Source organism: Blennius ocellaris (genome assembly GCF_963422515.1).
Source record: "Blennius ocellaris genome assembly, chromosome: 3".
In the NCBI taxonomy this organism is placed as follows: Eukaryota; Metazoa; Chordata; class Actinopteri; order Blenniiformes; family Blenniidae; genus Blennius; species Blennius ocellaris.
In genome coordinates this window covers 24,499,622-24,622,475 of record NC_137652.1, presented here as the reverse complement: position 1 = coordinate 24,622,475, position 122,854 = coordinate 24,499,622, and the positions used below count along the sequence as shown (strand labels likewise).

General features: G+C 40.2%; 3 protein-coding genes and 1 long non-coding RNA gene across 4 annotated transcripts; 1 reads left to right on the top strand and 3 right to left on the bottom strand.

Annotated features, from left to right (window-relative positions):
- Nucleotides 1-3,932: 3,932 nt before the first annotated feature.
- On the bottom strand, nt 3,933-61,561 carry dnah6 (dynein, axonemal, heavy chain 6; the record flags this gene model as incomplete). Its single annotated transcript, XM_080516164.1, has 78 exons — nt 3,933-4,036; nt 4,186-4,408; nt 5,421-5,572; nt 5,951-6,023; nt 7,363-7,548; nt 7,730-7,857; nt 7,977-8,106; nt 8,327-8,448; nt 8,850-8,969; nt 10,299-10,437; nt 10,533-10,679; nt 11,501-11,589; nt 12,431-12,591; nt 13,252-13,442; nt 13,784-13,914; nt 14,155-14,290; nt 16,121-16,354; nt 16,473-16,652; nt 16,847-17,027; nt 17,217-17,284; nt 18,083-18,247; nt 18,366-18,491; nt 19,345-19,548; nt 20,095-20,291; nt 20,504-20,627; nt 20,862-20,978; nt 21,113-21,257; nt 21,766-22,001; nt 22,089-22,256; nt 22,352-22,594; nt 23,343-23,483; nt 25,180-25,332; nt 25,417-25,648; nt 27,333-27,487; nt 27,600-27,673; nt 27,872-28,018; nt 29,220-29,391; nt 29,721-29,852; nt 30,354-30,511; nt 31,391-31,538; nt 33,173-33,394; nt 34,443-34,586; nt 34,773-34,955; nt 36,439-36,561; nt 36,705-36,926; nt 37,018-37,230; nt 37,457-37,583; nt 37,755-37,862; nt 38,774-38,922; nt 39,003-39,170; nt 39,608-39,745; nt 41,452-41,613; nt 42,166-42,321; nt 42,404-42,529; nt 42,653-42,763; nt 42,975-43,139; nt 43,704-43,929; nt 44,034-44,130; nt 44,517-44,697; nt 45,125-45,244; nt 45,355-45,447; nt 47,837-47,887; nt 48,940-49,095; nt 49,200-49,343; nt 49,459-49,572; nt 49,847-49,975; nt 50,115-50,366; nt 50,532-50,684; nt 51,547-51,698; nt 54,175-54,295; nt 54,377-54,457; nt 54,604-54,711; nt 54,786-54,887; nt 56,759-56,893; nt 57,235-57,591; nt 58,590-58,772; nt 58,849-58,916; nt 61,345-61,561. The coding sequence occupies 78 exons, from the start codon at nt 61,559-61,561 to the stop codon at nt 3,933-3,935; spliced, it is 11,889 nt and encodes a 3,962-aa protein (XP_080372290.1).
- LOC308147251 lies at nt 55,027-56,624 on the bottom strand. The gene is made up of 3 exons (XR_013937150.1): nt 56,563-56,624; nt 55,453-55,519; nt 55,027-55,144 (listed from the first exon to the last, which is right to left on the bottom strand). It is a non-coding gene; the product is annotated as an uncharacterized lncRNA (long non-coding RNA).
- A 1,899-nt stretch (nt 61,562-63,460) lies between the features above and the next one.
- Nucleotides 63,461-84,617, bottom strand: sclt1 (sodium channel and clathrin linker 1). The gene is made up of 22 exons (XM_080520519.1): nt 84,546-84,617; nt 84,125-84,192; nt 82,977-83,044; nt 82,432-82,484; nt 82,276-82,348; nt 81,289-81,344; nt 80,987-81,122; nt 76,969-77,091; nt 76,695-76,760; nt 74,544-74,614; nt 72,621-72,711; nt 72,354-72,445; nt 71,440-71,617; nt 71,204-71,302; nt 68,448-68,519; nt 68,295-68,369; nt 68,025-68,167; nt 67,756-67,948; nt 66,728-66,924; nt 65,898-65,976; nt 64,430-64,525; nt 63,461-64,013 (listed from the first exon to the last, which is right to left on the bottom strand). The coding sequence occupies exons 2-22, from the start codon at nt 84,156-84,158 to the stop codon at nt 63,954-63,956; spliced, it is 2,055 nt and encodes a 684-aa protein (XP_080376645.1). The 5' UTR covers nt 84,159-84,192; nt 84,546-84,617; the 3' UTR covers nt 63,461-63,953.
- A 74-nt stretch (nt 84,618-84,691) lies between these two features.
- On the top strand, nt 84,692-89,167 carry cUnh4orf33 (chromosome Un C4orf33 homolog). Its single transcript, XM_080520314.1, has 6 exons — nt 84,692-84,717; nt 85,300-85,493; nt 87,196-87,256; nt 87,358-87,409; nt 87,482-87,681; nt 88,729-89,167. Exons 2-6 carry the CDS (start codon nt 85,313-85,315, stop codon nt 88,823-88,825), a joined length of 591 nt encoding a protein of 196 aa, XP_080376440.1. The 5' UTR covers nt 84,692-84,717; nt 85,300-85,312; the 3' UTR covers nt 88,826-89,167.
- The last annotated feature ends 33,687 nt before the right edge of the window (nt 89,168-122,854 follow it).

Genomic DNA, 122,854 nt, shown 5'->3' with positions numbered 1-122,854 from the left:
TCTTGTCTCTGTTACCACTGACTTTTTGACCAACTCGTGAAACCCAGATGCTCTGCTGATCACCCTTCAAATGCATGTTTCTTACAAATGTGGCCCAGTGAAATGCGAATGAAGCCGCTGTCCATGCCCTCCCATGGTTGTAACAAAACATTCACCCAAGACGACTTTCCCAGTGGATTTGTTGCTGCTTATGAGGACGTTTCAGAATCACTGAGTTGTGCTCTCGACGCTCCCGGAGCTGACAGGTTAACTGGAGTCCAGCCTGCAGACGGAACGGCTCGGCAGACGTCCTCATTTTGAGGAGGAGGGGAAATGCTGAGGCAGACCTAGTCAGGAGGAATCCAATCACCTCACTGCCTGACACACACACACGCACACGCACGCGCGCACGCACGCACGCACGCACGCACGCACACACGCACACACACACACACACACACACACACACACACACACCTCAGCAGTGTGATAACATGGTCAAATTGGTCAAATCTAATCTCAGGCTTCACTACACGCAGACAGATGGACAGCTGTTGATGACTAACATTGCACCAAACTGTGTTAAACCATGTAAACGCACGCACGCACACACACACACACACACACACACACACACACACACACACACACACACACACACACACACACACACACACACACACACACACACACACACACACACACACACACACACACACACACACACACACACACACACACACCTCTCTATCCACATGCTGCCTCCCTGGCCTTGCTCCTGACAAAGAACAATCCACTTGAGTCGTTGGGTGTTCTTACGCAACCACTCTGAATAATGTCTGCTGTTTGGTGGTGGACTTGTTGGCAGGTCAGATGAACAAGATCTCCATGGACTTGGGTCAGTTGCTGCAATGTAAAGACAACACACCTGCATCACATGTCATCTATTATGGTTTGGTTTGTGGAGTAAACGTTTTTTTCGATATTTGTACCCAAACATGAACTTATCGGAAACACCTGCGCTCGGTCACAGATGGTACACAGGTCATATAAGAATTCAAAGTGAAATATCATTTTAATTCAGGTCTGACGCAAATAATGAAACCACTCAGAGAGAAATGCTTACAGTTCAGTCCTTTCTTATTTTTTCTGAGTTTTGTCACTTTGGCACTCAGGCAAACTCAAACACTATATTTAGTGGGATGAGTTCACAGTCCGTTAATGTGGGATCACAGGTTTTTAGGCACTGTGGCTCATCATGCAAACCCTGCGGTGAGCGGTTCAATCCCCTGGCTCAGCCGGTCTCTGATTCAACGTGTTCCTCTGTGATGTGTAAACACCTTGTATGGCAGCCATCGCCGTCAGTGTGTGAATGATTGTGTAAACATGCGAACATGACTGATTGTACAAAGAGAATGCTAAAGAGCTATAATAAGCTTTATAAGTAAAGTCCATCAACCATTTGTATGAAAGATCTGCAATTATTCCAAAATTTTGGTCACTTTAGCTTATCGTGTCATCAATTCTCAAAAGAAAAATGTATGTTTCAATGTAACAGCTTTGCAACCAGCAGCTAGCAATCTTTACCATGAACAGAAAATATCCTTTAATGTTAGGCTCAACATAATACGTATAATAGTATAGTATAACAACAGCCAAAATCCTGAAAGCAATCAGGATAGTGGAACTTATAATGAAATGCATTCCAGTCCAACAACTTGTGTGACCTCAGCATTCTAATCTGACAAAGGCAAACACTTCCTCTTCAGATGAAATGGCTGTTGTCAGCATTATTAAAGCAAATGACACATTGCAGTAGCAAGAGCACACGGCTGTGTGTGTGTGTGTGTGTGTGTGTGTGTGTGTGTGTGTGTGTGTGTGTGTGTGTGTGTGTGTGTGTGTGTGTGTGTGTGTGTGTGTGTGTGTGTGTGTGTGTGTCTTTAATCATCTCAAACATGTCAATTGATAGTCAAATATCTGTTAACAGCTGTGGTCCAGCAGCTGTTATATCAAACTCTGCCTCTATATCCAATCCTCCTTTTTTCTTCATGTGTTTAAATAATAAAAAATAAAAAAATCTATTTTTCTTTGAGACCCATCTGTTTCAAACATCAACCACATCCTCTTCCCCCTGATTTAATCTACAGGGATGAAAGAAAAAAAAACAAAAAAAAAAAACATTGTTAATCTGGCTTCAGAGTGATTGGGGCATATAATCTTATTTATTCCTTTAATCCGTTTTCCATCCTGTTCTCTCATATTATCAATACAGTTCATCCGTCCACAGCTACTCATGGAGCATATTGTGGGTTCACTAAGGGATTGATTGGTAAACAAAGGAGGTTAATAAAGGAGGTTACCAGGTCAGTGGATATCACTGCTGATGATAGAGAAGCAGAAGAATTTTATCCATGAGTGAAGACGTGTGTGCAGTCACAGAATTAACACTTAAATGAATGAACACTGAAAAACAGAAGTGCTGTTTTTAGGGCCAGAATTGACTTTGGGGGGGGGTTACAGTCTGTGATGAAATCTGTGTGAAGACGAGATTATTAAATGGAAAGGTTTCACCTCTGACCGGACGTGTCCTGCTTTCTAAAAGCCCCCATGAAGCAAAGCGGCTCATCACCATTTAGAGATTTAGGAGAATCGGTACATAACATGCACTCCATCTGACAATGTCCAAAGAGGACCAAAAAAAAAGCCAATAAGATGCTGGAAATGTCCAGGAAATGAGAAATCAGATTGAAACCTGAATAAAAAGGAGTACATTGTTGCAACACATTTTCGTTTCTCTCCCAGTCCAATGTCGGCAATAAAAAAAATGACCTGATGTTCCATCTAATCCATGACTGAACATTGTAACCCCCCCCCTCCCCCGCTCACAATTGGAACTACTGGACTTTAATAACTGAAAAACTTCATGTGGGTGCACTACCATTAGACTTTGAACTGACTCGTCTGAGTTCAATGAGGTAAAGAATCAGTCATTAGATCAGGGGCATCAAATTCAATATGACTTCACATTTAGACCAATTTCAGTCATTTAGTCATTTACTCTGCATCTTTTCAAACACACTTGCCCTTTTTGACATGTAAATTAGAAACATCTCATTGTCATTCGAATAAGGTTGTAAAGATGCATTACAGCACATTGTTTTGAGGAGCGCCTCCTCCCCAGGTTGGGTTTGTTTCTCTATGCCCTGCTTGCAGTTTGTAGTGCTGTAAGGAGAGGCAGTGTGCATGACAGAGACTGAGTGAGTCTGCATTCTGCCCCAGTGCTGCAGTGGGTGTACTTAATGTGTTTGAAGAGCCATATTTTATGTTTTTGCACTGCATGCCCTAAGTGACACAAATAGGCTGTTGATGTGTGTAGGGGATGTGGTGGAAACATTTCATCATTTGATGATCATCACTCCTTCTCCTGACTCAACACATCCCTCTCAGCTATCTGTTTTTTTTTTTTTTTTTTTTCATTTGTGAACCATTAGCATATATGGGCCCGTTTCCCCATCACTGTTCATCCATTCAATATGTCTTCTGCCGTCCATCCCTTTGTCTTTGCTCTCCCCGAGGCTACGTGTGTTCTGTAAAATTCACTGAGCACATTCATCCAGTGACTTACCGCTCAGCCTGAAAGGAGCTTCCAGTATGGGAGTGCAGTATGTGCTGTTTACATCCAACAGAAAAGCCTTATCTTCGGAGAGCTGGATGTACTACTCCACAGTCATTACGTGTCAGAAAGATAAGACTCTGCCACTGCACAGATCTGATATTAATCAATGTGAATACACATGGAGGAGGCGATAGATCAAACTTGCTGAGGATTGTTTAATACATTTTACCTGAACACAGTGCACTTTAAGCATTAATCGAATCAGTCAAAGTCATAAACTTGAAAAGAGTTGTGTATTTTGGATGTTTAAATTTCAGTTTTATTCTTGAATAGAAACTTAATCATCCAGCTGGCAAAGGAGTGCAGTAGCTTTTGATATCCAGTAGTCATTGGGCCGCTTGGAGGGAAGCATTACTGTCACCACGAAATTAGTGGAGTGACCTGAAGAGAGACAGAGAAGCAAGGGAAGTAAACATGATATCTACATTGTTTATGGATGTGTGTGTGTGTGTGTGTGTGTGTGTGTGTGTGTGTGTGTGTGTGTGTGTGTGTGTGTGTGTGTGTGTGTGTGTGTGTGTGTGTGTGTGTACCCGTGGTGGACAGAGTCCCAGCCCTGGCCGAGGTCTTGTATAGCGGGGCGTGGTAGAGGCCCGGCTCGGGCTCGTAGTTCTGACAGGGCTCAAAGTGCACCAAGGGCAGCATTGCGTTCATCTCTCGGGGCAACGCGTCTTCAATCACCATGTTGACGTCGTCCCATCGGCCAGCGTCCATGAACATGCCGTGCACGAGCACGCCGTCCTCCGGCTCTGGCAACTTGGTGGATGAGACATGAGATCATTTCATTCATGTCGTTTTTAACAGTATGCCTTTCGCAGGATTACTGATTGAATACATTCTAATTTGTTGGGTTTCTCTCTGTTAAAAGCACCTACAAATGACTGTGTTGTATGTGGTGCTCTATAAGGAAAGTTGAATTGAATTAATCACTTAATTGCAGTTCATTATTGAAGCTCTAATTTCACAGAAACAACACAAAGGTCTCAGGGTTTTATGAAAGAAACCATGGTGCAACTATTTCATCCACCATGTTTCTTCAGAATACTTTATGGAAGACAGGATGACAGCAAAACAATAATCGGGTCATCATCTGACTGCTAAGCGATCTACTTAGCACTCTACATTCTTTCAAAACAGTTACTGGAAACGTATAACCTATAACACAAGACTGGAGGAAAGCTAAAAATCAAATACACTAATATTAATAAAGCTAATCCACCATTTAATTGTTTTTACCATTTCCCACGAAGTTACAGTTCCCAAAAAAGGTTTTTAGGCATTTTTACATAATTTCTCAACCTGCTCTCTCCTTGTATAAAAGAAGAGGAAAAATACTCTTCTTGCACTTAAAGATATTCACTTATTTTCCGAGAAACATTCATACATTTTTTTCCAGGTCACGCCTTATTATCTTTAAATAACCAATATGAGAAAATGATGCAATGATAAAAATAATTCCAGCAGTATGCAGATTCTCAACTTATTGATTTCCTGAAGGCATTAATGGAACACATAAAGTACAGGCTAAAACTGTTATTCTTACTTTATTAGCAAAAGGCCTTGTGGTTTTTATTGCCGATTCACTGGAGAGTGAGAACGTGCAGTGAAGCCTACTGTTGTACCCATTTAGTACCCTTAACACCCTTAACACTTATAAGTCTGCTCAAATCAGCCAGTTTATAAAAGCCTTAGGTAAACACTGAAAACTGATTGATATCATGCTGTTCAGATTTGAGTTAATATATTTGATACCATTTTATTCTTATACCTCATCATCGAGGTCCAGTTTTGCAGTGTTGGGCAGAGAGCGGAGGGCCTCACACATGACGGCCTCGTCTCGGTACGCCGACAACATGTTAAAGCGAAAGTTGAGCTCGTCAATAGGCAGGTTGTAGCGCCGGGCGTGATTCTGCAGAACTCCTGCAAGTCAGAGGAGAGAGAGCGTCAAAGTTGAACTTCTTTTTTCGTTGCTTCAGACTGATGTTTATCCCACAACGGGCTGAACAGTTTATTGTGGACTTTATACTTTAGATCAGTGATTCACAACATTTAACTTGAAGGACTCAAGTTTAAAAAATATAACTACACCCCTTAGAATATATCATTAATCATCTGGTGCACCGAGCACAGTTTATAGGAATGACATATCAAAGCATATATTTTTATACAATCAGTTCACACATATTTTGGATTTAGTCAACATAATCAAAGAATATTTAAAAAAAAAACGAATTAAGCTTTAAAATGTCACTGTTGTGGCTCATCGAAAGACAAAATGTTGGCGTTGCAGTGTTTTACCAGTGAGAAAGCCTTGAGGGAAGAAGAATCCTGAGATCCAGAAAGATTTGGGCTGACCTCGCGTGATCCAAGTCTGGCAAGAGAGGACAAGAGCAAAAAAAACCAAAAAAACAAGCCAGGGGAAAGATGCAATTAAAAATGGCTTTAAATAACTTTTTTTAATGTGTAGTTTCATTAAGCTACGGTGCATTACAGGCGTCCTGTTACTTCTGGCACTTGAAAGTGACGCAGTGACTCAGCTTTGTGCACCGTGAGGTGGATTCTCTCTTCGGACGGAGTGAACATTTGCAGTCTGACTCAGCGGCTACACATCACTTTGAGAACTCATGCAACTTTTCCCTGTTTGCCTCTTTTTAGTGCATTTGTGTGTGAGGTAGTGAATTTTAGGGATTGTACAATACGTATCTGCAGACTAGCCTTACGGAAGAGCAGCTTCAGTCAGGGGAGATGAACCAAATGCATAAAGGGAGCGTGTCAGCAGACAAAATGAGGGGGAGACCAACGTGGTCGGTGCCCTGGGGGTGAGGTAGTGGTGGTGGTGGAGGGGGGTGTGTTATTACTGTTCTTCATCTTAATGAGCCAACACATGAATCAAGCATGCAGAAAGACATGTAAAGTACACTCACAGTGATGCGTGACTGTGAGTCATTGATACACAGAATGTCCTTCAAAAGACTGAAATACATGTTTTTCAACATGCAAACTCTTTCCAGGCACTAAAACCAGGGAAGAACCTACGAGCCCAAATGCTTTTTATTTGATATTTTAAGCCTTAGTCTGTCATTTTCAATAAAACTCTCTCGATCTCTTGAAATGTACAAGCTTTTTTCCAATATATTAGCTAAACTATTAATAATAGCTGCAGTTTCAGTTAATTCTCTGTATATATATAACATAGGAATATCCTGTAAAATAATGCAATATATATAGGTGTGTAGATAGATTGATGAGAGATAGATTCATATTAGAGTAAATAGATTTTTTTCTTTTGTGTATGCATCTATATTTTGTGTATATTTTGACATGTCTGGAATTAAATTGCAACAACAACAAAATAAATAGAAATAATAATAAAAATGACAATAATGATGATAATAATTATTGGTTAAAAAAAAAACCTCCAAATTAGAAGGAGTTCTATTTTGTTCTATCTGCCACACACCCCAGCTGGAGCTAATGTCTGAAGACAACTGTTACAGGAAGCTCATGCAAAGCAGCACATGTATTATATATTCGTATTGAATGTGGATTAAGAAAATGCCCTTCTTCATGCAGGGTTGAGTGATCAGATATTTGTCACTGTTAGCAATGTTCAAAAGCTAAATAGACTTTCATGAATTAACTCAAGATGAAACTTCATGGACTCATGAGAATGTGTGTTTCCATACAAATATTAGTATTCTTTTCCAAACCTGGATGAAGGTAGTCCGGAGGGCCAGGTCTTTGACCCAGGAAGACAGCGGCTTGAGGGAAGGGTAGGCAGAGTTTGCCCAGTGAATGGGAACCTGGTTGTTTAGGAAACTCGTGTAGATTCGGTCCATCTCTTCTGACATCACAACTAAACCTGCTATTGCCTTCTGCAGAGTCACAAGAGAAACCTGAGAAGCACAGAGAGAATCACAAATCACAATGTGGTGATAGAAAGGACATGGTGTTACGTGCAGGATGTTACTGCGTTTTAATGATAAAACTGTCACAATACTTATAACAGAAATTCTGAAGTATCCCGAAATCGTCTGCAACACACAAAGGTGCTTGTTGATGTGTGATGTATGTTACCCTGAGAACTCTCAACAGGTGGTTGAATCTGTCTGCCTCCTGGCCCAAAACAGTCGTGAGGGAGTTGAGCCGGTCATGTTCGTCTCGGGCAAACAACGTTTCGACTGCCTCGTCCATGTCGAGATGCTCTGTGGGGACGAAGAACAACTCGTGCTCGGACAAGCAGATTCATGCTGTATGGTGATGAACGTCATCTTTGGTGATGAGTAAGATGTGTGCAGGACTGAGACTGGAGGTGTGTACACACCAGGTAGTTTGGATAGGATGAATTCAGCAAGCTCACAGACAATGTCATCGTTAGTTTTAGCCCCGTGACACGCTGAAGAACGAGGATTCACGTCCAGGATGGTGTTAATAAGAGTCATGGTTTCTTGGCGCTGTGGAGACACACACACACACGCACACACATATTTTACATCCCTCATGCTATTCATAAACTAAATGAGCTGCACAGTTAATCACAGATAGGCTCACAAGACTGGAACCTAAAGGTGAAAATCATAGAGTTTATGATTTTATGGGGTAATCAACAAAACGACAGAAAGCCACTGTGAGGCAGTGAGTGTTTATAGATAATTAGCTGGTGTTTTTCCTCACCTGGAAAGCCAGGTTGGCATTTTCATGCATGCCAAAGACTTCTGGATCATCGATGATCGGAAGACTCTCAATGTACTTCTTATATTGCTCGAGTTTGTCTTCCTCTGGGGCATAGTAGATACCTTAGAATCAGGAGAGAAAAACATTAATCCAAAGAAAAGATAAAGAATCTGAGTCACACACTGTGACTAAAACAGCTACACACACACACACACACACACACACACACACACACACACACACACACACACACACACACACACACACACACACACACACACACACACACACACACACACACACACACACACACACACGTAAAGCTGAAGCTTCTCACATGATAATCTCAACTGTAACTAATTGATTTGCCGTAATTTAATCTTGCCCTATTTATAACTTTACACGTACGAACACAGGCATACACTGAATTCTGTTTTTCTGTGAAGTTCCTCGATCACTTCCTCTGTGCTCCATAGATTTATAGTTACTGTAAGTGGTGAGTGGGAGGAAAGAGAAACGATACCTGATGAGGAGTACGTGTAGCCTGGCTGCAGAGTCTCAGGAGAGAAGAAGCCTTTGAGGACAGTCCTTAGGCAACGCTGATCCCACACGTCTGTTACTCTGCCTCCGTACGTGATTTCACCTGCAGATTGTAGAGGAAATGTGATGTTTGTTACAGTCCTGGGTTCAGTTTGAAGAAATCGTGCAATAGGACAGCAAATCTATATGCAAAGACAAAAACTACAGATATCACACAAAACAATCACAATATTCTCTTGAGTTAAGCAACACAGAGGTATGAACAATAAGACAAATCTCAGTTGAAAGCTTTTAATGAGCTGCAGGCACGGTAAAGCTGGCCAAGTCATTTTGCGTGAGAGGAGACAAAGTGCCGCACTTGAAAGAGAAACTGCAATAACATGCTTGGTTTGAGCCCGGATTCTTCCACTGAAAGGAATCTGAAGCCTTGACCCACTGTTTGAATTAAAGATTAAACTAATAACACAAGAGTGTGATAACAGCAACCAGGGACATCAATTTGATGGCGTGCGTTCCTTTGAGCATGAACAGGGCATGTTATGATTCAGTGGTGTAATTGAAAACCAGATGAGGAAAACAAATTAACTTTCACGTTTTGATGAGGATTGTTAATTGAGGGTAAGCCTCACTCCTCTACTTAATAACTTTGAAATTGTCCTGGAAAAATAGCAAGAAACATAATTACCTGAGGTTTAAGTCATTTGGTTGATATTAAACCAGAATCAAATGTTTGCAAAATGTGCAAGTCACAAAGAGGTTTGATGATAATAACAATAATGTAGAAACATAATATCAGTTAAGCCAGATCACAATTCCAATAAACTGTTGGATCAAAAGCAGCATTTCCAACAATATAGTGGCAAAAAAAATTAGATAATGAGAATGAGAATACAAGGCTTTATGTGAAGGGAGCATCTGTTTATCTCACTTTAGTTCCATAAACAAAGTCGTGAGCAAGAGAGCAGCTAAAGTTCAGTGAATGAGCAAACAAGAGATCACAGCTGCAGGACAAAACACAATCCTGTTACAGAACTGGATTGCTTTGTGAAATGAGAAAATATTTTGCCTGAGCTGTTTTACATGAAGCAGAAAATGTTAGTGACAGAAGAGTTTCTGTTAATATTCTGGCAGCACAAACAAACAAACAAACAGAAATGGTGACAAAAAGACTGTTTCCGCCCTAGTTTGCATTCAAAGAATGTGAGTGCTTTCATTGCGCATTCACATTAGTATTACAATTTGTCATTTTGAGCACAAAAAAAAAAATGATGAGAAGTAATCAAATTCTTACATGTGTACATACATCACAGATGCCTGCATAACAAAACACTTCAGTGAAAGTACAAGTGAAATTTAGGGTGAAAAACAAGAACATAGCAGCATAATTTACAAATAAATCCACTCAGTCAGCTGCGTGAATATGCTTCCCTACCAGTGATGTAGATAAGAGCATCCCAGGGGATTGAGCCGTCTTTGCAGTACAGGTTGAGATTGAGCAAAGCACACTCTCTGTCACTGTCGTTGAACTCGTAGCGGATGTTCCAGCCCAGCGGACCAAACTTTTTACGCTCCTAAAACAAATTAAGATACATAAAAAGACATCAGATGGGCAGAAGTGAAAACACCTTGAAATTAGTAATGACCGGAGATGCATGAGGCACGTCACCTGAACGATTGCATGGAAAAAGCAAACCCCAAAAACGATCTTCCTCCACGGACGACCCAGAGCGTGCTCTTCAAAGAAACTGTTGGTGACCTCAGTGAAGGCTCGTCGCATGTTCGCTCGCAGGCCTTTTGGAGGCTCGTTCGTCACCTGGTGGGTGAAACATAAAAGCCTGTGACGTTAACAGCTTCGAATGAAAAAGATGTAAAAGAAAATTCAGTGATGATGAGATAACCACAAAACTGGGGGTTTTCCTGATGTATGACAGATAATGATACAAATAAAAGACAAAAAAGATGTAAGCTACACAAATCCATCATGAAACAAATATGTCAAGATAACTTTTATAGGTAATTTGGGGGGGATAAAAGACATGAGGAACCAGGGCTCTGATAATAATGTATAGTGAACTACATTTACAAACACAGATAAATAACAGGAAGGAGTTTTGGCCAATCTTAAAATAAACCAGAAAACAAAACGTATTTTCTTTTAAAGTTAAAATGATCTCCACAGCACCTGCAGCAGTGACTACACTGATGCCGTGACACATTAATTGTTTGGAATAAGAACATATCAGTTTTGTCTTTTGTTGTGCAAATTACAATGCATGCAAAATGTCACATAAAACCTCACTAAAAACTCTGCAAATTACATTCATTTAGCCTTTTTATTAACATTTCATAATCTGTTCTCTTCATCCCGACAGACCCAATTAAAACTCCTTTATCTCACGCCTCAGCATATTACCATTATTACCATCAGTTGCCCTGCTTGTAATAGGCTTTGTTGAGTGTGAGCACAGATTTTTACTAAAGTCTCTGAAACTATACGGATGTCGAATGTGTAGAGGATTCAGATTTGTTTAAAGCTGCAAATCGGAAGAGACAAAATAATCAAACTGGGAACATTGCTCTTCCAAACACCCTTTGAAATAAAATGAGGTTATAGTTGGAACAATTTGAGATTACCTTGACAGAGTTCTGAAGCACAGTAACAGGAAACACTTTAGTCGGCATGGAGCTGAGAAATAAACGGAAGTTCTCGTGGATTGATGTATCTGCACAGAAACAGAGAAGAACATTAATAACTGCTCCAGAAGATCCTAACGGATGTGAAAAAGAAATGCATTAAGTGTTTTTTGTCCAATACAAAGCAACAAAAAAAGAATAAAATCACAAAGCAGCATCTTTTAGTCATTTGTGTTGCTGAGAGAAAAGCTATTTCCTGTTTGCTGATGGATGCCATCAGAGTTTTTGCTGCAGTTAGTGGAGCCATTAAAGGATCCATATGTCCTGAGTTCGCAATTATCCCACAGCGACTTTGCCAGAAAAAAAAAATAAATTCAATGCATCCTTTCACACGAGCAGATTTACAGACAAAACCGATGGAGAATGCACTGGAGTGGCTGTTTAGATTTATTGGCTCACTTGTTAAGCAATCACTTAAACTGTATTGTTTTTTGTTTTTTTTACTGGTAGTAGTCAGAGATAATAGTCCTGTAAAGACAGATATGCATAGTGTGTGAAGGCACTGCAAGGTGAAGCAGTACCAAAATGTATATTCATAAATTTCTCACATTGTGTCAGTTTTATCAGAAATATGTACATGATTTAAACAATTGTGCATTTCTTCAAATCCTGACTATGATAATAGTGCAGGGATTTAGCAAGTGCATAATAATTATGACACAAATAGATTGATGAAGGACTGATAACAGGATTGGCTCTGTCACGTGACCCCCACGGGGATGAATCACGTATAGAAGGTTATACTTATACATTTAAGTGCAAAGCTTTGGGTTTTACATTCCTAAATGAAGAGTGAGCAGGCCGATGGACTAAGCAGGAGGATTTCTGGAGGGTGTGTGTGACATTATCTGTTGTTGTTAGTGGCAGCACCAGGTTCAGTGAAGGTTTTGATGAGCTCCTCCATGGCTAACATCCAGGAAACGGCCAGATGGCAGTTTTGCAAGAAGACCCAGTTGCCACTTTTCAGTGCTGCAAGAATCATCTTCTCTGCTATTGGCCCCTGGCCCTGACCCAGAGAGATGGACTCAACCCTGAGAGACAAGAACAAATCCATACAGCAGACATTACAGATTATAAGGAAACTATGATGAGATAGTCTGTTTCCACTGAGATTTGTTTATCCAAATTTATGTGTACAATTTGTTCACGTGTAATATACTGTGCGTGTACATCTTTTAAAAGTGGGCTTTATTAAAGATTTGTAGATGCTCAGAAGGACCTATGAGGGTCTCTGTCATCAAGTCCCCTTTGAGTTTCAGTCAAGTGGGTTTTGTTACTCGTCTACCGACAGCGACAGGGACATTCACCTCAAGTTCTCCTTGCAATGCATAGCCTTCCCGTATCACCATATGGAGTATAACTTAGGCTTCATGGCATTTAATGAACAGCACTAGTATCAGCAAGTACCTAAAGGTTGGTAGCTTACTCGTACTTCATTGGTGCATCTCTAATAAAATCCAGTGGGGTGTGAGACTGAGGTGGAGGTGAAAACATTTACCTTACCACAGATGCACAAAGATCAATATACACCTACACAAAACAGACACTAACATTGAATTAACTAAACTGCAGTACAAATCTTCTCTGATGTTTCGTTGGAAGAATTTGTGAAGCGGAAATTCAAGTAGTTATAGTTAGTTGGTGCAAACAAGAAAAAATGAAATAAGCCTTCAATTTAAACTTATTTTTACCTGTCGAGGCAGCCTCTCTCGTTTGCAAAGCGCTGGAAAGCCCCCATGGGGTCGGATCCTGTGCTGAGGATGAATACCAGTGGTGTGGATGGCGACATGTCGCTGTAGAGATTTTCCAGGTCGACTGGAGGGTTCTCCACAAATTGTTTCCCCAAGTTGACAATCACGAACTCGGTCACAGCAAAAACCACCTGGACGTCAAAGTGTGGAATTAATTCATAAGCAACCAGAATAGAAAAGACCAGCACTGGATGCAGATAAGCTTACAACAAAGGAAAACTTTGAATAAAAGAATTAGCGATGAAACTCCTCCTAATAAATATGTTTGTCAGATGAGCAAACATGGAACAGAAATAATGTGCTGAAAGCTGCTAGAAGAGCTGGAGGCTGTCATAATTTAAAATTAGTGCATAGCTAAATGTACTCTGAGGAAGCGGAACAATTACATTTGTTAGAAATGTACTCAGTTATGCCCAAACATGAAAAACTGTCCTTTTCTTTTCTCTGACAATTTCTTTTCCTCCTGGCTCACCTTCTCTTCCATGAAGCTCTTGATAAGGACGAGTTTCTGGAAGGTTCCAAGCTTCTCATTCCAGTGGCTTTTTACTTCAGAGGAGGCATAGCCTTCCCAGGTTTCTGGATTGACAGGTGCTTGGAAACGCCCTGAAGGAGAGGCAACTCAGTTAACGCCACACAAGTCACACACAGCTTTAATGAAACCTTTGTCCACGACTCAACAGGGAATTGTACGCGGAGTGGCAAAATCAATGTAGGATAAACATTAGAGTAAATCAGGCAGGAAGGCGTGATCATTTGTATGTTGGTCAGACATATTAGCTCCGAAATTCACTGAATATGGTGATTGTTGTTGGACCTGTCAGGATAACAGTGGACTTGGATTACCTAGCTTCATATGGATATGCATTCTGGTGATTTCCTTGGAGATATCTTTGAAGCAGGGCAGCGTGTCCTCCAGCTCACAGCACGTCTGCCAGTAGAAATCACTTAGCCATGGCACATCTGGTCTCTCTTCAAAGTCCTGGGAGATGGATGAATTGAAAACCAAGCAGTCACAACAGGTGGAATAAAGCAAATGAGCTAAAGATAGGAGCCAGACCTCGGGCTGAGACACGGAGAATCAAGAATTAAAGGCAGTAAGAAAATGTAAAGGCAACAACTAGGGCAAGTACACACAAGAGAAAAATGTGAAAGGCGTACAAAATTAGCGAGACATGTATGGATGATGGATGTGTTGGGCCTGCTAGGTAATAGACGAGACAGAAACATGACAGTGAAGGAGAAGAAGGAAGGACAGAATTAGTATGAGGATCACGGCAGTCAACAGGAATCTCCTCCAGACTGACTATTTTCACATGAAAGAGAAGAAAATGGTGGGTGAAGACAATAAATATGCTCATGGGGTGGCATGCTGTAATCAGTGATGTGGTCTCAGAAGGATCACGGTGTGTAAATAAAACCTGCACCAAATCCCAGATGTTCTTCTCTGCTCTGTCACCTTTTGCCATATTCACTGTTTGAATTCTAAAACATTGGTGCATTTATTGCACATCTCTTGTCCCACTCGGATGAGAGGGGAAACAAAAGATAAAAAAAAAAAAAAAAGCACAGTCCAGAAAGGACTAATTTCTGACCTCACATTCGGATACTTTTTCATCTCTTACCATTCATTAGATTTCTGCATGCAGGTGGAATGGACAGCTGAAAAATACAGATATTTCTTATCTCTCTTTCACAGAAATATTTGTTTTGTCGTCCTATCCACAGAGAGAATTTCCCAGAACTGTGTGGTCTCTTTGTCTCAGTGCTGATGTCTTTGTTTCCATCAGACTCAGTCGGTGTGCAGCAATGGGTTCAAACAAAAATGAAAGAAAAGGACCTTTACTCATCAATTCGCTTCTGACATAAGGAGGGCAGGGAGTGAAAATATCACCTACAGGGGGAAAGCAAAACAGTCTATTGTAGGCTCTGGTCAACAACTGTAAATATATTCTACTTTTTTCTATTTCTAAATCTCCTCATCCTATCACCTAAAAGGTCTTCATGGTTGGATCTTAGAACATACCAAATTAAATTGGCTATTATCTCAATATTTCTACCAGAAATCAAACATCGAGTTTCAGTGGTCGAATGTCCTGACGGGCATCAGGTCACATCTGTTCAAAGTCAGAAGATCTGAGCTGATGTACTTCAGCTGTACAGAGCTACTTGATCACAATAGCTCCACCAGAGGTTGTTTATATGGTAACTGGACTTCCATTAAATAGCACATTGTTTTTAGCAGTTCAGGACAGAACACTTCAGCACTTCACGTGATATGATGTGGCTCGAACCCGCAACATGGTCAATGTGACCTGCTCTACAAAGCGAGCCGCAGCCACTCATCCAACCTCAACCAGCAGTCATTTCAGAGGAAAGCTTACTCAATCAAACCCTGCTTACATCTGCCCTCTGTGGATTTCTGATTATTATGGTCCACTCTGTGTGGCACCCACATTACAGACATTCAGGAAACATTCCTCTCTTAGAGGCAGAGTCTTATTTTTCAGTTGTATTGTGTTTATTATAGAATATAGCTTTTTCTTTCTAGTTTCTAGACGTTCTGACTGAGATGGTGACATTTTTCTTTACGTAAAATAATGGTGTTCATTCAAATGGTAGAATCATCTTGAACACAGTTTTGTGTAAGTCTTCAATAAATGACTAATTATTAGGCGTGCACTTCCCTGAAAGAGAAAAATGCCAAATAGCCAAGAATTGATCATAACGGCTGTGAGAAACAATGCAACAATACGTTCAGCAGTGGACTTTATGCTTCTGTACTGTTTAAATCTTGTCAGACGTTGCTCACCTTGTCCAAAGAAGAGGCTCCTCGTAGGAAGTGCTGAAACTCCTCATCGGAGATCTCCCCGCGCTGCCTCATGATTTCCACACACAGCATGAAGCTGTAGATGAGCTTATGCTGCTCAAAGAGGCCTCGTGACACGTTGATGTAGGAGTTAAGCAAGATCTGGTCCAGCAGGATTTGGAGACGCTCTTCTAACACGCTGCTCTGCTTGGCTGTCTCAATGGTGGCATTAAAAAGCTGAGAGATGAGAAGGAAATTTAAAAAAAATTTAAAAATGAAGCATTTTCAGGGAAGCTGTCAAGAAAATTTTTTTAATGGTTTGGGAAAAAAAAGTTGTTTGTTTTTTTTTTTTCACCTGCTTGAAGTATTTCAGAGAGAATTGATACATGGGGTCAATTTCAGAGAGACTGGCGATGACAAAGTACAAGACAGAGCCTCGGGTGGCCACGGGTCGGTAGCGCTCTCTGGCAGAGTTGATCATCAGCTCGGTGGCCTCTGCCTCCTCCAGACGATGCTTTATGGTCTCTGATGTCACCTGGAGAAAAGGAGAGTGAACGCAAAGGAAAACAGGCAGAAGAGATCAAACGTGAAAAGGCAGTAAAACATGAACGGAGGAAATTTAAAAAGTGAAGAAATCCGAATGAAACAAAACTTGTTGAAAGTCGCTATGGATGATGAAATATAATGCAAAAGCTTTTGATATCACAACACAACACAGAACATTCCCACCTTTGACTCTTGGAGCGTCTTCACTAGTTCCTCATTGTCAAGTATATTCCCCTCTGAGGTGAAGAGAAGCTTGAGGATGCGATCTTCAATATCTTTCAGCTGGCTGCGGTCTGCGTTGATGCTTACGATCAGCTCATTCCTCTGTTCCTCAAGATGTGGACTCTCCAGGCGCACCACATCACTGATAAGACAGAACAGGTCACACAAAGTTTAAAAGCGGCTCGAAATGGCTTGGAGTTGTAAATGTGTGAAATTGTCTATCTCTCCAGGGTGTATATCTCCTTTACTTACAGTCAGTGGGGAGCGGCTCCCTGCTAAGTACGATGAAGGGATGTAGAAGGAGAATAGGTGAACATGTGTGTTTAAGTACCTGAGCAGTTGGTCCTCCAAGCCGGACTTGGTTACAGTGAAATTGATGATTGTAACTTTGATACATATCTGGAAAGCAGAAATACAAAAAAAATTGAGTGGAACTTTTACACCAAATTTAAAATCATGTCTCAGGTAGAAATATACTTTCAGGTGCTGCATTTGCTCATTGCTTACACCGGCTTTACACATTTTGCACTCTAGATTTTGACTGTAATAGTTTCACACTGAATCACCGCTGCAGTTAGCAGTTTATACTCCACAAAAAGGCTTTTTCAGATGGCAGCATGTCATATTATGTCTATTACTGCCCATTTGCAGTGCTGGTTTGAATTAACACCACAATAAAGACTCAGTTTTACTCTGGTGCTGCTGTTTTTGCGGCACTTGTCGTAAAACAAACACCATTAGGCTGGCTGACAGGGGATATCATCTTCTGAAAAGCCTTCAAAAACCTTTCCTGATGCAAGCACTTTTTAGATCATCGGGCGTGTTGCTACCGTATCGAAAAAAGGTTTTCTTGTATGCTGCTATTGTGGGCCCATAACACACACTTGTTTGACATTTCTTATAAAATAAAACTACTTGGGCTGAGATTTGTTGCTGAAATCTACCCTCTGCATGTGTGGACAACTTTAAAAACTAAATATTCACCACATAACAGTTTAAAATTTGCGCTTAAGTCATTCTATTACATAGATATATTGGATGGTAAATAGTGTGTTAATAGTATGACTCTAGATTTAGTTGATGAAATTAGCATGCATATATTTAAAAATCAAGAATGTTTTGCAGTTACATAGTAGATAGATATATCATCTGTTGTAAATGTGGTCAATTTAACTTCATTCTTTTTGCTGTCCTTACCTCCGGCAGGTAATGTGGGTTGGCCATCTTAGTGGTCATATAGAACCTGAAGTTTTTGTCGTAGTCGATATCCGAGTCTCCGAGTCGGATCAGGGTTCGCCCACCGGACACAAACGTCTGTTTGAGCAGGACGGGCTCCAGCGCTGGATCGAGGCTCTCCTTCAACTGAACACACACGAGCGCACAGCACGAACACAGTAAGAAGAATATTTTATTGAAAGCCCCATAGAAGTACTGGAATCCACATTCAAGTGTCAGTCACACAATTTGAATGTGTTCGTACCTCTTCCAGAAGCACGGGCATGCCCATGCGTATGGCGTTCTCTAGCGTCCGGAGAAAGTTTGGGTCTGTCAGCTTGATCACCTTCAGCTCATGTTTGGCCTCTTTGGAGCGAATCCACCGGTTTGCCTGAGCATGACAGAATTAATCTTACTGATGGAATGATTTGCAACCAATGAGGCCTGACCCCCACAGGAGCGATGGCAAAGATTTATGGGGGGTCGAGAAGCCCTTTTGATTTTAAGGGGTATAACTTTTTTTTTTTATGTTTTCAAAATAGGTGAGTCAGTAAGTCACTTATCTCTGAGAAATACTGAGTTTAATCATTAACATTAAAAGTGTATCATTCCTTTTTAAATATTCATTTTTTATTTTTTTTATTTTAAAGCGTCTACAGTATACATAAATGCATAGTTGCACATCAGGCTTAAGAGGCGGATGAGTCTGTCAAAAGAATAAAAATAGTGTACCAAGAAAGCCCAAAGCTGATCAAATATTTAGGTTCTGTAAATATATTCTCAGTCCAAGTGAGGTGCTCTGTATTCTCTGTATGTGGAGAAGCTGGAAACAATGCGAGTATCCCAGAGCGAGGAACAGTCTGTTGACTTTAGAGTCTGATTTTGTCAGGCAGGATGTTCTATTTTGAGACGCGCTCTTCTGTTAATGATGCCAATATTGTATGCGACTTGTGTTTTTAATCAAATTAAATACAAATTATTGCGAGACAGGAGTGTGTGGAATTAAACGTCAATCAAAAAAACGGAGTTTAGTTTTGTCTTCCCCTGAAAAGACGTGCGGTCAATCAGAGCGAGAATAATCCCAGTTCAAGTCTGGGCTGGCGTTTGGGGGCCTTCCAGATTGGAATTTGCATCTTTTCAGTGTGCATGCAGGCGTTTTCTTTTAACTTTCTATTAATTGTCAAATGTGTGGCAGTTGAACAATGAGTCAATGAAAGCTGCTTTCAGCCTCTTTTCTACGTCACCTGATCCTGTGGGTCGATCATCAGAGGCCAGCGGCGTCCCTCAGTCACCAGGATCGCATTCTCTGTAGAGACTGTGTCCCGAGGCAGCCCCTCTGTGTTCCACTGACGAACGACGTAGGGATCACCCAGAATATTAATCAAACTGAAGCTGGAACTGATGGGGATGTTCAGTTTCTGGCATTGTTTTATCCACCCGTCAATTAACTGGAAAAAGGAAAGACACAAAATCTCACTCTGCATGCTTTCACTTTCTTTTTAATTTGATCTCAGTTTTGAGTTTTGATTCTCTGCTTTGATGCTGCATACAGCAGTTTTTACAAATTAAGTTATGTGTTGTTACAGCACTGGGGATTGCATCTAAAGGAAGAAGTGCCAGGATGAAAATGAAAAGGCGCAGCCAAAGTGCACAATTATATTGAAGTGAGGGAGCAAAATGAAACCGTTTCAAAGACGGTCACTAAAATGCCTTCAAGAGGTGAACATTCACCATTGAACGTTGTTCAATAACATTTTATGTTTGTTTTTTTCTCACTTAAATCAATGTTGTCGCATTGTATTAAATTCTAAAATCCAAAATACAATTCAGCTTGATGGTTTGGCGGCCAGACTGGAGCCTCCTCTGGTCAGTTTTGGCCCACAGCCTTATGTTTGACACCTTTGTTGTAGATGTTTTGAGCACTGTGAAGGTTACCAAATTAAATTAAAAATGATATTCTATAAGTGTTCTTATGCATACACTACTGTACTTACCAGCTGTCTATAGTGGGAAGTAAATGCTCCATAGTAAGCCACACATGCCGCTGCAATGAAGACATTCCCTACAACGTTGGTGATCTCTTGCTCAAACAGAGCGACACTTTCCTCCCAGCGTATCTGCTCGTTACCCAGAGCCGAAGTTAGCTTTCCTGCCCGGGTCAGTCGAGCTTCTGTCAGCGCCATGGTGCTAACTAAAGGCAAGCAAGCAGAGGTGAGAAGAAGTTGAGACAAATCCTGAAAGGCATTTTCTTTTTTTGTTTCACGCTTTGAAAAGTACTCAAAGCAGAAATCCCCTTTTTTCCCCTGAAGCCTCTTTACAAAGTATTTTACAGATTAACTACAACAGGCAGTTGTGCTCAAGGTTGAATTCAACATAGCAGAGCATGCGGTGCAAAGTTCTCACCCAAATCTTCTTTCTCATTGACACTGCTGTTAAACTGCTCCTGCAGGACCATGATCTTCTCCTCCACCTCCTGGAGCTGCTTCTGCTTCTCCCTCAGGGTTTCCATGGTCGCATCCAGATCCTCCTGCATTATAAAAAAAAGTCATTAAAAGCAATTAGAGCAATATTTGTGGTATTTCTAATTTTTTAAATGAAAAATGCATACAGTCTAATGCACACAGGACATCCCTTAGTAGATGCTATAGCACATAAGAGTGACAATTAGGCATCATAATGGGGTTTTAACACAGTATTAATACTATTTTAATATATATAGAATATATACAAGTACATTTGTACTGCATTTGATTTAACTGACCTGTGCTTTGGCCAGTTTTTCTCTCTTGGGACCGACGTCTTTGAGGACTCTGGAATACAGATCCATGGCTCTGACCCACATGCACATGGACTTGCAGGCCCTGGAAACCTTCGCCACCTAAACACAGGAACACAGTAAGATCTCAAAAACTGCATGCCATACATACATAAATGTGTGTGTGTGTGATTTTCAACATTTCAGCAATCACCATGTTGTTGGCAACCAAACATGAGTGTATAAACAAATCAGACCTTTTCTGGTATGAAATCAGGGTTGTTGATGTATTTCTGCAGTTTCAGCAGGATCTGAGGCTTGATATTGTCCTTGTCATAGGTTGTCAGGCGTCTGAGGAAATTGGCGTCTCCCAGTAATTGCTTGGCACTTTGCCAATCTGGTCTGTAACCAGAGAGCTAAATGTCAGCCACAAACTGTCAGAAATAGAGCATATCTAAAAAAAAAAGCCTAATGGTGATGATTAGTTACTGGCAGGTGTGGCAGAATTCTCGTTAAAAGACGAATCTGTTGGACGTATTACCTGTACAGATTGTTCATGTGAGTCGTCTTGAAGGATTTATTGAAGCCAGGTTAGAACTTTTAAGTAGCAGTAACAAACAATCTTAGGGCTTGTGTGGAAATGCAAAATGTATATGAAACCTCCACATATAAGAGTTTTGCTTTGATATGGACACAGTATGATAGTTATATAATATATATTTGTACACAGAGGAACTTAGTTAAATGTTATGGTGAGTGCTCTTGTGTAACAGCAATATAAATATCCCATTGTGAAGAAGGCAAATGGATGCAACGTAGAAAGTATTGATGTAGTGCTTTAGAGAAGTACTATTTTATGACACTATAAATACAAATAACGTTGTTTGAAAACAAAATGAAGTATACTGACTTGCAAGTGAGTAGTATACAGATGGCCTCCATGACAGTCATGACGAGGTCTGGCGGTTTGGTGAACACCTTGATCTCAGAGATGTCGGCCTTGTCAAGAGAACTGAGGGCCTGATTGGCCCCTTCCAGTGCCGGCAGGGCTTCGTCCAGATCTCTCTGAGCATCTTCTGCTATGGCCTGGGTGTCGTCAGCCTTCACCTGGGCCAAAGCCTCATCTTCCTTCACAATGTTACGCACCTGCGGTAATTGCAACGTTTTAAGTACCGCGTCCACAGAACATTGTGTCTTTAAGTGTCACGAGGGAGAGATCAGATACAAACTGACCTCGTCGGCATTCTCCTGATCCACTGCCAGCTTCTGCATGAGAGCATCGACATCCATAGATTTTTGTTTGAGAACAGGTTCAAGAGCTGAGAGGTCCACTTTCATTGTGTCCACGAGCTCATTGGTCTCCAGCAGCTTCGTCAGACCGTTCTTCACGCGATCTCGAGCCTACACCGGAACACCCAACACAGACGTGTGTCATGTGTCGAGTCTTAATCATCATCATGACAGGAAACTAATCATCTATGACGGGTCAAGCATACCAAAACTAACTCTTGTCTCTTGGTATCAAGCATGCTGAGGTAAAGGTTGATGAGCTCCAGGTAAGAGGTTGGTGTGGTGTAGTAACGACGTCTCAGCTCGGAGTAGAAGCGCTCGGCCATGTCGGTGACACTGACATGAATTTCCACGCACATGGCCGAGAAGCTTTGCTTCAGCTCCTCGCTGCCAAAGTCCACGCTCTGGAAAAAAGCCTGAGAGACAGAGAGCAGTGCCTCCCGAGGCCACTGGACACAGCAGAGAAAATAGAGATTAGACACTGAAACCAATCAATATGTAAATAAAAATACCGATACTAGAATATGTGGACAAGAAAATATAGACATAGACATAGACATAAAACATTATCTGTATAAATACAACATAAAAAAGTGATTGATTATATCTATAAATATGTCCAAATCTTGCACTGCTGGAGGTTTACATACATTTTTAATATCTGAGTATTTTTTTATGCCTTTTATTGTTGTCTTTTAAATGTTCTACCTCCTTGTATATATTTATACTTTAGCACATAGACAGTTCTTTTATGCACTCTTTTGAATTTTCAACTTTTTGCACATGCACAGACTGGATTTAATATGTTGTATTTAACAATGACAAAGACAATTCTGATTTTCTGATTCTGTCCTGCAGATAGTAATAATAAGACGATTCCTCACTGTGGGATTTTCTTTTAATGTCGGGTACAATGAGAGGCTCCTAAAGGCGTGGGGGCTCCAGAAGACTCATATGATAAATGTCTGATAAATAGGGACGACCACGACAATGGAGAGATTTACAAACTCATAAAAAAAATCAATTCTATAGCCAGCCAGAGACTTTGACCTCATGAACTTACTAAACTGAGCTGAGTGAAATAGTTTCCAGGTCCGACAGTGCACTTAGAATGAAAACAAAGTGTGGGTATCGATTGACTCATCACTGAATGTGTTCTGAATATTTACTGGTAAAATCCGGCTTCTCTGCTCGTACCTGCACAAACCAGTCTATGGTGCAGCAGTTCACCAGGGAAGGAAACATACGACAGCGAGACCTGAAAGCGTCGCCCACGGGACTCATGCACAGAACGATGTGGAGCTTCTCCCGGACCCGAGAGATGAAATACTGGAACACCTGAGAGAGGCAGCAGGCACACAAACAAATGTACACATGCTTGCAGTTCAGTTCTTTGCAATGACTTTAACTTGATGCATGTTTATTAAATGGAATCTTAATTAATCCTTTGGGGATTTTTAACTGGGCATAAATCATTGTTGAGAAATGTGAAATGAGCAAGCGCTCCTGTTTCTTCTTCCAATATAACTTCAACTTTCAGTATTTAACAGTATATTTCGTCTGTGATTGGATGGAGTCACTCTGATGGCGAGCATATTGGCACAAAGGACTACTTCTTAATTTCTGATAGTATTTGAATTTTCTATTAAACTGCAGATTGGGTCTTCATGTTTTGATAAACCAATTTGAAGTTAAAATCTGAACAAGCTGAGATTTCTTGAGCAATGTGAAATCCCATCTAACCACTGTTTCTCTCCCGATGAGTGTTGGTAAAAAACCTCTCTGGCTGCATAATATCTGCATCTGCAGTCTTCATCATGAATGTTATCACAAACTCACACTCACTGTGTGGCTTACACAAACTAATGCTAGTTCGTTAATAATACTGCAGTAAACTGCTGTTCAGTTCTGGGTCTCAGTGTTGTGTCATTGTCCTCCCAGCAGACACATTATGAATACAAATCATCCATCCCTCCGTGTTTTAATCGAGGCAACTGGTCCCATCCATCACAGGACAGCACAAAGACAGAGAAGAACATACACATTCACACAAACTTGGAATTAATATTACATGGATGGGATTTTTGTGTGACGTGACGATTATCTTCCTTTCAACTGACATTTTTCTTATGGTGTCATGGTTTTATGTTTTGCATGCACTTTGGATTTGGATGACCCTTGATCATTAAAATAAAGTTTGGGTTTTATTTTTAATTTCGAACAGTTTGATCTCTGCAAGCATGGTTATGCCATCAACCAGGAGTGATACCGGTAACACTTTTGAAAAGAGTGTGCTGACCATGTCTGTTTTGTAATTCTTACACAATGGAGGCTCACTGTATTCACGAAGCACAAGTCGCACATATGGACAGGTGGCTCACAACTCCTGCTCAATCTGTTCATTCCACACAGGAGTTATACTGAGCTCCAGCTGTCACCGCATCCACTGATGAACAAAACTGCCTTTCATATTACTAATTCAGTACAGTCACGTTTGATTTAATTAGTTCTTTACAACGCAAGTCCCAGTGTAGTCTTCTCACATCTGTGGACAGATTAAAGTCACAACCCCATAATAGAAAACAAACAAAAACAAATCCCCCATGAATGACTCCAATAATAAGTACAATCACTTTGAGCAATGCGGTGGACGTCATGCACAGCTAATCATCCAATGAAAAAGCAAAAATAAACAACGAGTGAGTCATCTGGTATTATTCAGCTTATATTCTAAATTGCCTCTATATATATATACTATATACTATCACATTGCCTTCAAGTCTTCCAGGACTATGGTACACCTGCAAATGGGTACATACTTTTGTATTTCTATCATAATTAGTTTTGATAAAGGAACATAATCAAAGTTAATTAGTTTCTGCAAAAGAATGAGAGCATTTCCATCAAACTTCCCCAAAGGTGCTCAGAAGTCATCCAATTGCTGGTACGTGCTGCAGATATTCACAATACAAAGTCTTTCTCTGCCAGAATATTGTTTTTTGTTGTTGTTTGTCCTATGTCAGTGTGAGCGTACCTCATCTCTATTCTCTTCACTGATTCCAGCCTCTTTGGCTTTGGGGCGCGTCTCTGCGAGAACCTGTTCCAGCTCATCTTTCTCAAAGAGGTTGGGCACCTCGCCAGAGTTCAGCATGTTGTTGATGTCCTCCAAAAACTCTTCCACCACAATCTGTCACAGAAACAGAGGATGCGGCGGTACACGTGCAGAAATTTAAAGGCGTGAATGTCTTGCAGCGGCCGAGCTCTTTCCCACCTGAGTGTCAGTGAAGAGGAACACCATGTCCTTCCCCTCCACGCCAGCCATCCTGTAAAGCTTCCTCAGGTCTTCGTGGAAGCTGTCGTAGCTGTAGCCGCGGGTGAGCTCGATCTCAAAGCAGCGGTACCCGCACATGTGAGCCGCCAGCCGGGTGAGGGACTGCTTCCCCGTGCCTCCCACCCCTACGAGCAAGGCATTGCCCCTCTCCTGACGAATCATTCGAGCAATCCTGAGTAGAAAAGAAATGAGGCCAAAACACTGTTTAGTGCAACAAAATGACAAACACCAAAAAAGCTGGAAAAAGCAGATTTTTTCTCTCTAAGTTTTTTCATCTCTTTAATTTTCAGACATGTGAGGAAAATAAGAAAATTATTTTACAATCGACATTCACAGTCAATGTCGAGGATGTGACAACAGGATTTTAAAGAAGAGTACATTTATTACATTTAGAATAATTCTGAGAATAAAAATGGTAAAAAGACAGATTTTGGTCAGTATTTCTAACAAAACTATGAAAATGTTATATGTTGGTGTTCTATTCTTCATGTTTTCTTACATCTTCATCATTTCTCTCTCTCGGCTATTAAAGTTTCAGTCTCTTCGAGCCAAAATCCAAAGAGCCCCGTAATGCCTTCAGAACTGTGCCAGTGGTTGCTCATGAATCTGATGAGCGACATCACGGAACCTCAAATTATTCAAAATAAATCATTCCACCGGGTCAAAAATAATTAATCGGTGGACTGATGTCAAATTTCAAACTGCTGATTTGTAAAGAATGAGAGGACTATGATGTAAAATTAAGTCATCAATGGCTGCAGACATTTCTGACAGGGTCTGCAGAAAACTTGCAGTCGCATCAAAGTGTACCACAACAGGGAAAGCTCTTTTAAAACTAGGACTGAACTACAAGTTTTGCTTAATGTAAATGCATTTTTTCATAAAAACATTTGTTCCATGGTTTCAAAAAAGATTCTTTTAAATTTGTCAATGCGTTTTGTTTTGTTTGCCAATTCTTCAATTTGAGTGTTGTTCACTGAGTAAATTGTCCAAGTCTCTATAAAACATCCACACAAGTATACAGGCTAACATTTGTTTATTTCCAACTTCATCAACTGCAATTTATTTCCCTGTTTCTTCTTTTAAATTGGGCACCAGTGCGAGAAGTGTGTTTAATACATGTGGGTGTGATCATTACGAGTTCTGACACCAATAAGAAGAAATCCAGGGTTATGCAATGGCTCAATTAAAGCCCACATTTGAATCCTATCTTGAATCAACCCAGAGGGAACAGAGTTGGAGATTTAAGCAAGCTGCTGCCAGAGACTGAAGGATTTTTATGCAAATTGTCAACAAGGATTCTTTTATCCTGAAGAAGGGTAATCATAGTTTCTGAGGATATACTTACCTTTTCACATATTATTCATGTCTTTGTCAAGGAAGTGATTATTTGGTGTTAATTCAGGGGTACGCATGTTAACTGATTCCAGTTTAGTTTAACACATGACTGTGATTACTTTTGTTGTATCAGTGTTTTTAACAAGCACATAGTTATGGCCGAGTCAATTGCTTTTGTTGTAGACGCTTGCACATGTCTTCTGTCTGTTCAGCAGCCAAAAGCCATGTAGTGTCTCTTTTTTACTTTGCCTGTCAAACTGATTAATGGCGCACTAAACTAGAACAGTTTTTGAAGTTGAAATATATAGTTTGATCTGTACTCTTGTGCCTGAGTCGTAAGTCTGGGTCCTCACTGTGAGTAATGTCACACTGATCGTTTTTCTCGTAGCACTCCCTCACTGATGTACCTTTGTCTTCAATGTTTGGACCTATTGTTGCAATCCGTCAACAGCCAACTAAGAAATCACTTTCCAGAAAAAGAAATCCAGCAAATCAGTGGTGCCAATAGACCAACGCACCTGGAGACATGCTCAACAGCATCCTGGAAGAAAACCAGCTTGGTCTCCTTGGAGAAGGTCGTGTTGTAATCATCCAGATATTCCTGGAGGACACCTTGGATCTTGTTTATGTCTGTCAGATCTTCGTACAGACGGTCTTCTTTGTCAGCAGCCACCTAGGTATTTTTATTATGATTGGATGGAGGCAGAGTAGAAAAAAAACAAAACAGTTGTGAGATATGCGAGTGTGGATGTATGGATGGAATATTCTATTGAGGTTAAACCAACCTTAATGAAGTCTCCGAATATGATGGGCTGGGTTAGAAAGTAAGAAGGCTCCAAGGTGATATCAAAATATTTGCCTGCGGGGAACAAGGTGATGTGATTAGCACTGGTGCATTTCTAAACTCATGAGATTCTAAGCTTCACAATAATTAAGAAATGAGTCACTTCTGTTGTTTGGTGACGTTTTTCACTTTTTGTGCTGCTTACACATGAGCACTGTAAACACAAATGCCACTGAAAGTTTTCATTGAGTAGAGCATTTGCTTCGTTCTTACCGGCCATGTCAGAGACGATGGTGTTGAAATAAATCTTATCCTGGCTGTTGATGAGTCGATCGTGGAAAACGCGTTGACATTCGTGGCAGAAGAGACGGAAGATCTGGGTCTTGTTCCTGACTTGACTTGGCTCACACTGCAGCATGCCTGGGCACGGACAAATGGAGAGATGGGATATATTCATGGCAATGATTTTATTGATGATGGAATCAACATGAACAGGCATCAGAAAACATAATCGCGGTTATGTTTTATGAATATCCAAGAAGGAAGGAGTGGGTGTGAGTTATTGTCCCTCAATAGATGGATAGTGCATGTACAGCTATAGGCACTGAATGTTTGACAAACACATTCAAGTTACACTGAATGAATATTGTGCAGGAGAAAAGGGGGTAGAAGGAGATGCTGTGCTTCTTTTATGTTGTGATGATGCCCGCTGGGTAGAGAGCGAAAGGAGGCAGAGAAGAGGGCCTACATGTTGGTAATGTAGCTTGAAGAAATAAATTATGGCTGGGCCCCATGTTGTGTGGACAGAAAGACTGAAATCATGTGGTTTTTTTTACATGTTTATATCTCATGTGCTTAGGGAAAACAGTATAAAGAGAAGAACAGTATGTTGGGACATCTCAGTCTAAAAACTATTTAGTAAAGAAAGAAAGAAGAGTTTGTGCATCGTTAAAAAAATACTACCTCAAAAACGTCCCCCCCAAAAATGGTGTCCTTATTCTAAAGACATTTAGAAAAGCTTTTTACATTCCCCAAAAACATTTGTTGAATTAATGTAATTTAATCATGCCACACATTTTCATCTATTCAGATTAAGCAAATTGAATCCATTTGAATCATGTTATCTCGTCAACATGTATTAGAATGAGCCTTTTAACAAAGAGAAACTCAATATGCTGATATTAATCTGTTATTATCTAGTATTTCTGGTATGCAATTTGAACAACTTCCTGAGTTGATTTAGTTTGAGCGTACCAGTGAACAAAGCACCGTCCAAACATGCAGAAAAATGCTTCAATATTTTTCAGTTAAGGCTAAAGACACAATCTAATTTGGGGTTTACCAGGAATAATTCAAACTTATTTGTTTTAATATATACTTCACACACACATTCCCAGCTATTTTGACATTCAGATGATATTTGAATAAGTTTGTTTTATTAGCTTGTGATTACCTGTAAGCATCACTTTATTGGTGCTACATTCTCATAACTTTAATATTATGTCTAATTAAGTAAAAGAAAAGTGCTCAACCACAACACAGTATGAAGGTCGTGGTAACAGCAGCTTTAGAGATACAAAAGAGGTTACCTGAACACCAAAAGTGTGGTTACAAGTCTCACCTTGGATACATTTGGAGAGATCCCGTAAATTGAAGACGTAGTGGGATTTAGCTGGAGTGGGCAGCAGATCCACACTCAAACGGTTGTAAATCTCCACAGCTGCATCCACAATCTGTGTAGTACAGTTCTGTACCTCCTGGGAAAACTCAGCGAGGAAACCATTCAGAATGGCCTGGATGGGTTTAGGGGAGGAACAGAGAGAGTTACAATGAGGGAGGGAAAGAAAGTTGTTGAAACAGCCAGAAAGCTCAGAATGAGAAGTATGTGTACTTTAAGCTCCAATCTGACAACGCAATGATTCAAAATCTGAACCTGATCAAACCAACTAATATAAATTAACTTTGAAATGAGGACAAATTTAAACAATACAAAAATGAGTAAAAAGCAGAAAAGAGCCAGCATAAAGACTTGACACAAGATGACCGGGTCAGAGCATCTCTAAAGATGCTGCGCTTATGGGTCATATTGTTATGGCTAAACCGTAAATGTGCAGTTACTGACGCTGAAGATCTGCTTGAGGCTGTGTTCTGAGGGTGTTGGTAGGCAAAGAATGCTGAAGTGGCGAATGAATCGGGGCGTTACGGGGTTGCGTCCTCCTCCTGGAGGAGCACACGCAGCTGCAATGGTCATTTCCTGAAGGACGAGGAGGAGAAAAGAGGAGACTATTAATAATAAAACAAACATACATCGTAATGAGAATATGTTCCATCAGGAACCTTATCAAACAATGTTTACAACATGAGATTACATCTCCTGGAAAAACGTAATCCCAAATCAGTGCCCCCATTAACAGTACACATGGAGAACGACAATCGCCCCTTACATCACATAAGATTAATAACACGCACGCACACACGCACACACACACACACACACACACACACACACACACACACACACTTCTTAAATTTATGAGCATAAGCCACAACGTTGACAAAGACCACATGATATGAAAAGCTGATTTGAAAATAATGACAAGAAATTCAGTTCTTGCTGACTGAGTCAATAGAAGATTTAAAGATGCAGCTTCAGTTCTTTAACAATCTCAAACAAGTAAAAGACTTGTTCAGTTAAATAAAAAACACAGTCATAATGAGAAGTGTCGAATGCAGCAGGATGATTTAGTACATATACCTGGATCTCCTTCCAGAAGAATTTGCTTCTGTCATAGAATCCATTGAAGTCCTGAAACTGACGCAGGAGTTCAATCGGAGGCTGAGAGCCATAAGCGTCCAGCTTTGGCATATTCAAGTCGTCAACAAACACCACCAACTTCTTGTTGCCAGGCGGACCTAAACAGAAGGAAGAGAGAAAAAAGGATGGAACGTGAAAACTGAAATTTATCAGCAGATGTCAGAGTGGTAAAACGTTTGGCTGGGGGTGGCAAAAATTAGGCGCGGGTAACCATTTCAAAGAAAACTTCTTTTTTTTTTTAAGACATTTCTTAATAGCAGAATTCACGACACAACAGTGAAAACCAAGCATATCGATGTAGATATCGGTGATGCCGCCATGAAAGACGGCAAACGTTATTGCAAAGATGCAAACTAGCATGAGCCTCAAAGCCGTGCTGTCATGGTGAGATTGTAAAAACATTCATAATGCCACAGCTATTAGAGAGGTTTCTGGGACATTTCACTGTATTTTACACCAGAAGGTTTAATGAAAATTGGCTTCATACAGTATTGACATTGTAGAATTTTCAGCAGTAATTGCTTGAGTTTATGAAAATATAGACTTTTTTTTATCACACATACTCTGTGTCAAAACAACAAAAAACTTATTTGTGCCGGACGTGATGGACTGCAGATGTTTCGAGGGTTTACAGTAACTCACGATTCTGATCTTGATCAAATGGCCATAGATAAATGGATAAAGAGAACATCCAGAAAAACTTTATGATCTGTGCAACTTGTAACTGAAAGTTTGGGGGTTTGATCTCACTGCTCCTAAATTTCTCTTGAAGGTAAAATGTGGATCACATGATGCGACACCAGAAGGGAGCAACCAAACGACGACCATCATTATCATCTTCATCTTTAAGGAAATAAATCAAACAGGAAAACAAGCAAGAGTCTTTTCAACGAGCCAAAAAAAAAAAAGAAACTGCTGTTTACAGAGTTATCATGATCAGTAAACACATGACTGAATTTGTATTTGTTATATCCTACCCAGAACGTTCTTTCTCCTTTTCTCCAGTTTGGACTCGATGATGTCCTGCGTGCGGGCGGACGAGGTCTGTGCAGAGAAGTTAATGTAGATCGGAAGGTAACCAGCGTTTTCCTGAATTCTGTTCAGAAGGCACCGAGCAATCACCGACTGAAAGAGACAGACAGAGAGAGAAATTCTTTGATTGGTGGGACACCAGTTTTTCAAGGTATACACTATCTGTCCAGTCAGACCTAAAAGTTTGTTTTTCAGTCTGATATAGGAATTAACACAATACATAACTGTCATGCTGATTGGAGAAAGTGAAAGTCACAGCTTGTCCCACATCTTACTATGTGCCCTCGAGCCCACAAACCCGACTGCTCCTTCTGTACCACAGCAGCCTGTTGCTTCTAATATGTGTAGTTTTGGTGAACCATGACTAGGTTGGGTCAGATCCCAAGGAATAATTCCACCAAATGATGTAATTATCTTGTGGAAAGTTTTTCTCAATAGTCACTTGTGGTATTGCAATAAAATATGTGTTTAACCTGTGGAGTTGTCTTTGAAACAAATGTAAAACAGTTGAACTGATACGCCAACCAGCTTTGTTTTTACACTTACTGGGACAGATTTTTCACATGAAAAGGTTTATGCGTTTGTGGGTGAATAAAAAAGAGAATTTCTGGTATTGATTTATTTTCTGATATTGATTTCTTTTCTGATATTGATTTCTTTTCTCATAGCATCCGTATTTAGAGTAACCTGTTCCCTACCAGCAACTCAACTTTAATAGTAACATTTGTGACACAGTCAGTGAATTAGATTAGCTCCACATTTTATAATTAAAACTGACTTTTAATATGAGCTAAGATTTAATACATGGTAGACACAGAGTGAGGGATCAGCTGGTGGAGCAGGTTGCATACCACATCTCTGCCTGCCTCTACATTAATGTGTCTGTGACATTGAACTCTGGGTTGTACTTTGAAGGGCGAGCATCTTGGTGAGTCAATGTGTCATTGTGAGAGTGAATCAGTAAAATGTGACTTACCATGTAAAACTACACCAAGACTGTTCAGGTGATGACAATTATTTCTACCAAAAGACCATATCAAAATCTACAGTAACATATATCATCAATCCCTCCACTGTATTACTAGTTTTTCAATGTATAAACAAATCCCTTTATATTGCAACTTCAATCTACATGGTGCCACCAGCCTATAATTTCACACAACAAAACAAAAAAAAGGTCAACTTGCAATGCTTGCTGGATAAGTCTGTGGCACTAACATCATTTCAATTCTACCCACACATGACACGAGTCTGTAGGTATCGCTACATTATTTCAAGTTTGTTATTCAGTGTATCCACAAGTTTATTTGAAGCTTCTTAAAATCACAACAATGGCCACTGGCACAGGTGGTTCAGTAGTTACCATTTTCTCCTCATAGTGAGAAAATCCCTAGTTTGACTCTGGGCCCGGTGTTTTATTTGTTTTTTTTCTGTGTAGAGTTTACAGGTTCTCCTTTTGCATTTCTCTGGGGATTCCTGTTTCTTCTTGCAGGTGATTTGATGTCAATGAATTACAAAAACATGTTTCAGTACCCATGTGTGTAGATGTCTGTCTCTCTCTGTTGAGGGTGTATTTAGCTTTTTGTCCAGTGTCAGCTGGTGTCAGATGTGGTTAAAGAAGATGGACTACTAGGTCTACATTTTGCAATAAAACTTTTAAATTGTGAGATAAAGTACTCCTGTTAGTAGCTGTTGATTTACAAAATAGTTTTGTAAAGAACCTTTACCTTCCCGACTCCAGTGTCACCAGTGAACAGCACCGAACGACGCACAGACAGGAGCTTCTCCATCAGGTAGCCGTACCGCACCGTGTCCGTGGTGGGGACCAGCATCTCAAAAAAGGGCTGTTCCCTGTTGTACTTAAATGAAGGAATGATCGTTTCCCATGGCTGCAGGCACATTTCACTGAAGTTCATGTAGAAACTCCAAAGGGGGCCTGACTTCGGGAGCTATGAAGGACATACAAAATAAACATCAATTGATAAAGATCAGGAGATAAACACACAAAGTCTTACTTGATTTGATTGAAAAAAAAAGTGGCTGCATAACTTTGTGTCAATAACGATACAAGGACGTTGTTATATTCCTTATGGCAGCATCTCACAGTAACAACAAATTGTACACACAAGCATTTCTGTGATGCTCATGATTCCACATCTGTTTATCTGTCCTCGACAGATGTAATTCAGTCCAACATCTGATTTCCATCCCTCATGTGTGCACTCAACCTCCAGTTACATGAATAACGGTTGCGCCCTGCAGTGTTCTGCTGCTGCCAATAAAGTATTTCATCAATCATTATCCATTGTTGCCAGACAAGTTCAACCTTTCAACCAGTTTGCTTTGCATCTCCTACAGGCTAAGGGACTCACTGTATAATATCACTGGCCATCCTACTTTGCCTTTGTACTTTATTCTTTTCCATTTCAGAAACCCGCAGGTTAATGATTTGCTAATTTTAGTAAGGTTGGAAAATGAGATGCTTTCAACGTTTACAACCTTGACACACAGCTCGTCTTTTTACTCTATTTACCTTTCCAGAATATTCCTTGTATCGCACCGATGGTATCACTAAAATGTGCAGTGAGGATGCCCTTGTCTTTGTTTCATTTCAGTGACTGAGATCACAGAGTGGAACCTTCTTTCAGATTAGCTGTGCTCAGAACAAATGAATTTAGTGACATGAGAGGCATATGATCTTAAGCTATTTGTATATATTTCATGCAGGAAGGGAATCCAGCAGAAAAAAAGACTAGCTTAAGTCTTTGGCCAAGTTGGAACAACTTTGCTAAAAGTAGCAGCCAAATAGACACCAACAAGGCCAAAGGAAATGGATTTGACTTTCAGCCGTATGAATGAGCTCAAATAAGTGTCTTGAGATACAGTATATGTGGCAAAAATCAAACATATTTATATTTTTGACTTTTGGTCACATTTCAGTGTGTGATAATGGTATGCAGCTCCATGCAACTCACATCTCATTACAGAGAAACGAACCTTAGCATCGTTGTTGTGCTCAAACTGCTCTTGAAGGAAAGTGTCAAAAGCATCCCAGTGAGCACAGGTGAGGTTTCCGCCCACTGCCCACAGATAACAGAAGATAAAGGTCTGACACAGGACGCTGTTCAGGTGCTTGGAATCCTAAAACACAAATAACAACAAAGAGCTCATCAATCATGTCTTGACCTTGCCAGAATAAAAAAAAAAGCATTTATTTGCACATTTGTGCTTATCAAACACTACATATAGACAGTCTTCATGTCAAACTCATTCTGTGTGGCTCACAGGAACGACATCACTGACAGTATAATCTCCTGCTTAATGTACCATATTGAGGTCCGGCCCTCCTTCGCCCAGCAGTAACTCCTCCAGCAGGGCGCACAGAGTGGCGACTTTACTTATGTCCACCTGGCGGATTGCCTGAGTGCAGTTCTTCAACACAAACTGAAGACCGTTCTCCACATACTGCTCAAACAGCTCCAGCAGGTAAGAGCGCACTGGGTCTGGAAGCTAGAACAGCAGAGAGTCAAAACAGTGTGGTAAATGTAGGAGGGAGGGTTTTTCACAGCAGACGCTGATCAATGAGGCGTGTTTTTCAAAATGGAAAAACATTTTCTTTCAAATAAGAAGGGCCACACCATTGGATGTTAGGCTAATATGGAGACATGAAGTACCAGAAAGATAAGCTCACGGTTAAATTGTTGCTTTATATTATATAGACAAGACAGTACCATCGATCTTCTCAGTTTCACCAACAGTATAACTATAAATAAGCTTTAACATGTGCACTTGCTACTACCCTGGAGGAGAGAATAGATATATTGTGATTATTAAGAAAAAACAACAACTCCCTACGGTTGTAAATCGATACAAAATTGAGTTAGAAAACTCTATTATACTCTATATATTGAAAAATGGAAGACTTAAACTAATTAAACAAGGTAAAGAAATGAAGTAGCTTAAAATGCATTATAAAGCCATTGGAGACTTACAAAAGCAAATAAATACTTCAAATAACGTAATAAGACAGGAGAAAGAAATCCAAACCTTGTCAAGAAGGGGCTATTCACCCTTTAGACAGAATACATCAAAATACTTGAAATAAAAAAAAATAAAAAAATCTGTGAAGACTTTTAACGACGAATACGAAGTATTTTCACAATTAATAGTTGCATCAACGTAGCATAAAGATTCCTTTCAGTTAAGGGTTATGAGCATTTCTCAAAGTTGTTGTTTTCTTCTCTCTTCATAGGGTTGGGGATGGTTGATCTGGGTATGGAGCTGCTGGATCACACTGGGGTCACTGAGGCCACGTTTACACAACGTTTCAAATGAAAACGTTTTTTTTTGCAGTTTCATTTCAGAAAAGTTTCACTTTTACACTGCAACCCTTTGAAAACAATGTATGTTTCCATGGAAACAGCAGGCACTCTGAAAACTATGTAATTGTCCTGTATGGCCACTCGTCGACACCATTGTTTGATTTTGTATTGAAACCACACACACACACATGCCTGCGGAGAACAATATGCTATAAACACTACCAATGGGACGACACAGACATTCATATAGAAAAATGACCAAGTTGGATTGTCATTACAGTGCATGTCAGTCAACTATAAATTGACCAAGTCCCAGGAGAATATGGACTGGGAGTCATGACACTCTACTGAGCATTTGCAGCAGATCTATTTACTATGGCTGTGGTGTACAGTAGCAGCATCTCTGCTGCCGGCACAAAAGAGGAAACCAAGCCCTCGGACTGTTTTGAAAAAGTTTTGAACATTGCTGCAGCCTAAACAGACACCTAAAGGTTTTGCAAATTAATTTCAAAACAGCTCACTTGAAAAAAATGTCCCCCATAAAGTACTTTTGATTTTGATTCAATCAAAAGAGCTGTATGTTTTTTCTGTTACATTATTTATGTGTTGAGCTGTATGGTTACTTGTCATTGAACAAGCATGAATGAATACAGAGATGCATAATGTACTACCTTGGCACTGAGACCATTGAGCCATGTCTGTACATAGGGCAACCACTTGAGCTCATCAGGATCAACGTATACCATCCCACAGCGGCTGACTGTAGCTGGAGATGCCACAGCCAAATCCTGAACCTGAAACACATCGTTCATCAAGAGGATTGAAAATATTACAGTGAACCAACAATGTATGGCCATTTGTCTAAAACCATATGGGTATATTCTGATTTTATCAGACAAAACCTTCCCTCAAGAACAGTAAAAACATGACATCAAACCTCAAACACCATATGTATGGATGGGGTAAGTTTGATTCTCTCGCTGTTCGCCAAGCAGAGCATTTTGTTGTCATCCAGCACAGTGTTCATGTTCTCAATCCACAAGGCGTCGACTGGCCCGTCACAGATCACCCACTTGTGGTCATCACTGGTGTCACTGACTGCTTCACGAACACTGAGGGCCATCAATCCATCACGCCACTCCAATGTTAATGTGTTCACCTGAGGGGGTTGGGATCAGAGTTACATGACTGCAGAGAGAGAAAAAAAAACCCATCATATGTGTTTTTAAGTTTCTTTTTGCCTGTTGTACCTCTCCATAGAGCTCTCCCATTGAAACTGATTTTGGATTGAGCACATAGGTCTTGACAGGCTGATAGAACGGGTTGTTAGCCTGGTGTCCGGTGCGATGGAGAGTCTCAAGGGTGTCTGCCAGGATGGTGTACACGGTGGTCTTACCTCCACCGGTGGGCCCCACCAACATAACACCATGACGAACTACCATGGTCTCATAGAGCTGGATCACCTTGTAGCAAGGAAAGAGAAGTGGGACACAAGACCTAAAGACTTCTGACAAAATCTCAAAGAAAATTCTGTTTATTCTTTAAATAAATATCTCGACAAATGTGGAAACCGAAACTTGTCGATTTGTCCCTTACACTAACATGTTGAAGCATGTGGTTGATCAGTTGCATCACTTTGGAAATGGAAAAAAGAATCAGAAAATATAGAATTTTCCAGTTGCAGTGTACCTTTTTGATCATACTGGGAAGAGGCTGAAGTTTTCGCTTGATCAGAGACTCCAGGATGGTTGAGTGCAGCACGCCGTAGTCGTGCTCCGGGATACACACACCAGGGAACAAGTCTGATAGGATACCACTGAAGTGGAATGTAGAGATTAGCAAAATAAGCACAGTCTGAAATATAACATATGTGGGAAAATTCATCTGGAAAGATGCTTATCATATTGGGAATTGTGTAATTATCAAGTTCTGTCTTTGCTCGGATCAAAGCACTTGAGGTAATTATCAGAGAGTCTGCTGAGCTTACCTAAACAGCACAGCATCATCAGTGAGGAACTTTGGCAGATTGGAATCTCTCAGAGCTCTGATAAGACCCACTTCTTCACTCACATGGGGATTCTCTCTCTTTAGTGACCTGAGAAGAAACACATCACTGCTCGAATATATGTATTAACCATGCAATAAATTGTGTTTTTCTCCAAAAACCATGCATGTTATTCAAACAATATAAAACAAGTAAAAATAAAAAAGATCTATGCATTAAAAAACAAAGCATATACATATATAAAGTATAATTGAAAAATAACTTAGACTGATACAAACACAGATGTAATAGAGATAATAATCAGCCAGTGTTCTGATAATTCAATATTGTACAACCCGACTTCACTGCAGGCAGGCTCTACTGGATTAATAAACAGAGTAAAAAACAGTAGTGACATTAGAGTGGGAGATAATGAATGTGAGCGTGGTGTGGAACGAGCACACTCAGAGGAGTATTATTAAGGGTGAGACAGACAATGAATCTCTAGCTAATAACAACAGTTCCCTGGCTTTTCAGCTTCAAGGTATCACAGAAAACACTTATGTGTATTAACTGTTAACTGTATATGGTGAAAAACATCAATTCACTTATATTTATACTGTAAATCCAGTGACCAGCGACAACTGTATGTTGTCTTGCTGTTTATGCCCCCTCCCCACCACAACCAATAAGTAGATGTATTGCTTATACTTATATATCCATCCTCACAAGAAAGAATGGGGTCATTTCAGCTATCAGAGACTCTTACCCTTTAATCTGGACGGTCCCTGGCAGTATTTAACTGTCCCTGCTCTGCACTAAACAACCGTGTGCAGCTCAAAGCTCAAAGGCGATTTACCATTCAAAATCTTTCACAGAACACTCTGTACATTGAGGCGAAATATACTGAATGTATTCATGCTTGTGCGTTTGTTTGAGCCAGTGAGGGACCTCTGGGACAAGCCAAATGTTTGTCTGTCTGCATAAGTGAATGCACATGTGTGTTAATGCGATGTTCTCACCCTGCCATGACCAGGACAGATTTGACGGCTCTCATGCCGAAGTCATAGTGGTCCTGCTGGGACAGCTGCTCCGAGCACAGCTTGTACATCTGTGTCATCTTCCTGGCGAGGGTCTTACTGGACTCAAATCCCTCGGAATATAAAATTACCTGGAGAGTGCCATTGAGTCACAGTTAGAAACACTGAAAATAGGATCAACTTAAGATAAGAAATATAAACATCATGTTACCTCGGCAATGAGTGCGTAATTTGGCACCATCATTGCTATTGGTCTAAACAGAGCTTTCAAATTATCAGGGAGTTCTGTTCTTCCAGCATAGCCCGGGTTCATGGTGATGAAGGCAGCACATGTGTTGACCAGCTTGATCTCCTGGCCTTCAAATCGAAACCTTGATAGCTGCACAAAATCAATCAGTTAGACTCTTCCGTTCTGATACTTTGACATCGATGTGAAATTGACACTGAAAGTTGTGACCTACACACAATCCTGTTCCAATATCACTATATTTTATATGACTCCATATAAAGAAAGTTGAAAGTGATTTTTATTTGATTGTATGAAATTGCACTTAATTTGACAATCTAAAGTGTTTAATATACAAAAACCTTAAAGGCTGTACTAACACACGCACGCACACACACACACACACACACACACACACACACACACACACACACACACACACACACACACACACACACACACACACACACACACACACACACACACACACACACACACACACACACACACACACACGCACACACACACACACACACAATAAAGTAGAAGCAAAGTAGTCTCGAAGATCATCATAATCTCCTAATGTGTACCTTAGCAGCTTTAGCGTTTCGGATGGTTATGAGCTGCTGAGCGATGACTGATAGCACTTCGATGTCAATCCGGTTAAATTCATCAAAGCAGCACCAAGCACCCGACTGAGCGAGTCCGCTGAAGAAGCGACCCATCATCTGGAAAAAGAGTAATGCTGTTAAGTGAGTATACAAATTACCGGTGGAAAATAAAGACAGAGGACTTTTGGAACTATACAGTAAAACTGGAGCTTTGGGCCCACCAGAGAGTTCAAACCTGAATCCAAGAGTAGTAGAAATTCCAAAATTAACTGAAATCTTTCACTAAAAGAAACTTTATTTTTAAATTGGCCATTCTGGTTCGCACTGTTTGAATAAGACCAGAAGATATAACAGAGCACTGAGACCTCAAACCAAGCAGCTGCGTTGCAACCACATTCCTCTTTTATCAGAAGAAATTTCACGCTGTGCCGAATTATTGTTGTAAAAACATATAAAATATGAATGTTTTGAGGAAGTGAATGCTTTTCTCTGCTCTGGAGAGAGGATATGTTTCAGCTGCCCCCCTCTGGGGTCGCCGGATTTTGTGCACGTTTGATTTAGCTTTACGCCGGATGCCTTTACTGAAGCCACTTTGGGGTTCAGGGATTTGCTCAGGGACTCACAGTTGTGACCCGTCTGCAGAGGGATTCAAACTTGCTGAATTCTGCTTGCACGGATGCCTCCCCAAGCCGCAGGCCAAATAACAAAAAAAACATTTTGAGTTTAAAGGATATCATTTTATCTTTCTGCCTCGACTGAGATCCGATATGGTCTTCACTAAAATGAGCTGTTCAACAAAACAGCTCATGTAATTCAGGTACTGGAAATCAATCGATAGTAAAAAGGCATGATGGCTCATGTTGGTTTCCCCCTTCAATATATTGTGACAATATTTGTGTTTACAGAGAAAGGTGGGCTCAGCAAATTGCAGACATAGAAAACCATTTTTAAACCAGTATTTGATATTATGGATCAATTCACAAAGACACAAAAGATTACATACGGAAACCCCCCCCCCCCCCAAAAAAAAAAAAAAAATCCTACTGCACCAATCCAGAAGGCTGCATGGCTAAATCAGAAGTCTGTCCTGATCTGATGCACTTCGGGTGCAGTGATAATCAAAACCGACAGAGCACAAATGGCTTTTCAGCTATCTTATTGGTTGGTGTTTTCAATGCTGCAGTGTGAGACAGAGCTGTGTTTTACTTTAAAATGAAATGCAAAGTGTGTTTCAAGGTTAAAAATCCACTTTGGATGTTTTGGAGCTGATGAAAGTCAGTTGACGATTACAATGCTACTCATGGATGAAATATTAGGATCATTTATCGGCTGACAACAGCTGACAAAGGGTGAAGAAAATACTTTATGAACAAATCAAGACAAAGAATGATGCATATTAAAAGAGCTCTCTATCAGTCCAGATGAGAACAGTTTGGATATTTATTGTGAAACTTAATGAGGCAAAACTTTGCTTTGATTTCAGTCTAGGTTGTTTCATAGGTGGATGAGACAACAAATATATGCATAAGCACTGCAATATGATTAAAAATGAAACAACTTTCTGATCAGTCTCTGATTAAAATAAGAACATAGCTGCAGCTCTTTCAGTGGAGTGGAGCAGGAGAAATAACTGCTTCTACAATACTGACATCTAATGGCAGCAGCTCACTGGTACAGCCAGAGTTAGACCAGAATGGTAAATCTGCTGACATGCAGTGTTTGTTGACACTTATCAAGAAGATTAAACACCCAAACCAGCATCACACAATGAAAACAATAGACAGTATGTATGTATGTAGTGTGAACAATCCGCCACGGCCGACCTTGTAGTCCAGCCCATCAGAACAGTTGAAGACCACACACTGGATGGCCAGGGCTTTTGCCAGGTCCTTTGTGGTCTCAGTTTTGCCCGTTCCTGCTGGCCCGGCTGGCGCACCGCCCAAGTCCAGCTGGAGAGCTCCCATCAGGCACAGGTAGCATCGGTCCTGCTCATCAAAGCACAATGAGGAAGAAAGAAAAGAAGGAGGAACTTAATTTTTGAGGAAAAAAATGTAAAAATACAATAAATGAATGTTGTGTCATTATCATTGCAGCATCTATGAGGAGCTTTGAGAGCAGTCAAAGCTACATAACAGTGTTACAGGGTACGAGCTTCTGACTTTGACATTTTGATTTCCAGGGGCGACAAATCAGCACATTTAATGTTTAAATGTAATAATGAGTATTAGATGAAATGCCAAAAGGTCCAGCCATCGGTTTTGCTCTGGTTTCTGCTCAAAGGCAGCTAAACTCAGTAAGCTACACTAAAGCTCTGGCACAGTGAAGTGTGGAGATGTGTTCATACACCACAAAGAATAGCAAATCATGGGCTATTATCATGATATAGATTTATTTTATTCATATATGTGATTACGCTCTGACTCTAAACCTGCTGACAATACATGCTCTAATGGTTTTGCTGAAGCACAGAGCCAAATTGTCGTCCTGGACTGTATGTTTGACTGGATGTATGGTTTAAACATCATGTTGTCTGTTACCGTTAGCGGTGTGATCACCAGCCTGGGACAGGCTCCCAGATACTCGTATCCATAAATGTAAGTGGACAGAGCCATCATGGCTACGCAGTTGTCCAAGTCAACGTCCCAGTAGTAGCGTAACTGTCTCTGCCATTCAAAGCTGGACCTGCTGTCCACCTGGAAAGACAAAGTCATTTTAAGTGGTTCTTTTTTCCGTTTATCCACATACTTCACAGCCACTGACATTGTTCTATTGTACCTTCTGCCGAACCAGATCAGTGACAATGTCCCTGGCATGGACATCAGTGGTAATAAGGGCTGTGATGATATTACGGTGTAAAGCAGGCAGCTGTCCTCGAACCACTGCTGCCAAGGCATTCAGTCTCTGGAATAGACACAGTCACTTAAGTTTGGGTGGATAGAGAGCTGACATTAAAACACTGACAACCAGTCCAAATGCAATTCCTAAGGCAATGAGGGAAATAACAGCAGTAAAATAATTAGTTACATCAAAGTTGATTTGTTCGAATTCCTGCAAGGCAGCAAAGTGGTCGTGATTCCCGTCCAGGCAGGCTTCCATGTCTCTGCACCACATCATCTGTGAGATGGTCAGCACCACCTAGTGGACACACACACAAACTGATGTCACATTCCTGACAAATTCCTTCATTAAAACCACTGAGGTGAGGAAAACATCAGAAAACAGCAAGTAACCCATAACAGTATTTAATACAATTGAAACATAATTCCAGAGGAGAGTAAAACAACAAATAGCATAATTCTAACGTTATTCTAAATCTTAAAATCTGTGTGTGTCTGTGCGCGCGTACCTGTGATGGATGTCCAGCCACCACCCACTCCTCCCTGGTCTTGTCCTGGTAGTCCACGATGGCGGCCTTGCTGAGTTGCCGCAGGGAGGAGAACATGGTCTCCTCCAGCCTGCAAAGCCAGTCTTCCACATTGCCTTGTGCTTTAAGTGTTTTAGTAAAACCGACCTGCATTCACAGATGCACAAATCAAGCAAAAGTTTTAGAATTTGGTTCTGTTTCATATCATTTTTTCCGTTGGTGCCAATTCCTACAGCCTGTTGCAATAAAAACTGGGCTCCAGCACAGTGAAAAAAAAAAAAAAAACACAGCTGAAAGCAACTACTGACCCTCACATAGCTGTTTAGGAGCCAACTTTCTTGTGTTTGTGTGTTACTACTAAATGTGGAATTTGGACAGCCAGGAGGAGTCGATCAGCAGATAATGGGAGAAAACAATTCCATGTCTTCCTCAATTATGTTTTAATCTCCCACCGGAAACATCTCAATGTGCTCCATACGCTAAAATGACAAGTTCTTATTTGCATTGATTAAATAATGAGTGGAGGTTAGTTCTGCTTTTCAACTTGCATGGGGTTATTTTAGAAAAGTTGTCAGCCCAACTGTCTAATCCCAATAAAGCAAAGAGTACACACTGTATGTTTTTATCACTCAATTCTGTGAGTGCCTTTTGTTGGCTACAAACAGTCAACAGGGAATCCTGACCAAACGTGTTAGAATATCTGAGATTTACCTTCTCTCCATCTGGTGAAATCATGCTCAGGATGTTGTTGGTGTATACGGTGTCCTGCTGCGCCACATCAACCGTCCCATTGCCACGGGGGGAAAGGTCAGGAAGCACACCGAACTCCAATCGTATGATAGCATCGAAACACTTCCGCAAATGAGGCTGCACCGCCTGAGGGTTTCGTGTCTGGGCCAGAATCTTAAGCAGCTCATCGTTGGATAAGAAGTAAAATCTGTAAATTGTGATAAAGACATGATAAAAATGTAAGTATTTTTCATAAGACAGTAGCTTAAGAATGCTAAAGTAGTGACGGTGCTCGTATCAAACAAACAAAACCTTGGAAAGATGACTCTTTTGGACTCTAAGTAAGCTTCCAGACACTTCTGTATCTCATCCAAAAGGGTGTTGTTGTTCTGGAAAGTTTCCAGCAGATCTGTGTCGGATGAATTAACAAGGTTATATATAGTGAGAAATATACATATGATGTATTAATTCCATGTGCTTCTTTCACTTCCATGTCTCTTTCTCTATATAAAAAGCTACAAGTGTGCCAGTTGTTGTTTACTCTGACCAAACCCTGTTGTGTTCATTGACCTGATGTGAAACACCAATGAGACTCTTTTCATGCAAATCTTTTCACAATCTTTCAATGTGGGGACATTATTTGTTGGGGTTTTTTTTGTTGCCTTTATGTGTATTGTTTCTTCGTTTTGATCCTCTTGGCCAGCTTTTCAAGCCTCTTTTATTTTCCCTTGCTACATGTTTGAGATTTTTTTGGTTCAACACAGTCTCACTACTTGTTCTGCACAGTCAACGTACCAGGCTGTGTGGCAGCTTTGAGTGCATTGGGTTGCCTTTTGACCTTCGCCATGATCTTCTTCCAAGATTTGTCTACCTTAAGAAACAACTTGGACTCTGCGGGCAGCTGCCTCTTGATGTCAGGGGCCAAGAAGATACTCTCAAGGTACAGCCAGTTTCTTTGGCATGTGAGCCACTCATCCTGGAAAGCAAGGGGGGGGGGGGGGGGGGGGACATTTTATTTGATGATAGATTATGTTGAACAGTTTCTGTGAATTAAACAGAAATAAATGGATTCAAAAGAAAGACACTGCGAGGGTAATGCAGAAGACACAATGTAAGCAGATTTAAAAGTTGAGAAAAATAATAATACAAAGCAACTTTTTAATCCCCTGCTCCACAAAATGAATCGTGAACTCTGTTAACTTTAAGAAGACTCCAGTTCATGTAATGTTTGGTTTCTCAGTTGCAGCCACTAGGGAGAGCTACTACCTAACATTTAAAGATAAATCTAAAGCAAATCCAATCAGATCTGTATTTAGTGAGGCAGAAAAGTCTTTACAATCTGGGCGGAAACCACTCTGAGCCAAATTAAACATTGCTCTATGTACATCTTTACAGTGTTTTACCAGTGTCTGGTTAAAGAGGGTCAGTCGTCTCAGCAGATCGTCCACCTTGACCTTAATGGGAGCTACGTAGCGTGAAGACGCCACAGTGCCCACACTTATGATGCTGTCATCCAAGAGAACCTTCACAGTAAACAGAGCAAGAAAAAAAAAACAAAAAACACTTAGACAGACTGGGACAATAATGCTGCTTCACATGAGATACTGTGTGTGTGTGTGCTGTGTGATGCCACCTGGATATCATCTGTGCCTCCCAGGATGTAGACTTTTCTCGCTTCTCCATGAGACAGCACAGTGAACTCCGTGGTCTTCCACACGTCTTCCACCTGCAAACGACATTGACTCATCGTGACGCTTTCAGTAAGTACATCTTAAAGATATCACAGAAATATATTTTCCTGATAAAAAAAAAAAACAACAACATATTATTATGACCTCGAATTCAATTCCATATCATTTCAGTAGCGTCATGCATCGGATGCCTTTCCGGACTCGCTGTAACATCAAAAATGTGTTAATTGAGGCTATCTGCTTCCAAAGTTATCACTCACAACGTTTGTGAAGTTTGTATATTCATTTGCAGTATTTTCAGCTATTGTTATTGAGGTTTGAACATCATCAAAAGCAGAGCAACACCTGAAAAGCTGCTAGGAACTGGCAGGGAATTGGCTAATTTTTCATGGATGCAACCTACACACTCATCAGTACTGTATGAGAAGGATTGTTACAGCAAAGGAACAATTTATCCAAGACACTGGTTCTTGGTTTTTGTGATGTCTTTAGATGTGAAGTCATGTGTGACAAATGTGCTTTAAGATTCAAGATCGCAGAGTTCTACTGAGCCCCTGAGTGGCCATAGAGAAAATAATAATAATGCGTGGGGATGAGATACTAAGTCATTACCTAGATAGAGATGGCCACGACTTACTATCTTGTGGCCACAAGGTAGTAACTCGTTCCCTTACGTTATTAACTTGAGGCAATGACTTATTATCTTGTTCCCTCACATTATATTTTTTTCACCAATGTCGCCTCCATCCCTGTCATATTTGCTATCATGGACAACTTTGTGATCAAATGATGCGGACCGCATTAGATAGTGGTGTTTTCTAACTAAACCATGTGAATTACAGACATGTAAAATTTATCTTGGTCCCAAAAGCGAGGATGTAAATCTCAACAGTTCCAAAATCTGCCCTGCCGAAAGATGTGTCCCCCATTTTATTTCTGGATGTGCCTGAATCAAATGCTTCAACATCAGGGAGGAATGTAGGTGCAGAATGTTAGAATGCAGCTCTGCAGCTGTTTCCAAAGGCAACCTACGTAAACACACGCTGAGCAACAACAACAAAACCTCTCATTCGCATGAAGTGCCATTAAAAGTCATATTTTATGGCAAAAAAACCAAAACAAATTCCAAGCTTTCATTTACAGTATTATGTCCTTTGAGTGTTTTGAAGTTACAGATGAACCAAAAGCATTGCTTCATCATTAATGGGCACTGTGGGGTAGAAAATAGTGAGGCATGGAAAAATGACAACGGAAAACTAACTTTAAATTCTATATCTGACACAGATGACTTTGTGCGACACAGTTCAATGTGAGCCACCAGCTCCTCGATCACTACAATATAATGCGGGGAAATTAATATGTGGCCACGAATTAAATTATCTGGTTCCCTCACATTTTTAACTTGAGGGAACGACTTATTATCTTGTTCCCTAGTGTTATTATTTTTTCTCTCTCTATGGCCGCGCAGGGCTCCGGAGAGTTCAGCATAAGCAAGAAGAAATAACTGAAAAGATGGTCACATTAATCAATCAATCAGAACCTCAATCATTTAGCAATATATAAACATCCAGCCATGACATTATGACCTGGGACAGGATTTATTATGGCAGCTCGTAAGTGAACATTTGGTCCTCACAGTTCAGGTGTCAGAAGCATTACAATGAGGACAAACTTAAGGATTTTGACAAGGGGATAAAAAGTAATCTAGACGAGACAACTGGGTCAGGTGATCTCCAATACGCTGGTGTCCCAAAGAGGCTTCACCCAACACCTTCCAGGACATTAAGAATCTGCTGTGAACATACCACAACACATATTCCATGCCAATACCATAAAGGTTCGGGCCTAATTGGGCAGCTTAAGGCAGATCTTCACAATATTAGGCAGGTAGTCAAAATATTAAGGATGATTGTACGTGTTGTTTTGCTCCAATCAAAATAAGCAAAGATCGACGAACTGATAAATATGAGCTCTTCTGCTCTGAAACAACAATCAAGGAGATTCAGACGTGAGCCTAATCATTTGATTGCAAACCCAACAGCTTGATGTTGTATCTTCTTGTATCATCACAAGATGATTTCTATTTAAAATTAATGTCATGCTTTACCATGTTGCCATCAAGGTGAGTCACATAACATGCAAAGACGCCCGCTGCAGCTTGTCTTGACACAGAAATAGTTTCAGCTCAATAAGACTGATGGCACCGATGATTTTTCGCTTGTGTTTGCGGAAATCGCTGCATATGGTTATGTAAATGTTTAGTCCCGAGTCATCAAATCAAGACGTTTGGGCAAAAAATAAAGTGATTTAAAGCAATTTACAATCAACGGAACGCAATGAAAACTTTACTTCCAGTGCAGCTCAATCAGCAGATAGAGACAGAGATAACGTATATGAGCAAATGTTCACATGGAGTCCACACACCTTTGTGATGATTGCTTCGACTGAAGCTTCTCCTGAAGCTTGTCCAGAAATCTAAAAGACACAATTTGTGACAAATTACATTTTGCAGTTGTTTGCTTTTGCAACACTAAATTATAGATCTTTCAATGAATAGTCTTTGTGCATGCGTGTGTGTGTGTGTGTGTGTGTGTGTGTGTGTGTTTTGGCTGTGTTGCCAGTATGGTGATTAAACATTTTAATGAGATTTGTGTTTTGCTGCAATTGGCATGAAATGCTTTTCTTCAGTCACACTCAAACTTTTTTCTTAATGTTCTTCATTTTTCATTTGATCAACTTAATTAGATTTGCTTGTGAGTGCAACCAAGCATCTACACATACAGTGTATATGCCAAGTGCCATGTGGCACACTACACTGTAATTATTCAGGTGATTTGTAAGCACCCTGTGTATTTTTATTCATACGTGTTTGTGTATTTATCTAGTAATGGTCAAACATAAAAATAGGATCACGTCAGTAAATTCCTTTGTAATAACCATTTAGGCCTTCAGCATTGTGATAGTCAGGGGCATTTTGGACTGTTGTGTCATTATGATGGTGCCCCAAAAACTCCTTTGAGAGAGAGTATTGACAGGAATGAAGAGGATAAATTATATTTGTACCAAATCAGCTGCTATGATATGATTTCGATCATATGATTTCTCTTAATATACAAAGCTCCTGACAGCCACTCTCAAGCTTCACATTTTTTTACACTAGCAAATCTTTTTGTTCTCAGAATGTCACAAAGTGGAAATTCCTTATTTATCAATGTCCCATTTTCTGGATCCAGTTGTTGGGTTCAGTACAAGAGTCTATTTGTAAGATTGGACTTAAAACGTTCTTATACAATACAGTTTGAAGATAGAGATGCACATGTGCAGCAGTGGCGTTTCCGCTGTTCACAAGTAGACGGGGACTGACTGCTTTCATTAAGTTCAAAAACCTGTGTTTTACAGTGGCTCTGCGCACCATTTTCTTGTAACCGGACACCAAAACACTCCAAAAGTCTTTTGCTTTCACTTGAAAATATTGTCATGTAAATGAGGCCTATGTAGATAATTTGTGGTCTGTGCATTGATGTTACCTCCTGTATCTTTGAGGCAAATGAGAAGACATTGTATTCTTCCAATGCAGCAACAGTCAGTGCTTTCGCATTCAGCGGGGTCCTGACGACTGCCGCCACCATCTTCCAGTGTTTTAAATTCATGCATGGGTTACGCAGATCAGTGATCACAGGGAGCTGATGGAGAGAGGAACATGTATATTGGTAATACAGACATACTTTAACATGGTTGTGCCATTCCGGAAAGTGATTGATGTAAAAACACACTGTGCTCCACTCACCCTTTGCCTCATCGCTTCAACCTTGTCCCTCAGACTTGGAACAACATTGTTCTGAGGCAGGCCTTTATCCAGCTGGTTGGCATACTTGCTGTATTTGTTGACCTGCATGTTACACTGTTCCAGGTCCAGTTGCTCAAGTGTGCTCTGGAGACAAAGGGAACATTAAAGGGTTTGGTTAAAAGAGGAGAGGTTCACATATGCCTGTGCATTAAACTGTCAGCATTTCCGTACTGCCACAGAGTGCACCTGAGCCCCTCACCTGCTGCCATCCACTGTGCAAAGAGTCCCATTCGTCCAGAGAGTCCCACAGCAGCTGCTTGAGCCGGAACTCTGCAGTCAAAGCCTCCAAAGAGTCAAACTTGGTCACCTCCATCTTTAATCATCAAAGGATAGAAGGTTGGACACATGGTTAAGTTTGAATATAGTATAATATAATATTGAATAAGCGATTTCTGCACTGGAGTAATGGTCTGTATTTTTCTACTAATTACTGACATGTTTTCACTGGTTATGCCTCCTAGAAGGAAGAGATGGCTGCAGAAACAGTCAACTACGAAGAGAATGTTTATCTGTACAAACACCACGCTGAATTATACTACAAATGGGCTATTCCTGGTGGATGCCTGTTTAAACCATCTAATCCTCACCTTTAACTTCTTCTGGTAGGAAGTATAGGTGGTCGCCTGGGCCTGCAGCTCATCTATAGAAATCTGGATCTCAGCCAGCAGCCTTCGCACTTCAGAAGAATCAGCATTGATGTTGAAGATCTGTGGATCCTGTACAGAAAATTTCAAAAAAAATTCCCACCTGACCAATTTAGTTCTAGATTTCAAAAGAGCTGAGTGTAGGATTATTATTTATAAACATTGATTAAAATATATTTGTGAATACAAAAGATGAGATTTCTCCACGTACCTGTGACTTATGCTCTGTGTTTGTCACCTTCTGTAGCATGTCGCTTATATCTTTGTCCAAGGAGCTGCAGAACTGCTCCATGCTGGAGTCCCTCATTGCGTAGGCCTTGTCAATAAGGTTCCACAACGCAGTAATGGATGGTTGCAACTTGCTAAAATCTACAAGCTCCTCAGGTGGAGTCGGAACTGAGTGCGTGTCGATCAAATTGTAGAATTTATTTATTGTCTCCTGCTCTTCTTCAAGTAAGGTGATCTGGTAAAAAAAAAAAAGACGAGACTTGATGTTATTGTTGATTTGACCGATTAGAGGCTTTCACTTAACAGCTACATTTAGTATCATTACAATTCATTAAGATGCCGTTTTATCATCATGGTCATGTCCTTCTCACAAGCTGCACGCTGGCTACACAGTTCTTACCCTCTCATTGATCTCATCCTGGAACATGAGAGAGTTGGCCCATTCCTGTGTGGTGGAGGAGCGGGACGCCAGTTTTAACTGAGCCTCATCAACTTCGGTGATGAAGGCCTCCAGCTTCTTCTTGGCCTGCTGCTTGAGCATCTCATTGATTACCTGTGGCAAAAATCCCCACGAATCTATGACGTGTTGCACTACAGTGTGGTTACTTCACATTGCTTGTCAGTGACAAACTGTGATGGTCAAAATGCTCATTCCCAAACAGCATAACTGTTAGTAAATCAGTGGTACATCAGTGGATCCTGTAGGCCATGCTACACAAAATACTAAGACAAGAGTGTCAAACAAATGGCCCCCCAGAGGATATAATACAAATGGATACATCTTCCTCATTTGCCCTCGAGGGGCAACGCAGAAAAGACAGAAAAGAAAAAAAGAAAGCACACTTTATTATTCCTTGGGGAAATTATTCCTGTGAATTTCACGGTTAAAATTAACTACACATACTCGGAGCAGTGGGCTGTGCAGCACCCGGGGTCAAAGGCCGTGATCTGGAATGCACAAGAGTGCTTAGTTAAGCCTGCCTTGACAAACCTGATAGCCTCAGAAAAGAACTGCAGTGGGCGGATATGGTCTGAAGAAGGAGCTCAGGGAAGCAACGGGCCAATCTAGTTACCACATTGACAGTAAAAGAACATCTGACAAAGGAGCTGATGGAATGTGAACATTTTCATTTGCCTTGGAAATATTTCATATAGTTTGACAGGGTGCCACTTGTGGGTACTGTTGGTTGTTTAAACCACACACACACACACAGGTGCTCATAGAACAACACGTTAATCCTAAACATTAACAATGGCGAGTACGGACACATTCGTATGGACAGGCGACCAAGTTGGATTGTTATTGCAGTGACTTTCAACTATAAAACCATCAGGTCACGAGACAATGTGGACTGGACACCCAAATGTTGTATGTCAGGATGCTTTGCGTGTGTGTCTACGTAGGTCGTGCTAACCTCCAGACAAGAGATATGAGAGGCCACAAGTTTCTTTTTCAGCTGAGTATTGTCCACGAGTAGCAAGCCAAGATGTCTCTTCTCTTGAACCGCTGAGACTTCCTTCAAGCGGCTGTTGTACAACTCCAGTGCTTTTTCAAAGAAGGACAAATCTGAGAACAAAGACAAGATTGGTTACCCTAAAAGGAACAGTGTGATAGATTGGTTCATTTCATCTTGCAAAAGTTTGCTTCATTCTCTTCATGAAACCATAATATATAAATAGGCTATTCCAAAGCAGATATTTTGGTAAATACAAAGAAAACTGACAAAAATGCATCTTTGAACTACGAACATGCAGCAATTGAAGAAAATGGTGGAAGATCTTGAGCTACAATATAAATGTGATCAAGTTAATGAGATTCCATGTCGTCCACATTATAAATTAAAGACATGTCTGTTTGGTGGAAATTGATAACGTTTTGAATGCAGGCTTAGTGACCTTTTTAAATTGTGCTGTATTTGTGAGGAACATGCACTGGATCAGCAGCAGAGATCATGAAAAATTTGCCAAATCTTTTCTGACAATATCAAACAGCTTGTCTTTGTTGTGCTTGTTGACTCTCGTTTTTAGTTTGTGGCGCTGGCGACCAGGTGTCTGTCAGCGCAGAGATGTGCCAGTGATGATCCATCGAATCCAAATCAGCCACCAAGAGTCAACAGCAAAGAAAAGCTCTTCGGTTTTTCAAAATTTCTCATGGGCACTTGAATCACAAAAACATGATCCTCACAAATGAGGCACAATTTGAAAGAGAAACAAAGGCTTTCCAATAAAATCCCGTTTATTGCCAAGAAGCAATGTGACAACACAAGAGTAATCTACCAATTTTTTGTGACTTTTTGTGAGTTTTGCCCTCAGAGAAAATCTGTGTGGCATGCGCGTACAGAAGGTTTTGTTTCTTCCTGATGCCATTACTGGCAAATGAAACCAATAACCTGCACAAGAATGTCAAGTTTTTTTTGTTTGGGTTTTTTTTTAATACATTTTTCACAAGAGTAGGACACAACAAGGACATGCTACTAAAAGAGGCCACACTTTGTTTTGAAACATGATGCACAAACTATCTGACAAAAAGCACATTATGCATCAACAATGGGCACATAGAGTATTACAAAAAGGAACCAAAAATAGTCTTCAAGGGTACCGTGGAACAAATAAACTCGATGTTGCACACAACTGACATGTTAGACGACTACACACTTGAGGGTAGAGATCCCACAAAACGCTTCAAAAGGTTTTATTTTACACTTGAAATCCTTTCCGTGTATATGGGCCCTTAATTCGTCCTTGTTGTATGTACTATATTACTTTTAACTTGCAGGAACATGCAGGGAAATAAATCTGTTTCAACTCTCTCTCTCTCTCTCTCGGTGCATGCTGGGAGTGCGGAAGGGCTGGGAGCGTGTGTGGGCGGGGAGCGTTTGTCACAGTTTTATGTGATTTTTTTTCTTGTTCTGTTCTTGGTTAATGTTCACAATCACTGTAGTTTAATAATCACAGGGCACCTTTTGTTTTTATTTCAATCTTTCTTGGGTTTCGGTGGGTTTGTGTGGTCCGTGTTTGCCGGGGACTGGCTGCCGCCATGTCGGAGCTCAGGAAGCTCACCCGCAAACACGGGGTCCGCATCTCTGCACCTTTTTCCCCTGCAGCGTGGAGCAGGTTGCTCTGGCTGTAGGGGAGAAGGTCGGTTACAGCAGCGTGAAGGCGGCGGCCCGGATGAACGGCGCCGTGGTGGTCTTTGTGGACCAGGTGGAGAAGGCCAACTCCGTGGTGGAGACTCCTAACTAAGGAGCTTTCCAGATTTGGCAAAGTAGTGTCCGGCTACAAAGACATCGCCTCTGGAATTAAGTCTCCGCTGCTGAAACACACATGTTTCAGAAGACAAGTATTTATGATACTCAATAACCGGTGTGAGGAGCTCAGCCTCCGTTTCCGTGTGAGAGTAAATGATTATGACTACATTGTCTTCGCGAGCTCAGCTGGAATGAAATGTTTCGGCTGTGGTGAGGAGGGACACACGGTGAAATCCTGTCCGCTGCGGGCTGAGCGAACCGATCGCCGCTCCTCGGGCTTCTCTCTCTCTCTCTCTCTCTCTCTCTCTCTCTCTCTCTCTCATCTCTCCTCTCTCTCTCTCTCTCTCTCTCTCTCTCTCTCTCTCTCTCTCTCTCTCTCTCTCTCTCTCTCTCTCTCTCTCTCTCTCTCTCTCTCTCTCTCTCTCTCTCCTCTCTCTCTCTCTCCTCATGAACCCATATTAAAAGAAGGTTTTCTGTCTGTTGAATTATTCTTAACTGATTAAGTATTATTCTTTAAATACACAGCTGGCTGTGATCTCAGTGGGGATAAACAGTATGTGTTTGTGTGTGCACACACACCCATATACATGTAACACATCACCCACTACCCCTGGAAAAAAATAAATATATATATATATATTTAGCAGCTCTTCAAAACTGGTTTTAAAAGTGTCCAGAAGATGCACATGACAGCTTTATATCTGGTAACAAATCCATCCCTTCTCAATCTGAGATTTACTGAGTGTATTTTCAAAGTGGGAGCTCCTTTGTCTGCCGTGATGTTTTGTACATTACCATGTTCCTGTTGCTGCATTGTTTCCAAATCCAGGCTCTCAATCTCTTTCAGGAATACACCAAAACGCTGAAATGTGTGCAAGTACATCCTGGCTGCATCAAAGGTCAACTGGAGTGTTTCCTGAAGAGGAAGAACATGCGTGAGGCCTTTACATATGCAGGTACTTGAATGGAGCTCAGACTATGTGAAGCAAGAACCAACCTTAATATTTTGTTTGATGACTTGAAGGTGGCTGTCATTCTCAAGGACGAACTCCATAGACGTGCGATTGTCATATGGTTTCTACAGGTAAACAATGACAAATAACACACTCACACAAACTACCACCCTAATCTCAGGATCACAATATTTCTGACATATGAAGAACATAACAGCTGTGGCAGCAGGTTTTTCTGGCAGGTTGAAGAAGGGAGAAGCAGTTTAACAACCTTGAGGCTTCCATCTTCAATCAGTGAATCAGCATCAGGATCAGTGGAAAGAGTTTTGAATGACATGACAATGTTCTCCAGCTCGCTGAAGATTTCTGCCAAGCTCTCCTGTAAAGTGAAAATCAAGTAAGTCAATGATCAGCACAAAAACCTCAAAAGTGCGAAAAATTTGGGGAACAAACCTGAAAGTTTTCCATGGGTGGTTTGTAAATCAAACCATTTGTGTTGAGAGTCATTTCAGACGTGAAGATGGGATAAACGAGAGGAGCTTCGGTCTCAGAAGACTGACAAAGACACATGAGTCAGCAAACAGCGAGCACGCGCCGTGACCGTCTGATGCCCACATGAAAATACCTGTTGTTCAGTTGAGTTGGTACTTGAGGTGGCGGTTTCCTCAGGGTGGAGGCTCCAGCTTTCAATAACGGCAGGGCTGGGTATTTGACCGGCCTGCTCCTGAAACACAGCCAGGAATCCATCGGCTGTGTTCACCACTAGGCTGTGCAAGGTGCTGATAACCAAACAGTCAATGACGTGAATGAAGCTGTGAAGGCCAAATAGAGAGACAAAATTAAAAAAATAATAATTTATATATATATATATATATATATATATATATATATATATATATATATATATATATATATATATATATATATATATACATATATATATATATATATATATATATATATATATATATATACATATATATATATATATATATACTATATACATATATATATTTCTAGCAATTTTTTTTCTGCACGTGGAACGTCAAAGCATTTTTAGTTGTAACCAGTAACAAGCAGGAAGGTGCAAACACAAAAGCGATACAACACAATTTCCTACCAGATGACGCGATCAGAGCAAAAATCTTTGTTGATTAATTGAAGATACATCTTCTCCTGAGGATTATCTGTGGTGAACAAAGTACTGTGAATCTTTCAAGATCTCAGTACACACAGTGATCAGCCACAACAAGATGAACAGGTACTGGATATTGTGTTGAACTGGTCTTGTCAAACCATGGTCCCCTCGGAATCTCGAGGGATCCACGGTTCATGTGAGGTACATTGGTGACCCTAAATTGCCACAACATGTGCATTTGAGTGTGTGTGGATGTCCGTCTGTGTGTTTGCCCTGTGATGAACCAGCAAACTGTCCTCACCCATAGCTATCTGGGATTAGCTCCAGCACACGGCAATGCAGCATGAGATGAAGCGGCATAGAAGATGTATGGATGGATAGGATGTTACACGTTACATCGTATTTTATACCAACATGGCAAAAAGACAACAGTTCTCTATGGAGGCATCTGAAGTCCAAGGAGTTATATCATGTTATATTACACAAAAAATTACGTTTCCAAATAAGTCAAGTCACCTTTCAACTAATAAATGAATCTGCTTGAATGTAAAGAACTGAGTCGATGAGTTCATTTTCCCTTTCAACTGATGATTTACTATGACGAGACCTATATGATTGTATCACAGTATCATACACAAGTCACTCACAACCTCACATAGTGCTGTCACTTCGTTGAGACAAAGTCATGCTATCATGTACTAATGTTTGATCAGAATAAGAGTCAGAATGCCTTCATTCATTCTTGGGGAAATTCTTGAAAAAACAAATAATGGACATTATAACATGATTTCAGCTTTGTTTATAAAGTGGCATTGTTCATAATTAAACATTATGATGAGCTTCACACAGTATATTCACAATCTATAATCCTTTATGAACTTTGCTATTAGTCGGTCAGATACCGTAAAATTATCACCATTTATAACGTCATCTGTTTTTGTTTATTCAATGCAATTCCCTACGATTACACAACGGACCTTAAATAAATATGCCTCGCTCTAATTGTGACATGATCAATGTTTTACGGTTTCTCTGTCACTGATCATAAAATGTATGTATTTACTGTCCAGCGTAGTGTCAGTGTAAACGTACAGGTATCACCATAAGTAGCTGGGTTTTCCAGGAAGTGTCGGCATGCACAGAATGCCACCTCCTTCACCAGCTGTTGAAATTTCTCCCGGCCATTGAGTACCTGTCAACAATGGTACCGACAGTCATTGAAGAGGCAACCGATGACATGGAAATGTATAGCCCAACACCGTTTGAATATCTGGATGTACAAACACACCTCCTTGAGTTGTTGGAACTGGGTGTCCATGAACTCCTGCAGTGTGTACGTGTGCTTCTTCTTCAGATGACACAAGGGAGTCATTTGAAGTTGGACACACATTTTGTTGATATCTAACAGCGCAGGACTTAAAGTCTGTAGGGGAAAGACAAGCATCAGTTGCATGATAATGTCCCATCTCTACACATTTAACAAGATATTCATTCTCAAAGATTGTTTCTCTGTCTGCCGATACAAAGTGTCATTGCAAGCAGACCATGAATGTAAAACTATAAAATGTATTATGAATGTAAAACAGATTCAGGAAGCAGGATAATTATAAAATGCGAATATTGGGGAAGAGGTGTGATTAAATCAGTTTGACTTCTCCCTACCTCGTATCAGACATGTTGAATTCGATATACAGTACTGTATGTGTTATATGTGTATTTCTATTTTCACAAGTACAACAGAGCCCATGTTACCGACATACGTACCGGACTGACGAGAAACAAGTTCTTTTTGAGGTACTCTCGGGCCAAACACATCTTCTGCTGACGGACGTTCTTGCGCCACACATAAAACGGCTTCCATTTTTTGAAGCGAGCAAAGAACGGGATGCTCAGCATCTTGCGGGACTTCTCAGAATTGGTTTCCCAGGATTCCAGGCTGGTGACTTCCACCTCGTCTTTGTACAGTGAGAACACGCGGCTCTCAGTGATGACCACGGCCTCCTGCTCACTGTACCAGTAAACTGGTTCTCTGGAGTCCCGTGACGTCATGTCTTTGCGGGAAAACAGTTGTTTGGGATGACTGGGGCCTAGGTCCACATCCTTGGGTAACTGAGAGGAAGACTATCAGAGTGGACACAGGGAAACTTACTCCATTAGTGAAAGATAATTTAAACAACGAGAATCTCAACCTGTGAGCTACGGTACAGATCTCTGACAACTGCAAACATCAACGCACTGATGAACAATGTTTTTCTTTCTTTACTGTAAAACAGTTTGTGACCCCATCTTTGAAAAGTGCTTCGTCGTGACGGAGCAACATCGTCTGTAAATCAATAAAATCTGGAACATCTTTCAAGTTATTGATAATGAAATACTACAATTATATTTCTTTTGACTCTGTCATCAACTGTTATGATGACATGATCACTTATCTAATCAAAACTTTAATTTATTTGATCAAATCCCCTCAAAAGTCATTGAAATTCATTAGAAATCAAACCCTACATAGTGTCATAGGAGGTTTAGCCAATCCCAATCAAGGTAGGCCCTCCATTTGACTCCTCCTACAATTAGGTAGCTCTGCTCAGGCACATGGCACCACGAGAGGCAGTACTTCCTCCTCTTCCCAAGATGGGCATGTGTGGGCAGAGTCAATCCAGCTCACACAGACACAGCAGATTCCGAATGCAGCTGCTATGATACAATATTCAAATGGCTGAAAATCAACAAAAAGCTGGACAGGCAAAACATTTTTGAATACGTTTGCGGACCAATGAGTCCCATGTGAAAATGATGAAAAGCTGTCTAATCTGACCCCTTTAACGAATTTCTTAAGAGCAGCAGGAACAACACAACACTGAGACTGAGCTGAGATATCAGTGACGCTGCCACGAAATACCTCAAACTCGCTTCAAAGTCACACTCTCAGGGTGAGTTTGTAAAAGCACCCATAATGCAACAGGTATAGAACTGTTTTTGCACAGCTATGTGGCCCCTGAATTTAAATGAGTTTGACACCCCTGCCTTCAAATGAAACACACTGAAGTGAAAAAATCTCCTTTCCGAGTTGCGCCGAAGCCATAGTCGCTGCTCGTTGATCAGACGTATCTCCCACTGACCTTCGAAGCGGATTCCAGAGGAGGCAGGCGGACAGAAGCCGGCTTGTCACGACGCCTGCATGGCTGCTCCCTGGGCTGAGACGTGGGCAGGCGAGTGTCCCAGCCAGGAAAATACATCCGCTCACAAGCTTGTAAGTGTTGGGGCCTGGGTTGAATCCGTGCCACGGGTCTTTTCAAAATAGCCTACGTTGAGGGAGAGAAGATGGCTCACTTACAAAGCGCTGGGGGCTGTTAACATGCATTTAGGATTAGGTCTCACCTGCGGGTCTTTAACCAGCATCGCTGGCGGGTCACTTGAGATCGGTAGTTCAGGGAGCTTGCGCAACTCTAAAATAACATGTGGATGTTATTTTGTCAGAGTTGACTAATTACATTCATTTGAGAGTTGACTACATGACAGTGGGGTCTGCAACCTCCTCATGCTCTCTGTGGCGGCTGTTTCTTTTAAACTAATAACCGCACATTAGCATTTCTATAAAACATGATTAAATGCTAAACATTGAGACAAGGAGCTGCTGTAGTTGGCTAAGACACATTCAACTGGAGGATATAATAAATACACTATGACATTTTCTAAAACTAGAAATGGTGAAACGTGAGGTTTTCTCCCGTGTAACACTTTGTAACATGTTTATCATGTGTGTAGAGCAGAAAAAGACATTTTAAACCAACTTTAAATAATCGAGATATTCCCAGGTTGACACTGTTAGTCGTTCAACACGACACTGATCTTGCAGACAAATGTGACATTTAATGAATTAATAACCATTTGGCTGACTTGAATACACATATTTAGTACCTGGCATCTAGTTGTGAGCTTCAAACAACACAGTCAATCAATTATGGATAAGTTAGTGAAAAATGTCGTACAGATCAACACATCATTTTTCATTTTTAAGATTTAGGCTGCCTGTTTATTTCAAAGAAGAAAGCTGATCATGTGCCTACTTCTTCATTATTGCAATTTTGTCTGGAAGAAAACAATATGAGTCATTACAAGACATGGTAACTTTCAAAACAAACAGCAAGATATAAAAGAAAGAAAGACAAAAGATCAGACACCACATAGTTTTTTTTCTTCCTTGTAGCAGATTGAGGTGTTTAAAGCTGAAAACTACAACACAATCTCAACAGTTTTTAATTGAACAGCTCACTGTACTTCCAGTTCTGCAAAATAAAGTACAGTTTTGGTTTTTGTATCAAAATCTCCAAAGGTTTAATAGCGCTATTAGATGTATTATGAGAAGTAAACATGATTGGTGGTTTAATTAAGACCAAATGTTGTTCTCCAAGTTAGCAGACCCCTGAATTCAGACTTGTTGCTTTTTGAGCACACTGTATTTGGTCTCGTGTTGAGTTTTTTCTGGACCTACCCCTGGATTCAGCGGTCTCGCTGTGGCTTGTGAGTTTCGGTAAAGAGACCTTTGGAAGTGTTGAGTCCATGGCAGCTCTCGTCACGGTTGTCTTCCGACATACAACAAACTACTGGTGAAAAGAAATTGTGAAAATAAATGAATGATAATAAATAAATAAACCATTAAATAATGTATTAAATGTGTCATTGAGCTCAGGGCAGTAAAACCCTGGCTTTACAGGTTTGAATCCTGTCACGGCAGAGCCGTAGCAAAAGTCAGGTGTAAAAAACACCCCCCCCCCCCAAAAAAAAAAAACCAGCCAATTGTGAAACTGCTCGACTTGTAATTGGTGAGTTGTCTGCATTTTCACCATCACCAGAAAACAGACTTTTCAACTACAAATATCTGAATGCATATTGACAACTCTTTGTACACATTGACAAATCTTATTGCATGTAAAAATTCTAACACAGATGAGCAGATTTTTTTTAACGCATTTAAATACGTAATTACAAATGGACATATTACAAGACGACTTGTGCAGATTCAGGGTCACATTTTCAAATTCTGATGTTTAACTCTAGAGCAGAGAACAGAGGTACTGTCTACTGACCAATCAGATAAGATCAAATAAATTAATGAAGCCATAATGAAATGAAATAATTCTATATGCTTATTACATCAAATCAATTGACATTTTAATGAATTAATGACATTTAAATAATTAATTCCCCTTTTAATTCATTACCAATAAGGACATTTAATTATGCGTTTATTCATGTAATTTTGGTATGTTTAGTCATCCATAGTATAGTGTGTATACAGAGAAATGCCTGCTTCATATCACAATTTGTTTATAATATTCTCCTTTTTTAAAATACACTTTCTTAAATAACTATAGCTTTTTATACAGATTGAATGAATCCAATGTAAACTTTAGAGGTTTTAATGGAATGCAGTTTAAAAAGTAGCGTACTTTGTCATGTTTAAGAAGGTCACTTTGACATATCTGGAATTCAAACTCCAGTTGAATTCCAGTGGTGAAATGTCCACATATTTACATTTTATGACACTTAAACTGATATATTCCTAACGTTTGCTCCGTTTTAGGCTCAGCAGTGTAAATACAGCATAAACTAACATTGGGACGGAAGGGAATGAAGCATATCAGTCCTGTATTCTGTCAGCAGCAATTTTTAAGAGGAATGAAAGTCATACAAGTAATCATTTCCCTACGTGAACCATGTACATCATTTAAAATACATATGGCTCTTGTTAATTACTTTTAATTAAATTAACTTAAAGTGCTTACATTTTTTTGGTAATTTGGGAAAGTTTTGTAACTTTCATCTATAAACATTATTTCAAGTGCGAATTAAATACAACACAGACGCTCTTACCTTGTGAGATATTCAGTAGCGGGATGTTGTAAAGATGATTTCTGCCTGAATAGTTTATTAAAAAGACGGAAGCGGTTGCTGAGAAAGAGCCACGGTTTATCGTTTCCTGGCAACGGAACGCTTTCCCGTCATACAACGCCACATGATCCACGTTGACGAGAGCAGAGACGACGGACGCCTTGTTACGTGCTTGAGAGCGATGCAGCGTGGCCGCCATATTGGATGGGGCATCTCGCTCTCGAAGAGCACCAGTCAAAGGGAGTTAACGCAGAACGAGCAACTTTGTCCCGTGTTTTGTTAACAAAAACTTGAAGAAAAGCTGAAGAAAGCCGACCAGTGTACCTTTCTCAGTCTGATGATGGGAGTATTTGATATGTTGCATTGCATTCTCTCTCTTGCTTTGTGCAACTCTTTTTATACATACATACTTTTTACATGTGACACACGCACACACACACACACACACACACACACGTTTTATTTATTTATTTTATTGCTCTGTGCATACTGGCGAACCAATTGGATCCAGCACCCCGTGACCATGAACTGGACAAGCGGGATAGAAGATGGATGGATGGATGGATGGATAGATGGTATTATTTCACTATGACTGAGTAAATAAAAAACTTACTAATGCCAACAGGTTGTATGAGATGTCGTGTGTGTGTGCACCCATACCTGAAATAGTTGGCATCTGTATTGAGATAACTGCATGGATGTGCATTCAGTATATATTCTTCCTTTTGTAATTAACCAGGATCAACAACTTTCATTAAAAAAAAAACAAAAAAACTTTCAATGCAATGAATGACCTGAAAAGAAACTTCAAAAAGGCAAAATAAATACTTCAAAACAGACACAAATCACATAAAAGTGTTAAGATGCTTGTCACCGCATTCACCACTGGACGTCATTGTTATTTAGACTTTACTTGTTTTTCTGCTGTAATCGGCATTCACACTCCAAAAGTTTAAGACTCAACCCAATAAGTCGTACTATGCAATAGAATACAAAGCAGCCACATGGACCTCAGAAATACGGTAACATTCCACAATATTCCCAGTGATACTCTTCAACTTCATATGTTTGATAATAACCAGCCTAACAGCATAAAGATTAGGAAAAATATATTTAACTAACACTTTGAAGACTGTAGCTGGTGGCTCTTGGGGTGAAAATAGATAAAGGAAGGTGGGAGGTCTAAATGCTTTGGTTTAAAATGCAGAACTGTTAGTCAGAGAAATCTGATTTACTTAGATCGTAGAGTGTAACAGTGTGTCAGAGATTAATGAACTGTTGAGTCACGGTACACTAAACTCAAACCTGATCAAATGGACGAGGCTGCAGGCAAAAGTAATACGTGACTGTAATCAAGTCTTAACTGCTAAGAAGTCATGTCTTACCTGCTGTTAAAGCAAACAAACATCTTTTTTCAAAAATATAGCCCATTAAAAGAAAATATGTCCCTTTTAAATTAAGCTGTGAAACTCAAGTTTATCGATTAGTCAAACTGATCTAACTAGAACAGAGTGGTCTGCACTGAAGCCTACAGGCAAACTGTAGATTGTGATCCATTTTTTTTAATTGATCCCCATTGCTTAACAAGCATAATCAAATGCAGGTCAATTATGCTTAACAAACATAATTTACCTGCATTTGATTGATGCTGTTGACTTTAATACATAAGATCTGATGAGTGGTCCAAACACTTCAACAAGTTCCTGTACGTAGCAAAAAAATTAAGTCTGGACACTCCTGGTTTTCGCAGATTTCCTTTGTTGGTCATCACCTTGAAAACAAAAACAAGGTTGTGTGATATCTTGTTCCCTGAACTGTTTCCTGGGGAAAAATAAACACTGCCCTCACATGAATGCAACATTATATATCAATAATTTATTCCCAAAAAAAAAAGTGCAAAAATTTCAGTAAAGAAAACAATAAATATGGATAGTTTTGTCTGGTAGATTAAAATAAAATGAGATACACATGGGTATTTGAAAGGTGTAAGAAATATTATTACAAAGAAACAATCTACCAAACACTAATTTCCTTTTATGTAGTACTAGGGATGCACAGATACCACTTTTTTTCCAAAAATGAGTAGTGTATGAGTACTTGCATTTGAGTACTCACCGATACAGAGTACTTAGGCCAATACACGCATACATGTTTTTTTCGCTCGGTGGAACAGACCAAACACAGGCTGCAAAAGCCAGGTTAAGTAGCAGAAGCTCCATTTCAGTCCACTGTTTCAGGCTGCCAGCCTCAAACCACCATTTCGATAGTTAATTTTCCCAAAAGATTGCCGACAAAATAGCGATGTGCACTGACCGCCCGTGCCTTGCAGTGAAGTGCCGTAAACCACGGGTTGCTGTAAAGCGGTAACGGTGTTGTGGTATCGGTTACAGTTTTATGAGTACGAGTACGAGTACTCATGCCTGGTATCGAATCGATACACGATACAGGTATTGGTGCATCTCTATTTAAGTACATACATTTGTATAAACAATTGAATAAGTTGCAGATAGTTTTAATTAACAAAGAGAGCACTAACAAGTGTAGTCTTCATGAGTTTGGCCACAGATGTAGTTCTTTATGTAAAATTCTAATCATACCGTCCCTGGATCGGCTGCAGCATTTTTCCTTCGCTGCGATGTCAACATACTGAGCTGAAAACAAACAAAAACACCCTCTTTATAAATGTACGACATATATCAGAAGTCATTGATCAAAGTCACACTTTTATAGACTGTAACTCCAGTTTTGGAGTTACAGTACCGTATTTTCTGGACTATAAGTCACACTTTCATTCAGTCATCAACACCAGATGTTGCTGTACATTAACGGGATGCTGCTAAACTACCACCGTAAGTTTGATCATGATGCATTTTCTGACAGATGCTCCTTTCCTCTAGAGACTACGGTAGTAATGAAAGACCTTCCCACTTTAGGTCACTCGGTTTTGACGATCCCAAGTTTCCCTTCAAGATGCTGTTAGCAGATATTGGAGTAAACCAATTGGAGTTGTTTTCACAGCACAAGACACACTTTTCTATCTATAACCGTCTCTCTGGATTGCTCGTACCTGTTGTGTGGCTGAAGTTACCCTCTGTTCGGATTGTGTCAGGCGTCTCTGGAGACGACTCGTCTTCTCTTGGTTTTCTGCCAGCTGCCTCTCATACTGCACAAACACACTTGGAGGAATCGGTTACCTGGACTATCACACAAAATGTTTTGTTTTCAAGCACATTAATACTAAAAAAGAGGAATCATTACGATAGACCAGGAGCGTCAAACATAAGGAGCATGGGCCAAAACTGACCCGCAAGAGGCTCTAATCCATCAAGCAAACCCAAAAGAATTTCAAAGAAAACATTTTGGGGGTTTTTTCCGCAAATTTCTTAAGAGTGGCAGACCCGAGCTGAGATATCAGTGATGCTGCCATGAAGGCTAGATACCTCATTGCTATAGCCTCAGAGCCAAGGTATCAGGATGAGTTTGTAAAAACCTCTATAATGCAACAGCTATAAAAGAAGGTTATTTTTTTTTGATATTTCACTTTATTTTGCACCAGAAGATTTTATCAAAATCGGCTTTATGTTGAGATTGTAGCGATTTTTAGTTATGACTCCTTTGATTTAGTGAAAATATAATCATTTTCATCACATATACTCTGCACCACAGCAAAGGAAATCTTTAAAGTTTGAAATTTAAAGGCTATTATAGCTCTTTCTTACTGGTCCAACTGACTCAAGATGAAATTGTGCCGTTTGTGGCCCCTCAAATAAATTTGTGAATATTAACCAAATAACCCAAATTTAAATCCACACTGAATGTCACGCATAAATATGTAATTCTCTTAAGATTCCTCCCATTTATAATCCTGAACAAAGACTATTTGCTTCAATTCATCTCGTCTGAAATGACGCAGTGACGCTGATGCAGACTTGCCAACACACCGTTTTCGATTTTTTACCGTTTTCAAGACGGTCACCAGTGAAATGTAGTTCTGATTGTAAAAATGTCAGACATGGCTGATTCACAACTAATAAGCGAATGTAGAAAGTTTCCAAGAAATAGCTTCATTTTGTCCTTGTTCCAGTCATTTGTCTGAGCTGCCTGACATTTCCAGAGGTCAACCCCGACTCAGCAGATTATCGGCTCCCATCGTGGAAAACTGTGTCAAAACAAGTACAACGTTATCTCGTAATCCTCTTAGTTTAGCACCCATATTACTAAAGTTTCTCCTTCTCTTCTGCTCTCTGCATTGGTTTCCAAACTGTGGTCCGTGACTCTTTTGTGAGGACAGAAAAGCATCTGCTTTGTTAAATTAGATTATCACAGCAGTGTCAATTACATTTTAGTCCAGTGGCCACATACAGTCAGATTGGAGCCTTATGTTCGACACCCTGGATTAAAAAACAAAAACCACGTTGGTTTTAAAATCTGGTGTGTCAAGGATCACAGACGGAGTGCAAAGCCTTTTTTTTCTTCCCCACTAAAAATAAAAAAAAAACAGGTTGTGAACCTGCGCCAGTGTGTCTCACACAAACCTCAGCCATGGTGATGTGGTCACTTTCAAGCTGCATCTCTAATTCATGCGATCGCTGTTTCTGCCGACTCAGCTCTGCCCTGAAACACACGTAAAGAAAATACAATAAAAGCACAGCCACATCTCACACGGAGCAAAAACGAAAACCATAATTCAGCTTGTTTTTTTGGAGGTTTACTGTTTCCAACAGATGCAGCTGAGGGCAAAACGACTTGCTTAGTTTTGATCAAACTCTTTGGTGCTCCTCCATATCTGTGGCTTCATCCTTGATCCCGTGTTTGTGAGGAAGCTGATACAATAGAGTCCTCAGGCAGGCAGGTGTTATGGGTTCATTCAGTTGTTTGTTTCAAATAAAAGCGGTTTTGAATATTAATGTGATGATTCAAAGCAGCCCGTTTATTTATCAAAAAATGTGTATCTTTGTTTGCACACATAGTCTGGGATAAAAGCTACATTGATCTGCCATAACAATATGACACCCTGCCTGATATATGCACTTCCTCACTGACTCTAAGAAACTTAGGTTTGTGCTGTGGTATCTGGCAGCTACATGCTTGCAGCACGTCCTTCATGCACATCCACATTCATATTTATAAGGCTGCAAACAATGAAACGAATACAGGAGAAAAAATGTATTACGGACTGTACGTTTTGTTTCAGGGAGAGTCCATTTGAGCTGGTTTAAAAAAAAAAAACTTAAAAATTCAAAAAAGAACTGCTGTCAGATAAACAGAGCCAGAGATCAACATCTCTGTGAGTTGATGCTCTTAAGACCATTTTGGAGCAACGCAAAGTTAAACAATTCCTTTCTACAGACAGATTGCTTCTTACTTGAGGCTTGTGATTTTAGTTTCGAGGGCCTGGACGAGGTTCTTGGACTTTTCCATCCACCGCTGAGTGCTTTTCTGCTGTGCCGTAAGGATTTGTGTCAGGTCGGCGGTGGAGCTCCGGCTGCTCTCCTCCAGCTCCCTCAGCCGGGCGTCAAGGCTCTGTTCCTTCACGCTGTACTCCTGCTCCATCTGGGAGACCTGGAGGAGGAGATGGGCATTAGTGATGAGCTTCGTTTGAGGTCAACACAGAACTGACTGCCCTAAGATCATTGTAATGCAGAAGTATACATCTGTACAACCATAGTACATTGTGACCATAAAGGGATGGATATGGTCAGCAGCAATATTCAGATTGACTGAAGGTTAAAAGTGATGCAGAGGGACCACACACTTAAGCCCAAACTGTTCAGGCAGAATGGATCCATGCTTTCAAGTTGTTTTCCCAATGTCATTTCCCTCTCATCTTTATTTGGAGTAGTTTTTAAAGAGTTCTGCGATGACCCTCGCTCACCACAAATCGATCCTCCCAGACATCTGAACGCTCTCTAATTGTCTCAGGTCAAGTGGTAATGTGTGGTTGTTTTTAGCATTATAGTGATGGAAGGAAGGAAGACGGAAAGAAAGAAGGAAAGCAAGAAAGACATCCTGAATTTGTTCCACAATATGGACATTTGTATAGTTAGAGCAGCCACTGGACAGTAAATAAATGGAAGAATAACATGTAACATCATATAAACGGCAGTAAAAATATTAGATACACTCTTATAATTTGGATGAAATGCTATATATAAAATGTCTGCCTGTATTTTAAGTGGCTTTGCAATAAAGGTTGTAGATATGTTTTATCCACATGCATCCGCACAGGCTCTCCTTGAAGACACCCTAATGCCTGTTGTCTTCTTTTATTATTTTACTGGTCGCACATAAACTATACTGAACAACACTGCCCCCCGGAAGGTCACCAGAGATACTATTCTGCCTGCATATTCAGCATTAAGTATCTTTTGGACTGGCGACTTGCCAACTTGCCTGTTGTTTGGCCTTCTTTTGGACCAGCAGGGAAGTCTTTCGTAAGTCGTCCATCTCCCGGCGGAGCTGCATGTTCTCCTGCTGGAGCTGCAGCCGCTCCTCGCTTACGCTGACGCCGTCGTCTCGGGCGGCAGTGAGGGCGCCCTGCAGCCGCCGCACCTCTTCCTGGCAGCGCGACAGCTCCTCGCTGTAGCTGCAGGTGGACGGAGCGATCAGAGGAAAGCCAATCTTCCTGGACACGTACAACTTAAACGTTAGGCTTCACTTACTCCAGCTCCATTTTTTTGAGCTTGCTCTGTGTGCTCTGCAGCGTGAGGTTCAGGTCTGATCTCAGCCTCTCTGCATCTAAACACCTCTGATGAAGGGCATCCATCTTCCTGAACTCCGGCTCTGCGCGGCCTTCCTTATACACCTCAAACGAGAACACCGCAGCCAATGTTAGGGGAATCATCAGAACAGCCTGAGCTCATTCATAAAATACATCTCAATAGCACAAGTCCACATTAAGTTTAACCAACGACTTTCTTCTTCTACGATACCTTCTCGACCTCTTCTTCGACGGCCTTTCTCTCTCGCAGAGACCTTTGAATCTGAAACTCTTTATCAGCACACTCCTATAGAAAACAAGGAGAGTCAGAGAGAGGGGAAACTCAAGGAGAATTTAATGTGCTTCTGACAGGTCAGGATCTCACCATTTGCAGAGCAGACAATTCCTCCGCCATACGCTGGATCTGATCGTTGCACTGTTTACGTGCATTCTCGACCTGTTGATACAAATCACAAAGATCACATTCGGTACCTTAACTTTGTAAAGTCAACAGTGTAACAGGCTGTCTTTTTTTTTTTTTTTTTACGTATTCTTGATGGAAAAAAAAAAAACTTGATTCAACTTAAATCTGCTTAATTTAGGTTGAGTTATGAGATGAATATTTCAGATTTACACACTTGAATGTGCACTAAAATTTAAGTATGATAAACTCTAAACTCGCATTCTCTAAAAAGCTTTACAGTTCAGACAGTAAGATAAATAATTTGTGGATTATTTTAAACAACCTCACAAGTACAATTGATTAAATGAAGACATCAAAGCAGGAAAAAAACTAATTTGTGATTAGTATTAAAATGCAAAGGAAATGCCTTTATACAAAAACAAGAGTAAAACGTATTGAGTTTATTTTTCACATATGATCTGAGAGAAGAGATTCACCATTGCCTTTGGAGAAATTCTCATCTTATTTAACACAAATGAATACTGAACACAGAAAAGAAAAGAAATCTAAAGCTTTCTGTGAGGGTGTGTGGTAACACTACACCACCTTGTAGCTCTTTTAACGCATACCGTATTTTCCGCCCTATAAGGCGCACCTAAATACCTCAAATTTTCTCAAAAGCTGCCAGTGCGCCTTATAACCCTGTGCGCCTTATATATGGAAGAATTGCTCTACTCAAGACTGCTATTTGACAGCTGAACAACCAGAAGCTTTTATTTTGACAACTCTAACTTCGCAACCGGATCTTCAGAGCGGACGACACTCCACACAACACCTTCATCACTCATGGTTGCACACCAACATTCTAACAAACCAAAATAAACTAGATGAAATAATTACTCCCTAAACTGGGGAACAAAAACACAGCATAAACACAATCAACACAACACCAAGCCCAACAACGACCCACAATAACCTCCAACAACACAAAACATGAATTCCCATCATGCCTTGCATCCTGAGCTCCTCAGTGCAGCCGATAGCTGCAATGAATTATGGGAGTTTCTGTTTGTGGTGTTTTAAATGCAATTATTGGGGGTTATAGTTGGTTTGTGGTGTCGGCAATAATTGTGTTGTGTTGTGTTTTTGTTGCTTAGTTCATGTAGTTTAGTTTATTACCGGTAGTTGTAAGTTGTCAACCAGCAGTGAAGAAGGTTTTGTGTGTAGTGTCCTCCTGGCATAGGCTGCAGGTAGGACTATCAAAATAAAGTGTGTGTACCCCTCTGGGTGTTAGAATCAGTGGAAAATGTAACCTAATGGCTTTGAGTTATAAAGGTTGCTGACCACTGGTCTATTCCATGCGCCTTATAATGCGGTGCGCCTTATATATGAACAAAGTTGTAAATTATGTCAATCAATGTAGGTGCGCCTTATAATCCGGTGCGCCTTATAGAGCGGAAAATACGGTACTCAGTCCTATAAAGATTGTCATGGATCGAGTAACTATACTTGATTTCAGGTGTTGTGTGCATTCCAACAGCCTTAACACAAACGTATTATTCTTAAGCAACCAAACATCCTGTAGTGCCAAACTAGTAAACAACAGTAGACTGGAATAATGATTTGTAATGCATGACCTTGTTTTCTTTGTTGTCAAACACAATATCAGACATATTTTCCAGACAGAAACTCTTTGGGGATTGTTTCCTTTCCACTGAAAAGAATTAAATAAATTCAGGGCTCTCATCCTTGACAAGTACCTGCCATGTTAAATCAATTTCCTTGCTGTTAATATTTAGAATAATTTCAAACCCTCGATGTTTATATTTTACTGTGTACATTTGTTGCTTTTTTTTCCTGAATTGACCCGATTAGTGTATATTCTTGCTCAGAAATACTTCATCAACAAGAAGACAGAGCAGCAACATCGTTTTCTTTAAAGTTAAGTCTGAAAAGTGAAACACTGTGCATATAAATCTATTTCTGGAAACTGCAGCAATGGTTCACAATCAGAGTGAAGCCCTAAGATACATCTGAGGTCTGACTACCAATCGTAAGCCATCCAGGCTTAATTATTCATTACACATGCTTATCTCCACACTGAATGGCTTCAAATGAGGATGAGGGGGAGAGAGGAGATTAAGGTGAATAAAGTGTCTCACTTTGGCTCCAAACTCAAACTCAATGACAAAACCACCTGCGAGCTAAAAAGCAAATGCATGAATCTTACGCATCAATAGTTACACTTGGAGAAAAGTGTGTTTGTTGAAGGCCAGCTAAGACTTAGATGACACCCAGAGCTTCAGTCACACTGTGCAGCATTAACGGGATTAAAGTCGATGAAGAAGTCTTGTTAATAGAGCATTAATCACCATGTCTCAGCCGGAGGTTACGCAGGGTGAAAGAGCAGTGGTTTGCTTCGGGATTAATGCTTCATGTTTAAAAAAATAAAACAAAACACTGCTGCGCTGCACGTCCGCTGCAGTCGGAGCTTGTGCTTTCATGCAGGACTAATTAGAAATCAGAAAGTCTGTGGTTTCTGTAATTTTTCAGATTGCCTTTTGAGAATGGAGGCAAACAGCGTTGGCACTCAGCATTCTTGCGTCATCCTCTGCTTTTAAGTAGTAATGTGATTTCTTCAGCAGGAGCTTCAAAGCAAATTTTAGTCACACACACACGCACAGATCAAATTAGGTGGCGGGCGATTAGCAGACATTGATTCAGCCCCGTGAGTGCACCTCTTTCCTGGTGCGGACTGCAGCGTCCTGGATCAACTGTCTCATGGCCTCCTTCGTCTTTTCAAGCTCGTCTGTCTTCTGTTTCTCTCTCAACTGAACCTGAGGGTAGGAAGGTAAAAGAAGAAACAGGTACACATATCAGCAGGACAAGCTCTGCAGTGCTCTTGAGGGAGGTGAAGACTTGTCAGGAGACGGTGCAGCTGAACATGACTGAAGGAAAGACTGGGATGAAAGACCTGGTGTTTGTGCAGTGCGGCTTCTTCTGCCATTTGAACACTCTCGCGGACTTTGGACAGGGCGTCATACTTCTCCTCCTCCAGGGTAGAGTAACGAGCTTGGAGTTCCCCCACCTTTCTCTCCCAGACGGTCGTCTCTCTGCGGGCGGCATCGGCATCCTGTGAAGCAGCTGTCAGCCTGGTGGAAGAGACATGAGGATCAGATTGGTGATTTAGCAGTGTTACTAAGGCCCCATTTATGCGGCAATGTCTAAAATATGTATTCATTTTTTGTTTTCGTTAAAGAAAAGTTTCACGTTTACACAGCAACATTCTGAAAACTATTTATACAGAAAGAGCAGAAACATTGAAAACAATTTAGTTTTCATGTTGGGACACTCATAGTTTTTGTAATGAAACCACACACATGTCGAGAACAATATGCTGTACACATTAATGATGGCGAGTACACAGACAATTGTATGGACAGACGAGGAAGTTGGATTGCTGTTACAGGAGACTCAACTACAAAACAAAAATATGGACTGGGAGTTATGGAGGCCAAAATGTTTGTTACTGTTTATCTCCCCTCACATGAGCTGAAGAAATGTTTTATACGGCTGTTGGGTTAATAAGCAGCATCATTTACGCCGCCGACAAGAAGACGGGCACCGAGCGTTTTCAGAAAGTCTAGTTTTCGCCCTCTACATGGGGATGGATCCCAAGCGTTTCTAAATAGTTATGTTTTCAGTGGCTCCAAGCACCACTGTTACGTTAACACCTAAAACACAACAAAAAGTTTGCATTTTCACTTGGAACTGTCGCCGTTCAAACAGACCCTAAAAATGAATTAAAATGATGATTTCGAGTTCGATTACACAATCCTAATTAGACAGGCGCCTACTGCTCTGATGAGAAATTCAAAATGAGCTCACCTGGACTCGAGTTGGCTTAAGGCTGCCTGAAGCTGTTGGAGCCGCCTGTCTGCTGCGTCCTCTCGGCCCTGAGCTTCAGCCACATCCTCCTCCTGGACACACGTTCACAGACATGCACAGATTTAGTCGTATATATCCTCAGAGCTTAATTAACAAGTCCTTTAAGTTCTGAATTAATTGAAACTGCAGTTTGAGCCTACTGAAGCTCAATAAATGATCGACAAAAGTTCTATTTTCTTTATTTCAAACATTGTTTTCTTCTCTTACCCGCCTCTGCATCCGTTCCTGGATGCTCTGCAGGAGCTTGGTCATCTCATCCACCTTAGCTGTGGCTGTCCTCAGTTCAGCTTTAGCCTGTCTGCAACCGGGATGGAGGGTTGCAACATTAACTGAATTATTTTGTGTTTCTCAACGAATGAGAACATCATTGAAAAGTTGATTTATTTCAGTGAGTCAAGATTTTTCTTTGCTGTAAGCCATCATTATCACGATTTAAAACTATGTATGATGGCTCAAGTTTCTCGCTTTGAATTGAATCACTGAAACGGAATGGTTATTGTTTTCTAAATGTCCATCTGAGGACCAATAGAGAGACATGACAAGCATGCGCATTCATAAGGGGAAAACTAGAGCCCCAATTAATATCAAATGAACATTGTTTTTTGACTGTGGGAGAAAACACACACATAACCAGAGACAACAACAAAACTACTAATAAATTCCAACCAGGTTGGATTTCATATTTATCAAATGGGTGAAAGTGTGTCAAATAAGCTCATTTGCACTTAATTTGTAGTTCAATGTGTGTTTATGTGCTTGTTTCTACAATTTTTACTTTATTTGAGCTTTTATGGCTATTTATTGTAAATTTATGCTACGAATATTGTTATTTCCCAAAACACTGAATTCTAGCTTTAAAATAAGTACAATTTTAAAATGAGCATATCAAGGGCAGAAGAAAATACAATTTACGTGACATCCCCATCCCAAATTCAGTGGCACTTCTCCATAGTTTTTCAGCCTTCTGGGACCCGCATAAAATATTATTGATAGAATTATGAGACTGCACTAAGAGGTACAAGAGAGTCAAGAGTCCGTGTTATTAAACAAAAACCTTATCACTTCTCAAACATTCAAAATCCATCCACAATGAAAAACTATTTTAGTTGATGATGTAAAAACTCCTCAAATGCCACTGTAGTCACGCTTGACTAAGTCGTGTTACATTTTCATTGAAGGTTTAGTGAGTTCATTTGCTGCCCTCTTGTTCTGTGAGGTTTGACAGCAGTTCAAGTTACTGAGGATTAGGGTATGTTTAGAATTTTTAAAAAGGCAGCTCATCAAACTCACAATAACATTTCAAGGATTATTCGAAAATGATCCGGATCCACCACAGAAGCCATGTTTAAAACTTGCTTTTTTCTTAAAAAAAAAAAAAAAGATAAGGAAACATTATTTTTGATTCCTTGCCAATATGTTTTGTATTATTTTGTAGATTGTCAAAAATATACACTTATATTGTACATTTAAATATTTCCAGGATATTTCTTTATTCGTAGAAAAGGAATTCCCTTCCGTGATTGGTCATTTCTATGGACACTGAAGTGACTCGGTTCACGGCGCATGGTACCGTCGTAATTCAGCTCTGGGAGTGACACTTAAGATTCACACATACACTGCGCTGGAAATGGGAGTAAGACGCTTGACTAACTTTTAACTACCTTTTAAGAATTTCTTTACTCATAAGTCAACTCTTAGCAGGGTTCTTCGGAGTAATTCTAAGAAGCTTGATGAGTACGGGCCCTGAACTACTTACTTGGATGAAGAAAATATGGAAGATAGATGGAGGATTTATACAATTATGATCAGAAACAGTCAATTTTTCTTCAATAGACAAAACGTAGTTGCTCTCAGGGACAGAAATTCATTCAAAGTGTACAGAGTGTCTTATATTTACAGGTTTTAGTGGAGGTTCTATTGGAGGTTGACATTTAATTTCAGTGTCTGAAAGTCCCTCTAAGGCTTTATTTAAAATTAATATGCCTACAATGTCTCTTTGAGGCCAATATAAACTACAATGCTACTGTTTTGCATGGACTATACACTAATAAAAAATTCATCTGGGTTTTTACCTTCTATTTTTTTCCAACACACTGGTAAAGAACAGGACCCTGTGAGGTATTCACTTACCTGAGCTGACTGTGGAGCTCCTCCATCTCTGTGCTCTGCTCTGTCACCGTCTTCAGGAACTGCTGGTTGGTCTGCGTGTGGCACGAGAGACAAGAATGCCATTTGTGTGGCATTATTCCAAACACACAGCTTCAACTTCTAACCAACTTCCTCCCGAAGGTTCTCTCTGCAAGCGCCCCGTGTCCTCATAGAAACACACCCAGATGAGCCAGCCAGTCACTCGTTACTACAGAGTCATTCTCACATGCAGGCGCTGAAAAGACTACTCGCTGAAACAGCTTGAAAAGAAGGGAAAGGCAGCGGCTGGCCCCGACATTAAAAATGCATCAGAGAGATAGTGTTACGATACTATTCCCACACCACAAATGTGTGTGTTCCCGTGTTTTTAAGATGAAGAAAACAAAACAACGAATGTCTTTGCCGATCAGCCAGAACATTAAGACCACTGACAGATGATGACTAGCTTTTTATGATGGCACCTATTAAAGGGAGGGATATGAAAAGCTGCAAGTTAATATTCTGTGCTCTAAAAGTCAAAAGGGCAAGAGTAACATATCAAACAAGTCTGTCGATGACTGGGTTATAGTGTTCCAAGTCTGCAGTGGACAGAAGCTATCAAAAGCGATGATGCAGAGTGAAGTCTGAGCTGCGTGTTCTGATCCAAACGACGTGCTGCTGTGGATCAAACTGCTTCAGAGGACGATGCTGGTTCAGACAGAAGGTTCTCTCAATACACAGTGTTGGAGTTTATTGGATGTGAGGCTGCAAAGCTGTAGAGCATTGAAGGTGCTCACGCTAACCAATGTTCACAATCAAACGAGGCAGAAACGGACATAAGAGTCTCAAAACCGGAGCACAGATTGTTTGTTTCTTACACGTGACACCAGGATGCATTAAGTGAAGAGGTCAAGCTGACTGAGGCAGTGTGATGCTTTAGGAAATGTTGTTCTGAGAATCACTGGGTTCTGTTATGTATGTGAGGATGTTACTTTGACTTGTTCCGCCCACGTGAAAGCAGGCCTGCAGACCGAGAGCACCTTTTATTAGAAATAGTATTCCCAGGTGTTAGTGGCTTGTTTTCTGCTCAAAGAAGCTCGAAAAAACATCAAAAAAAGAGTCAAGAATTTAAGAGAAGTGAGGTGATGACTAGTTTCAAGTGAGTGTATTGCTTTTGCGTTTTTGTTTCAGAAAAGTTTCACGTTTACACTGCAGCATTTTGAAAGCAACGTCTCGCTACACGACAATGGCAGAAACCCTGAAACCAATGACATTTTCATATTGGGTCATTGTGGGTGCGGTTTGTTTTTGTCATGAAACTACACACACATGCATTCAAAGAACAATATATTATAAGCATCAACAATAAGAGAACACTGACATTCGTAGTGACAGAGGACCAAGTTGGATTGTTTTTACGGTGACTGTCAACTACAAAACTACCAAGTCCCAGGAGAATATAGACGAGGATATGTGACACTCTGGAGGCAAAGACTGTTGTTATTGTCTATCTACTGAGCATGTGCAAAATATTTATTTCCTACAGCTGTAGTCCTCAGCATGTCTGCCAGGAGATGGACCCCCAGCACTCCAGAAATTCTCGTTTTTGCCCGTCTACAGAAAGAGAGAGGCCGAATGATTTTGAAAATGTCTACCCTGGGAGCCGTTTTCAAAAAAGAACTGAGACACACAGAACACAACAAATCAACCTTAATATATCTGCTGCCAACATCTTGGTGCCATGTGCCATAAGAAACCTTTTGAGGTCTGGTGGAGTCCTGATGGGTCAGGCAGGTGGTTGTAATGTTACGGCTGATCGGTGTACACGCAGTACATGAAGTTGAGCCGCACTCAGGTCAGAGATCGTTCTTAAACAGTCCTGTGTTAAATTATTAGTGACTGTAGGAAAAACAAAAAGGATAGCAGTGAGCTGAAAGAAAATGAAGGTAGTTAGAGGATTACCGAGTGAGCTGACAGTTCATTATACACACAGACAGCTCTGGCTCACTACCAGAGTGATTCAGGAAGCGATTTGCTTAGTTACAAGATTAATTATTAAAGCAGAGTTCACTTCAGAGGAGTGCACTGCATTTTCATCCCACGGCTAATTGGGACGCTGTAATTTAGCATGCTTCCAAAATGAGCATCACCTACCAATTCCAGTTTCTGATTGGCCACTTGAAGTTTGTATGTGTGCTGCTGGAACTGAACAAGCTGATCCTGTGATGGAGGGAGAAAAAAAAAAAAAAAAAAGGCACAGTCAATAAAAGTTAATTGGCAGTAATTACCTTGTGCTTAAATGAAGTATTAAGTGAGACCAAACTGCCCTAATTGACCCCATTTCTATGATAAGAGCTCCACCTAGTGCTGAAGGGCTGATGTTCGAATAAAGTGCCAGCTTATGCATGTTAATGTGGGAGCAGCGAACCTTCAGCTGCAGTTTCTGCGAGTCGTGCGTCTGTCCGTCAGAGACGTTCTTTTGGTAGACCCGCTGGAGGCGATCCAGCTCCTGGGCTGCCGTTTGCCACAGCTCCATGGCCTGCACCCGCTCCTAAACACACACAGACGCACACAGAAAGAATCCACCCACATGAAAACACACAGACACATTCAGTCAGACGTCTCACGCTTGCTTGAAAATAAAACTGCTCTCTGAAGCAGACGTTGATGAAAACGAGAATACCAAACATCTCTCTCCATTCGATGGAGAGAGAAAACACCTCTTCATCAATGAGGAATGATGCCTTATAAACGTCACATTTTCTATCTTGTTAGCAGTGAAGCGAGTCGTCACTGAAGCCACACATGACCCGGGTCTTGTTCAGAGTGAGTTATGAGAGTGTGCAAATACTGTACTTGCAACTACAGGATGAGTCAAAAGGAGTTATGAGTGGAGATAAGCGCCTGGGCAGGGCTCGACATTAAGGCTTGCCTGAACGTCCGGGGCTCGTAAAAAGCCTTGCTAGGGCAAGTGAATCAGCTACCCAGCTTGCCCGAACAGACGAGTGATTTTTTTGGTGCTATTTTGACGTTTTTTTTCTCCATCAAAAATCACTTGGTATCACCAACGGATCACACCAACGCAGGACACGGCCATTTCTCCGCCCTGCGACCGCGATCACGTGATGATAGCGTGGGAAAAGGCTTCACGCCGATCACGACCACTATTTTCTTCCCAATTCGTATTCCGCATTCCGGTTGGTGACGCGCTGCATGGATTTGGGTTGGATGGCATCGCGTATTTCCACGGGAATCCGTCGAATTATGTAGTCGGGGAAACTTCTCATCGTCCGCCATTTTCAATTTTTCACTTCAGTTGTAGGTAATAGACGTGTCCAGACTACCAGATATGTCCGGGGCAGGACCTACGCATGCGACCGAGCTACCAGATCTGTCCAGGACGGGGTCTTGCACCCGCACTTGCTGATGATGTTGCCCATTATGATTGGCTGTGATAGTTTCGCATTATTACTGGCTGCAAGTTTCTCCCGTCACAGTGTAATTAAGTTTGGAAGTGAACGTTAACTTGGTAGCTTTGTGGAACGTTCACCTCACACAACGTGGTTGTGTGAGGTGAACGGGACGCTACGAGTGGTTTGACGCCTCTGAATGTCCTGAAGCAGCAGTGCCCACTCGAGTTTAACTTCAGGAGAGACGGAAGGTGTCTGGTTTATCTTGAAGAGAGTGTAGAAACTGAAGGTGTCTGGTGACGCTTTGTCTGATTATCATGAAGTGTACATCTTTTTAGCCCCTCTTCCTTTTACTTGTCACTTCCAAGTACTTTCCAAGAGTTTTTTGAGCATCAAGCACATTTCCTCAACATAACCTATTTGATTATGCATGTGTACTTGTTGGATTTTGGGCGTTTTTCTGTGTATTATCTATCTATCTATCCGTCCATGCCTTATTGTAGTTTGTCCATGTAGAATTGCCGTAGTTGCTATTGTGTGTGACATTTTTGGCAGGCGAAGGCACAAGCCCGGCCCCGGACAGATCTGGTACCTATACCGTCAACATTCAGATCGTAACCGGAACTCACTTGAATTCAACACATAAACACGACTTCAACTGAAACGATGTATTTTGGATTATTTTCACTTTCTAATCCTGAAGTTTCATAACTTTTTATGGTTCAGAAAAAAAAAGTTGGCTGAGCAGAAAGAGGAGGAGGAACAGGGACAAGATTTGATTTGTTAATATAATAAAAATACATGACACACATTTAGCATGTTATTAATAAATAGCATATGGATAAAAAGTGACTAATACAATAAATATGGTGTGACAGTATGTAGTATGTAGTAGCAGGGTGTAACAGCTCCAATCTTAATACTATCAAATTTATTTCAGACCAACACAGCAAAAAGCTAACACCGTGGCCGTTAATTAAACTCTGGGCTTTTTGCTGTGAAGAACAAACTTAAAATATATATTATTATTCCTTCAGATTGAAGAGTATAAAGAGATACACCTTTTCTGAGTTTCATTGAGACATCTTGATTATTACAGAAACAAGTGTTTTTATGTAAAAAGTTGTGTTGGTCAAATTCATACATTACCCATGCTTAGAAATTTCCATTAAACTTCGGGCAAGTAAAAATTTGCCCAGGCAAGTGCTCAAAAAACCTTAATGTTAAGCCCTGCTGGGCTGATGTCACTTTACAGCTCGGAAATCTAAAGCCATCCATCTTATCATCCGTCTTCTATCTGGCTTTATTTAACTTAAGAGCCTCAGAGCGACTGCAGATCTTTTAGGCCAAGTTTTGGAGAAGCAGAGGTGCTCAAAACAGTACGGAGCGACATGTGGAAGTAGAATCTGGCAGCATGAAGCCCGTGAACCCAGAAAAATGCATAAATTAGCTGCGTCATTGTATAAGCCGTAGGGTTCAAAGCACATTAAAAAAAAGTTACGACAGCTTGTAGTATAATACAAGGAATAAAGATTTGGGTTGTAGGAGGCACGCATGCAAAACATGGTCAGCTGAAAAAGGATAAGAATAATGGAGGTAAAGTCTCTGGATAGTTGTTACGTTTTGTAGAGCTTTCCCAAAAAACATACCTGAAGATGATCTCGGAAATCATGAAAAATGATTGATCAGTATCTCAACCAAGTTTCAAATAAAGAACACAGATGTTCTTTGTTACAAGTGTTCAATATAAATGAAATGATGAATTATGATCATTTAAATGTGGAAATGAGGCTACAATGACACCAGCATGCTCAAATTAACTAATTGACAAATTGATCCCCTCGTTTCTGCTGCTGATTCACCTTCTGCACGCACAGACACACATCAATAGACATCAATCATGCTGCTGCCATTTCGAGATTCATGGCGCTTTCCCCCCCAGAGATGTCAAACATGCCCTCAGAAGTTTAGCTTTGAGCTGCTGTATGATGAGCTTGTGAGTGCAATAACTCCCTGCAGCAATCAAATGGCAGATTTGAAGTGAGAGGGGAGCAGCACAATTTCACTCGGGTCACACAGAAACTGCAACCTAATTACCTATTGAATAATTATCAATTAAGTACCTGCACATGTCAATCAGAGACATTCTAACTGTACCAGACATCAAGCCTTTATTTGTAGATTTATTGCAACACTTCAGATATGTGAGCTCATGTCATCAGTGATTCCCAGTTAAGAAGGTGAAAATAAGGTCAAAGAAAAGAGCATTCAGACAATAAATTTACAAATTAATTTGATCTGTTTTGTGAATATGAATGGGGTTTTAGTCAGCTATGATTAAAGCGCTCCTATTTCGCAGCTCTTTTTGCTCGTCAGTGCTGTTTTTTTAAGTGTTCCTATTGATTTTATTGCTGTTTCTTAAATGTTTTACGTTGCCGCTTTTAGCCAATGTTGTTTTTAGCACTTTCAGATCCATGAACGTAAAGTATAATGCAAATAAAATGCATTATCATTATTATTATTATAGCTCAATTAAGAGTCATCACTGTAACCTTATACAACGAAACAGACTTATTTTTGACATCGTGTTCCTTTCGATGATTGAAAAATAAACAATCTTGTAAGTTTCGAGGTGACCAACGACATCACAGACCATATAAACAGTTGACAGCGAGGTAGCAAGTTAGTAGCTCAGAGGCATGACAATGGACCATTTTTACAGTAGTCTTTTCACTTCTTATGCTGGAGGTCTTTTTATTTGTTGTTTAATTTCCAGATCAGAACACCTCTCCTCATACATTGTCTCATACTTCCAGATAATGCGACTGAAGGTCGCACTGTCTGGAAGTATGAGACAATGCGACCTTCAGTTGCATTGTCTGGGCGAGTTATTCCAACCCGGAAATGTTCCATTTCAATCAAGGTAACATGTTCACGTGCACTTTTATTCGCAGAAACGCAATGATATCGGGTTTGTTTTTTTTCGTATTGAATAAACTGCTGTGGTGTCAACATCTCAGGATTAAGTGTACAGACCTGTTCAGACAGCTGGACCTGCTCTTGTAGATTTTTGATGACGGTATCTTCCTCCAGGGTGCTGCCCTCCACTCCTGAAGACGTGGGCTGAAAATGAAGCTGCTTCTCCACAGTCTCCCTCAGCTCTGCGTGTAACCTGCAAGATGTGGAAGACACTGGCAATCAGTGCTGAAAGGTCCATCTAAATTGATGAAAAATAATCTTTGAAATTATATGAAACAAGCATAAATTCAACCAACTTGATTGGCTTTCATTAAATTTAATTGAGCTTCCTGTTTTGAGGAGCAAAACTTTTTCCATACCTTTCATTTTCTTTGACAACTGTCTCCAACTTCACTTTGACATCCGTCATCATGGCCTGTTGATTCACGCCAAGAAACTTTGAATTAAGGCAGATCAACAAATCTAATGACAAGATACGATTTTTTTTTTTTAAATATAAGCAATAACTATATTTAGCATATAACAACTATGTATTCCACTATAGTACACCTTCCCTTACAGCAGTGGTTCCCAACCTTTTTTGACCAGTGTACCCCTTGAGCTGGTTTCCATGTGAAAAGTACCCCCTCTCTCGTGTGTGACTATTCGCCTTAATGTGTACTTATATTTAACCCTTTGTCTTTCTATCTATCCAACTGCTCATTTAAATAAAACAATTATTGTGAGTGTAAAAACATACCTTTTAATGAGACACTTGCGCTTGCTTGTCTTTCATAGGTCTTTCATAATTCCTTTTTTCACTGGGCTCCCCTGTGCCTGCGTCCGAGGCGACGGTAGCAGTAGCGGTAGCTGGACGTTTACTCCTGCCTAGCCATGCATCCATGTTTACAGTCGGTATGCAGCTAGAGTTAGCTAGCTTCGCGAATCGTGCGCGCCCGCAGCAAGAACGTGAACCTTTTTTTTTTTTTTAAAGCGCGCCACTTTATAGTCTTTTCATATTATGTGCATTGTAGTGTTACAATCACTGTGGACGAACTGCTACTCATGGAAAATAAACGTATGGCCTTACTAAAATTCATGATATAATACAATATAATATAGTATAATTATTTTTTTTTGTGTGTGTGGATACTGTAGGCTAATGTATAATCTTTCTGCGTACCCCCTGCAATACCCTCACGTACCCCTAGGGGTCCGTGTACCCCCGGTTGGGAATCACTGCCTTACAGCATGTTTATATATTTCAAGCGATAAACTGTGAAAGTTCGACATGCCTGATGTCGAGCAGGTTCAAATTTAGATGTTTCAACATTCCTGAGGTTATTTGGGTTTGTTGTTTTTTTTACCTCATATTTCTGAAGCTTTTCAGTCATTTCATCGATGTGCCGATCGTACTCCGCAATCAGAGGAGCCATTAAACTGCACAAAGCACCACAACGTCCCAGGTGGGTAAAAAAAGAATCATTTTGGTCTCTAAAATAAGAGATTTTTGTTGAACTGACCCTCGATCAGAGATCCAGGGAGTGGGAGACTCCGTACGCATCACCTCTTCAACCTTAACACAGAGAGACATTTTTCCAAAATAAAAGCAGTGACAAAGAGACTAAACTAGATAACCGTAACGCGAAGACAAAAAAAAAGTGAATACTTTGCAGATAAATGTGTTTGTTGTTTATGAATTGTTCATGTTAGCAAAACATATACTGTATGTAGATAAAGAAATGATCAAACAATAAAAGACAGATAAAGAATTACAATAATTGCTTCCAATTAGAATTAAATGATTGAATAAATATTATAAAAAATCTTCTTATTTAATGTATTTAAACAAAATACATTTAAAACTGCTACAGACATAAAGTAAACATTTCAATTTTGAAGAAGAAGTAGTTACTGCTTCCTCACTACCTCCTTGAAAAGATTATAAATCACTTTCAAAAACAGGAAAAATAAATGATCACACGATATTTACTGAAGATGCCACATTATTGCTGAAATTCTTCGAGGATTCTTCATGTATATATAGTTTATGATGATCTCTTCATACCTGAGCTGCTGTGGACTGAGTCTGCTGTCCATGCTGATACCGCCTGAGAGCGGAATTCAATCTGTTTACTAAAAAAAGAACAGGCACACATTCATATTACACAGCATATCATATTTCGTCAAACTGGACAAATGGTGATGTTGAAAAATATTGTCACATAAACATCAATTTATATAAAATAAAGTAAAAAAACAATTCCACAATGTGTCACAATCAGTCTGCATTCATTTGGATTGCTAAAGCCCTTAAAATGCACTTAATAAAAGCAACCTAACCTACAGTTCTTAAAGCAAAGCACTCAAAAAAATGAAGTCCTTTCCTCAACTTGGTAAATAATAGTTAAAAACCATAAACACAAATTATATATCATATCTTTGTCCCTGGTTTCATTCTTTTATTTACCCATTTATGTATATGTTTTATTTCAGACATGCTCAAAATCAGATATCAATGTCAACAGCAGCAGTCACCCAAAGATATCTCAGCAGTACAGCAGAACAATATATTTAGGTTGCATGGCCAAAAAGGAGTAGGGAGAATTATAACTTATTACATTCCACCCCACACATGCAGCCACTTCACACAAGCTTTCAACTATACTAACAGAGAAAACACAAATTATAAGCAAATATAAGCAGAACAACCACAACAAAACAATACTTGAATTCAACTTGTAGGCATGTCTGTCCTTTCTCAACACTTATGCAAGAATCTTGAGTATTATTATTTTCATATATGTATAAAACAGTTTCCATATTTTTTTTAATTGACTGTAGCATGTTGGACGTGTGTAGGGAAACCTCAATGCTTCTCTGTCAGAATTAGGCATTAAACAAATACATGGGACAACCCTATATATGTTGCTGTTGTTTTATGTTTGCCTGTTGTTTGAACAACAAAATAAAAACAACCCTGTTGAAAAATGTACATATAAAACCGAAACAACAAAAATATTGCTGGAAACAAAATAAAAAGATGATGATTTTGGACATGATGCCAATTTTCAGTATGATTTTGATTATTTTAACATTCCTCTCATGTCTTTTTTTCTTACAAGATCTCAATTTCCTGCACCAGTGGAGATTATAAAGGAAGAAATCAGTTGGTGGCAAAGTAAACGCCTCCGTGCGAGAAAAGGACGTTCATACCTTCATCACGCAGAAACTCCAACTCTGCATCCATCCTGAATGTCTGGTCACAATGAAAGACAAATAACCTGAAATGACAAAACCAGATGACCAACGGAGAATAATAAAAAAAATGGTAATCTCCATGTAAAAAATCGGAGATTGTGACGAAGCAAGCCAATACATTTGCAGTAAGTGGGTTTAAATAGTATCCTTCTATACGGCATTCATTCAGCTAACGACCATAAAAAGCAGTAAAAAAATACGTTTACATGGCTTTGACAGAGAGTTAGCTTACAGTCATTACCTGTGTTTACCAGCTAGCGCCGTTAGCATTGGCAGCTAATCAACAACTAATCACTTCAACCTGCGAAATACAGACCCAAACACGTTTCCGATAAAATATTATACTTGTAAACTATGTAAACCGAACGTGTCGTACCTGGTAGTGAACGAAAACGAGAGTTATTAAGTGTTTTTACTGTTTTTGTAGCTTCCGCCGCGAAGTTTGAAATAACAATAACAACCAATGACAGCGGAGAGGTGCCCTGCTCAAACTGCTCCGGCGAACAATGGTTCCTACCTATCCTGAAACGAGGAAATGGAGAAGTGAGGTTTTGTTATTCCTTATTTCTTTACGTTGATTCTGTGTGGTCTGTCAGAAAGTAGATGCAGTATAGGCATACAATATACTATGTTGATTTGTCAGATAGTTGGGTTTTTTTTGTTGATGCTGCAACACAGCATCTGTAAGAAAGTTAATTTCCTCTTTTATTCAGATCACATCATGTGATTCACATGGCATGAAGCAAGTTATCTCTGTTCCTCCGATTCATTTATCAGGCTGTTAATTTTACAGCCTTTGTCACTGAGTAACATAACTGTAATTGGCATTAACCTAATTTGATAACAAACTGCTGATCCAGTCAAACAGAGGACACATGAATGTACGAGAAGCTCATAATGAGCTCACTTTGCTACCAGCGACTAAAAGCAAACTGCTGAGAATAAATTAATGCGTGACACCCGTGTTGCTGTCAGAGATTAAATAGCTGAAAAAATGGGTTTAGTTCATGGGCTGCAGGTCTTACTGCTCATGCACATGCTGCTTTGCTGTGAACCTCTGTAAGTCTGCACTTTATTTGCTGTTCTTGCAGTCACTATTTCGCTCACTGACTGTGGGTTTTTTTTTTCAGTCCAAACAAGCAGATGGAGTTTTCCATCCAGTCCACCTGGGACAGCAACCCCGTTGATCACGATCCGATCAAGATCACCTTCTCTCCCGGGCAGGGAGGGCTGACCATGAAGGTGTTTGGCCCATTCTTCAACGATCCAGCAGCTCCTGCTGGACCACCCGGCCATGCCTTCCCTGGACTCTGGGATTATGAAGGTGGGTAAAAAGAGCTGGAGTCACAAAGGAGCTTTTACAGATTCTCTTATCAAGGCACTGTGAATATTTGTTACAGGGCTGCTGTGAAAGCAACAGTTTAGTGTGACACAACATAGCACATTTTGAGGTGAAAGGTCACGATTTAAAACACTTGAAATGACTTGAAAGATGATTAAACTGCAAATGATGAACTCTTTTCATCCAGGAGATTGATAGCCAGTTACATTCTTGCTTGCAATCGATGCATAAGCACAATAATTCTCTTTTAACAATATTCAGCCACACAGGCCGCTTATTGCTTCATTTCAAATACACTTCTAAAGATTCAGATAGATCATTCTATGTGTACAAAATACTTATAAACACTTCTAAGATTAGATAACTTAATATATTATCTCATTGGTCCTACAACAGGGAAATTCCAGATGTCATAGCATCGTACTAGGATAATGCACACAGAGTATAGCGGTAGGAATAGCGGTAGGAAAAAACAGTGTATATGAACTTTATACACCTTATAAGATAAAACGTATACACTATAGAAGTTTCTAAATATAATCTATAAAACAGTTTGAAGTAGAAGTACATAAATATTTATTGTGAGACATAAAGACTCAGTCAAGGGACAAGATATCTGATGCTCCAACTGCATTTGAAACAAAACACTTCTTTTTATAAAATGTATGTATAAACACTCAGGTCATCCCATATATAAAAATATACTTATAAATACTCTTGTACTTTCATATTTATACACAATGTACATATAAATAGTATTTTAGCTACACATTTACGTAAAAAATTTAGTTGTAAACACTCTTTTAGCATAAACATAAAATGTGGATATAAACAGTGCTTTAGCTTTATCTTTCAAAACGCAATGTATTTAAATAGTTTATGAATTCTGTCTTTACATTAAAATATACTTATAACCACTAAGAAGTTTCAATTTGACTTAAAATGTACTCGTAAATACAGATATGTACATTTTCCATACTTAAAACACAAACTGTAGCATTTTTTAACAAACTATTTCATAACTGACCAGTGAAAAACATTATTTATTTCTCAAGTCAACTCTTAACAAATAATGAAAACTGAACTTCATAAACACCTCAAAGGTCAGATTTATGGCCCTTTGTAATAGATTGCTGTCAGTTTTATGGTGGTTGTATTTCGAATAGTATTATCTCTGCTGCTGTTTGTACAATGCAAATTTTGTGCGTTTTCCAAGAAGAAACAAAATGATAAAATCAGTGGTCGAAGAAGCTATGGAATTAGCTGTTTATGAGACCGTTATTTTATAAATGCATTATCATTACCATAGTGACACAGTAATTAAACCTTGTAATGAGGTTGAGTAATAACAATTCATTCTAATCGACCTGAACTATGTTTGACTTCCGGTTAATGAGCGCCATATATTTGGCCTCATTAATGTTACTTAATAGCTTGGAAACCAAGCACATTGAGATGGAGGGCGATAATGAGAACGCTGCGAGGTTAACGCGTGTGTCGCTCACCTTATTGGATTTGAAACTTTATGGATCCGTTTTCTTCTTAAAATGTAACTTAAAGTAAATGAGTCAGATTATTCAATTATTAGATGGTTTCATGAAATTGGTGTAAATTAGGTTAATACCAGTTTTAAAGTAGTTTATGAATGTGAAATTAACTTTGTTAATTCTTCTTATCTTGTCAGTTGTGGAGTCCTTCTTCCTTGATAGTACCGCAGAAAATTACCTGGAGGTGGAGGTTTGTCCGTAAGCACAAGCTAGGATTTTGTGTTTTCATGAGTATTATGAAAATGTTTGAAGAGATGAGCAGAGTTAAGATGATTCCTCTGTGTTTTTTTTTACTTCAGACATGGACAACACCTGATTTTATTACTGTCGGGAGTCAGCCAGGCCTTTGTGGTAAGTTAACATGTAAAGAGGTTAAGTTTGAGGAAGAAGAGCTTCTCACTTTAATTGTATTTCTTTGTACAGCAACAGCTCCCAATGGTTTTTACTTCCACAATCCAAGGGAAGGAGTGGATGGGTGAGGCTCTGATCCCCTGGTCGTACTTCCCTCCCAACGTCAACAAGATGAACTCCTATGCCATCCACGGCTCTGGAGAGAAACGCACATATGAGGCTCTCTACCCTATACCCAAGGAGGAGGTAGGCCCGGGCCAAGCTCCCAATTTGTAAGTATGCTGAAGAATATTGTCCACTTAAAGCTGGATGTCTGTTAAAAAGCAGGTATATTGAGAAGAGGTTGAATATCAAAGCAGTGGGTAGTTCAGGTACATTTTCTAACTCCTTCTGGTCTTATTGCTACCGAATTGGCATCAAATCCCAATAATGTGCAATGCATATTGTCCATATGCCAACAATCGAATTACAACCAATTTAAACACTCAACCATTTGCATCTTAACTATATTTATATAATTTTAATATATATGCCAGTGATGACCAACTGTGGTCCTGGATATCCTGGATGTTTTGGGCTCTGATTTTTCAGTTTATATGTTATGGATCTAAAATATTTGAAACTTTCGCTGTTTGAATGAAGTCATTGGAAATTAGTTGGAAGTGTGCCCTGACTGGAAATCATTGTGTTTTCAGAGTCGGTCTACACTACAACAGTGACAGTGACTTTTTGAAAAGGGCTCCCAAGGTGAAATGTTTTGAAAATGCTCCATCTGTCATCGTGTAAATGAGGGAAAATGCAACTTTTGCACATGTTCACACAGCAGTGTTTTAAAAATGATATCGAATTACACAGAAATGTCAGAAACACTCAAAACGATGTAGTTTTCTTGTTTGGCCACGAGTTGGCTCACACACACAACAATGTGCTATAAACATTAACAATGGGAGTACATGGGCATTTGTATGGACAGATGACCAAGTTGGATTGTTATTACAGTGATTGTCAACTTTAATACGACCACGAGAATATGGACTGGGAGTCATGGCACTCTGGAGACTGAGACGTAGCACAAGCGTTTCCAGGAAGTTACATTTTTGCCATTTTCCATGACAACAGAGCATTTTCAAAGAGTTCCATTTGGAGTGTCGTTTTCCATTGCACTTTCAGTTGCTCCAATCACCACCAAGCAAAAAACCAACAACATATAACGTGCAGGACATCCAGGATTACATTTTTATGTCTGGCCTTGAAAATCCTGCTCACTATTGATGTTTTCATGATGAGATGTGTTGGTTACTTTTCCTTCCGTTTTTTAGTCACCGTCTGGAATATTTCCAAAATTTCCATCTGCAAAGCATCATGGGGGAGGATTGGATCCAGCCAGAGTCGGATCTGTGGAAGGGAAAGCCCTGAGCTCATTTTCTCTTCTCTGTCACTGTCTCACACACACACACACACACACACACACGCGCACACACAAACGATGGGAAGACATCGGATGTAACCTTAAACTGAGTATTACCTGGTGTGTTTTCTTAATGCTCATTTTGCCATTCAGTTCGTCAATGAAAATATACCTTAAATATAACAGAACATTTCTTCTTTTTTAATCACTTGTACTAATTGAAAGTGAGAAACACTAATCAAAAGCAAATCAATTTTGTTATGTTACTTTGAGAGCTGAATTATTTTGTATTTTGTCCTATGTGTATAAATGATTCAGTGCCTCACATCACAATATATTCTGACTAAAGGGTTAACTTCCATCAAAATTGTAGACGGAGCAGGTGCAACACCAGCTGAACTCCATATTTATACCTCAACCAGCACTACTTGATGAATTATGTTCATGGATCTTCTTACTATCCAAATATTGTAAGAGTATTGAGTGTGTGTACGTCGGTGTAAAGAACTTTGAAACAATGAAAAGACACAATATAAGTGGAATCCATTGCTAAAATCTTAAAACATCTTAGCCATGAAAACCAAGTGTGTTTTTGTGCATGTTTGTCCCTGCCTGTTTTGCCTTCAGTTCATGGTCCAAACATAGAAAAATACAAGTTTCATTAGTAGGAATAATCTCTAAAACGTCTTGTAGTTAGGTCCTTGTCCAATCGTTCCACTCCTTTTACCTAAATTTATCATGTCATAGCATTGCTTCTGCTGAATAATTTTTGTTGTTTCAGAAACACGTCCAACATTTTCTCATATATCCTTTTTCTATTTTCCTGAGATTCACAGGGGAGAAAAATCACTCCATCTTGTGTGGTTGGACTTTACTCATGGAGCTGAAATTTGCTCCCTCAGCTGGTGTACAAACACAAGTGTGTTATCGATCTTCTCACCCAGCTCTCAGGAAGAAGCGGCAAGCTCGGACATTTCCTTTACCTTACTGTATGTCAAATACAATGTGTATGATTTCATTCACTCTAATAAAGGATGACGGTACCTGTTGAGGTGTTTGATAACAGTTTATTGTACTTATTTGTCCGTCAGCCACCTGCATTACCTGTTTTTATCAAACTTAATGTTGCATTGTTCCGACTGAGAGAGAAAAAAGACATGAAAGAGGACAAACACATGTTGCATGTTCTTTGGTCGTGGGAGGAAACTGGGTCATCAAATAATAGCAGAAACATAAAAACCACAGTTTGGTCCGCAATTATCCCAGAGTAATGGCATCCCATAAGTCCTTGTGCTCGATTTGAAAGTGTCAATGGAATCCTACAGCCACTACTAAAGTACATATTTGTAGAATTTTATCATGCATTTACCATAAAACATGAATTAATTTGCGTGTGCCTATTAAGCAAATATATATTTGTAACATATTTATATTTTGTGTGGGATCATACACGTGCATAAATACTTTTAAATATGTGCATTTTTTCTATTCATCCCAAACTATATTTGATAATAATCTCTGTCTGCATTTATTCTTTTACCTGTACACCTGAACATAAAGACAACAGGGTGATTTGCGGTCACCAATTATTCCAACAAGCACGTCTCACAACTATGTTCCACAGCAATAACATGCAAACTCCAGGCTAAAAAAGGCCTAATTGAGCCAGGGTCTGTGTCACTGTGAGGATAACCACTGCACTATTGCTCCCTCAAATGTAAACATCAAAGTCTCCCTCGCTCACTCTTTCACCTACTTTCTGAAGTTGAGATCACAGACCTACACACACACACACACGCGCACACACACACACACACACACACGATGAGTAGGGACTCAACTGTCTTCTCTTCGTGACCCTGTGAGTTTTTCCCCTTTTGTCCCCTTGACTGCAGCTCGTTGCAGAACTTGCATTCTTTTCATCTGTTTCTCTTTCTTCCTTCAACCAGGAATACGGGTGGGGGGGGGGGGTATTTTCACGTTAGCTGTGCTGGTCTTGGCTGTGGCAGCCCAAAAGCTCGTATTGAGCCCTATCACTTTTAATTGGCATCCTCGCCTTTGAAACGGGTGCAGTGATTACGCCTGGAGAGCCCACTGCTTAAGCCCCCTCCTCATCATCGCCTGCGGTGCCTCGCCACACAGACACCAACACACACACACACACACACACCTGCAAATACAATGTTGACCTGAAAATATGCTTTTGGACACAGAAACGGGAGCGTTTGATGAACACAGTGCACACACCCACCTGTGAGCGGGCTCAGGATGTGTGTCCCCGCCAAGATTTAAACCTGCTTCTGTCTAATTAGTGTGAAGAGATGAGAGGGGAGAGGAGAAAAGGTAGCTGCCTCTCCTCTACCTCCAAAGCCCTGGCAGACAACCAGACACAAGAGCCGTCTAATCCCCCTTGGACATAAAAAAAAAAAAAAAAGAAAAAGAAGCCGACCAGCCTGCTCTAAAACATTCAACAGCGGCTTACGGCTGATTCTCCGTGTCAGAAACTTTCAGGTGATCACCTACTTTCTTTTTCTTTTTTTCTTTTTTTTAAACATCCAAGAGATGAGGGTCTCATTTCCTCAAGTTTAAAGAGTGTTTGAGGGTATGAAGGAGGATAAAGTTGTGATGAAAAATAGAACGGCGGGAATAAAAACATGAAAAGAGCGAGAGATTGTAAAAGTGAGAAGTGTAACGACTGTGCCGAGTTTCAGGGACTCCGTGATTAGAGGCCCAAATGAAAGATTCATACTGAGGCTAATAAGATACCGAGACAATTTGTGGCCTTTGCAAGCTGAAGCCAAAAACAATATCCGATAATGCGAGGTGATAAAACTTATCAACACTTTGCAGTTTGCTGGCTTCTAATACAGCAAACTACACAAAGAACACTCTGATCAGCGCGCATGACTTTATCTTACTTCATCACCAAAGTACGATTCAAGGCCCGAGTTGTAGACAAGCTTACACCCAATTTATTTTCCACAACAGCCAATGCAAAAGCTGTCATGAAGAAAGATAATGCACTGTTGGGTTTTTACTATAATCTACCATGCAGCAGTGCTGAGAACTCTGAGCCAGGAGCTCGATTTACTTCTGTTACTGTTGTTGGCTCATCTTCCACTGCTGCTTTAGGAATTATTATCAAGCAGAGGTCAAGCCCCCTGCAGACCATCTTAAAGAACAGCCTAACCTTGGCTGTAGTACTTGGAAGTAGAAATGTAAAACACTATTAATAATTATATTCAACTGCCCTTAATCACCAACAGCTAAAATATATAAATCTGTATTTCTGATGAGCGGATGAGGGCAAAATGAATCATCAGACATTTAAAGAAGTGTGGTGAATACTAGAAGACTTTTTTTGGAGCACATGTTAAGAGCTGCAGTGTAGACACACATGAAAACTGGGGAAGTGTATTTGGTAATTGTGGGCTCATTAATCAGAGAAAACACTGCTATTGTTATTATCATCACTGTAACAATTGTTTGCTTTTTTTGTTATTCTGGTTTGTTGATTTAGTGATTTAATAGTTTTTGATTTGTTAATTACTGAACTTAACATCGTGTTCGCTCAAAAACATACTACCGGTAATTCATTTGCTTTTATACCCTCTGACACACGCTGTCACACATAAAAAAATAAAAATAAAAAAAATGCTACCTCCTCGAACATAATTACCTTCAATTGCAGTTCACATTTGGATTCCTGCTCATGCTGTTGTTAGTTTGTGGTAATGTGCATTTTATGGAATGACTTTGTGTATCACCTTTTGCCACAAATAAAGAGCGAAAATCATACAGAAAAGCCATGGAAGTCCTCTAATAATGCCCTGCTGGGAGGGAGCGGGGCATCTTAGTCGTTTTCCTGGAGCAGCTGAGTGCATATTAACTCCATCTAATTATTGTCCAACAAGCTTATCATTACCGAGAGGGCTGCAGGGGTGAAGCCTGGGAAGGCTGCGCACAAGAAAAAAGGATACGGACCTAAAATGTGTGCATGTGTGTGAATGTGTGACGACATAAGTGCTAATTGCAGCTGAAGCCTGCTCATGTCGCGCGTGCAGGGATGGCATGGCTGGAATGTGAGGTGGAGCTGTACGAGGGGACTGCCATGGACATTAATGAGGGCCAGACAAGTTCTATGGTCTCAAGAATACTGCAGCGAGCCTGAGAGACGGACAGGAAAAAACTAGACAGAGAGAGAGAGGGGGGAGGCATAGAGCTTTCATTACACTAGACTCTTAAACTACTATTTGCAGTCATTTCCACTCTTGGATCTTTCTTGCATATTCACACATGCAAAGAGTTGCTCATATAGAGAGGAAAGACATATTACACACAAATTAAAATCTTCCTCAAGCAAATACACCCACTTTGCATTCATGTTTATGAAACAGCACTATTACGTGCATTAACATTTCATAGCCCGTGTTAATGTTTAAGAGTTGCCTCTGCTCCATACACTCACATATATGTTGAGCACGTCGCACTCGAGTGCATGGGGAGGAAAAGGCACAAAAAGGAGCTTCCACGCTCAATTTATTTGTCACGAGAGGGAGCGAGATACATATGTTATCACTACATAAACATTAGAAACAAATGATATCAGTAAGAAGGCAAAATAAACCAAATTAAGCTTTCTTTGTTATCAACACAGAGTATAAATCACGAGTGTTTGCCTAATTGATTCCATTACATTCCCACCTGCTTCCCGACTCTCTCATCCATTTGCACATTGTTTATCTTCATTTTAAGCGAGATGGATGAAAAAGGTGGGTATTGAACATGAAGCCCACTGAATTGCCTCAATTTCAAGCAACCCCATTAATCGTCAATTAGATGCTGCACACAATTATTAGAGAATATTTGTTTCCGCGCAGTAAACTTGGACAGAACCAAACTCTCAATGCAGAAGTTTGCTTGTCGGAGAGATGGGAGGTGGTGATACTTCTTTGTTTTTAATAGACCACATTACGCTTGAAGGTAATTTATGTGCAGCTTCATATTACTGGTGGTAAGCGGGCAAGTTCACTAACTCTTAATTGGGAAATAAATCACACTGTTGCCATAGCAACAAATACTTTAAAGTGGTCATGGCGAAATGAGTGCATGCTGATAGTGTGTGAGCACGCTGAGATGGGGTGTGTGTGTGTGTGTGTGTGGGTGTGTGTGTGTGTGTGTGTGTGTGTGTGTGTGTGTGCGTGCGTGCATGTGTGTATCATCATGTACATCCCTCTTTGTGGGGCACAGAAACAGGGAACCGACGACACTTGTGGGTTCCGATCTAAGCATGTAGGTTTACATGTATTTATGTGTTAAACTATATAGGTTTACAGCTAAAATGGGGTCGGGACTGCATTATGTTAATGGATAGACACTTTTATGATAGCATGGCCAGTGTGTGTATGTATTTGTATTTCTTTATTTTATAGTGACCAAAACCAGGGGCACACTATAACATACATATCTGACAATTAGTGGCCAAATATGTAACGCACAACTCTGCTTTATATGTATTTAGGGTTTAAGATGTCGTTTTTGGAAAAAGATTTTCTAAAATTTTTATCATTGGGGAGAACCATGAGCACACAACCATGTGTGTGCATTGCCTTGCACACTTCTTTGTGAAGCCTGGCAGTTGGGAGCACACGACTCTAGTGGAGCCCATTGTGTTGGCACTTGCACAGACTCACATGGATTTAGTTTTCAATTTGTATTTTGGGGGTAAAAGTTAGTTTAAAAAAAACATTAGTACAGGATCGTCACATAAATGGGTAGAATGCACAAAGACTGCCAGTGGATGTATTGTTACTGCACTATATTTTTGGAATTTGATCCACCTTGTGTGTCCTCATATATTAGGCCACACTTTGATTTATATGATCTTTATTGCAGACACAGGTCCATATAAAACAAGAGCATTTGAGGTTTGAGGTTTGAGGTTAGGTCAGTAATGCATTACGTCAATGGACAAAGATAGCAAAACAAGTGTGTCTGTTCATAATCTTAGGGGGGTGGATGCAAGAGAAGTGAAAACGCTCTACATTCAAGCCCAAAATCTATACCCCTCAAGTCTGATCTGCATGTATTTAAGTTGTGGTTTTAGGACTTAAATTACAAAAATTAAAAAAACTAAAAATGCTAAGGTTTGGGCAAGAGCATAGGTGTCAATGACACCTGGTTTCTTCTTAAGACAGAGATGGTACCACAAATGTATATATGTGTGTTCTTGTATTTCTCATTGTTTGTAAGCCAATCGCTGGGAACACATTACAATTGACCTTTGGCTTAGTTACTGTTGCTACTCTGCAACTGTCAGTATTGAAACCACACCACAACAGGTGCAAGACAGCACTTAAAGACCAGCAAAACGTTGTCCATGTTTTGTTTGGGTTTTGGTAATGGAATAAAGTAAATCTTGTTGTTTATCCTTTTGGGATACCCCGGATTGCTGTTGTATGTGTCCGAGGCACATATTTGCATCTTTAATGACTTAAAAAGCTAGAAAACATCAAAAGCGTCGCCAGCTCTAATGTTTCTCTATGGAAGTGGGAATGTTTGTCCAAGTTTGACAGTTGGTAGTTGAATGCTATTAGTTTATTCACGTTCAGGGGCAGGGCTCAGTCAAAAATCAATTGTAGGGTCAGCTCAACAACCCAGACAACATGGAAATCTTACCGACTGATATCAAGATGTGGTTTCTAGGATACGGTTGAAATTCATTTGGAATCTGAGTTTTCAACTGGGTAAAGTTTGAGTCTAGGAAAAGCATTACATCAATGGGAAGGCCTTACAAGGATAGTAATGCAAGTGTGTGTGTGTGTGTGTGTGTGTGTGTGTGTGTGTGTGTGTGTGTGTGTGTGTGTGTGTGTGTGTGTGTGTGTGTGTGTGTGTGTGTGTGTGTGTGTGTGTTTGTCCACTCGTGCATGTGTGTATGTCCACTCGTGCATGTGTGTTTTCACATCCTCAAGCTCATTACTGCAGAGCCTTGTTAGCAGAGCTGCTGCTATGTGCCGTACATGGCACGCTGTTTCATTCCATTAGAGCCTGTTTGGTCGTGTTGCCTTAACGGAGGATTCTGTGGCTCGCTCTTTTAAAACACTGACACATGTTCAAATAAATGTGCAGTTAATTGCATATAGTGAGCCAAAAAAAAACATTATTACATCACGAGATGCCACAGTCTATCCATGCATTTCTTCTATTTATAACATGTTTGTAAAGACCTTCCTTCTTACCATTTTCTATCTGTTCACATCTCCATTAGTTCTGTGGCTTTTTTGCCCCGTTCTCTTTCAAGCCTTGCAATTTTTTTCTCCATCTTTTCTCCTCTTCACCTCTGTTCTTCTCCAGGGCCCTGTCCTCCTCTCCCCAGTCCCCCTTCACTTCATAAAATAGATGGAGGCAGAAAAAAGCATTAGCGCAGATGAATGGATAGACTGGTCTAACACAATCTGGCCCACTTCAGTAGACAATTTAATATGGACTCGCCCACAGTGCGGTTACCCTGTTAGGGTGCTGCACTGAATCTCACTTTGACTCACCATGATGGATACTGATTTGATACAGCAAAACAATGTGCACTTATGCAGGTTTTGTGTGTGCGTGCGCATGTGTCGGTATGTGTGCTTGTGCAGGCATGATGGATATGACAGACGATCGGCAGACGGGTGAGCTGTGAGAGGCAGAGCTGATAATTACAGTATTTATCTGGGTAAGGTGTCATGGCTGCCAATGCTGTATTATGAGCAGATAAAATGCTGAGAAGTCTGTCAATGCATCCCATCAATTCAACATCTGCACCTCACCTATGAAAGGAAACAGCATACAGGAAAGAGCTTAAGTGCATAATTTCAGTGAATGTCTTTAAATGTAAAATGAAGGGTGGAGTGTGAAGCCTTCCCGCGGCATACTCTCAACTGTCACCTTTTCTTCTTTCAGCATTTCTACCAGCGACGACTCTTCACTGTACTGTTTTCAGCTTTATGAACACGTACTTTTTTCTCTAGGTCAATTATTGCCTTTCTGGTTTTCCTCTTATTCTTAGACTTTACATTCACTGTGTAAGCCCATCTCCAAATGTACCATGGAGAGATCAGTGGTTGTTTATTCTACATGCATGAAGGCCAAGGACTCCACTTGCTTGCGTTTGAATGGATGAAAAGATTGCCCCATAGTTGATAAAGCATGACTTTGCTGAAGACTGTGGTCATGAATATAAACAGAACACTTTAAACATGCAGAAGTTGAGAAAACGCAGCAAAGTAATAATAACAATGTAAACTTTATCCATTTAGGTCTTTTCTAGGCATTGTTACAACAAAAATAACATCAACGAGACAGAACGCATAAAGAGATGTGGACATTTCATAAACTAAATGATCAAGCACGACTTTCACAGTCCGTCAATATAATTGAATTTAAGGGAATATGTTGCTACACAATGTAAAAATATACCATTATTAACCGCGACGTTGCATTGCAGTTATATTAGGTCCTATTTATATGACACTGTTTTCATGTGAAAATGCAAAACTTTCGTTGTGTTTTGGATGTCTGTTTACATGATGCTTGGAGCCACTTAAACCACAACCTCCAGAGTGCCATGACTCCCAGTCCATATTCTGCTGGGACTTGGTTGAGTCACCGTAATAACAATCCAACTTGTTTGTTTGGCCATCCGAATGTCTGTTTCCTCCCATTGTTAATCCTTGTGTATTGTTCTCTGTGTGCATAGATGTGGTTTCATTATAAAAACAAACAGCCCCCAATAGTGGCCAACATGGAAACTACATTGCTTTCAGTGTCACTGTTCTGAAACAAAAATGCAAACAATCACATGGAATTTTCTTTTGTCATTAGATGAGTATTCAATTGGTGCTTTATAAAACCAACTGAACTGTATCTTTTCCTCAAATGGAGCTGTCTGTCTATCCACCAATCCTTGATAAACATCCTAATTTAGATCACATCGTGTCGGAGACGATTATAGTTGAGATCAGGCTAAAACCATTCTACTCTGTCAATGAGACAGATTATAACTGTGTTCTTTTCACTATGAGATGTGAGTGCGAACCACGACACTACCGTGCAGCCTGGGTGACTGTTACATCAAGTTTTATATACACTTTACAGCAGAGGTGCCAAAGAGTGAGCCCTTGGGACAAAACTGACCTGCAGGAGGCTCCAATCCAGCCAAACCACCAAGCAAATGATTTGTTTAACTATTTTCTTCAGAGGACCAGACACATCAAAACACAGAGACCCGAGATGAGATAGCAGCGATTCTGACATGAAAGCTAACAAACTAGCATTAGCCGCAAAGCCATACTGTGAGGATGAGTCCGTAAAAATATGCATATTTGCAACAGTTTTAGGAAAACAATTTGGGACATTTCACTGTTTTTTGCACCAGAAGATGTAATTAAAATCGGCTTTATGTTGAGATTGTAGTCATTTTCGGTTGTAATTGTTTGGCTTTGTGAAAAAAAAAACAACAACCAGATTATCAGGTTATTATGACAATATTTTAGCAGTCTGGCCCACTCAAGGTGAAATGAAACAGTTTGTGGCCCCTGAACTAAAATGTCTTTGACACCCCTGCTTTACAGAGTTTTATCATTCATGTTGCTCACTTAATCACAAATGTAAGATTTTCATTGAAGTTAGCACAAATGAACACAGTCATTCAAATAAAAAATTATAAAATGATAATTATGTTTAATGATTAAACTGTTCTGGGTTTGATCATCTGCAGACTGTTTCTCAGGCTGGATCTGATCAAAGCTGCTTCAGTTTTAATGACAACAGCCTCTAGCAGCGTCTTATTAGCCAAGATAAGGGACAAATCAATGGTTTGAAGTTGCCAGATGATCAACTCGCTGACATTTATCTCTACTGACTCAGTTAATTCTGCTGCTATCATTAAACAGATCAATCAGCGCAACAGAGCATGTTTCGAACCAACAGCTCCACTAAGATGCCCTAATTACCCCCCTTTACCACACCGGGATATCATTCATTTGTAAAATATCCAGATCCTACTCGAATGACAACAAACAATAACGGTGTTCTTATAAGAGCAACCAAACAGGATTTTAAGATACCCGATTGTAATCTGTCCTGCTGAACTTTGACATGCTTGTGAACTGCGCCTGTTGCAGAATTTGAGCAGAACACGGAAATCCTCCAAGGCGGAGAAACAGTGAACTTCATCAAACTGGAAAAAAAACAAAAAACTTTGTATGACAGTGAATGAGATGTTTTGCAACTGCTCAGTCATCTAATAATTTCTTACAAATACCAAGCTGCTTTTAATCAGTCTGTATGGAGAATTACTTAATGAGCTGAAGGCTTATTTGTATGTGTTTGCGTTGGACCAGCAAAACAAAGCTGTGTTAAATGACTCCTTAAAATGCAAACTATAATACATCTTGATGTCAGAATTATTGTGCAAGTTTGTTTCAAACTAAACTTCAGGGCAAACAAGACAGATGACATTCAACCTGCACCCATAATCATCCAGATTTCCAGATTTCAGTAGCTGAACAAATTACACCAGGAGGCCTTGGCTTTGTCTAAATGTCATACATTTGTGCCCACGAGCATCTGGAATGCTCAAGGTGGGCAAAGTGAATCTCTGCACCGCTTTCAGTCTTGTGTTTGAATTCAGATGCCCTCCCAAATTTATGCTGAGTGCTCAAAGCCGCCCTAACAATGCTGACCTTCCATGGAGTAGAGACAGGTGCATGAATGAAGAAACCAAATGTTGAAGCTTTAAAGCCTCTCAAACTGTAACCCTCAACTGTATCTGGATTATAAAGTGATAGTCAAGGTGGTCCCAAATGTGTTGTACCACGTTCCAACAAGTGAAGTAGTATTTTGTGCATTGCGGTCTGGAAGGAAAGTGCTCCTTTACTTTTTAATAACTACACACCCGTCTGTATGCTGGTGCTATGTTGGGCAGGTTGGCAGCTTTTTTGTCCCCTGGGTGAACCTAAGACAGCACAGCTGACGAAACAGACCCTACGCTCTAAATGAACACAGCACAATCTGGGCAAATGGAGATGTTATGAAAGCCATGGGTATTCTTAAAAAAGGGGAAAAGAAAAAGAGTGAACTTTAGAAGACAACGTCGTAAAAAATAAATTAGTTTGTTGTGTGGAACATACTATTCAAGCACACAAAAACAGAAATCTTTAGTGTGTTTTAAATACATAAGTGATAGTAAACTGAAGATGAACATATAGAGGTTAATACGTTTATTAAAAATCTACCTTTACTTTAATATATTGTATGGATGTCTTCAATCATGTCTACTAAACTGTTATTAGGTAGACAGATTGGTTTGCTGGTTAGTAAGTAGATTGGTAGGTACACTACTTGGGAGGAACATGAGTGTTTAGTGGATTGGTTTGTATTCATGTAAGTAGGTAGGTATGTAGGTAGGTAGGTAGGTAGGCAGGCAGACATCAAGGTACGTAAGTATCATAGTTGGTGGATAGGTAGGTTGCTTGATAGGAACAGTGGTGTTTAGTAGGTTTTCTGGTAGGTTGGTGTTCATGTAATTGGCATTGGGTATTAGGTAAGTAGGTACGGGTTAGTAGATAGGGATAGGTTGGTATTTATGTTTAGGCAGGTAGTTATTTAGGTAGGTCAGTTGGTTTAGTGGTTAGTAGGTACTGGTTGGTTGGTATGATGGCATACAGGAATCAACATTGCAGGTAGATTGGTAGGTACATCGGGTGGTTGGTAGCCAGGCAGGAGTGGTAGTGGTTGGTGACCTTGTTGGTTAATATTCGTGTAAGTAGTTAAGTAGATTGGCATTTGGTAGTTTGTGTAGGTTGGTTGGTATGTATGCAGTGGTGGGCCAACAGACTCTGCAGTGAAGGCCAAAGATACATGTCTGAATCACACTCTGATGTTAATTATATTTTGTTCATGAATATTCATTAAATAAGTCCAAATGGTCTATCCGCATCCTTCCATGACTTCTCCCCCAGTTCCACTGATTCCAGATAAGTATTTTCATATTCAAGATTTTTTTTTAACCAATCACATTTCAGCCATCACTTGTTGCCAGGGTAAATACATTGAATAAATAAATAAATACATTGACTGCACCACAGCACCCCAAGGGCACAGAGGTCCGATGCACATTACTTGCGCACACTATAACTAATTCCATGGCAGGATTCTGGATTATATTCATTGGTACACAAAAACTGTATTTTAAGACCACAAATAGCTTATGTTTGTCACCCTCCTCGTCCCCCAGAAGTTTCGGTATTAACAGCCACTTATTTTATGCAGCTGCAGCAGTAGGAGGTGTGCTTCCCAGATTTAATAAACCAGTAAAGGTATTTTTTCTGACGACATGAGTTTCTCTGTGATGCGGCTGCTCTTTATACTGCATTTGTGCATAATAGCATGTTTTTGTAGTGATTAAAAAGTTTTTGAGGGGTAAATTGATACAGACCGAGGCTGGTGAAGGCCTAGGTCTGAAAGGCATGGCCCTCGACTGTATTTATGAAAGTATATTGCTAGATAGGTAGGCAATATTAGTCTCATACTGGTTTAAGGAATGACATCTCACATTTTTGTTGGTTACTTATCTGAAAGCATTTTGTGAGCTACTGCTAGGTCATGAGCAATGTGTTGGACACCTCTTCTCTATACAGCTATATCCACAGGACCTGGCTAAGAAAAACATAGGCAAAGTAGTAAAAAAGTAAGTCAAAGTGTATTTTATAAGAGTAAGCACTACCTGTTATCTCATATTACAGTGGTGAATATGTCCCACATTTTGAAATAAATAAATGGGCAAGCCTGCTTCCAGAGATTAAACTGGGTCATAGAAGATGGGTGGAAGAGACACAATGGAACGAGTCAAATATACTTAATTCTGAACATGAAGTACTTCTCTTAGGTTGACATCGTGTCCTTTTCAGTTGAACAAATTCAAGGGCTGACCTGATGTGGAAATGTAAAAAATTGGTGGGGCGCTTGTAGCAAACACAATAAAAACTGTAAGTACTTTCCAAGTCTGAAAAACTGACAAAGAAGTGTTGTATAAGTAGAAGGTCAATAATGTGGAGTGTTAATATTCAGCCTTGGCTTTACAGCTTTGAAAGGATTATAAGCAAGTTTCATCACATGAAAGTAGTGCCTCCTGGAGGGTAGGCATCTTTGATTTAAAGATGTGATCCGAATTTGATTGGAGTAGTACAAGCTAAAGTGCAGCGGTGGGAGAGAGAGGGTATACAAAGGGGAGGTGCAGAATAACCTAAAGTAAGAGAAAGTTGAAAGGGAAACAGGAAGAAGCATAAACAGCGCAGAAGAGGGAGAGAAAAATGGGAAACAGATGAAAGCAACACAAAACTTTGAGTAAGACAAAGACATGTTTGCTGGAGAGAGAAATAGAGGGCAAACTTACAGATGAGGATACGAATGGTAAATGTCAAAAAAAGGGCTTTGTGCTACTGGGAATGTGCAGACAAAGAGAGCAAATGGAAAGAGGAGAGACCAACTGCGTGGCTATTTCATTATCTTCATACATTTCCTGGTGTTTGTTGACCGCGATCAGATCGGAGATACAACTTTAAGTTACAATATCTTTTTTCTTCTTTATGCGTAGAGTCTTGTGCTCACTTTGTCCTTCCCTTTGTCATCGTCCTTCTACTTCTTCATCACTCGGACTCTGTCTCTCTTCTTCCTGTTTACGCACCCTCGTCTCACTTTTTATCTGGCTGATAAGGCTTCTATCAAGCTGCCAGTCAACTCCGATGTGCGGCGCTCGCCAATGCTCTGACATCTCCTGCAAACTGACTGCAATTAACCGCAGCTCCTCTCCTCCTCTCTCCTCTCTCTTCAAGCCACCTTGTGAATATGTGATCAGAGTGTTGGCGTACGTGGAACTTTTCAGGCTAACAATGCCAAAACAGGAGCAAGAAGCGACAGTCCTCCGCTGTGTTATGACTTCTTTTTTCTCTGTTTCTATCTGACTTGAATCGGGAAGTCTGGTTAATCTCATTTCCAAAAGTAGCTGCTTTTAATTGTGTGTGTGTGTGAGTGCACGTGGCTCGGCGGGTGACTGAGTGAATGAGGATAAACTGTCACAGCTGCTGCGCTCCTTTTTCCTGCATTACATGGATAGCGTGTCAGCGACAGCTAATAGCTCATTCGTTGCTCCAAATTAAAACACAATCACCTAATAGGAGTACAGGGAGGGAGGCGGGATCTAAGAGGATTTATGAGGGAGTGAAAAGTGATTGGATGTGAAGTTTGAATTAGGGGAAAGCAGTCTGGTGTCAGACTCTATGAAGGTGACTGACTGGACTGCTTGAGCGGCCTACTCTCAGTGGACCGGATCTCATCCAAAACCTGTCAGTCAAATTAATGTGATAGGTAGGCGCCTCCCCACAGTTAGGCTGGGAAAGCAGCTCGCCAGCTATTAATTAGGCTACAGTTTCAAAAGCCTCACATGCCCTCTGATGCTCTTGGTGGTGATGCAAATCATCCTTTCATCGCATGACTTTGCATTCATCCTGGAAATTAGGCACACACTCTGCAGGATTAAGGGGTTTGTTAGAGTTGGACTGCGGAACTTCTGAAATAAATGTCCACACTTTGGTTAACTTGGATGTTTTGGAGTTTTTTTTCACCCCACAATCACAACATGTGGTCAAAAAAAATTTGCAAACTTTGTATCAGGAGCTGCATGACTTTTCTCCACATGCGCTTTGCTAACTTTTAGGAGTTTATTGTCAGGCATATCTGCTTCCTTCTTGTGACACAATACAGTTAGCAATAGAAATTTGAACAGTGGGAATGCAGACATTGGCAATACGTTATTAGAGATTATTGTGCTTTAGGCATGCTGTAGACGCAGTAGTATACTGAAGCCTTCAAGGTTGTTGGAAGTGCGTAGCATGGAGGAAGAGACTGTGGAGAGGTGGATCGTGACAATGCATAGCCTTTGTGTTTTGTTTGCACATGGCGAACAGATAAAGCTTCATGGCATTTAATAACTAGTCATATCGTTACTCGGTATTGACAACTAGCTTGATGTTGGTACCTGTATTTGTACTTGTGCTGTAAAAAAACAAAATGTTCTTAGAGATCTTCCATCCTCGTATTTGAAGATCTAACTGAAAATCTAACTAACTACAACTAAAAACAAAGTCGAAGCCCTGTTGATTCTGATAAGGCTGATACTTTCAGTATGTATGGTTATACCTTATCTAAAATTCATCCTGTAAATTAGCACAGGCTCCACAGTGAGACTCTAACTTTTGAAATATGTTAAATAAAAATAAAGTTGGTGTTTATGTACCATGTAGGCTGGTTGGGTGATATTTTACCTGTCCATTCTGTATCCTTCCTTTCATCTCATTCATTAGCCTTTATTTATTCAGGAGAAACACATTGAGATTAAAAATCTCTTTTGCAAGCCAGCCAGCATCTCTAGTGCTGGCTGGTGAGGCTTCAGCTCCCTAAAATAATGTGGCTGCAGAGATTGACGGAAAAATGGAAGTGAAAGGAAAGAGGTGTTTGATAATGTGTGGCTGATGAGATAGATAGATATACTCGGCTATTATATTAATGTTTAACACACATTCATTTTCTCTGCTATTATCCCTTTTGAATGGAAAATGTCCAATTACCATTTAGAGAGAAAACCATAAGATAAAATTCTAAATCTCCCATTCATCATAATGTTTTCGGGTTTTTTTTCTTCACCCATCTGTTCATCTGTCTATCGTTTACTCAAAGCCATCATCTCTCCTGTCATACATCTTCATCTGTCAGTGGGAGTCTAAGACATCTTTGCATCAAGTCTCATCACTCACACGGCTTTTTTGGAGGTAATATTGAAGATGAACATCAAGCACCACACCTAAACTGTATAATGACCGCACTAAGTGCATCTCATAAGTATTTCCATTTCACTCTCTCCTTTACTCCATTATTATGTTCCCCACATATCTCTTAAAACCACCCCTCCCTGTACTGTGCTCCAAGGTGCTATTATTAAAGCCCTCCATGTATCTTGGAGACCACGGTGACACAGCTATCACTGGTAACCACATAGGATTGCCTGCTTGGTAAAGAGCGCCCCATTGCAAGCTAAATAGCTTTTACATCTATCCCATCCTCAATAAAACCTTTTTTCTCATCTCTCTACCTCTCGGCCCTATTCTTTTCCTCTGTCAATCTCAACCCTATGTTTCTCTCTGGGATGTCTCTTCTTTTTCTCTTTGTGCCTCTCTCAAAAAGTGGCTTACGTAGAGATCTTCTCCCTGTCTCACTGAGTATTTAACTGCCCTTTATTTCTTTCCTTGCTGTCCCCTTCAGCGTAATTACTGTGGCGGATGCTGTCAGGTCAGAAAGTGGGGGGAGAGAAAAATATGCGGATGGGGGGAGGACCAGGCAAGAGAAGGAGGCAAAAAAGCAGTGGGAATAGGAAAGAGATAAGGAGGACTAGGGGGGGAAAGAGGAATAAGTGGGAATAAGGCAAGAGGGTTAATGTAATCTTACCACGGAAAGTGTGGTAATATATCACCTGCCACAGTTAATAAAATGTCACAACGTGACGGCTTTAGACAGAAAAAAAAAAAGGTTAACTGGTGCTTCATATAAATGTTCTTCAACAAGCACAGGTGGATGAGATTAGGACTGTGCACACATGCACATACTGTAAGCTGCAATACAAGCGCGCAGGCTTATGGGTGAAACGGGCAGATGAGCTCATGAAGAAGAAAAAGAGAAATACTGAGGGGGGATATCATGCACTTACAAAGACATGCAGGCAAATGCATATGAGCGTGTGTAGGCAGCAACTAAATGTGCACATTTCTGCACAGACACACTAGTGTTACTGTTTGCATGTACACTGTATGCACACTCAATCACTCTCAGCACTTTGATGATAGTTGGAATGAAATGTGGTGGAAAATCTCATTTTCATAAAGTGTTTTTTTTTCCAGTTATCATGCCTTCTCACCATTTCGTGTTACTTTTCCCCTTCCTCCTTTTCTTGTTGCCATTTCCTCCTTGTCTCCTTCATCACCCTTTTCTCCGCATGCATGTCTCCACTCCACTCATTTTTCCACTTCCCTCTCTCCCTCACCATCCACCTCCTCTCCTCCCTGTGGTCGGCTCATCCCTCTCTCCTACTCCTTCTCTTGCCCCAAGGATATCTCCCCTCCTACACGGCCTCGCCTCATTCCTCTCTCTTTTTCCATTTATTTATATCAATGAGCAAAAGTCATCCTTTCATCTTCCTCCAGATGAGCAGAGTCTGCTTGTGGAAGAGGACAGAAGAAAAGAGGAGCGGAAAACAAAGGCACACAGTTTCTCTCAGTCCATAAATTCAACTGCAGCAAGCGGTGGGAATATTATATAAACTCACCCTTGTACAAGGAAATAACTCAATGTGTTTTGGCTGGCTGGTAAAGGGATTGTTTCACTGCGAAGACTCTAAACACATATTAATGCTGAATTGAAGAAATCAAGACTTTATTTCGGCGTTTACACAACGGACCACAGTGAACAAAAAACCTTTTACTGAGTCAAATTCACCTCGGGCTCAAGCTTTGGCCTTAAATCCACCAATCTCTGAAAGTCAAAACTCTTCTGTGAAACTAAAAAAATCTGTTTATAAGCATAAGGGAAAAAAGAGAAAAGAGCTGTAAGTAATACAATGTTTTTAAAACACTGGGTGTTCAGATTATTTCTGTTTTCTGGCTTGGATTTTTGAAGAACACAGCGAGGGGAATTAAATGCAAAATATAGATATTCTTCAATCAGTACTATAAACAAATCATGGGACTCTGATCTGTTCATAAATTACATCAACTTAGTCTTCAGAAGGAATGTATATGCGTGGGAATATAATAAATGGTTCATCTAATGGTACAAACTTCACAGATCACCAGTCCATCACAGGGCAAACAATGGTGCACAACGTTTGTCTATGCATATGCTCTTGTCAATAAGTTTGTCATATTTACAGTATAAAGCTGAATTTTGAAAATGAAGAAAAATATCTATTCTCTTACTGTCTGAAAGTGAGAGTGGACACACTGATCAACCAAACAACAATGCTTGTCATGTCTTTACAATTGTTAGTTGTTTGGAAGATGTTTGGAAGCAAGTTCCCACTTTGTCATTGGAGTTGATGTGTTGATGTGAAGCAGAAATATCAAAGGGCAATCATAGGGATTTCAGGGCACTTGACTGAATTTCAATGTCTTGGGGAGTGAGTCAGAACATCTCCAAAAATACAGATCTTGTGGGGTGCCTCCAGTCTGTAGTCATTAGTATCAAGCTGGTGAACATAAACAATGGTTCTGGTGAGAGATCTACCACCTACTTAGGCATTAGAGAAACTCCACTCCCTGATGGGAAACATTATTAACGTAATAACCAATGTGAGGTGTTGACTTCACTTCCATATTCCCTAGATCTCAGTCTTATCTAGCCTCTGTGGAATGTGCTGAACAAACAAACATGATGCATGGAGGCTCCACCTCAGACCTTGCAGCACTTAGAGATTCTGCTGCTAACATCTTGAAGGCAGACACCACAGCACACCTTCAAAGGTTAGGCATCCTTGCCCTGAGTGGTCAGGAAAATGCAGTATAAGGCAGGTGGTCATAAAGTTATGGCTGATGGCTATATTATCGGGCTTTAAGATCACAGCATATATTCATTAGCTGTTTCTATATAAATCTTTCCACTGATGTCAGTGTCGCACATCCCTTCAGGTGTTTGTGAAGCTGCACATTAGCTGGCTGAACTTCAGACCAAAAATGTATTTTGTTTTTAACTTTTAGGAGGAGGCAGTGATCTGGTGGGTGAGGGCACATGACATGTCACAGCTGAAGGAGCTTGACGGTGCCTGTAAAGTTTTGAAGTGTTTTGTTTTTTTCCCCCCAAAAAAATACTTTATCACTGGGTGTGAAAATAAAAAAGTCAATCTGGCATTAAATGAAAAAAATGAATTCTGCAAATGTAGAAAATGAAAGAAATCAGAAATGAAGTGACAGAATGCTGATACTCAGCTTAGTCTAAACCTTTAACTAATGCTCGTCTGATACCAGTAACCAGCTCCAGAAGATGCTGACACGACAGTTTCCAGCTGTGCTGTCGGTGTGCGCCTCCAGGATTATTATCTTATGGAGAACTAAATTGCAGAATGTGCAGTTTCATAAAAAAAAAAAAAAAAAATGATAGTTTAGACTAAATAAGAGCATGCTCGTCACAAAGTTGTGACTTACCTCATTGTTATCTGTACCGTCACGTGGAGAGAAACAATTTTTGGGGAGTTGAACCTTTAATTGTGACAGAGCTTAAAAAAAGGCCCGTGGAACTGAAAACTGTTAATTGATTGTGAGCAGGTTTCTAGTAAGGGAACATGAAGCACAGCAGTCAAAGCGCTTTCCTCACAGTTAAAAATATCTGGTTCCATTCTATTCTCAGGCTTCACTCTTTGTGTGATTTGCATGTTCTCCCTGAGTCTGGAGGACTTCTCTGGCGATTTCCCTCCACAAACCATCACCACCTGTCAACTACCAAAACAAGAAAATCAGCTGTACTTGTGACGAGGATATTTACTAGCAACTAATTTCTTTGTCAACTAAATAAAACATTTCCCAATGTTGTAGGCTCATGGTCTATTTTCAAATTCTAATGAAATTTGTTTAAAAAAAAAATGTTTTCTTTGAAATGTTTACAATTTTCTTGGTGGCTTGGTGGGCCGGATTGGAGCCTCTTCAGTTTTGGTCCACGGGATATGAATGATAACAGGTTAAACCTACGAATCGGGAGCATCTGTATTTGTTATACTGACAATAATAAATGTATCTTACTTTGTTTTATTGTGGTAAAAACTTCTGAGATGTTCAGTCTTTGTCTATATTAACTGAGACGAGGAAGATAAAGGTCCTTCAGTAGTATCTCAGGAGTAAACCCTCTCAAGGACAGCCTTATTTTCACCTTCTGGCACCCCAAATAATAAACCAATTCAACACGAGGAACCTTGATGCCTTCTGATTACCAATCCTGTCTCAAAATGTATAATCTATTCAACGAATTCTACAGAACCCCATTCGTTTTCTTTCTCTCAATTGCAATCATTTAGCAAATCAACAAAGATAAAATATAATTCAAAGAAAAATAGCTTTTTGAGATTTGCTTTTTATTAGTTTTATAAATGTTGATGATCTTTCATCAACTTTCAATGAGAAGTCTTTAAACTAATTCAAGTGTCCCTCATCAAGCCACATGTTTGACCATTTTTTTTGTCATTTTCTGTGAATAAACAGTAAAATACCTTCACCCCTAACCAGGGTTCAGGCTGTAACTTCAAGTGTATTTCATTCATTCAGAGTGGAGGACGGGAGATTTAATTCCCTTCTCCTGAATGAGTTTTATTACTTGGTGGAACCAAATCTATCCCTTCCTCATACTGATGCACACTACTTCACCAGTACACCATATAAAGCACAGCAAATAAATGCTGTATAAAATATAGAAACGTATAACGAAGTAACTGAACCAGCAAATTTGTGTAAATGTATTTTCATTCTCTGCGCAGCACTTCCACATAACCACAAGCTGGATCCATGCAGGGTTTGTCTCAATACCATAAAGTCTTTAAAGCTTCTTTCCATCATTAAAAAATAACAAAAATTGCAGCTGGCTAACCAGATAAGAATTGTCCTTTTAAATAGCACCACCTTTACCAGACTACAACAAAATGTGGGACACTGCACAAATACAAATGAAGACACCCCCCCCCCGCACAAAAAATGGCCCTTTTTGAATACGATCTCCAGCACAAGGTTTCCAAAACACCCCAGTCTCTGCCTCATTGGAAACTGGGAAACAGTGCTGCCAACTGCAAGGAAGATAGCAACAACTACATTATTTAGTCTTGTCTCATAGGAGAGACACTTCTATCCAGCCTTTTGCTTGGCGTCCATGACAATCAGCTCTAGACCCCTTGGACCCTGGATGTGATAAGAAGGTATGAAAGACATGAGACATTCTGCTATTACTCTACATTGAAATGTTTGGAAACACAAAACCCACAATGACTTGAAGTTGCTTCCCATTTATTGTTTACATTCAACGGTGAGAATTTTTCTGTTTCCGAATATGGCTCTTTTGCTGTGCTTGGTTTCACAAAACGTCTGACACGCATTTCTGAAGATGCCCCATCAGAAACTGGGTGATTTATGTCCCAAAACTGAAGATGTGAGACAAAATACTTCCTACTTTATTAATTGTAGCTAAAGTCTTTATTGGAGCTGCCTTTCATGGGCATATGTGTTTACTTTAAATGTCAATTTAATTCATCAACTGCAGGTAGGATAATTCCTTTAAAGTGGATGGTAATTTTTCATTTGAAGGTACCTGGGGGGGGGGGGGGGGGGGGGGGGTGCCTGAGGGACTGTGGATGTGAGACTGACTCAGGAGAACTGATGTCTGACATGTGTCTCTCCAATCAGCTTCCTTGCTGTGACTGACTCATTCTTTGTGACTCAGATGGTTAAAAAAATAAAAAAAATAAGAAAATCTCACACTGTGACACCTGATGGCTCTGTTCTCAAATATAAAACACTTCTGAGACTTCTAAGGGAATCACATACACACACATTCACCACTGATAATGGAATAACAAGCTCCGTTTGGAGAGGCACTACGTTCTGACTCAGATGAACGTGGAATGAGCTGGAACACCTTTAGTTTTCCATTAAGAGGGAAGCTGTGGGGGAGGGAAGCTGCCTGGACTCAATGGGCTGTATCCGGGGAAAAGTGCAGAGTGGGATTGAAGGAATGGTACAAAGGGTGTGAAAAAAGGATGACGATGTCATTGGTGAACTGCTGAGGCTGTGATTAAATCCTCATCATGGAGATAAGTCTCTTTGTCGGCTTCACTTACCTTCCTACAGTTCGGCCGACAGTTAGTTTCTCCTCTCGCTCTCCAGGCACGCACGCACACACGCACGCGTCTCATCTTCCAAGCAGTCTCAACATACATTTAACCTCTCTCTTTCTCTCTTTCTGCCCCCACCTCCTCTCATCTAGTCTTTGTTTTCATTGTCTTTACAGTTTTTCAGTCATTTCATCTCCCGAGGATCACATCAAAGCGCCGTCGCAGCGCTTTACCCGATTCTACCCAAACCCCATGCCACTGCTAACTCTGTCAACTAGATACCTACTGCGTGTGTGTCAAAGAGAGCAGATCTAAAGCCTGGAGTATACAGCTGAGACAGTCATTACTTTACTGACGAAAGAGGCAGACCATGGCCCTATATAAAGAAGGTTTATGATTTAAGAAAAAACTTTTCAGGATGAGTGAATCAATGCTTGGTGAAGATCGTCGTTAAAGGCTTTTCAACTGCAAGCGCAGAAATGTATTTGGATTCAATATTCAGTCAATTCGTGCAGAAAGAGAAAATTATTCATAATGTCATGTGGAATAAATGATTTAAAAATCTCAAATGTCACTTTTTGAATAAATGGAGGAGCAGAGAAGCGAAGGAGCATCCTTCATCGACTTCAGAGAAGTCTCATGCGCAGCTCTTTCACTTGGCAGGGTGTTCTGACTTTTCTCTCTCCCCTCTGCTTCCCCCTCTCAACACACTTGTCACTACACCCCCCCCCCCCCCCCCCCCCAATCACCTTTCAAACTAGAGCAATTACAAAGACAGAAATAATTATTTTTCGTTAACACATTTTTTGAATACTATAATGATGTCTAAGATCTACATATATGTTATGCCTGTACACAGAACACGTCATTTATGGCAATGTGTTGATGAGACTTTGTGCCACTTCAGCCAACACGCTAGTTGAAGGAGCTGTTGTCCGTTTTAATCCAATTTACTTACAAGAAAGGTGTAAATCAGCAGGATTTTCCAATTTAAAAACATCAACAGCAATTTCTTTTGAGCATACTGCAAAACGAGCTGCACAAGAATAACAAAAAGGCATGCATCGATAACGATACTATTAGTAATCAGGTCTGATACTGCACGGAGTACTCGTACTCGTAAAAGATCCCCGATTCAACCCGGTGAAGATTACGTGACGTTATGCGTCAGCAACGTCATGCTCAGGTTGACAAAATAACATGAGCATGTCCGTGGTTTGGAGATTCTTTAACGTTAAAGAGAATGACAAAAGTAAATTAGTGTAAATTATGTTCTCCCAAAATATGAAGAGGAGAAGAAAGATTGTACAACACCAGCAACTTCATCACCAGAGACATTTTTGACCAGCAGAGTTAGCCCAATGCCGTTCATTAGTTTAACTGCTCAGTGGATCATGGAGGATTTTGCTCTGAGCCGTGCTACGTGCTACATGGTAAAGATGCATTTGGGGCTCACACACCAGTGGTGGTACTTGCTAAACACAATTAAAGTATGAATGATACACTCATTAACAGCGAGCTCAGTCCCTCGTTCTACGGTTAGCTTTATTTGGCCTGTAGCCCTTGGGTTTACTCAAAGCATGTTCACGAAAGCGTTGAAAAATGTGATTCTTTTGGACAGTGAAAATCCCAATTAAAAAAAAAAAAAAAAAAAGGTTCCCAGAGTGGTTAAATCTGGAAAAACAAAACAAAACAAAATGAAAAACACTTGCTAGACTCTTCCTTCTTTATGGCTAAAGACACTGAAACTCTGACATCCTAACTCCACCTCTCCTTTAACCGACATGTGGTAACCCATCAAACAAAAACAACAAGCTTTAACGTAAAAATTTTATATTCTCTACTAAGTTGATGATTTTACAATCCTTTGTGACTCAAAAGCAGAAGTTTAATGTATTCATCAGTCCACACAACTGGCTCTTTTCTCACTCATGTTTCCATACTGGCCTGTGTTTTAGGTTTCATGCTTGTCATGTGAAGGTCCCGTCAATGCAGAGAATCTTTTATATTTGTCTCAAGCTGCAGCTTATAATGTTCTCATGTAATCTATGTATTGTTTCTTATTTTTGTTTCTAAATTCTGTTTTGTACTTATGTTCAAGCACTTCAATCTTCCACAAACAAGGAGCAAACTGGCACAACTGCGGCAGCTCTCGGGAGAAGCCATGTCTGAAGGATAAACTCGAGGAGCAAATGTCTCATCCCTTGTCATTCCATAAACCGTGCGATTCACACCTCACATAAAATATGAAGCTCACACATCAGTGCACTCTTAAACTTGTTCAACAAGAGCAAACTGTCTGGCATTGCTTGGACCGATGATTGCTGTGAGTGAGAGGGAGATAAATCTCCAAGGAGACGATGCAATATACATAATGTTAGATAACAACATTACAGCAGCAGACATGGGGGTGTGTGTGTTGACAAGTGGTCCAGAAGTATTCAAAAAGTAGCAGGAGGTAGTATTGAGGCAGGGAGGTCATTTGAAGGCACAAAAAATTTAAAAAATTTAAAAAATCCACCTACCCAGTGTTTAACTCTGACTCCAGCGAATACTCTCGACTCCAGCATCATACATAAAGCCAGGTAAACAGAAGTGAGTGTTCTGCATTTATCAAAGTTTTGTTGACGGTGACACTTGTTGCTGTTTGTCTAAATCAAAGTGACATAGTGTGATATGAGCTCCGGATTTGTCATGGTGAAAACCCGCATTGGGACTCGTGATCGAAGGAACACTGGGCTGTTACTGCTGGACTGAATGCCAAATGAATTAATGGCAGCAGCAGTCACGATTTCATCTCCCAACTGGCAGCCGCACAGAGCATCTGAATGAGATCTGATTTATTATTTGTTGTTTCCCCTTCACTTTTGATCATTTGCAATCATGTAAGTGAAGGGGACCTGTCCAAAACACAGAAGATGAAGACACCGTTGATGAATCTAATGGGAAAAGATGAAGATGTGTGGAGGAATATGGGTTGTTCCTGCACTGAAGGTGCACTAGTCTATCCTAACAACATTTCTGTGATTCTGTGGATTGTACTTTCTTCTAAAATTCATGCATTCTGTGTTTAAAAAAACTAAAAAATTACAGTAAAACATTCAGCACAAATTCAAAATTCCAACTTTTTCAAACATGAAAAACTATTTCAAAACACATAGTAACTCATTACTGTTTTAATGAACTCCTGTTTACTGTCGGAGGAGTACCATATTATGCTTGTCTTCCTGTTAAATTAGCATGTACCCACATTAACTGTCATGCATTCAGGACTCCACACCGCTTCTTCAGATGAGCTGACCTATAGTGAACAGCACGAACAAACAAACCCGCCCACATGAGGGCCAAAAAGTCTTCCAAGACATATGACTCAGTCCAGTTTACCTGATTCAACTCACTCTGGGATATTGATCTCAGCTGCTTTTTTCTCATAGGGATTATTGCATGAATACATTTCATTGGAAAAGCACTGATATCCAGATTATAGAGCTTTTCCTTCATATATATAACTTTAGCTTCATCAGTCATTAATTTGACAGCTCAGAAAAAGTGGCACTGCTATAGTACAACTAATTGGAAATTAATAAAATGGGCAGAACAAAGGTCAAAAGACTTTCACTGGTAACCATTTACTTTTTATTCATCGTAAAGAAGGAAGTAATACAAACCTGGAAATGAAACTGGATAACACATACTTTTAATGCAATTCAGTACTCTAAAATCAAATGAGTTACTCTTTTTTCTTTTAGTTTAGAGTGAGGCAACTCCGCTACTTTAAAAATTGGATCATATTTTCAGTAACTTCCACAAGACTGGACTTAAGCAGTCATATCTATCTATCTATCTATCTATCTATCTATCTATCTATCTATCTATCTATCTATCTATCTATCTATCTATCTATCTATCTATCTATCTATCTATCTATCGATCAAATTTTTTTAAATAAAATCATCTATATTATAAAGGGAAGAAGAGCTGCACTCTGTTGAGCTCTGTTAATTGGCTTTTCTCCGACACATAGACATAACATACAAATATATATCTCGCCAAATATGAATGAATCCAATCATCATTAAAAAGAACATCCTCATTTTAATTACGTCGGAGAGGAAGTGACGAGTAAGGTGTCCTTGCACGGAGGCGATGTGATAACAAGATGGTTTTGAAAGTGACAACAACAACAACAACAGAGAGAGCTGCTACCTTTCAATGCCACTGATTCCACCTGCAAATGAGGGAATGTGGGAATTAGAAGAGATTATGAAATGACAAGCGCTCTCTTAAGGCAATGAGTCGCCCATGGCCTTTTGCAGAGTGATTCTGAGCTGTGCTGCGAAACCATTCTGTCACCTTCTGATAAGGACTGAGAGAAGCAGAGAGACAGAGACAAAGAAGAAAGGGGAAAAGCAATGAAAAGAGAGGATGTGGGTGTGGGAATGACAGAAGAGAGGGACGGGAAAGAGTTAAAAAAAAAAAAAACCACAGGTGGAAGTGGCTGGATTAGATGCCACGCAGCTGTTCTCTGTTTTAAAGCATGCAATAAATATAAAGAGACGCAGAAACTGCCACAGCTGAAATGGACCTCTAACAAGTGTTTGATCAATCTCTTTCTACTTGGTCCACACGACTGCCTATAATCACTGACGTTCTTCCACCTCACCTTCACACACACACACACACACACACACACACACACACACACACACACACACACACACACACACACACACACACACACACACACACACACACACACACACAAACACACACACACACACACACACACACACACACACACACACACACACACACACACACACACACACACACATCTAAAGCCTCCCGGCACTTTAGACAATACACACAATTTCTCCCAGTATGAGAAAGTTGCCTAACCTTTCAGCATCGTTTCCCGGCTTATTAATATGCCTCATTGCTAAAAGGCAAGTAGGGAAAATGTCTCATTTAAATTTGAAGCGGCGGTGAGATGGATGTGAGCTCCCATTAAAGGCACTCCTTCCCTTTTTCATGATAAACGCGAGTACACACTTGCTCTCGTACCAACGCACTTTGCCGAGACTTTGACGTTGCACGACTCGGTGATTAAAAGGATGGCGATGAATCTCGATCTGAGCACGTTCTTCCCGAACCTGGCATTTCCATTCCTTGCTCTTCAGCCTTGTACAATATTTATAATATTGTGCAAAAAAAACCTCTGACAGAATCCATTTTGAGCCATACGTTTTCACATTGTTCTTCAATTTCAATTAATTTCAACTTGCAAGATTCCATTTTCGTTTGGTCACTTTCATATTTCTGACTAACACTATGGGGGAAATGACAGTCACACAAATCAACCTAATATATGCTGAACATACACAGCACATCATATCTATGGCAATTTATCTGTAAACAACATATGTTATTGCTGGGCAGTATGACAACTGTTACAATCCACTGTGCTGTTGTGGAGTTTTCCATTCTTCCTCCTCCTGGCCAAACTTCATCAGTGAAGGAGGCCGTTTACTGGACAACTCCGTTCAGAGATGCTGACACAGCAATCGCTCATCATCATTGCCCATCCACGAGTCGAAGTCGAGACGGATTTTTAAAATATCCCTAATCTGGAACTTGTTTTCAAGCTCCTAATATGCCTCGCCATGTGGATGATCAGCGAAAAACGATGCTGTGACATGGAATGGCGTTGTTGCGTGGACAGCACATACGTATATGTGCAGAATATTTTGAACAAACTGAAAACTGCAGGACGGCTGTCAGGTGTGTGATATCGGAGGAGTCACAATCAAGCAGCTTCACCTCTTCCTGATTACCAGACATGACTATACAACTTGTATGCAGGTGGAAGATGTGTTGATTAGCAGGTATTTATGGCCCTGGTTTGAGTCTTGGGTGAATTATCAGTGGTCGATTGCATGTGTCACGGAGTATGGCAAACCCAAAAGGCCGACTCACAACAGAGTTCAGAATGAAACAGAGTTTATTCACTAAAGAAGGCAGACGTGGCCAGGGGGTAATCCAAGTCATAAATCTGAAAACAGGCAAGGTCTGAATCCCACCCGAAAAAAAACCATGAAGATGGACTCAGGAAGACACACTGGGTAACACGAGAGATGCCGGATGTCTATTAACATTAACTGAGACGATTGGGCACACTTAAAGAGGGAGAAGGGTTTCAATACACGAGAGGAGGGGAGGCACAGTTGGAACTCATAATGACAGACCAGACACCGGGAGGGAAACAGCTGAAAGGACAAGTGAAAGATGACATGACCCAGACAAGGGAGCCAAAATAAAACAGGAAATGACCCCCCCCCCCCCCCCCCCCCCCAAAAAAAAAAAGGTAAGACGCAGACACTTTACAATGACACAGAAGGAGACCTGACAGCATGTCTTTTGTGAGCTCCAGATATTCTAGAAGCTTAGAGGTAAATTGGTGACTCTAAATTGCTTGTAAACGTGAGGTGTGTCCCAATCAATTTAACAATGCAACGAAAAGAAAAATAACTGCTAAAAGTTGGTAAAGTAACAAGTTTTTGCTCTTCCTCTGTTTCATACATGTGGCGTGCTTCGACGTAATGTACAGAGAGAGACAGGGATCACGGTTTGTTAGTTAACAAAGATAAAAATGTTTGCATTTCAGAAAGACAAAAGTTGAATGAAAGAATGGAGAACATTGCGGAGAGCTGGACAGACATGCAGGGAGGATTCCATTTCATTGCTTTGATTACCTTCCAGGTCTAATCTTTCAAACTGTTATTAACATTCCCCAAAATATTTACTGACATTCATCAAGTGCAACAATCATATATTTATCCTTGGGAGAGAAATTTCACATCGCTGGGTGATTACAAACCGGCTTCTTGTGTGTGTTGCTCGCAGCCTTCGGGTCAAAATAGTTTGCTTGCGGCGTTTTAAAATCACTGCACGGAGCATTGTGCGTGCACTGAGACTCGCAGCATTTCATGCGCACTGATATCTTATTTACGAGCCCGAACGCCATCACGCCGCCTCACAGCTGTCCCTCTGTAGTCTCAACGCACTCTTGTCATGTCTCTGGAGGTGGCTGAGGTGATAAGAGTCGATCGCCTTTCAATACGGAGGATGGTGGTTTGAATCGGTTCGCTGCCATCAATATCTCCAAGATGTGTTTGTTTCACGATCAATTCTCGTGCCATGTATCAATTTTCAGAGGGAATGTGGTTTTTCATAACAGAAAAAGCTACTTATGCGACACAAGCTGAAATGGCTGTGACTCGGTTGGTAGAGGGCTCCTCTTACAATTGGAAGGTTGCAGGTTTGCCCCCCCCCCCCAGTCCACATGTCAAAATGACCCTGAGCAAGACTCTGAACCTCAAACTGCTCCCACTGAATGGATTGAGAACCTTACATGTAGCCAAGGTAAAATGAAACTGGTATGCTTATAAAAAGAGAAGAATTTGTTCAAAGCCACTGACAGTCAAGTATTCAAATGGCATATATTATAGTTCAATGTCAGCATTGTATTCAAAGTGAATTGCCCCCAAACCAGTCTAGTTCCTGAATGTCAGCCCCTCTAGTGAGCTCTCCTGAGAACGGCCTGTTCCTAGTTGTGTCTGTCCACGCAAACCTGTATATTTTGCTGTGGCATTTGCAAGAGAAAATGTGGGCGGACCAAAGTGAGTGTCCAGTACCAGGGGGAGTGGTTATTTCTCAACATGACATCATGATAGGAAAATCTCAGATTTGCATGTATGCATTTGTATAAAAAAAAAAAAATCATAGTACTGCATTAATCCCCAGAGGGTAAATTCTTCCTCAGATTAACCCATTGGTAACAACCACACAGAGCGGCGCTTGGGGGGAGGTGGGGGGGGGGCGCAGGGGGGGGACCCTGGAGGAAACACATAGGGCGAATATGCAAACTCCACACAGAAAGGACCTGGGCCATATCTAAACCCACACATTTCTCGCTGTGAGGCAAGACGCTAACCACTGCGCCAACATGCAGCTTTTTTTTTTTTTTTTTTTTAATTTTAATTAAAAAAAAAAAAAAAAAGTTATTTCATTTTCATAAGCAAGGGTTCGAGGTCAGAGTCTATGGGGACACATATTATTGTTGGAAAACTATAATAAAGTAAACGTTGCATAATATGGGACCTTTAAATTGTATCCATGAAGTGACACTCAAAACATACTATTCCTTCACATTGTGAATACACTTTCTTCACAAACAGCTTTGTTGGTTTGAGCAATGCTTTAAAAGAATTTGCTTCAAGAATTGATAAAGTGAGTTATGCACCAGGGTGCAACGAGACTTAATCCATGGGCCAGAGGCCAATATGGTACCATCTGGGAGGGCAAAGGCTACCATATATTTTCCTGAAAGCTAATAGTCTCAGGTGTCTGAAAATGCACGATAACCTTTTCAACTTGGGAGCTTTTAGAAATTACAGCTTGGCAAAGATTGGAAATTGTGAAAAAATATGGCAAACTGTGAAAATGTAAAATTGCTATAGCTCAGCATACAAATGTGATTGCATTTGCAACAAATGCCGACTTATAGGTTATTTGATATGGGGAATTCATTTACTCTAATTATCATTAAAGGTCAAGGTCATGCTTTAAGGTCAACATCAAAATGTGCAAAATTAAGGATATGACTTCATTTAACATGCTCTAGATACCACCAGATATATTTTATAGCTCCAAAAGTAATGTAATCTTGAAGGCGGGGCTATGGGCTTTCAGGAAATGTGTAATATGCCTTGCAAGTTCCGATCTTTACTGAGCTGTAATTTCTATAAGCTACCAAGTTGAAAAGGTTATCATGCATTTTCAGACACCTGAGACTGTTAGCTTACAGAAAATATATGATAGCCTTTGCCCACCCAGATGGAAAAACTTTGTTAAAAATTGGCCCCTGGCCCATGGACTAACTGATACCAGTATTGGGTGCCACACTGCACAGAGTAAGGGTGCTCGTAAAAAGATCCCTAAATCAACCTGGTGAGTCTTATGTGACGTCATGTGTCAGCAACATTGTCAGGTTCAGGCTATAGACATTTATTAAATCTGCAAGAAAGAATAAGACAACAAGGGTAAGTTTCTTTTTACTCGCGAGGAGAACAGACAGAGAGTGTTCCAGTCACAACTCCGACCCGCTCTGGCGCTCCTGCCGTTCTCCTTCCTTTTATTTCGATTTACAAATGGGAGGGTTTACGGGATATGCATCACACAATAGAAAAGTTTGCTGCATATGGCAGTTAAGAAAAATAAGCACAATCTCAGGACATCTTGTTCTCGTGGGTCGCCACCGAGATGGCAGTCTCAGGAAGGATGTAGTTTTCCTATCTATCAGTCTCGGTCAACGTGCTCCTACAAAGGCTCAGAACACATGATTAGACAAGGATGATAGACAGCGCTCGAGTGGCGCTGTCGGATAAGAACATACTAAAGAAATAAGACTGAAATTAAGTATAAATATGGTAACTTTATAATCTACCAAACATGGCCCAAAGGGAGACAAGAGAGCACAAGTGATGTCAGCAGACTGGAGATTCTTTAATGTTATTTAGACCGACACGCTCAACAGTGAGCTGGAGCGTGTGATGGCACACAGCGAGCTCGGTCCCTCGGTCCAAAGTCTACAGCACATATAGGACAGTGCGTAAATAGACGCTACTTGTATATGGAATGTAAATTAGGCCTATTGGCATTTAATGGGTACGCATGTCAGTATTAAAGGTTGGTACTTGTAGTCATCCTTTCAATAAGTAGTATCAGTGCATCCCTAATTACAAATATTTGTCCAATGCAGATTGAATCAGGCCAACTAGACTTTATCTTGGAAGACTGGACAGATTTGATGTCTTTTGATTTTGTGCCTGGATGGTGTGTGCGACCATTTAAAGCCCTTAAAGACCACTGAAGCGATTAAATCCTGATATTTAAGAGGCGCTGATGAACCAAGCTGGACCAACGTTCACACCGATCCAAATGTAGACCAGTGTTTTAGATTCTCTCTCATATTCTATGAGACAGAGCATTTTTCTCTTCCTGCTTTGCTCCTCCACTTTTCCACCATGAAAGGTATCTGGTGTGATTGAAGTGTTTTATCGCCTCTAGCTCACTATCTTCACGCCCACCGTACGATCGTCTACAAGCAGCACAGAGGATGGAACAAACGGCTCACGTGTAATCACCGCCACATCTGAAACTCCACTCACGGCTATCCATATCATTCTCCATGCGCTCAATGCATCTCAATGAATTTTTTAGTGTCTCTATTGTCATTTAAAAATCCGACTTAATTAAACAAATAAAATGTCATTCTTGCTCGTCAGCATGTACATGATTTCGCTTCGCTGCTTTTCAATCAATAAAAGGTTTTCTGATTGTTACCAACAGATGCTCCAAAAAGAAAGTGTCAACATGCAGTTTAAATGGTTTACAAAAAATAAAAAAAAGTTCCCATAGCTCCAGATTATGCTCTTTCTGATAGCAAATTTATTTCTTTGTATATTTTATTGTTTTCCTTAACGTTTTGGAAAATTACCAGCACAAAATGTAAATGAGAGTGTCGGCTGAGATTCTACTTTTGAGTGGGTGCCGAATGTTCACAACCTTGTAATAATACAAACTGAGATTTGCTCATTCTCAGAGAAATTTTCAGTGTAAACAAGAATGGATTCGTTGAAGATTTGATATGTATTTATGCACAGAGATTGACCTCAGACCGTGTCATCCTCCCAAAACTTTTAACCCTCTCCTTCAGAGAGAAAAGTGTTGGAATTATTTATTCCACTCTGACTGCCCAAACTGATGTAACTTAATTAAATGTTGGTTTTACTCGAGAAGAGTTTTTCCCCCTGTGAGCAAAAATATTCCATTTTCGCATACTGAGCAGTGTTGACGGACAGCGATGCATTTTTTTATCTCATAAATCACATTTAATGAAGTCATTTGAGCTCAGGAGCCACAAACAGTTCAATTCAGAATTGATTTCATAATGAACTACAAAAAAAGACATTAGTCTCTAAATGATTGCATTTAATATGATTATTACATAGCAGTTCTAGACAATTTGTACTAGATTATTTTACTAGTAACTTCATTGATTCACTCATTAAACTCAGCTGAAGTTACATCAATGAGTGGGAGGAAGATGCTCTATAATCTGGATATTTGCACTTCTTAAGACTGAGAACAGCTGAACATTATTAATGAATTGATGAGCTCCTCTTTCAGTCAACAATTGCTTTGCGTCGTCATGACGAACTGAGTTCTGAATTTCAATGGCTCAATAAAATTTACTGAGTTATTCTTTGTACAACATATTTAAAGAAAACAGTGCATAGTGGACAAAAGCCACCCCAATCTTTTTTTTTCCCCCAATCCATTTCAGTTACGGAGATATGGAACAAAGAGCAACAAATGATCTTGTGATTGGAAAAACTCACGATCAGCACTTCTCTGTGCGCATTAATCCTTCAGAGGGCGCTCAATGAATCACTTCTTCGAACCTACATGACGGTTTCCAAAGTTACAAAAGTAACTAACCCACAGAATGTGCCAATGCATTGTTAATAAATTACTGTATGTGGGAAAAATACAGAACTGACCAAGCTTGCACATATTTTATGACTCATAGCATTAAAACTCACCTAGATTGAAAATATTTGTTATTGTTATTTGTTAGATAAACATTCTCACAATGTGTCTGTTGTCAGTGGAATTAAATATGGTGCCAGGGTTGTTCATATTTAATCACATCTTCACTATAAAAACTCGGCGTAGGAGGGGATTTTTCAAGGCAGAGGTGCAAAAATAGGTCACTGTTTCTGTAGATATATGAAAAGTTTAAAGCATTTACTCATTTTCTTTTGTCACTTTCACTACAACTTATACAAATCCTACATGAGTGGAGTCGATTTTCAATGTGTCTAACGACTTAGGTTTATGCCTTCTGAGAGCGACAGCAGCTCTGCACCTGTACTGTATCATTTTTTTTGACTTTGTCAAAACTAATTACCTTTTGATAAGTTAAGTAACTGTAGCTGCATTACAAATTAAACAGTTTGATTCATTC

Excerpts from the sequence above, each read along its gene's own strand:
- sclt1 (XM_080520519.1), bottom strand. The coding sequence starts at position 84,158 with ATGGATGCAGAGTTGGAGTTTCTGCGTGATGAAG. Across the intron at positions 83,045-84,124 it reads GGAGTTTCTGCGTGATGAAG|TAAACAGATTGAATTCCGCT; the intron begins GTATGAACGTCC and ends TTCTTTTTTTAG. Across the intron at positions 68,520-71,203 it reads CAGTCCGCACCAGGAAAGAG|GTCGAGAATGCACGTAAACA; the intron begins GTGCACTCACGG and ends TTGTATCAACAG.
- cUnh4orf33 (XM_080520314.1), top strand. The coding sequence starts at position 85,313 with ATGGAGTTTTCCATCCAGTCCACCTGGGACAGCAACCCCGTTGATCAC. Across the intron at positions 85,494-87,195 it reads TGGACTCTGGGATTATGAAG|TTGTGGAGTCCTTCTTCCTT; the intron begins GTGGGTAAAAAG and ends TTATCTTGTCAG. Across the intron at positions 87,682-88,728 it reads CCGGGCCAAGCTCCCAATTT|TCACCGTCTGGAATATTTCC; the intron begins GTAAGTATGCTG and ends TCCGTTTTTTAG.